The sequence below is a fragment of the Mastigoproctus giganteus genome, chromosome 1, assembly GCF_048544385.1.
Source record: "Mastigoproctus giganteus isolate SK-2022 chromosome 1, ASM4854438v1, whole genome shotgun sequence".
NCBI lineage: Eukaryota > Metazoa > Arthropoda > Arachnida > Uropygi > Thelyphonidae > Mastigoproctus > Mastigoproctus giganteus.
Genome location: NC_143575.1, coordinates 239,831,079 through 239,943,750, shown reverse-complemented (window position 1 = coordinate 239,943,750; position 112,672 = coordinate 239,831,079). Strand labels below are relative to the sequence as shown.

The following is a 112,672-nucleotide window of genomic DNA, read 5'->3' as shown; positions in this document are numbered from 1 at the left end:
ACCATGTGGCAGGAACCGGTCGATGTTGGTATCGAGAAATAACATTGCATTGGCAGACTGCTGCCTATTACTTATCATGGACCAGAGCATAATTTTCTTGAAATTATCTGGTTCATCTTGAGTGTCGAACTTTGTTATCCAGGAGATCTGGAGGCTAAGGCAATAGGAAACGTGAAATCTCGATAAACGAAAATATGAAATTCTTAAGTCCAAATCTTTTCTTCCTTGGTAATTTGAGTAGAACTGTTTTCTTACAGATAGATAGGAAATGTGAGACTAAAATACAGACCATTACAGAGATAAAGGTTGACAGAATGAAATAAAAGGAAAAGAAGATATAACAAGTATATAATTATAATAGAAAAATGTTTTCTAGATATACCGGGCACAAATGGCTTTTGGGAAAAGCACCTTCTACAAAACGGGTTTCTGTAAATGAAATTGAAACTTGTCGTAAGTGGTGAGGGCAGCAAATGACATCTTTCTTTCCATTGGATTCCCAGAATTTCAATGGGTTTCCTTCATAACAGCTCCACAATGTCAAATAATCGGAAAGCGTTATAAAATGGCCTTTCTATATTGAGAGATGTTTGCATAACAAAACAGGAAGTTCGTGTCGATGTTCTGATGATGATTCTCAATGCAGCTTACGAAGGATTTCAATAAAATTCTTAAAAATACAAATTGTCAAAATATTCTACGAATACTATCCCAGAAGTCCATGAATAACGAAACAGTTTTAATAATTATGGAATTATATTGTATAATAAAACACTATTTGCAGTAAACTTCTTAAACCATCACAGATATTCATAGTCCACAGAATAAAAGATTGGTAAGGTTAATGCAGTCTCCAAATAAAGCGTAACTATGTGTACGGCAGGAATATCGTGTTGTAGATGACCAGAATGAGAAGAATCGGCGATATCACAGACTGCATAAACACTGAAAGAGCATTGAAATAGAACCATGCACCTAATATGCATTAGAACCTCATTGGATGTGCAGAATGGATTACAGATTCCTTTATTGTTGATCACTCATCTAATAGCGGGGCATATCTGGATTTGCTGGATCGCTGCTATCCACGTCATCATCGAGATGTTACAATGGAAAGAAATACCTTTCAGAAGCTTTATAGAATCACTATGGCAAAAGCAGATAAATTAATTATTCGTACTATCAATGCTATTGCTAATTTTAAAAATTATGAAGGAAATTATGAAGCTAAAATTGAGAGCACGTTGAAGTGGAAAGATGTTGCTTAACATGACATAATCGTAAGAATTTGTCACCCCTTTTTAATTTTACCTGATGAGAGTTTTCTTTCTTGTCTCCATAAACTTGTAATATTCTCTGACAAGCTCTGCAGCATTCAAGTAGACCAAAACAGTAAAAAAAAAAGCATTCTTCCACTGTGCCACTCACAAAACATTTCACACTAACAGCACGTAACTTAAGGCCACATGTCACAACTTGAAACCGTGTCAAAATTTGTAAACAGATTTAAGCCTAAATAGGCTTAAATTTAAGCCTATTTTTTTTTTTTTTTTGATAGCACCAGCTTATATTTAACACATTTCTTGTACTTTCGGAGGCTCACCATTACCACACAAAGATCATTAAGAGAGAAAGAGAGGAACAAAGGGAAGACAAGGGTATCTATCGTAAACAAGATATGCAGCACGTGCACATAGCCGGAAATGATTCAAGAAATAAGGAATTTAACACAAATTTGATATAATCTATGTATTCGAGGAGGACGATAGAGAGGACGATAGAGATACACATCGATTAACTGCCCATAATCCAGAAATACTTCATCCTGCTCTCATAAGGCGTACTCCTTTTCCTCATAATGATATGGAAATAAAATTGTTTGTTATTTATATACTCCTCACAGCTTTCAGATTGCTTCCTGTTGTTTTCAGATTTGCCTAAATTATTAGTTCGTATGACAGCGTTATCTATTTTCTGGCATTTACCGAGAAGTATTGGCATCGTACTTCGAATAATTCTATATAATTAAATATTTATTATCTCAATTACTTGAATTAACGTCAGTTATTATCCTGTTAAGAAAAATATCTGCTTAACAGATTTCCTTGTTGTTAATTTCAGATTTCCTTGCAACATAATACTTAAATAATTTGAAAAACATTTTCCTTAAAGATAAACGATAACTGTCGTTATTCTCTTGATTCACAGATGTTTTCTTTTGAAGGGCGTTACAGAAAGTTTGCCTCGTGAATACTATAATCTTCATATTTCCTGAAAAGCGAGTGATAATAACATATACAGTATTTCAAAACCTGTATGAATAGCTTTTAGTAATAGCTTTTAATGCCCAGCTGTTTGGAAATAAATAGTTTTAATATTACGTTTATTTGAAGATTTCAATGATTCTTTAAATTCTACGTGTGCAATCGTGTGTGTAAAAGTTAAGGAAATCGCATTTCTTTTATAGATATCTGGACATCCACAATTAATACCTGAAAAAGCTCCAATGAACAACAACGAACTTGTGTTTCAATGATTCAAATTTCATACCATGAAGGAAAGGTTATTCAGAGGATTAATAGGTGCTATGATCACACCTGAGTACCCTACAAATCCCATACTGTACCTTCAAGCTACTAATAAAGTTATTCGGGACTTTAGGAAATAAATCGGATTCTTTTTTTGAGAACAGGTTGCAGGATTCTTGGTGAGGAAGGTAACTTTTGTATCCTCCCCTTTAACAGCTTCTTCCTCTACGTGTTATTATTCTGTTGGCCACACATATGAGAGGCTCTTTGTAGATGCAAGCAATAGTCTCAATGCCATCCTTCCACCTTTTATCTAAGAAGGTCATCTGAAATCTAGCTACGTGCGCAACGTGAAGTTTTAAAAAGAATTTGAATACTTCAAATATCTTTTGTTTCATGTGGTTAAGAAACATTCCGTAATGTATTAATTGTTGTCAACTGATGTAGAAATTTCGAGATTATATGCAATACCGCTCTCAAAGACAAAGTAGAGTTCTTGGAAATCGCTAAGAATCAATTTCTAGAATGCCCGCCAAGTTCTATTTACCTCTTTCATCTCCTTCATTCTGTACGTCCTTGAAGGTAACAGATGGGTCACTTAACATTTGCTAGGAGTTTTGTCACGCCCAGGGACTGGTTCGTTGCCGTGTTGCCATACAGAAGTCAACAACTGCTGTCCATCCATGCCTACGGCTGTTTGCGCAAAATTATCACCGGAAACAAAACAGTATCCTCATACAACGTCATAGGGAACCTTTCCGATATAAATTAATGATTCTTTTGGCATTAAAGATGATTTCTAGCATGGATTTACCCTTGCTTCGGCCCAGGAGAAACTTCCACACGAAAATCAACTCATTTGTACATGTTCATAAACTGCGTGTTTTCTGTTGGATTTGTCTGTTTTGTTGGACAAAAAAACTGAGTTTCCGGGGCAGAACTTTGCTATCCACTCCTTATTTCACGTTGCTGCATTCAAATATGGCAACCATATTGCTTTATCATCCATCAATTTTAAGGGAGAAGGGATTAAAGTCAAAAACTAAGTTCTAGTAAAAAAAGATTTCATATATTTTAAGAAAATGCTACATCCAGTACTAAATATTGCGCAATGGGTCTATTAACCTTATTCTATTTACAGAAATATTTGTCCGATAACAAAATACTTATTTTGTCGTTTTTTTTTCTTTTATAATCGTCCATTGGTGTCTCTCTCCCGTTCGAAATTTCAACAGTAGTCTACCAACATATTTGGACTTCATTTTCTCTTGTATCTTTTATCCATTTCAGAAATATCTTGGTGAAACTTTTCACTGTGTTCATTGGAGACAGCTCCCAAGTTTTCAGGAAAAAAGACTAAACGGGACTGTAGGAAATGAAGCTTTAACGGCATGTTACATCCTAAGTCTCTGCACGCTAAAATTAGCTCATCCACAATTTCACTGTAATTTTGTGATTTCTTATTGCCTAAAATGTTCTGGCAGTCGTTTTTGAATGCCTTCCAAGCTGTTATTTTTGTAGCATTTGATTTTTTTAGTGAATTTCTCATCTTGGGACAGCAGTTTGATTTGAGAACCCACAAAAATTCCCTCTTTTGTCTTGGCCTCACTTATTGGATGAACTTTTGCCTCAAACAGGAAAATCCTTCTCCGTTTCTGTCCATCGCTTTCACAAATATTTTTTTATCAAACCTAGCTTGATTTGCAATGCAATTAAATAGAGCTCTGACTTATTCTTTGAAGAATGTAGCACATCCACCAAAGGAGGATGTGTCACATTCGTCTTGCCTGGTGTAGTTTCTGAACAGTCTTGCAGGTTCTCGTGCGTTTCCTTCATATGAACTGCATGGGCCAAATGGTAGATATTGATGTATTTCCACTAAGAAGTAAAACTGCTCTCGAACTGCCCTTGGATGAATCAATCAAAAGCTTCCACTGCCCGGGGACGTGCACTAGATGTAACTCTTTCATTAATTCCTGGATATTGTTACAATAAACCAAACCATCATCCATGGAGTAATAGGTCGTTATGTTAGATTGCATCTTTCTGTAAAAAGACACATTGGCATCTTTTTCAAGAAGATTTCACTGCTGAAGCAGTGATCCTAGTAATTGAGCCTTGGTTTTGGAGAGGTCCAAATCTCCGACCAAATCGTTCAATTCTGCCTGAGATGCGTCTTTGCAGTATCAATAGTTGAAAAGTCTGGATCTGTACTCCTTCTGGATTCTGCATCAGGATCCTTTTCCGATTCTGATTCAGAGTCCAGTCCATAAGCCTTTGGTAGCTTTGGTACTGGCATTTTATCATCGTGAAGAACCGGCCTTAGAGCAGAGGGTATGTTGGGATTCTCTACTTTATGCTTGGATTTCCCAGAAAAACCAGAAATATTAGTCATGCAAAAGTAACAAGCATTTAAGTGGTCTCGAGGTTCCCACCAGAACAGCAAAAGGCATCGATTGATGACTACCTCTAAGCCAGCATGTTAATGTCCTTGAACATGAGCAACAGGAAATCTTTGGAGCCCATACTTTATCTTGATCTCCGACCTTACATCCAAAATAGAGTTCACAAGCTTTTCTCACAAGTTGTGACCGTGTCTTTCTTCGCAATTTTTATACCACTTCTCAAATGGAGCAAAAGCTATGAGGCTTATTTCGGAAAGAACGCGACATATTTCACGTAAGGTTGAGGTACGCCCATATAAGAACCCAATTAAGAAATTGTAGACTTTTATTTCTAATCAAAACACAGTTCAATCAAAGACTTTGTTCACCACTCGCTCTCTGGAACACATACACTTTTTGAAATACGAAAATGCTTGCTTGGTGAAGAACCCATTCGTATGTAAACCAGTAGAGAAGTTTCTAGAAGGCTCACAATGTTTCTGGAGAACTCAGTCGAAAGTTCTAGAACCTTTCAGAAACATCCTCACCTTTCGTCTGCACGTAACAATATTCCAGAACGTTCCGGAATGTTGTACAAAATTCCCAAATGCTCTAAAAAAATCTTCCAAATGTTCTAGTAAAAAATATAAAAAAATTAATAGATGGAAAAGATGATTAAACCAACTACAGGCTTATTTTTCTGTCGTTACCTACTATTTGAATACTAAGGGTGATGAGAACTATTTAAGCACATATCTGAGTTTTTGATCGGTTATAGGTAATTCGGTCTCTTGATGGGGGTTAAAGATGACGAAACTGTAGCTTTTGAAACAAACAGTTGATTTAGAGACTTAAAGAGAAAAGAGATTACAATGACTACTTCTGCAGACCAAAGAAAATGCATAAAAAGGAGGATTTTTTTTTCCAGAAGCAGAGGTGAGAAGCTAGCTGGTTGATTCTATGCTCATAGCGTATCTAAGAGTTGTACATCTTTTCCAGAAAGATGGCGACACCATTGCACTATTGTCATTATATCTTTTTATATACGGTATATATATTCTAGAAATTGAGCATTCCTCCGAAGTTCTCCAATGTATTTGCTCAGAGATGAATAAGAGAAGCTTGATATCAGCTGTGGATGAACATTAATGGGATCCATATTGGAAATCGATAATCAAATCGAAGGTTTCGTGCAACTGTAGGAGCTGCCAGTTAATTAGGGTTACTAGATGTCCTCGTTTCCGAGGACATGTGCGAGTTTTTAGGGCATCCTCGCGGATTTTACACTTGTAAACAAGAGAAAACCTTGTGTAATCTGTAACATATTTCTTTCAGTGCTGTTTCAACAGATGCCAGTAATCATGGGTCTACAGATCCAATTTTAATGCAATATTACGGTTATGAAAATGAAGGGATTCGATCAAAAATCTTCAGGTACAAGTTCTTAGGATTTGTATCTGAATTGTATCAAAGTCCAATTATTTTGTCATTGTCCCCAAAATGTATTGGATTTTCGGGACAATGACAAAATAATTGTAGTTGGGTGTCCTTCACATGTTGTTCAAAATATGGCTCATTGTGGACTAAATCAACCATCCATTAACATTGATGGTATGGTTGTGGCGATTCGCAATCATTTTTTCAATGTTTACTGTAAGAGTAGCTAAACTAAAAGAGCTTTACGAGTATGTACGTACTGAATACAAAATGCCTTAGTATCAAGTAAGGCTAGTTGGCTTTCAGTGTTCCCTGCTGTTGAACGCATAGTGGGAATTTTCGATGCTTTAAAGTCTTATTTCTCATATTTGGACAATCCACCAGTAGTTTTAAATGAATCCTTCCTTAACCTAATTGGGATCGGGTATTTTTATGTTTAACTAAACAATGCAGTTAATCATTTAAAAAAGGGAAAGTTTGAATACATTTAAGGCTTTGAATATTAAGCCATTTGATATCTCCTGCATCTGTAGCAAAGCATAACCTTCAAATTGCAATATATTAATTAGCAGTAACTAACAAGATTAACACAATACCGCCTCCAGCTAAGGTCATTTTCCTAAGCTGTTCCTAGTCTTGACCTTATTAAACTAATAACCAGAAAACTTTGTCTGTACACATTACCCTTAGCAGCACTCAAGGCTACAACTGCTGTAAAACCTGTTCCACCTTTACTACATTTATTCATAATTTTTGTACAACTGTTTTATTTCCTGAATGAATCCCACACGAACCCGAACACACATTTTAAACAAACACATACACCAAGTGACCACTGAATTATAACCGCCTACCTAATACGGTGTTGGGTCCCGTTCGCACGGATAGCAGCCGCTATTCGCTTAGCAGTGACTTCACTAGATGTCTGAAGACGTCCATAGGGAATTGCAGAGATGCTATCTGGAAGGCTTTCCACGGTGTCTAAATACATGACGGTTGAGTGTCCATACGCCTCACTTCCCGTTCCAAAACATCCTACAAGTGTTTAATTGAAGTGGAGGTTAGGGAAATTTGGGGGCTGGTCAAGATGAGTGATATCTTCACTGTGGTCCTCCAGTCACTTGTACACAGTGTGGGCCTCAAGGCACAGTGCGTTATCGTCTTGAAATATCCTGTTTGCTTCCGAGAAAAAGAGCAACATGGCACAGTGCGCATTGTCTCCTAAGAGCTGCTGGTACAAAGTACAAAGTACAAAGTATGTTGAGGGTCAAACGGCACCAGGAATTTCTCCCATCTCCGCGAGTGTTCGCTGTATCGAGGGACAGTACTCTGTCAAGACCAGAGATTTAAAAGTGTGTGGATCATATGTTGTGTAGTATGTTGTGCCCATTGTTCTTCTGGCCTATTGGCCGTCGAGCCCCTGATGAGACCCGACGTTGTCCGTACTATGCCAACGAGGAGGCTGGCCAGGTGTACCTTGAAATTTATTATACTCTGGCAGGTCCCGCCGCCTAATTTCCTGGGATTTCAGCGGCTGGGTCCTATAGAAAAAAAAAAAAAAAAAAAAAAAAAAGATAGATAATCGCGGTGGTATAATTGCAAAATCGCTATTAAGTTGGTATGTGGGGTTTGTTCCCCGAAATTACCATGGGATTGTACGCTAAAATGACAAGTTCTAGAGGCCTAATGGGGCGGGCAATAATTTTGGTGCTAATTTAAATTTGGATGCGTGGGGCTTTCGCGGTGAATAGTCAAAGAGAAGGGTAGGGAGACTGAAGGTTGGGGGGAAGAAAGAGAAGTAAGGGGCCGATAGGGTAGATGGCCCCTACAGTCAGTGGGGCATGCCCATGCCCCACCAGAGGGAAAGAGGGATGGCAGGAGGAGGAGAAGACAGCGAGCCATCTCCCCCCCCCCCTGCCAAGGAATAGGAGTGAAAGCAGGCTGGTCAAGGTTGCCAGCCCAGATCGCCATATGGCTAGGTGGCAGCAATGTGCTGCAATCATTTCTCTGAGCCCTTGCATGGTAGTATCTGGGAAGGTTTCCGTGGTTGTGTAGACATTCTGCTGGCCTGCACGGCATGGTTGTTTACTGCAGTGGTTGAGGCTGTGGGAGCGTCCTTCTCCTTGTGAAGAGGTCCTGGGCCAGCTGCGCGAATGCCTTGTATGTGTCAACTTCAGTTATGGCGAGGTCTTCTTGATTACGGAGGTTAAGCTGTGTTCTAGTAATGAACCTGCAATAGAGGTCCTCATATAGTGGGCAACTGTACATTAGGTGCTCCCACGTTTCACGTTCACCACAGAGGCAGAACGGTGTATCACTCAGTCCAAATCCTTGTAGTTTGTCTCTAATGGCCCCGTGTCCCGTCAGCAGGTAGGTGGTGTAGAGTCCTGGTGAGAGCCACGGTGGATAATTCGGGTATACCAGCCGTATGTTGGGTAGAAATTTTCTAGTTATTGCACCTTTGCTGGAGGTCTCCCAGCGGGCCTGCCAAGTTTGTTGGAGGTAAGCGGAGAGACGGCTCCTTTCTACTTTGGGATCATTTGACAGATCTATGGTGTAGTCGAGGCATGTTGCCGTTCTGCCTTTGGTCAGTTGATAGAGTAGCCCATGCTTAACAATCTCCAGGTCCAGAGGGAGGGATCCCGTTAGAGCCTGGAGTGCGTGGGTACTTACAGTGTTACATGCTCTCGAGATGGTTAAGAGTATGTGTCGCTGTGTAGTCTCCAATTTTTTCCGGTTCACTGCAGTGGTAGCCTTGCGATACCATATTCCAGAAGCATATGTAATCGCTGGCAGGAAAATAGCTTTATAGTAGAGGCTGAGGGTTTTCCGCCTCAAACCCCATTCCTTGCGTGTGATTCGCGCAAAAAGTGCGGAGTATCCTCTAATTTTCTTCCGTAAGTGCACTATATGTGGTGTAAAGCTCAGGTTTTTGTCTAGTACGACTCCAAGGTGCTTTAATTCGGTGGTAAGCTTGATTGTGTTACCTTGTATCTTGATTTGAGGGGGTCGTCTGGTGTCTAGGGCTCCTTTTAATAATATAGATCTTGTCTTCGAGGATGAGATGTTCAAGTTATTGTTGTTAGCCCAGTCCTCTAGAGTTTCTATTGCTCTGTTGGCGGTGTTCTCCAGTTGCGCCCTAGATCCCCCAGGCAGCATCAGAACCACATCATCCGCATAGGCTAGGGGAACGACGTCGCCGAGTTCCAGGTTCAAAAAGCCATCTAGAACCAAGTTCCATAGGAGTGGGCCCAGGATTGAGCCCTGTGGGCATCCTCTGAATACTTCTCTTGTTACTGAACAATATGGTGCTCTGACTGTCACGAACCTATTCGACAGGTAGGATTTGATGACTTGATACAGATTTGATGGTAGGTTGGCTTTCCGGAGTCGGGCCAGGACGCTTGGCCACCATAAAGTGTCAAACGCCCCAGCAAAGTCTATTGCTATGACCAGAAAGTATTTCTGATCTGAGGTAGTTGCAGCATTTGTAATATTTTCCAGGACATCCAAGGTTGAGCATCCCTTCCTAAATCCATATTGTCGGGGTGACTGCAAGCCGGCTGCAGTGTAGTGGATCCCTATTCTGTTTCTTAATAAGTGATCAAAGAGCTTGCTCAGGACTGATAACAGTGCTATGGGTCTGTATGACCCCGGAAGGTCCAGTTGTTTGTTGGGACTTTTGGGAATGAGGCACAAGTTTGCAGTTTTCCAGGCCTGGGGGAACAGGCCTTCTTTGAGGCAGTGGTTGTATAGATTAAGAAGCACCTCTGGAATGGTTTCGACGGCTTTCTTGACAATCTCTGGCTCCAAAAGATCAGAACCAGGAGACTTCTTGTTTCTAATCCTCATGGCAGCTGTTTCCAGTTCAAGTTTGGTGAAAGGTTCTTCTGTTGCAGTCGTGTAGTAGGTTTCATTGTCTGCACAGAGGGTTATCTGCTCTGGGGTTAGAGGGGGCAAGATGGTCTTGAAACATGGTATCCATGATGTTAATAATTGTTTCCTGCCAGGTCCGGGTATAAGTACCCTGCCGTGTCCTTGTCGCTGGTATGGTCTCACCCCTGGGGAGTTTGTTTGTGGTTACTCTGTATACCACACCCCAGGGGTTATCATTCCCACTGGTAGAAACAAGGTGTTCCCAACTGCGCATCTTACGCTGGCGAATGGTTGCAGTGTATAGGTTCCTTGCATCTCGGAAGTTCTGTCTCAGTGCCTCCACTTCCGCTGCCGGCTGGGAGCGCCTTGCCCGCTGGAAGAGTTTCCTTCTCCTGTGCACCTCCTGCCTAAGCCTCTGTAGCTCTGGAGACCACCAGGGTACAGCCCCCGGGGTTGGGTTTTTCTTTTTGATAGAGGTATTGGCAGCTTCAGTGATGAGACCAGCGACCGTCATCTGATGCTGATCCGGGCTGAGTCCAATGATGTTCAACGATTGGGCTGCTGTGGTCAGTGTGGCTTGGAAGAGTGGCCAATCCGCCTTCTCTATGGCATATCTTGGCTGTGCCTGCCTCACTGCTTGGTGTCGACTAAGGGAGCGCTGGAGCTCAAACGTGATGGCCCTGTGGTCCGACGTGGTCCAGCTTTCTTGGACGGTCCACGATGTTAGGTGGCCAGCGAGGGATCTGGTAGCCAGAGAGACATCGATTGTGGCCTCCCCCATCGAACTAGAGAACGTTGCCAGATTGTTTGGCCGGTTGAGGGCTGTGTATGGACTATTTGCTAAGTAGTCTTCAAGTTGTTGCCCGTTCTGTACTCCACGTCTATCCATGGTCTCGCTGAACCACGCTGGGGACCTGCAATTCACATCCGCTCCCACGACAATTTTACTGTTTGGGAAGTCTGTCTGGAGGCTCCTCAGATATCTGGTTACTGGTAGTATATCTTCACCTGGGTGACAGTATAGCGATACCGCATAAAATTCACCCAGGGGCGTGATAATATGGGCACATGCAGCCCAGGATGTGCAGTAGTTGGTTAGTTTTGTTGCCGTTATATTTGGATTCCGAATCAATATGCAGGCCCAGGGTGTTTCTCTGTTATCCTGCACTATCTTATAGGCCAGGGGGTAACCCCTGACCTCCTTGCGATATGCATATGGCTCCTGGAGGAGGAATATGTCGAGATTTGCCTCGTTCGCCTTCTTTGTGAGCTGCGCCGCTACTATTTTGGACCGTTGTGCGTTCAGTTGTATGAATTTAACCCTGTTGATGTTATAGGATTTAGGGCGTGTGGCCATAATCTAGTCTCATTTGGAAAGTGCTCTTTGCTTTACAGTACACTGGACATTCGTTATCCCTAACTGAGTGCTCTGCTGGTAGTTTATGGAATTTGCAATTTACACAGGTCGGCGGCTTGTCTTTATTCGGACACGTGTTGAAGTCGTGGCCACGTTCTGCACAGTGGCCACAAGTGGGTTGGGTTTGGGCACAGGTATGAGTGGTATGCCCAAACCGGCAACATCTGAAACACTTAGGGACAGCAACGTGTTCCCTAAAGCGGTGACTGCCCCAGTTTATAAACACTCTGTCGGTCTGGCTAAGCGTGACCCAGGCCGCTGGTGACAACTCGACGACCCAGTGGCAAGCATTTCCTGTTCTGGCTTTCGTCTTGAACTTGGGAATAATCAAGTTGGCGGGTTCTTCTTCCGGATGTGCGTGCTGGAGGTTTCTGTAACAGTTCCTCCTGGAGAGCAGTTGGTGTCAGATCATTGTCGAGGTTATATATTCTGATGCTAGGTCCTTTGCGTCTAGGGTGTAGGGCTTCAAGTCCGAGTGTTTGAATCTTCTCATTTTGTAGGATTTTTGTTGCGTCCTCTTTTGTTTGAGTCTCGATGATAATCCCTACGTTTCGGGTCTTCCTTACCGATTTTATTTTGGTATCTCTGAAGTCGTCTGCCAACTTTGTGACCACTATATTTTTGACCTGTTCGCTGCTACTGTTTTCGTCTGTGGAGGTCGGGCGCAGTATTACCAAATGTGGTGTTGGCAGGAGGGTCCTGCGTTTCATCGCTGTAGTCGCAGTTGCAGTTGGGTCAGCAGTCGGTCGGGTCCTCAGCGCTTGCGCATACGAGGGAGCGCGCTGTGGCATTTGGTCTGCTCCCACGGATTGGAAGGCCTCCAGTTTCGCTTTAGCTGTTTCGCACTCTAGGTTGGTTTGTAGTAGGACTGTCTCCAGCTTTGTCCAGATGGACACTATTTTTCCTCGAAGTCCAGTAGTTATTCTGTTGCTGGTATCTTTCAGAAGGTTCTCTAACGTTGTTCTGAGGGCGAGGGTCTTTTCCAGTACCGTCCCCTCTGGGAGAGTCGGATCTAGCGACTCGCTATTTTCGTCCTCCTTTACATTGTTGGTATTTTCTGCTTGAGAGCAGAGGATGTTCTGACTTCCTCTTGTTCCTTGCTGGCTTCTTGTCTCTCTGTCACTCTGTTCGACGACCTGTTTTTTATTATTTTTCCGCTTGGGTGCGGAGTTCGTTTCCTCTGTATACTCAAGCTGCACAGTTTCCAATAGAGTACTGCCTGCTGTTTCCTGCGGAGCAGTGTTTATTTGGGCGGTGTTGCTATCAGTTTCTTGTGGCATCTTGAACCAAACTTCGGATTACCGAGCTATTCCAGATAAACGAATGTAATGCGTATCGTTGTGGAAAGTGATTCACAAGATTGCAAATAGCGTTGACTACAAGTTCGTAGCACAAGTCCAAGCCGAGATATGGCGTGTCAAAGTTTCAGCTAACCCCCGCAGGTCACTGAGGAGGGGGGGGATAACACCAGGGAGCTGGGACTACCTTTAGTAGGTTTTGGGTCAACAAGTACAACGGTGGTGTTAATTCTGTCTATGGTGCATGGTTATCAATCGCGTCTTTAACATTTTAGGTTCCACGTGGGGTGGGTGGTGGGGGAAGCACATTAGAAATTTAGAAATCATTGTTCAGTAGTGGTAGTGAACTTCTTCCGTTCGATGACTACAGGAGAAAGTATGCAGCAGTGGGTGGGAGTGGGGGAGAAACAATCACTAACCCTGTCGCCACCTGACCTTGCCAGGAGCTTAAGTGACGTGTTGCCTAAAGCAGAATATCACTGGGTTCGGCTGCGTTGAATGAACATTAAGCTTGCTGTTGGTTTCGACTGTTAATTAACTGGAATATACGAATGCTTAAAATTTAGATTAAACATATTTTCCTTAGCAGACACTACAGGTTCTAGTTCTCAAAAGCTTTCTGTTAAATTGTGATTCAATATATAACACAGGGGGTCACCCTCCCCAGTCAAGAGTGCAGTTCAACCGCGGTGGCAGGGAAATAAGTGGAATGCCACTCTCTCCAACGCTAGAACAATGCCGCCATGGTGAGCTGACACATTGTTGCCAGCGTTGAATCAAAAACGAGTTGAAATGCACTATCTCACCCAATAAAACTGAAAACAAATCTCACCACTGTGATCCACTGATGTAGATAAATCCTTCAGTACACAATTTAATTACCATATTAAACTTAAAACGCATAATCCAGACACATTTTCACGGAGCGATGAACAGCACGTGTGAGTAAGAAGGCGGCCATTTTGGCGATCTGCTGGTAGACATCACAAGTGAAACCTTGGTCCATACGCACCAGAGATCCTATTTCTCGCCAGCAAAGGATACCTCATATTAAGCAACCATCGCCAACTGCCTGGACAGTGGGCACCATGCACGGTATGTCCATGGACACGTGTTACTTTCGCCACACTCTAAAGCGTCTGTCGGCGTTTTGCACCAGGTATTTGGACTCCTCCAACCACCACACTCGTTTCCAGTCTTCCAGAATCAAACCAGCCTGTTGTTAACACCACAGCATTTCTGTCACGATGATCAGCGGTGAGGAGTGGGTGTGTCTCTTGGATCCTATGCTGTGGAAACCCATATGGCTGAGCGCGCAGCGCATTGCATTTCCAATATCGTATTGCGATTTAAACTGTCGCAAAGTGACCTTTTCCCACCACGAACTTGCACCTTTCGTAATCCTTTACAGTTCTGTCGGCGGGCGGTGATTTGACCCGTTCGACACCATTCTTTGTACACCTACAGCGGGCCTTGAGCAACCGGCAAGAATTCCATTTCGATATGGAAGAAGACGCCGCACAAGTTCCTCTAGTCATGCTCTTTTGAAAATCAGTGATATCTTTACTACGGTCCACGACTGCTACTTGATCACTTTGACTTCCAGGACAAGACCCAAATTACCACTGCTCTAGCGTACGAAGCTGTTCGGCTTTCTATACTGCGAGCTTAGTGTCATAGGCTGTTAAGGATGTGGTGGTCTCAATTCAATGGTGTATAGTCTATTCATATAATCTCAATTCAATGGTGTATAGTCCATGTTTATCGTAGCATTTTCAAAGGAAAAAAATCAATTTCTGCTAATAAAAATCCTTCCTTCAACCCTCTGAAATGCTCATAACAGTCGAACTTAATACACCCCTCAAAAAATGTGGGATTTACCCACAGATTTTCACATAAATTATAGCACTTGAATGCAGATCAGCTGCATCGATCCACTGGGTTATACTGATTGAAAAAAAAAAACACTTGATAAGGACGTCTTGGAGATTACCAAGGGATTTTAGCTACTCAGCTAGATGGCTAACATCTTAATCTCTAGTATTTTAGTCAGATGAGTTTCTTCACATAAGTTGATGGAATTCATGTCCAAATCCAGTTTCATACTGTGAAGTCCAAGAAGCGCTTACCAATCAATCCAAAATGCAGAGTAGGATTTATTCTTTATTTCCCCAAAATTTTGCTGAAAGGAAAGATTTATGCCCTGTACCAATATAGAATCATAAAACCATATGATATGTGCTGCCATCTGTCTTTTACTATTGAAGTTACTGAAACAGGAAGTGACGTCAAAATTGACACGTATATCGTCTCGATTATGTATCAACAGTTTGGTATGACCAGATTCACAAAAAATCTTAATGACCTCTGATGTAAACAAGGATATATATAAAATTCCTTTTCTTTTTGGGTGTCCAAAAGAAAAATAAATAATAAGAAAATACAAATACTATGTTTTTATTGATCTTACGTTTCGCTATACTGTATGATACTTTAATGACAAACTTTAAAAAAAAAAACAAAATGCTAAATTAAACTAATTGTTTATAACAGCACTCTTATTATAGTTATTGTATCCAGAGTGGAGACGCTGGCTGAAAGAAAAATGTCCTTCGTATGTGTGTTTGAGTATTCAATCAATAGATGGCGCCACTGATCACGATCCTGTTAAGTGCTTCTCAAGCGCCCTCTGTCTGGAAGAGATGTGAACTGTTCTTAATCTGTAGCGTGAATATGTTAAAACTATTAATACTGGCAAAGATCGATTCCTCCTGTCATTAAACTTGGAACATCTGGAAGAATTCTAGATTGAAATGTATTTGATCTTATTTTCAGAATTAAGAATAATTTAAAAGTTTCTCATTTTAAACTATTTCTGTCATTTTATTCCCAAATCCTTCGTCCATGGCGCATCTACTGTCTTGATATTTGTAACTTGGAGAGTTAAATGATTTTGTTAACTTGAAAATGACTGATATTCTCGTCAAGTTGAAAATGGCTGATATTTGAGAGCAATATTGAGGTGAATGTCGATAATAGTAAATATTGATTTCTGTATTACGACCTGTGAATTATCATAGAGGCTCGATAACTCGCAACATCTGAAGAACTGTAATTGGACTATTTCAGACTGATTTTACAAATAGCGATCATAAGTCTTAATAAGAACGTTGTGCATTGTGACGTTGTAGAATGTCTTGAACCCCCTGGTGGGGCGTTCAAGGGGTATTCCTGCGAAGATGCTCTATTGGGCTTCTGACCAGAGGTTCTGGTGCTTCTGTGCCTTTGCTTCACTCCTTACTGATAACTATCCTGTGTTTCTCTTATACACTATCTTTTTATGGATAAATGGAGAATATGGATTATTTGGTTCAGTTATATAAACTTACATCTTAAGCTTTTCTTGTCACATGCGGACTTATGAATTTCAAGTATTTGGCAACTGGTGTTTTAGCGTTGCCCTTGCCCTTGCCCTTAGATCTTCATTGGAGCTTCTGTTCAGCTTCAAGACTTTTACAATATTGGACTTACTACCTGATTTAATCTACCTGCTCTCTGAACTTAAATTTTGATAGTGACCATCTGTTGATTGTCTTTTACGACCTATTCCTTGTTTAGATCACATGCATGTATAATGCACCCTTCATGAATGCCGATATTCATGAAGGGTACTATTTTTTTCGCAGATATTCTCCCGAGGAACATCTGTGCCTTGCACAGATGTTCCTCGGGAGAAGAAACGTGCTTCGACTCTCGTGTCTGCTTCTATTGGGACAGGTGACATGACTGTCTCAAAGTCCATCCTGGTGTTTGGATTTGTCAAAAAGTCAAGATCCACTTAATTAACTCCCAGTCTATAGTTGGGAGATGATCCTTGAGGCTGTCACAGGTAGTCTCTCAGGTATAGCAAGGTGGGCTGATACCTGGAAGTCTAAAACGGTGATGGAACCGATATTCAGGAGACACTTGAGTCTAGTGTATCGACTTTCAGAGAAGTCCAGTCATTCTGCGACAAGCAGATCCTCCTTTGCTTGCACCCTCACGATGGTGGGAGTGTTAGTAACTCTGGGTATAACTCATGTACAAATCCTGAAATTCAATATTTCATATACTGTAGGTAACCACCCTGTTGTGAACCAACGTAACCAGGGATTGAGATCCGCGTCATACAGAAGAATGCCGTCCCTGTACCTACTAGGCAATAATAAGTGGCAGATGATTCTCATCAACCGGTGAAATAACACCACTTTGCTTATTCGGTGCTTGAAGTGATGAAACCCATGTTTATTGTTCAGAGCAAAGCTCTGGCAACCTCTTTCATTCCTCTATCATGCAGTATGATTGATGTATTTTGAGGTTAAGATGGTCATCGTGGCAAGGTTCAATGTTCCTTACATTTAGAAGGTACAGCCCTAAAATGGTGTTCGCATTCCATCTGCTAGACAGCACATCGGACCGCACCTATTGGTCACTCTCTAGGAGGCATCCGGATCAGTTAGTGTATACTCTAGCTGCCTCTATTCTGCCAGATACTGGAGGGAGTTCGAGTAGTGGGCACGAGGGTGGCATTGTCCAGGCCAAGTTATATTACGGGGCTGAGTATATTCTTGCTGTGCGTGCACCATAAACAAAAATTCATAAAACATATGCTCCCCAATTTTTCCAGTCTCACTTTTTCGCTTCCAATCTCAATGATATCCGTTTCCACTTACAGTCTTCCAAGCTCCTCTTACATTTTTCTGAGAGAATCCCAATTATCAGTTGATTTTGAAATCTATCTCAGTTGCAATCTGAATGATGATATCCATTTCCACTTACAGTCTGCCAAACCCCATGTGCTTTTTCTGACTGAATCCCAATTATTGACATCCTTTCTTTAAAAATTGACTTTCCTAACAGTGAGGTAATTTTTTGTTGGTGATTTCAATGTTCACAACTGCAGCTGGCTTCCATTTTCTTCCACGGATCCAGCTGGTCGAGTTTCTGAGACTTTTGCAATTACTAATGACCACGCACAGATTGTTCAATTACATACCAGAATACCAGACAGTCCTAACCACACAGCCAATACTCCTGATCTTTTTCTCATAAACAACCCTTCCAAGTACAAGGTCGAGGTGAGTGGTCCTCTAGGCAACTTGGATCACAACTTGGTGATGGCCTTTTCTCCATGGAACCTTTTTCTCGTAATTATTCTCGACCTTGCATTGTTTATCATCACAATAATGCAAAATGAAATGATCTTCGAGATTTGTATTCTTGTTTTTTTTGCTATAGTAGATTACTGTTTTTTTTTTTTGTCTTTTTTTTTCAGATTGTGTCAACGAAATTATCCTTCTAAGGATGAAATTCTTCGTTCCACATTCCACCTTAAAATCTCGTCCTTTATCTAATCTTTGGTTTTCCAATTAATGAGCAATGGCTAATGAAACTAAGAATGTGGTCAATTGCAATCGGCTTGCATTCGGATCTCCAGGTTCATTTTCTGTCTACACCAATGCTTTCAACGAATTGTAAAGCAGTTATAATCAGTTCAAACAATATTTTGAACAAGGTAAGAGTACAAAACTTGCTTCTTGTCCAAATGGTAGTCGAGCATTCTGGTCTCTTGTCAAACTATTGTACGCAACTTTAGCCCATCTCAGTATACCTACCTCAGTTAAATCCTAATGGCTGTATTATCTCCACAGCTATAGATAAAGCCGACCTTCTGGAATCCCACTTTTCTTCTCTAACTCGTGTATTGATAATCTTAGTAAACCATTTTTCACAATTCCCAGCACACTACATTCAATTCCTCCTGTGATCTTACGTAAAAAGATGTCAGAAGTATTTGGAACAATCTGGATGCCAAGAAAGCTCCAAGTCCTGATATTATTTCTCCATTTGATCTCAACACTTGTACTTCTGACCGTTATACAGACAGTTAATAAAAAAATTGAAAAATCCCTCCCATCGAATTACTCTCTTTCTCTCTCTCTCTCTCTCTCTCTCTCTCTCTCTCTCTCTCTCTCTCTCTCTCTCTCTCTGGAAGTATTCAACAGGTGTACTTTGAAAACTGCGAAGTGGGCACCTGACTTTGCTGCTCCACCTACCATGTACCTATATATCCTAGGTCTTAGACGTCTGTAATTTAGCTCCTGCTTTATAATAATTTATAAGTGCTTTTTAAATGGAATTTTTGTAAAGTGGTGCACCGACATGTTCCTTAGATGAATATTGAGCAGCTTGAATGGTTTTTATGAAGACTTCGTAAAGATAAGTACTGTTTATTTCAGATTTAAATTTATAGTGTGCAACGTTATCGCTAGCCTTTGCTTAGCGTAGCTACATACAGAAACGCTGGTTGACCGTTGAAAGTAGTGCCTTCTTTGTCATAAAACCGTTTGTGACCTTGGCATTGTCCCTGCTTTGGGTCAAGTCCTGTAGCCCTCCAGCAATTTTTCCGTTAGCCACACCTACGTCAATCTCACCTGTAGTCCAGCTACTCAGACATTCTAACTCTTCGCTACAGTACCCTGCTGTGTCGATAACGGAACACCTGCTTGTTTGTATTTTCTATTTACTGGCACTCAGTCATTTTTTTAAATCTTCAGTATGGCACCTAAAGAAGCAGTCTCATGCAATGGATGTCAAAAAACAGTTCGTAATTGGGTTATCTGTAAAGGTTGCAGTATCATTAACTGTGATTTTTGTTCATTAATTAAAAATTTTTCGAAGTCATCAAGTGCTTTAAAAAATAATTGGAGATGTCCTTCCTGTAAAAAAGCCAACAATGAAAGCTCAAATTTACAGTCTCCTAGTCAACATAAGCTAAACTGTCAGAATACTCCAACAAATGCCGATCTCCCATGCAGCTCTAAAAATCTTTCATCTCCTTTTGTCAATGTATTACCATCTCCGAAGCCTTTTCACCATTCAAGGAAGTCAAGCTTAGATGCCACCACACAGACTGAGGACATTTCTTACCCGCTCCCCCTGCCTACAATATCCCCGAGCAAAGAAATCTCAGTTGTTACCCTGGAAGAAATGTTGAGAAAACAACTTAGAGAGAATGATGATATTAAGCAGCATCTTTTCCGAATAGAAGACCAACAATGCAAATTCTACCACATGCTTCTTGAGCTAAAGGCAATGGTTGAGAGCCCTCCAATACCTTGCCCTTCTTATGTTCATCAAGTTGCTGCAGATCCAGTCCTCAGACCAGATGCTAAAGTATTTGTTCCAGAAACAATAGCAGCGCCATCTATCAGATCTAGTTCTATCTCTCATTCTCTCAGAGGGCAGAATCGTGTATCTTCGCAACGTATTGTTGACACAAGCTTGCAACTGATACCCACCACAATTAGAAATCAACAGAAACCTGGCAGTATGTACGTGCACTGTCAAAATTATCCATCTATTCCTAATCCTGAAGTGCCTACCCATAATAGCTTGCCTTCAAACTCCTCAAGTTTCAAGGTTCCACGCAGAAGAAACAAATATAGTAGCATAATAGGAACAAAAAATACGCAGTCTTGTATTAAAATTAGAAATAGAAATCGTCCGATGTTTAAAAGTAATAATATTTTTGTCAGCAGACTAGATCCCAATACTACCTCCCAGCAGATGGATCAGCTACTATTGGAGCTGGAAATTCCGGGTAGTGCTTTCAAGCTAAAAACCAAACATCCAACTTACGCATCTTTCAGAATTGAACTAAAGGATTGTGACCTTCAAAAGTATCTAAATCCTGATATCTGGCCGAATGGTCTACTAGTCATGCCATTTTATGGAACTGTTCTAGGTTCTGTCAACAACTTCAATGAGGAGTTAACGTCTAACTCTCAATCTGTTGAGCTGTCTGCATAACTAGAGAATACCAGTCCGGGTTCGCATCATAGTCCATCATTTATCCTTCCTCCTAATGCTTGCGAACATCCTTCTAACACCTATGTTAATCTCAACATTTTTCTACAGAATGTAAGAAGCGTAAAAAATAAACTGTCTACGCTTATAGCACTTTTGGTTGGAGAAACTCATGACATAATTTGTTTAGTTGAAACATGGATGCAGGAACCTCTTCAGGATGTTTTTCTACTGCCGAAAAATCTAAACTACACTCCATACATGACATCTAGGATTAATCGAAGAGGTGGAGGATCAGCAATTATTTTAAAATCCAACATTAAAGTTATTAACACCTACAACACCTGTTCTTACAACTTTGAAGGAATTTCTCTTCTGATCCAAGTTAAAAATTCACTACTTCAAATATATAATATTTATATTCCGCCTGGACCTACTGATGATATTATTAACGAAGTAATAACCTGGATAATCACTGTTCATAAGTCTCAAGCTAACATAATTATAATGGGCGACTTTAATCTCCCCTTGCCCAAATATAATTTACAAATGAAGTTGCTGTCCGACTCCTTATTAGTTCTAGGAGCTAAAAATATCAACGTCCCTGCTACAAGAGGTAATCAAGCGCTCGATCTAGTTTACTCCAATCTTCAACTTCAAGAAAAGTGTAGTAGCAACATTACATTTAGATCTGACCACAAAAGTATAGAATTTCAAGCAACAATTTGCTGTGGGAATCCTCGCCCCCCTCTAGAAAGCACTAAAAGAATATCATCGATTAAATTCCTTCAGAAAGAAAAGTTTTTGCAGCTCTTAAAATACTATCCATGGGATTCTCTTAAAAATATACCTATTCAGGACGCCACGTTTCTATTAATAAAATGGTTAAATCAAGTAAAAACAGAGTCAGCATCCAAACTTGTAAGAGTTTCTTCTCAATCCAAACCGTGGTTCAGATCTCATCTAAAACCATACTTTAAAAGGAAACAAAAATGCCACAGGCAGTGGAAGAAGTACGGAACTTCATCAACATACATAAAGTATAAAAAGAGCAGAGCACTGTTTCAGCTCAAAAAAATTCAGGCGTACAAAAATTACTTAATGTCCAGGCTCAAGCATAATAAAAGAGCACTCTCTTCAAAAACAAGAGCTACCTTGCAGCATGACCAGACTTTGGAATGGATAAAATTCAATATGGAAACATGCAATTTTGACATCTGCAATGAAGATAATCAAAACAAATTTAAAGAATTCGATTCTTATAAACACGCAAATAGCGTTCAACATGAAATGCTTCCTAATCAAGCTCTGCTAATCAACCAACTTGTAAACAAGGATACAGTTCAGAAAATTATTAACAAACTACGAATTGATAGTAGTGAAGGCCCTGACGGCATCCCTAGTTTTATTATTAAATTGTCCAGTGCATTCATCATTGATTCTCTAGTTCATATTATTTCCAGTTGCATCTCCCAGCCATTCCTTCCAAGATTATGGAAGACTGTTAGAATTACCCTGATTCCAAAACAGGCTAGCAATAATAACCATATAAACTATCGTCCAATTGCTGTATCGTCAGTAATCGCTAAGATTATAGATAAGATCATGCTGCCATATCTTCGGGATGCGATCTTTGCTAATGCACCCGACAACATGCATTTTGGTCCTACAGGGCGCTCTACAATAACAAGCCTAGCTGACACCATTGTGCGCATCCAAACTGCGTTTCAGGATAAAGCACAATGCGATGTCTTTTACTTAGACATCAAAGGTGCTTTCGACAACATTGATCACAAGAAAGCCATTGAAATACTAAAAAATCATTTCCCCATTGATACAATGGTTATATCCTATCTTCAGTACAGCCTCAATCACAGAAATCTCATCTTCCCCACTAATACTGATAATATTCTCGTCACAACCGCAACAGGCATCCCTCAAGGAGGTGTTCTCTCCAGTGTCATATTTTCAGCATCTCTACAACCACTCCTACAAGAAAATCCAAATCTGCTGTCTTATGCCGATGATTTAAAGTTGTTTATTATTTCCAAATCTTGTGATGACATTTCCAAGGTTAGCCATGATGCGAATTTACAGATGTGCGGAATTATCAAATATCTGAAGAATCTCAATCTCACTATAAATACAAACAAATCTGCTCAAGTAACTTATTCCTTACAGAAACAACCAAACCACATAGAAATTAAAATTTCAAATGTTTCAATTCCCAACGTATTTGCTCACAAAGACCTAGGAGTTGTTTTTGACAAAAATCTTTCATTTAATTCTCATTATGTATATGTTGCTAAAAAAATTCAAAAATCAAGATGGCTGATCAAGCAAGAAACAGCGGCGATTCAAGATAGAAAAACAGTCATTAACCATGTTCAGAGATGCATTTTTCCCATTCTGTCTTATGCCTCCGAAATCTGGTCTGGCGCTCCTCAAGTTACCGTAAAAAAATTCCTTTCCCTAGAGTATTGGGTTCTTAGATGGCTGAACAATAAACTTCGTTTTCCCCGTACAATATCCAGGCAACAGCTTTACAAAAACTTAAAAACAAAGCCTCTGCAACAGATGATCAACGAGTCTGGAGTCATGCTTCTTGCTAAGTTAATTACTTCTGCATCCAGTTCACCAAACCTGGCCAACATAATAGCTCCCACCAACAGAGAAAACTCAAGAAACCAACAACAATTCAAATCCAAACTCTCCAGACTAAAACAAATGGACAGGATGTTCCCCAATGCATCCCTTCACCTCATAAATTATCACAACATTGATTGTAAGAGGTTGCTCAACTCTGAAGCCTACAGGAGTCTCATTTCCAAACAAATTATGAGAAATACAAACAGCTGCCTACCTACAACCCAGTAACTACATCCAGAGCCAAATGTGATGTTCTGCAATATATATTTTTGATCATTATAATTCATATTCGTTGTTAATGTATATATAGAATATGCTATGTAATTTTATATATATATATTTGTCTCCTTTGTACTGAATTAATGCCCCTAGCCTAGTGCTGTGATGGGCTTGCTGTAGTTGCAATAAATGAAAATTTATTTATTTATTTATCTCTAGTCCTACCACTATATATTGGCATTGAAAGTAGTTGATCATTGCCACAGCCCTCTTGTTGGCTTGGGCTCCACCCTATCCAGGTGGGAATTTTTCTTTGTGATAACAGGAGGTCGACTATTGGATGACTTTTCCTTTCAGCAATTTGGGTCTAAATTTGACTCCTGTTGATTGCCTGGCACACTGGGATTCTTCCGGTATGTGATTTGCATTCTTATCACCCTCATGCTGAGCCAGCAGCCTTTTGCTCCTGGATGGGAATACTCCATCCACAGCGCTCCACTGCCAGGAATTGAATTAATTCAAGGTCCCCTCTTTGAAGCCTGACCACCTCCTTGCTGTCAAGACTCTTCTCCATGCATGTCCACTCTTCTGGGACACTTTCTTCTATTCCTTTCAGATCCAGGTAGCAGTCACCACTACAGTTGCTGAATAATTCCTAAGAGGTCACTCATACAGCCCGAACACAAACCCAACTCGAATGTTTCATAAAAAAATTATAAACATTCATACGTGAATTATATTACGGTGTATCAAAAGATAACAAAACAATCACACAAAAAATAATACAAAAATATTTATTGATGTATTATATGAATGTTACTGATGAATGAACACATTCTTTATATAAAAATAGGTTAATAAATTCTAAACTTTACAGTTAATAGTAAAATGTTAGATGAGCTTACAATCTTCCCACTTTCAATAGTAACAAAAACTGATTACTCCTTCGGGGGGGCGTCAGAGGGTTACATGGAAAGGATGGTAATATTCCCCATAAATCGTAAATCTCTTGAGGTAATTCGGCAGTGAGTTATATACATTACATGCCATTAAAATAGGCTTCGGGACATCTTGAGTTATTCGATCTCACGAGTAAGGCTCCACAATTGCTTTTTTTTTTTTGCGCGTGTAATTAAAATCACGAGGCATTAGCAGACACTACGTCACCGTACACAAACACTTAAAAGGACAAACGTTTACTTGATCTTAAATATTTCTTGCACTGTCTCTGCGCAGTACCAGGCTGATGCAAGCAATCGGGTATACTTAATATGCCCAGCCTTTCTTTAAGAGTGAAGTTTTATTCTCACAATTTCAACGAGCTTAAATTCCCACAATTACGGGGTCTTAGTTACTAAGTAGCACCCGCTTGTGCAAAGCTGACTCATCCCGAAAGACGGCTGTGGTTTCAGTAAAGGATTTTTTCCGTATAAAACCGTTTGAAGCTGCTGCTGTGTCTTCCAAGTTTCCAAGACATGTCGAATAAATCTCTTTGAGCGATTTCGATGATTTTCCAGTACTCAGATAGGCCTTGACGTAAAAATTGATGAAGAGTATTAAAAACAGACCACTAGAAAACACGTGGATGAGGCATATAATTGCGGGGTAGTCACAGTCTTGGATCAACAAGATCTGCAAGTAAAAGAGGCAGATGCCACTTAGCTGGGCCTGTAAAAGAAGAAAAAAAAAAAAAAGGTATTAGGGACAGAACGAAGAGATTAATTTTGTTAAATCATAGTTTAAATAAACTTCCATTTATTAATTAATAATTAAAATTGCTTAAGTGGCTAATTTATTAGTTCTATGATAAATTTAATTTCATTTAGATTGTAATAGTGGTTGGTTTAAGTAATATTTTTACTGATAAAGAAACTGTCCATATTGTATTGTTATTATGTATGTTATAGGGTTTTAGGCGCACTACCAACTTGCCATATTCCGCAATCTGTAAATTGCTTGGATTCTGCTGTCGAATTTCTCCTTTCTGGACGAAAAAATCGAGTTTCCGGGAGAAAAAACCATGCTACCCTTGACTGAGACTGTCTAACTCAGCTACTTTTTGAAAAAGGCCCATAAAAATTCCTCATGACATCGACGGGACTCGAACTCAGGCCTTTTCCACCCATATTTACACGGATATTCGCAGCAGAACAGTATACAGAATACAATATAATACAGAGTAAAATGTTAATTTTTTACTGTTTTCAGCAGTCTGTTTCTTCTGTGGGAGTAGAGTGGAGTAGGTGAGGCATATCCAGGAGGGTGTTTCCATATGAGGACAGGATTCCTGTCAGCTACTGTATGGAGGTTCTTAGTGCTGTTTATTTTTTCTTACATCTGTATCTGCAGGTAGCAGTTTTCGAGAACTTCTTTTCTGTATGTTTTGCTTGTGCAGAGTTTTTCAGGGTTGATTTTTAGGGTATTAAACAGCTTTAGAGTGTTTGCTGGAAAGAATCTTTCCAGACCATCCAACTGTGTAAATGCGGGCTTGAGTTGCTGTTCCTTACCTGCAACTCGTCTTTGTTTTTCTCTGGGTGTAGTTGCTGTCCAGTCTTGGGCTTTCGGTGAATCCAGCCGTCCCGTTAATATCTGAGCAAGTGTCATTATATTCTTTGTAGTGATCGTTTGTCTCCAGGGAGTGACTTCTAGATTGGAGTATAGTACACCTCTTGAGATGGTAAAAGGCTTAGCTGAAATTCTGTTCAGCCATCTCAAGAGCCAGTATTCTATTCCTAGGAAAGCCTTGATAGTACTTTCGGGAGCTGAAGACCAGATTTGCGACCCGTATAGAGGAACAGGGATAACACATCTATTAATATAATGAATCATTAAATTGGTGTTTCTAATACCGGTTAGCTCCTGCCTGGTTGTCCAGAGCGCCGCGTATGTTTTCCTACGGATGTAAGCATAGTGCGGAAGGAAGTTCAGTCGTTCGTCCCACTTGAGTTCAAGATCAACATGTGACTGAACCTTTTGGACAAGGATTTCGTTCACATATATTGTTATTTTGTTTGGATTTATTTTATTTGTGAAGGTCAATTGCGCAGTCTTGTCTTCATTTAGGTGTAGCCCGATAGAGTCGAGGTATTTTTGTAGTTCTTTTATTTTGGTGTTGGCCACTTGGTTGCAGTAGTTGGCAGATTTCTGGTCTTCTGAGGTAATAAAAAATTTCATATCGTCTATATATGTGATGAATTGCTTTCTGTTTTGAGCTAAAAAGGGTTCAAGGGCTATGGCAAAGTGTGGCAGACAATACGCTGCCTTGTGGGACTCCTTTATCGACTTAATACGTAGCGCACATATTCCCGTTTGTTATTGTGATTTGTCTGCGAAGAAGAGTGTTCGTTAAAAAATGGAGGACATTTCCCGTAATGAGGAAGTAGTCCCTCAGAATAACTATATACTTGTTATTTAGCGCTTGCTGGATCCTTAGTAGTGTTCCCATGAGGTTGGTGATGGCCGATCTCTGAGGAAGTACTGAGTGCAGGTATTCAGGTCTGTGTTTGAAGCAATATTGGATGATGTCCACGATTGTTTTTTCGAATATTTTTTTGCAAAGAGCATCCAACAGCAATTGGTTTGAAGTCTTTTACAGATTTAGGGTTTTTTATTTTGGGGATAGGTTTTACGTAATAGCTTTTCCACAACTTCAAGAAATCCTCTTCCACGATTATTCTCTGAAATAGATGTAATAATATATCGATGATGAAACAGTTACAGATTTTAATCATAAAAAGTGGGAATTTGTCTGGACCGATTGTAGCTATATTTGGGAGACTGTTGTTTGATCTTTTTAAGTTGTCTCTGCTGATACCGATTTCCTTCAATTCTTCGTTGTTAGTCACAGTTTGGTTAGTGTTGATAATGTCTTTAATTTTCTTGATTACATCCTGCATTTTGTTAATGTTATCTTCACTGTTAACTTGATTTTCCTTGAGGGGTGTTCCGAACTTAGCTTCAGCCCAATCCTTAAAGGGTTTTCTCAGTTCATGGACCTCTGTTGTTTCTCAATTTCATAAATGACATCGACGAAGGAGGGTATTTTGATGTCAAAATTTGCAGAAGACGTAAAGCTTAGCCGAGTTGTTAATGATCGGTGCAATGCAGCTCTCTTTCAGGACGACTTGAACAAACTTCAAAGATGGTCAGAGTAGTGGGAGCTACAGTATGTTTTAATGCTGTTAAATGCAAGATCTTACACTCGGTGAACAGCAACCCACAAATAAATTATTCACTTGGTGGGGTTGAACTAAAAACAGTGGAGGAGGAAGGGGATCTTGAAGTTACAATACGGGCAGATATGAAGCTAGCTTTCTAAACAATGTAAACAGGCAGCCAGGAAAGCCCATGGTGTTCTTTCAATGATTTATCGAACGTTATCCTGTAGAGATAGGGAGGTCATAATCCCACTGTATAAGGCAACTGTGAGACCAAATTTGGAACAGTGTGTTCATGTATGGGGGCCTCATCTGAGAAAAAGACATCGCGCTTCTTGAAAGGGTCCAAACACGGGTAACTCTCATGGTGAGATCGGCAGAAGGACGATCGTGTGACGAAGGACTCATATTACGTGGGCTGCAGAGCTTGGCAACCAGTCACCACAGTGGTTATCTGATTTAGGTTTATAAGGCTCTGAGAGGGATTGGTAAAACGGATTAGGGTGAAATTCTCACTTTATAAAGAATTCCAGGACTAGGGGTCATAAATTCGAATTACCGGGGGCTGAGGTTTAGATTAGATTGTAGGAAGTTTTCTTTTAGCCAGTGAGTCGTTGATTGCTGGAACACACCTTCCTCTCAGGCAGTTGAGGCTGACAATTTGAACAAATTCAAAGGGCAACTGGATAGCTACCTGTATGAGGAAGGGAGCACATAATTTACATTTACATTTTTTACCATTACTATTACTGAAGCAAAAATGAGAATAGGAGTGTGTTATAGGCCTAACGAACAACTATATAGAGTAATAGAGTGGGCTATTAAATCAGAATGTCTTAAAATGGTGACTTTAACTTTCCAGATATTGAGTGAAACTTGTAGGTTGATTAGACAATTACTAGCAAGACTTTTGTGGATTTAATGGATGATTCTTTATTACATCAGCATTATCGAGAGGCAACAAGAGAGAGCAATTCTTGATTTGATTATCAGCAGTGTTCATTCATGCATTAAGAATCTGTGGGTAAAAGACCCACTGGGTGCGCCAATGATCACAGTGAACTGATGTGGGATTTATTAAAGCCGCAACTACTTTCAAAGGTAAAGGGAAAGGCATTTGCTTTCCAAAGGATGGCTACAGTGGTCTCAGACAGTTTCTAAATTCTGTACAGTGGGACCAACTGATGATGTTACCAATAACAAATTCTGAATGGAAAGCATTCTGGGAATTAATCTTGGCAGCTACTAGGCTCTTCATACCAACTAAGAAATACAATTCAAAGCTTAGACCTCAATGGATATCAGATAAACTATTGAGACACTTAACAGAGAAGAAAAATACATGGAATGCATATAAATTATCAGGTGATACAGAAGCATATGGTAGATATAAACTAGTCTGAAATCAAGTCACAAAGTGGGTTAGCAAGCCAAAGCAGTTTACAGGAAGTCGCTGGAAAAGCTTGCCAAGAAAAGCAGAAAAAAGTCTTTAATTTTAAAAGTAGAAGAAAGGAGTTGAATCACATTGGCCCATTTGACGTCGATGGTTCAACTGCAGATGATGATGATCTTACTCAGGTTCATGATAGGCTGAATAGGTGTTTTGCATCTACGTTCACGCGTGAACTCTTTAGGGAAAGGGATGCCATACGTTTATGAAACTCTAACAGAGAGCTAAATGATTTTGTGATAACTGAGAGGAACGTGGAAGAGAAACTGCTGAAGTTAATTTGGCTTTTTTATAAAGGAGCAAAGGAGGTAAGCACGCCCATAATTAAGAGAGCATCTCTGAGTTCAGATGAGGTCCCTATGGACTGTAGATGTGCGAATATATACTCAATTCGAATATATACTCAATTCGAATATATACTCAATTCACAAAGGTAGTTCAAAGGGTGACGCAAATAATTATAGACCTGTTTGCTTAACTTCTGTTCCGGGAAAAATAATGGAGTCACTGGTCAAAGAAGTAATGGAGGACCATCTAGACCGGAGTGTGGTTATTCTTCAGTCACAACATGGGTTTGTTAAGGGAAGATCTTGTCTAACCAATTTGATGGGATACTGTAATGCAGTGACAGTGGAACTGGATGCAAAAAAATACTTTTATATTATATACTTGGATTTCAGAAAAGTTTTTAATAATGTTGTACATAAAAAAAGACTGCTGTACAAATTTGAGCAGTGTGGCATTAAGGGACAGTTACTGCTATGGATAAAAGAATGGTTGAGTGGGAGATGATAGAGAGTAGTGAACAATGGACACTGCCATTTGTGGACTAATGATTTTGGTAGAGTCCAAAGGGTTTTTGTGCTGGTTCCATCGTTTACTATATTTATTAATGATATAGGTGAAGGTATATAAGGTTTAATGATGTCTAAATTTGTAGATGATATAAAGATTAGAAGGATGTTCAATGACTGTAATGAAGGTATATTGCTGCAACAAGGTCTAGAAATGTTAGGCAGATGGGCTGCGTAATTGCAATTTATGTTTAACATTGAGAAATGTAAGGTTTTGCGGATGAATATCGGTAACTCAGGAGTAACATACCAACTGTGTGGTACTACACTTATGGTAGTGATAAATGAAAAGGGACTGTGGTAATTGTGCAATCTGATATGCAGTTCTCTCAACAGTGTGCAAACAGGCTGCCAGGACAGGATTTTGTCAATGATATACAAAACGTTTTCTAGTAGTGATAAGGAGGTGATTGTCCCATTGCATAACAATAGTCGGGCCACAGCTTGAGTACTGCATACAGGTCTGGAGAAGGTTTTAGGAAGAAAGTAGAGCTGCTGAAGCGGTTACAGAGAAGCGCAACGAGATTGATGAATGGAATAAATGAGTGCTCTTGACAAGAAATGTTTCTATTCTGCATATTGCTGCGTGTAGAGAAAACGCACCTGAGGGATTAAATGATTGAGATGTTTAAAGCTTTGAATGGATTGAACGAGGTCAGTGCTGATGGGATTCTTCCTCTTGCGTAGTTAATTGACTGATTGCTGGAAGAAAGTTCCATCGGTCGTTGTGGAAGTGGATAGATTAAATAAGTTCAAGAAAGAAATAGTCAAACTATTAAGGGGATGTATAAGTGAAATGGATATTTTTTCCTTTTTGAATAATGCTGCAAAAGCTTGCTTTCTCATTAGTACTAATACCAAGTCAAAATTCTCACAACCCTGTATATATCTCAGTGAACGCATAAAGGAAGAACAAATGATAAACTATGTTGAAAAGCTGATTAATCTACACTTATTGAATTATTAACAAAATATCAAAATGAATGTTGTTTACCATTTGGATCTTGGTGAGATGTTTCTTCCACCAAAGGTATTTTTGCATGTGAGGTCCAAATGCGGCCAAAGCATAGTAAACATACATCAGGGTATGCACAAAATTGTTCAGAACAGGTGCCATGACACTACTTCCAGCTGTAAAGAAAAATATAAACAATTCGTTAAAAACCAATAAAAAAAATTGAAAATTGTATAAGAAGAGGTTCAAATCAAATTTGACCTGTACTTTTAATCATAGCGTGTTATTAAATCATCTAACCTGTTTCTTAAATGGAAATCTTCTTGATATACGCACTCTTTCCCACACACCGAACTTCTTCCAACCCAGAGTGTTGATTGTCGAGACATCTCATTGGCAGTGTAGGGTCCAGTATTGTCATATTTGTAACGTAACTTACTCTCACTTTTCAGAAGAGACAGAGCTCGTTGTGGGTATAGGGTTTTAGGTGTACCAGCGATTTAGATCGTATTGCTGTATTCTGTACTCGATTTTCTGGACGAAACACCCGAGTTTCCAAGAGAAAAAGCCATGCTGCCCTTGCCCCTGAGACCATTTAACTCAGCCACATTGTAAAAAAGGCAGATAAAAATTCCTCGCGTCATTGGCCGGATTCAGACTCAGGTCTTTTCCACCCGTGGTGAAAAAGGACGGTGAGTATACCAACTGTGCCACCCATGAGGGCTCTTTATAAGAATTTGGTCTAGTTTTCTTCAACCTCAGTTCTTCCTATGTCCCGAGGTTGAAAAAACCGTACAAAATTCTTTCAGAGGGCCATCGTGGGCGGGATTAAGAGCATTTACTCGTAAGCGCAAGAAACTCCTCCAAGCACAACAGTGAATCGTCGAAGATCTTTACAAAGCCATTGAAAGGTCGACAACGGTGGTTCCCAAGCTGTGCATCCAGGCGTGCCCCAGCCTTCTTCACGCGAGTTCTGCGCGAAAAACTTCATTGAGTCCAATGGCAATCACTCTTTACGTCTGTGGCGATTAAAGCACCTTTCGGTACTGGCTCTTCAGGACTGGCTTCATAATATATTGCTTCCAGATTTCTGGAAGCCGGTGTTAGGGATTTTTTTGAAAATATGAAGACGACAGCAAGTGCAATGGGGCTGCATACTTTTATCATAAAGGAGGTAAATTGGTCTGCCTCGACAAACAGCATGAAAATATTTTATTAATCAATGTCCACCATTACCATCTCTCTGAAGGGCATTGTAGACCATCATGACGGGAAATTTGAGGCCATCTTCTTTGCGAAGGACTTAAATTCTTGGTTTAACTAATGAATTCGTCCTCAACGAAAACCAAACATTTCTACAGTCCCTCAAATGCAATTTTTATAAGCTCATTGGATAGCTAGAAGTTGCTTGCTCAATATTTAGTGGAAACATACTATTCCAGTCAACTGAACCCCCTTTTTTATTTATTTATTTATTATTTATTTTTTTTTTTCACATAGGCCCTTGCTACTGAAATCTTTGGAAACTAGATGGGAGGGCCTGCCAGAGTACAAAAAATCTACTGGGTACCTGACCCGCCTCCCCGGGGCCAACAGGGGCCCAACGGCTAAATGGTCAGAAGAACAACAGTACACAACACTACACATCCGTCCAATCCCCACCCACTTTTTAAATCTCTGGCCTTCACAGCGTTCTGTGCTACACAAACAGAGTACACAATGCGGAGATGGGGGAAACCCATGGTGCCGTCAGACAACTAACACACTTTGCAACGCGTCAACTTAACTCCCATGGTTGTATTTTTAGCAATAATTGAAAAGAGGTGGTGGTAGAACTCACCAGTCAAACGTTGGTCTATATGCACCAGGGATCCTAGTTCTTGCCAACAACACGAATCCATAGACCCATCGTGCATGATGCCCTGTATCCAGGCAGGCGGCTGTGGTTGCTTAATATGGGGCATGTTTTGCTGACAAGAACTAGAACCCCTGATGCGTATGGACCAACGTTTCACTGGTGAGGTCTACCAGCACTTATTTTCAATTATTGCTAAAAATACAGCCATGGGAATTTATTATATTCGTTATAGGGCTCAAGGCATAAACATTGGACTGCTTTTGGACAAACATCTTACCTGTCAGTGTGAGCTCACTATTAGTCTCTGCTGTTTTGACAAAGTTGGTCTACACCCTCACAAAATTACTCATTTTTGTGACATTTTTTGCTACACTAGTTGGTGTTTAGTTGTGAAATCCCAGAAGCTCAAAAATTACAATTTCATTTTATTTATTTATTTATTTATTATTATTATTTTTTCATAAAACGTGTTTCATGTTTGTTATACGAAACATTAATACAGAAGTAATATGGTTTTCTTTCAGCTTCTTAGAGTGCACCAATTTAAGCATTAAGAACTCTTCAGTGGACCACAATTGGCAAGTTTGAAGAGACTTTAAAACCTAAAATTAATAAATACAGTTGTTTAAGGGCAAGTTATTTGAATTTAAATATTGTGCTGTGCGGATTGTTTTCTTTATTTTTGTTATCTACACCAACACTTTAAGATATGAACTCAAAGGAAAGTTTCAGTTCTTCTCCGGAGGAACAAACTGCTGACTCCGACGAATTCAACCCTTACTTTTCTTCACAGACCAAAAACAAACACGCAAAAAGTTAAAGATTTAGCTGACTAGGATTGATGAGAAAATTATGGACAGTGAGCTTAGTTGTTCTAATTCTTCCTCCCTATCCTCAGATGAAAAAGCTAACAGTGAAGAACGTGAGCATGCAATATTGTAAATAAACTAACTGGTAAATATTCATCTCCGAAGGAGCTAAATTTAGTTCTTTATAGTTCTTTTTATAATCTCTTGGGGATTATATGGATACTGAAACTAGAACAATAACCAAAGTACAATATCGATTGACGCATGCCGAAATTACGAATGAGGTATATTTTCGTTCTAACTCAGGATCTAAACCGAACTTTGCAAATTGGGTTATGGGTTTTCTCCCCCGAATTGTGAAATGCAGCTTATAGAAGACAGGCTCTACGTCGGATTTTCAGCACACCAAATTAGAAAAATTACCATCGTTTAAAACAAGTGTCTGGCTTTTGGACACTCGTCTCAGCACTGTGCGCATCAAACTCTTTTGCTGACATTATGACCACGGAGGCGCGGCTTGCAGATTGTCCTCTTAAAGAAGGACCGCAAAATGCATCAACTGCAAGAGAAGAAACAGAGATTGCAACCGCTCTGTTTGGGATCAGAGTTGGCCAGAATACCTCAAGGCGATTGAAGTGGCAATACAGAAGAAGATCCTAAATGAATAATTTTAATATATTAAGCAATAACAACAGAATTCCTTTACAAGTGGAAGATCAACTTTGAATTTTGCAAATCAATGCTCAATGCTGGCGTGAGGTGGAAGACGAGCTTTGAGTTTCAGTTGAGGAAAGTAAACACTTTGCAAACAGGTGACGAGACCCTCAAGGTTATGGGATATACTTCTTTCAGCAAGAGCTGTACATATAGTCGATACATAATTATATTCAATGACAAAATCACAACTACTATAATTTCCAAGATTCTGCACAAAAACATCTACTTGTGTTTTATTTCGTTTAATTCCTTCTCCTTTGTGTCGTTATACTGTCCTCCAACTGATAATTTAAGAAACACATTATAAATTTTGGAGAATATACAGGCATTACACATTATATATTGTACATTGGTCACGTCGAACCAATGATGTCTTGCTTATGGCGCAGTGCTTTCACCGATGATCGTGGTGGAGGACTTTCTCTTGGCTAATAAGGTTGTTGTTCATAACCTTGAGCTAAATTATTTCCAATTTACATGGGCAGTCAACCATTGATACTACGATTTCATCTCCTAGGTTTTCTCATGCTATTTCCGATTAGGTAATTCTTCCAGATATTTGGAACAGTGATCACAAGGCTATTTCCTTCTTCGTCTCATCAAATCAAATACTCCCAGATCTCAGATTGGTGAGATCGGAGATCCCAGATTGGCTGATCTCAGATGACAAACTAATGAAGCAAGAAGAAGGGTTCAGCGTCACAGCCATTGATCTTCTGAAGATGTCTAGAACCATATTTATGTAAGTAAAAGAAGATTATATTTTCAAGCCACTGCAGAGGCAAAAGCCCGATCCTGGCATCACTTTGTCTCCCCAGTTGATAACTCTGACCCGTGGGGAACCCTCCCCTGTATTAGAAAGGGGGGAGTAACTAAGATAGAAAAAAGTGACTTGCAGTAAGTAGCACTGAAGTAAGTAATTGACTTGATAGGTGAATTGATAGACATTGGTGATTTGGTGTAAACCTGAAAATGAAGAGAAGCACCTTTTCCAAAGCAATATTTGGAATTTCTTAAATGTGTGTGAGAAATTACCAATAAGGAAAAAGGAAAGGTTGTGTTACCAACGTAGTTATGCGTATATATGAGGAATATTTGGGAATAGTTGATGAGATGTAAGAGATGGTGAATTGTCTTGTATCTATAATCTAAATTTGGAATTCCTGTATCTATAATCTAAATTTGGAATTTGTATGTACTGTATACACAGTATGTAAAGTTTGTTTTATATGAAATATGTCACTTTTGGTACCAACAAAACAATTAATAGATGGTTTTGGTGTTATTTGGATAGACGCATTCTACTTTGTGAACAGACTACAAAGATTAACAACTAAAACGACTGAATACCGGATCTGTGATGTAAATAACTATGGTTTGGAATGATCGATTAGAGATGAGACGATTCCACTAGAGTTTCTAGAGTCATCCATTTTTAAGAGCTCCTCACCTGACGGAGAAACGAGAAACTATAATTTTTTGCAATAATATGGTATTTTAAAGATAATAAAGGGTAAATTTCGCAAGGTTAGGTCAGGGACGTTTAAGACGGAAGCCTGGAAGCGATCCAAGATCGCGCCCTACTTATTAAAGGTGGCAATTAACAGCATCGACAGGATCTTTACCCCTATATTACAAATTTAATACACGGGGACCTTTGCATCCGGGAGCTTAAATCTTCACAACTGTCTGAGGCTGCCGGAACTTACAACGATTTGTCAAAAATGACAAATCGTCCCGATAAGATCGGAAAAAAGCAGAGGTGGTCTCGAAAGCAAATACAAGGTCATCGGAGAATTGCGACATACTGCTACGATGGCTATCTAATCCCGACTATTATAAGGATATGACAACGGTCAGCTTCTGTTATGAGACTGGATATAATTGAGACTTATAATAATACTCTTCCCCAAAAGACTCAATAGAGTTCCAGTCAAGTAAACCCTATTTTTATTCATTTATTTGATGTCTCGGACTTTAAATAAGTCGTAATTAACTTTTTTTTGAACAGTGTACAATGGTTTCTGTAAACCATACATTTTTACATTTAAATTGGGCTAAAATAAATAAAATATTTGAAATTCAGGAGGATGAAAAACAATTTAGAGGGGAAACCAGGAACAGGAAACGGCCTATGGCTTCTGCACGCACTTTTTCAACTTATCTTCATTGTTTTAACTCCGTGCTATGTATATTTCGTATCAGAAACAGAGACCTTACTTCTTAATTCTTGTTTTTGGCTGCTGACCCTTGATGAAGGAGTTAAATTCATCGGATCTATAGCATCAAGTACTTGTAATATATTACCTTTATTTTTCAAGTACTTAATGATTTTTTCCATTGTTACTACTTCCGGTTTTGTCAGCTTTTCTCCACTTTCCACAATTTTTTTTTTTTTTTTTTTCGCAAACTTTTTTTTGATTTTTGAAGGGATCCGTAGATCTGAGTAGTTTGGAAAATATAGCATTATGGTATTGTTGCTATAGTGGAGCCGTCTACTGTTTATATAACAAATACAAATCGAAAGTACTAAGAAACATAACATAACTTACCTGGAACATATTTAACAGTGGCCCACGTGATTAGAAATGTAAGAATATGGTGTATCACGTGCAGATTCGTGACATGACTGAATTTTTTCCTTAGAATAAAAAATACCTACAGAATAAACAAAAGAATCAAAATTATGAAACGTTAATAAACAATAAATGAAATTACTACTTTTACTTCTCTTAGAAATATTCAAATTCAAATTCGCAATAAAATATATCCTCTCTCTCTCTCTCTCTCTCTCTCTCTCTCTCTCTCTCTCTCTCTCTCTCTCTCTCCTTGAAATACAGATCCCCAAAGTTTCTTAACTCAGAGCATGATCTGAAACTGCAAAATATCCCTATAAATTTGGCAGTTGAACTGATAACCAGCTGGCTCTGTCCGACTGGCAAAAACTCTACCTCTGCAACTTCTGAGATCTCTAAATTTTGGTGCTGCACAAACTGCACGAGACCTTCAGAATTAAACAGACTTTAGAATTACAGCTAATATGCCATCCTCTGATAATGTGCTATGCTAATCATGAGCGAGAGCGTCATTCGTCTCTCTTAAAAAGAAGAAAATCTTTATTTTATCAGACAAAAACCCCTAGGGTCCAGATTTTTAATCCCCCCTAACCTGTTAGATTTGCTGGACCATGTTTGTAGTTTTGAACAGGCCTGACCCAGCCGAGTGGTGTGAAGCGAGAGTGTAGTAGCAGGCTCTGTGAGTGGACCGTGGTTAAAGCCTGATTAAATAGGATTAACGATTGAATTCATGATGTATTGCAAAGTTCACTGACTTGGTGGTCATTCCAGAGTATAAACAAGTACATGAACAAGGAACCACCCACAACCGAGGCAACCTTGTCCGTAATTTTATGGAAAAGGGTCACTGATAGATAGAAAGCAACCAAAAACCATTATTGAATAACGTACAGATAAATAATAGCAGCTGAGAAAAGAAAAGGGGAGGAAAAAGGAAAAATGAGAATACGTAGTATAGCTACAAAAAAGGTGAAGAAAAATTAGCACATTTTAAACACTATCTAATTAAATGAAGACTTACATATAATTATATTGTCGCGTATTGCAAAATACTGGCGTCTCAACAAGTGTCAACCACCAGAATTTCATGATAAAACGAAAATATAGTGCCCTCTGTTTCTAACATAAAGTATGTGCCGTGGCAAAGTAAAATTAATAAATAGAAGTAAGGGAAAGAAAGAAGAGGTAAAAATTTTAGAGAAATCCAAAGTAAAAATATATGTAAAAATAAGGGTATGAGGGAGGATTATAGAAAACCGGCGTGTAATTTAAAGTTGGCACGACAGGGGAACAAGACCAAAATGTATCAAAAACTAACCATAGGATGGGAACAAGAATCAAAAGGACCAGGCGAGAAAAAGTAAACGATTTAAGGCTGTAGTTGTTATTTGGTTTTTAGGAGCATTAGCAACTAAGGCCATATTGCTTTGGGGATATGCGGTGGTCATTCCCTGACATTTCCGCATCCTCCGTATTTGGTGGTGACGGGCTCAAACCCCGGTCTAATCAAGAAGCGTGTGCTATGTACTGCTGCTCCTTCCAACCTGGCTACGGAGGCGCCTAAGGCTGTAGGTACTAGCGACCTCAGGAGGTCAAAAATGCGTAGAAAAGAAACACATAATCGGTCTCGTTTCTGGCATAATACTAGTTTCTTTCATATTAGGTCACTACGCTTCTATAACCATTCAATCTACACTGTGCTGCCACTTTATTAGGTACACCTACCTAGTAGCGTGTTGAGCTTCCTTTAGCTTTCAAAACGGCGCCGCAGTAGCCAGGTGGGCAGGAGCAGCAGTGCGTAGCACACGCTTTCTTGATTAGACCGGGTTTCGAGCCCATCACCATCAAATACGGAGGATGCGGAAAGGTCAGAGAATGACCACCGCATATTCCCGGAGCAATATGACCTTAGTTGCTAATGCTTCTATAAACCAAATAATAACAACAACAACAGCCTTCAAAACAGCCTAAATTCGTCTAGGCATGGATTGAACAAGATGCTGAAAACGTTGTGCACGAATGTAGTACACTGCAGACATGAGTGTATCACACAGTTCCTTGAGATTCGACGGAGGTGTAGGCCTGCAGCGAACAGCCCTTTCCAACTCATCCCAAAGGTGTTCAATAGGATTGAGATCCAGGGAATAAGCGGGCCATTGCAGCAAAGAAAAGTCATTATCATGTTCCTGGAACCATTCCACATTGATTCGGGCTTTGTGCACCGGCGCATTATCCTGCTGGAAGTAACCATCTGACTTTGGATTTCCAATAACTGTGCCAAGGCTGTTCAAGAGAAGAATGTTGCATATCGTAATTGGCTTGTTTCCAATTCTTCAGTTTCATTTTCTGCCTACACCAAAGCTCGCAGCAATTGTAAAGCAGTTATTAATCAGTCCAAACTAGATTTTGAACAGGCTTGGAGTAGAAAACTTGCTTCTTTCCCTAATGGTAGCCGAGAATTCTGGTCTCATGCCAAAGCTATCGGCCGCAACTTTTACCCATCTCTGCTCCCACCTCTGTCAAAACCAGATTGTTCTGTTGTCATTTCAGCCAAGGATACAGCTGACCTGCTAGCATACCATTTTTCTTCCAACTCATGTATTAATGATTTTGGTAAAACGTCTCCCAGCATTCCTAACACGCTCCAATCAATGCCTAATGTGGTCTTCCGTCAAAAGGATATCAGAAGGATTTTAACGAATCTTTATGCTAAGAAAGCTCCATGTCCCGATGGTATTTCTCCCCTTGTTCTCAAACCCTGTGGTTCTAAATTTACTCCTATTCTTTGCCGCCTTTTTTCACTTTCTTATTCCTAAATTGTTGTTCCTTCTTCTTGGACATTTGCTTATATCCAGCCAGTTCCTAAAAAGGGTGACAAATCCCTCCCATTCAATTATCGTCCCATTGCAATTACTTCTACTCTTTCTAAAGTAATGGAGAAATCAATTAACCGCCAACTCTTAAACCACCTAGAAACCTTCCGTCTGATCAACGATCCCCAGTATGGATTCCGTCAGTGTCGATCAAGTGGTGATATTCTGGCTTATGTTACACATTTATGGACTAATTCAATGGAAAAGTTCGGTGAAACACAAGCAGTCGCTCTTGACACCTCAAAGGCTTTCGATCGTGTTTGGCATAAAGGTTTTCTAAACAAGCATCCATTTTATGGTTTGCCAACTGTTGTTTTGTAATTGGTTATCCAGTTTTCTCTCTGATCGCGAAGATAGATGGCAGATGTCTTCTAACTTCTCCACTAATGCTGGTGTCCCCCAAGGTTCAGTTCTTTCCCCTACTCTTTTCCTCTTGTATATTAATGACCTTCTTCCATTGACTGGAAATTCTATCCATAGTTTTGCCGATGATAGCACATTGCATTTCACTTTCCATTTTGAGAAACCTTGTCCTGTTCAATCAGCTTCAACTTCTCGAAAATCTGCTACCAATTCTTTAAATGCCGATCTTCAGGTAATTCTCCAGTGGGGCAAAGACAACTTAGTTGATTTCAACCCTTCTAAAACTCAGTCTTGTCTTATATCTTGCAAAAAGGATTCTTCTGCTCCTATGCTTATCTTTGGTTACACTCCGATGTCTAGGAAGATGATATATCTCTTTTGGGAATTACCCTGACTTCTAATCTCTCTTGGCACAAGCACATTACAAATATTGCTTCCTCTGCATCTAAAAAACTTGGTTTTCTCTTTTGCTCTCGGTGTTACTTTTCTTCCAAACAGCTGCTCACTTTGTATAAATTGCAAATCCGCCCTGCCGTGGAATATTGTTCTCACATCTGTGGCGGTGCCCCCAAAATCTCTCTCACGTTTTTAGATTCCATTGATAAGAGGGCAGTTAGGTTAATTAATGATTCATATGTAATAGAGTCTCTCCAATCGCTATCTCATAGATGTATATATCTACTGCCTTTCAAAGCAGTTCGAATATCTGCCACCACCAGTCAACATCCATTTTACTGTCCAACTTCAAACTCACAGAACCAACTTTTCATCTTCCTCATTTATTCATTCAACTGCCGTTTTCTGGAACAACCTTCCTTCAATCGTATTTCCCGAAAATTACAGTCTATAGAAGTTCAAGTCCAATGTCAACAAATATCTTCTTTCGTCTTCTCAACCTCCAACCCAAGCACGGTATCAAATACTATAGGTTCTAACACAGCTCGTGTTTGAGGTTTTATTAAAATATATATATATATAAAATATATATGTATATATATATAGTGTTCAAAATGTATTAATTGTTTTCACCTTTTTTGTAGCTATGCTACCTACTCTCATCTTCCTTTTGTTTTCATTCCCTTTATTCTTTACTTTTTTAAAGATTTTGATTAATGATTTTTACTATTATTTAAGGTAAATGGACTGAACATACGGAAAGCACCTAAATGTGTTTAACCTAGAATTTAAGGGCTTCATACTGAAACAATTACACCAAGAAATCTACTGATTCCTAAAATGTAATAATTCCCTTTGGAACCAATTTGTTATAAATAATTATTAGTTTATAAAGTTTGAAATTTTAAAAACTTACAGTGTCAGAGAATTCGATCAGTTTTGATATCATGCAAGTCCACGCAATTATTTCACCCTATAAAATAATATTGGAAGGAGCCATTAGCAATATTGTTACAAGAAATATTAAATGCATAAAAGTGACTGACTGACTACATTTATTATTTATAAACGTAAAGTACATGAAATACAAAATACCAAAAAAAAATGCACTTACATTTTAATTAATTAAAAATTAAATGACATTAGTTAAAAATTAAAATACGACCCGTAAAAATGCATATATATTTTTTTTTCAGTTAATATTCTGATATGAAAACCAGATATGTACAGATTGAACATAAACAGAGGAGTTTTGTGAATTGTTAACCATTAATCATCTAAATTTGTTTACAATTCGAAAATCTATAATTTCTGATATAATCCTCCTAATATCTCATAAAGTGTTGAGTTTATGGTTTACACCACCAGGGTCATCAGAGTATTGCAGACAGCAAACCGATTCGTTTATTCTTTTAAACAGTTTAAAATAAAATTTTCCCGGAAGTCTCCACGAAGCGTAACGAATGCCTGAGAGCCTCATTATCTGTTGAGTATCCCTTTGGGTCAGATCTAAATGCAATTACAGCGCCATCTATAAGTAAATAATGTTGAATTGCAGGCGTAAAATAAATACTTACGATAAAATCTGGAAAATATATTTTATTACACTTTATTTATATTTATTATTTGAATATGTCCTATAAAAATACAAACTTATTTTGCAATTTAAAGAAAAAAAGACTCGATCTCTTCTTATAATTACTTTCCATGCGCAGGTACTATAATGACGTCACATATTTTAAAATACGCGAGTTACTACGACTACGTGTACTAATTTCAATTTTTACTTTTGATATACGAAAATTTATATATAAAATACCCGTGGAACTTTTAAAATATTTGAATTATAATCAAGAATTTTTATATATTTGATATTAAAAAAATTTTAAATAACAAATATCACAAATAGAAAAAAAAATATATATATATAAGATAAAAGATATATGTCTGTGGTGTAAAGTTATTTATCTTACCTAGTACTATGAAATAAAATATTTATTTATGTAATAACTAAATGTTTAGTTGTGATCAACGCCAGTAAATGAAATTAATGTCATATGGAAAACATTTACCAAAAGGGAGACGTAACCAAACATATATTCTTTGTCAGAAAATTAACATTTCAAATACCTTCTTTTCTATTTCTTCATCCAGCAAATCGACCATAGAACCCTCACAATTTACAGACATGTGGCCTAAGTAGCTGATGTGCATAAAACTATACAACAACAACACATTAGACTTAATTATCGCTGAACATTAACTTTTCTGATCATGACTGTGTTGGCTGCAGCCCATCCACGAAACCATCACTGTGGAATGCCTCGACTGCAAAATATTCACATGGGCGGTCTCTCTTGTGTGTTATGGACCACTTCTGACTGACTTTTCTACAACGGTACTGATGATTTTGTTAGGAATGTCTTTCTCCCTTCTGATGCTTATTCAATTAAAATGTGTGGTTAATCACTTTACAAATCTGAATGAGATATATAGGTGATACATGACTCTCATCAACCGGTGCAATACCACTACGTTGCTTATTGGACGCTTGAAGTGGTGGAACCCGTGTTTAGTCTCCAGAGCTAAGTTCCGGTCAACCCTTCCCAATCTCTTCCATCATGCAGTATCACTGATGACTTTTGAGGTTATGATGAACATCATGACGAGATCCAATGTTCCTTACATTTTGAGGATATACCTATAAAACTGTGTTCGCAGGCCGGCCGCTAGTTAGTACACCGGACAGAACCTATAACTCTTTAGGAGGATTCCAGATCAGCTAGCGTATAATCTTGCTACTTCTACTCTGCCAGATAGTGACTGGAGGGAGTCCGAGTAGTGTGTATGCGGGGGAAATTTTGGAGGCCACGTTATGTCAAGGATCTGGGTATATTCTTACCATGTGTATGACATATCCAAATATTTCATTACTTCATACATCATGTCCTTCCCACTTTTTCTTAGTATTGAATATACCAGGAATTGTCAAACTAATAGAGTAAGCTTATCTGCAAAAAGATCTAAACCTCACAAACACTTCCTAGTTCATTTCGCAAATATACGTGGTCTCAGTTCTAATCTCAACGATGTCCATTTCCACTTGCAGTCTGCCAGACCCCATGTACTTTTTCTGACAGAAATTCAGTTATCGGTTGATTCAACTACTGCTGATCTCAGATGCCCAAATTATTCGCTGTATGATTCCTTTCGCCTCGAAGGTGGTACTTGTGCATATGTCCGTTCTGATATTCCCTGGCAATTTGGAATCTCCTCTAGCTTAAAATCTCTCTACCTCATTGTGCCAAATTCATCTGTTGTCTCTACCGTTCTCCCAACTCGACTAATCACTTGGAGCTCTTTGACTTCCTCTCTTTGCAACTTGACTTTCTCCAGTCCGACTTTCCTAACAGTGAGGTAATTTTCCTTGGTTATTTTAATGTTCACAACTCCAGCTGGCTTCCGTTTTCTAGTCACACCGACCCAGCAGGTCGAGATGCTGAGGCTTTTGCAATTACTAATGACCTAGCACAGATTGTTCATTTACCTAGGAGAATACCGGACAATCCGAATCATACAGCCAATACGCTTGATCTTTTTCTCACAAACAACCCTTCTAAGTACACGGTCGAAGTGAGAGGTCCTTTAGGCACTTCAGATCACAACTTGGTGATTGTCTCTTCTCCAATGGAACCTTTATCTCATGGCTATTCCCAACGTCGTGTTGTTTGGCATTACAAGAATGCAAAATGGGATGACCTGCGAGATTTCTTTTCTTCTTTTCCTTGGTCGGATTACTGTTTCAAAACTTCTGATGTCAAAGTTTGTTCAGATCGTGTCAGTGAAATTATTATTGTAGGAATCGTTTGGGCGAGAAGAACAGTGGTATCGTCAGGTCCTCCCCACACAGGGTGGAAAAGGCCCAGGTTCGAATCCAGTCGATGACGCGAGGAACTTTAATGGGCTTTTTTCACTCCGTGACTGAGTTAGTCGGTCTCAGGTGTACATAGGAAGGTTTTTTTTCCGCAGAAACTGGGGTTTTTTCGTCCAACGAAACAGGCAAATCGACAAGAGAACACATGCAATTTATAGACAGGAATACGGGTTGAGGTAATCATTTACGGGTAACCCTAATATAATAATTTGTTTTTTTTTTTTGTTTTGTTTTTTTTTTATTCTTGTAGGAATGGAATCCTTTAACCCACACTCCACTTTAAAATCTCGTCCTTTATTTAAACCTTGGCTTTCCAATAAATGTGCTAAGGCTGTTCAAGAGAAGAACGTTGCATATCGTAATTGGCCTGTTTCCAATTCTTCAGTTTCATTTTCTGCCTACACCAAAGCTCCAACAATTGTAAAGCAATAATCATTATTAATGCTTTACAATTTATTAATCATTTATACATATTAATCAGTCCAAACTTGACTTTTGAACAGACTAAGAGTAGAAAACTTGCTTCTTACCCTAATAGTAGCCGAGCATTCTGGTCTCTTGTTAAAACTATTGGCCGCAGCTTTTGCCAATCTCTGCTCCCACCTCTGTCCAAACCAGATGGTTCCGTTGTCACTTCAGCCAAGGATAAAGTTGACCTGATAATATCCCATTTTTCTTCCAACTCATGTATTAATGATCTTCATAAAACACCTCCCACCATTCCCAACACGCTCCATTCAATGCCTCCTGTGGTCTTCCGTCAAAAGGATGTCAGAAGGATTTTAACGAATCTTTATGCTAAGAAAGCTCCATGTCCCGATGGTATTTCTCCCCTTGTTCTCAAACCCTGTGGTTCTAAATTTACTCCTATTCTTTGCCGCTTTTTTCACTTTCTTATTCCAAAGGTGTTGTTCCTTCTTCTTGGAAATTTGCTCATATCCGGCCAGTTCATAAAAAGGGTGACAAATCCCTCCCAACCAATTATCGTCCCATTGCAATTACTTCTACTCTTTCTAAAGTAATGGAGAAATTAATTAACCGCCAACTCTTAAACTACCTAGAAACCTTCTGTTTGATCAACGATCGCCAGTATGGATTCCGTCAGTGTCAATCCACTGGTGATATTCTGGTTTTTTGTTACCCATTTATGGAAAAATTCGGTGAAACACAAGCAGTTGTTCTTGACATCTCAAAGCCTTTCGATCACGTTTGGCATAAAGGTCTTCTAAATAAGTTTCCACCTTACAGTTGACCAACTGATTTTTTGTGATTGCTTATCCAGTTTTCTCTCCGATCGCTCACTGGTGGTGATGGTAGATGGATGTCTGTCTTCTGACTTCTCCACTAATGCTGTTGTTCCCAAAGGTTCAGTTCTTTCCCCCACTCTTTTCCTCTTGTATATTAATAACCTTCTTCTATTGACTGGAAATCCTATCCATAGTTTTGCCGATGATAGCACATTGCATTCCACTTTCGATTTTGAGAAACCTTTGCTCTGCTCAATCAGCTTAAACGTTTCGAACGTCCGTTACCAATTCCTTAAATGCCGATCTTCAGATATTTCTCCAGTGGGGCAAAGACAACTTAGTTGATTTCAACCCTTCTAAAACTCAGTCTTGTCTTATATCTCACAAAAAGGATTCTTCTGCTCCTTTGCTTATCTTTAGTGACACTCCGGTTTCTAGACAAAATGATATATCTCTTTTGGGGATTACCCTGATTTCTAATCTCTCTTCGAACAAGCACATTACCAATATTGCTTCCTCTGCATCTAAAAAACTCGGTTTTCTCTTTTGTTCTCGGCGTTACTTTTCTTCCAAACAGCTGCTCACTCTGTATAAATCGGAAATCCGCCCTCCATGTAATATTGTTCCCACATCTGGGGTAGTGCCTCCAAAACCTCTTTCAGGATTCTGAATTCCATTCAGAAGAGGGCAGTTAGGTTAATTAATGATTCATCTCTAACAGAGTCTCTCCACTCGCTGTCTCATAGACGTATTGTTTTTGCTGCATGCCTCTTCTACAGATACTTCCATGGGCACTGTTCTTCTGAATTGGCTTCTATAATTCCCGCTTCCTCTTTCAAAACAGTCCGAACACGTGCCGCCATCAACCAACACCCATTTACTGTCCAACTTCAAACTCACAAAACCAACTTTTCATCTTCCTCGTTTATTCATTCAACTGCCGTTTTCTGGAACGACCTTCAAGTGTAATGTCAACAAATATCTTCTTTCGTCTTCTCAATCTCCAACCCAAGCGCGGTACTAAGTACTAATACCTCTCGTGTTTGGCATTTTCATTAAAAAAAAAAAAAATTCAAATTGTCTTTCTGCAATATACTATTATAATATCATGTTCATCTTGACTATATTTGATATTTTGCATCTCGTATCATCATCCAACAGTGCCACAAAACTCTTGATAACTTAGTATACATCACTCCAAAATAATGATGTTCCTGACAACCTCTTCAGATATACTCCCTCCATTAATGGGTAGATTGTTTGTTCCTTTAAAGACACTTATGGATTTGGCTAATGTTACATTCGGTGCTCTGATGTATCCCAAACTTGTTCAACAGAAAATATACTAATAAGCCTGAGTTCGAAAAATTCTTGGTCTCACTGTATTTTGATTCCAGTATTCCACACACAAGAAAAAATCGAAACCTGTACGTTCCATATCCCAATATTGAAAAGTGAAAAGTGCTAATAACGTGGCCAGTCTGTATTTTAACATCAAAGAAAAATTCAAAATGCATGAAAGAATAATGTAAACATTCCATCATTTCAAAATATGAATTTTTTTATATTTTTCTAAGAATACTAATAAAACGAAGCGAATATCAAAAAATATAATAATGAAGTCCTCACCATATTGTCTTTTAGAGGACAGCGTATGCTGATAGCAGCACAGAAAAAATGGTCTCTCTCATACCACAGACTGAGACCAAACTAAAAAGAAACAAACAAAATCCATAGTATCAAATTCAATTAGCAAAAACTATAATAATAATAATAATTTATAAAATTCTAATTCATATAAAAATGTATTCATTAAGAATAAAATAAATAATATACAGTACGCTCTCAAAAGAATTAGGACACCATAATACAAAAAATATAAACTTGGAAAATGATGTAGAGGGCGTTATAATAGCTCTCATAATCTGTTTAGATTATATTTATAGTCTCAACTGCTGAAACAAGAATTAAAATGAATAAAAAATGCACTGGTACCTTTCCAAATTATTTATTGATTTCTAAACATTTAATTATAATATTATTAATAATAATTGATTTAATATATAATATTTAATTTTATTATTTAATTAGCTATTAATGTTACCTTAATTATTATAAGTAAACATATTATTATAGCTTGTATACCAGCACAGTTCTTACCTCTATAAACAACCAGAAGCTCAGTATGGCCATTATGGTATTATAAGGAATCATAATCATCTTGAGGTTAAAGGGCTCGCGATTTTTCATCATCTGTGGACCCAGAACTTTGGCAAAAATAACATAGGATACAGCAATGAAGAGAACAAGGCTTGTGTTTTTCATCAACGGCCATGTTATTATCTTTTCATCTGCAAATATTTAATATTATTGAATGCATAAATAATAAAATAAGAGGAAAGGGAAACATATTAAGTACTTAGCTGTATCACAATAAAATAAAATGTTAAAAGGATTAGTAAATTAATTTATAAGACATGAGGTTTGAATTTTAATGCCATGGGGAATAAAATGTGTTTTATAACCATGGCATTATAATATTTTGTTATTTTTATTCCCAGTGACCATCACGTAAATTGTGACCAATATTTGAAAGTAACATGCAGTAAGATGGAAAAAATTTGGTTGCATTCCAAAACCATCTGGCCGAATGGTTTACAGTTAAAACTTTACCGTTGTTTGAATACAATCAGACTAATAAGCTCGTTAGATCTGCTCAAAATGTAGCATTTTAGCTTGTTGTTTAGCCCAGGTTACTAATTTTTACTCATGGATTTTGTCAATAAGGGCTTCTAATGCTGTTGATATTCCTTCAGACCTCTCGCAAGCCTTCGTTGGGCAGTTCTATCTCTTGCATTGACCCCTGCATGGAATTCAGGTCTGTGGATTTGCAAGACGATCAGGAATGCATAGAAACTTCAAAACTCTGTCCTGTGCTGGAGTAGTTTCCGTTCAGTACAGTTCCAGTTTTAATTTTGACATCTCGGGTCTCACGTTCCTTTTTAAGTAACCTTGACACAGTAGACTAGTTGCAGCCAAGTTTTGCAGTTATATATCGAATAGAATAATCTTCTTGTCAAGAGCAATCGGTCTGCTTTTCTTCTTTGGAGTTAACTGAGTGTGTGCCATACTGCTGCTGAATAGGAAGTGAAGATAGACAGCAGGCAGTAGGTGGATCTTTTATGAAAAAAATGATGAAATACCACTCTAATACTACAGAATTAAGATGTACACGTAATATCACGCTCGTGTTACAGGAAGATGTAATAGTGTCTTCAGATTACATAATTTTATCTATAGTAGAAGGTGCTAAGGAAATAATAAATTTTGAGAGAATGATGCCACATATTACAAAATAGTAATAATATTTGCTGTACACTGCAAGGAAGCCATAGGTTTTTACTGCACTGGGGGGGAAAAAAGAAAAGAAAAGAAACCAACCAAGTAGATAAAAAAAAAAAAACACAAATTGTATGCTTCGCTCCTCACACAGGTATTATCTAGTTGACCTCTGGATTTATTCAAACAGTCAGTCTCAACTACCTTTGAGGGAAACTTGTTGCAGCAACCAAAGATTCTCTGGTTAAAAGAAAACTTCCGACAACCCAATCTAAACCTCAACCCCTGCAAGTTGAATTCATGACTTCTTGTTCTGGAATTCTTAAAAATATGGAGAATTCCACCTTCATTCATTTTACTAACCCTTTTGGGAGCCTTATAAACGTCAATCAGGACACCTCTGAGGTGACTGGTTGCCAAGTTTTGTAGCCCACTTAATCGGGGTCCTTCCTCATACGGTCGTCCTACTGCTGATATCACCATTCGAGTTGCTCCTTCTTTGGACCCTTTCAAGAAGCTCAATGTCTTTTTTCAGATGAAGTCTCCATACTTGAACACAGTATTCCAAATGTGGTCTTACAATTGCCTTATACAATGAGATTATGACAGAGGGGTAGCAATGGGGGTGCACAGGGGACCGAGCTTCAGGGGGGAAAACTGAAGGAATTATCTCTCACATTCACATTACATTATCGCACTCAGGGGCGCCAGGAAGACATGTTGGCCCGGGGCGTCAACTACCCTAGAGGAAACCTCCTTTTCCTCCTGCTAGATAACGCTCGATAAATCATCGAAGATCATAGGCTTCCTGGGTACTTGTTTACACTGTTCAGAAAACTTCATATCTGCCCGTATCGTAACTCCCAGATCCTTTTTTCCTCCACTGTTTTTAATTCAACCCCACAAAGTGCATAATTTATTTGGGACTTGCTATTCCTCAAGTGCATTTAGCACTTGAGAAATAGCAACCTTGCATTTAGCAGCATTAAAACAGCTGGTACTTCTCTGACCATCTCTGAACTATGTTCAAGTCGTCCTGAAGGAGCACTGCTTGACACTGAGCGTTAACGACTGCGCCAATCTTTACGTCATCAACAAACTTTGACATAACGAATTCTTTCCCTTCGCCGATGTCATTTATCAAAATGAGAAAGAACAATAGTGCAAGAACCGATCCTTGAGAGACCCCACTCCTGACGTTACACCAATCCGAAGAATATCCATTAATCACAACCCTTTGCCTTTTGCCCTGCATCGTTGATGCTCCTAAAACCCTATTACAACAACAATAACAACTTTCCAATAATCCCAACCTGTTCAAGCTTATACAATAATCTTTCATTAGGGACCGAGTCAAATTCTTTGCTAAAATCAAATATCAAATAAACTATGTCAAAATTATTCCCTAAATCAAGCTAATGAGTAAATGTGTCAGATAAGCCTACTAAGTCACACCATCATGATTTACCCTTAACAAAGCTATGTCGTGTATCCTTCAGAATGTCATATCTATCTAAATGTCCCTTGATTGCACTCTTAATCATTGCCTCTATGATTTTTCCTACCACTGAAGTCAGACCAACCGGTCTCTAGTTATCAACTTCACTCTTAGAACCTCTTTTATGTATTGGCAATACACTGGCACTTCTCCAGTCCAAAAGAATCTCCCCTGACTCCAAAGACGCGCTCATAATTAACCTCAATGGTTCTATGCATTCCCTCGCGCTCTTCCTCAAAACTGCAGGATATATACCATCAACTCCGAGAGCCCTATTTGCCTTTATGCTCAAAAGTTTTTCTAATAACGAACCATCTGTAAATCTTTACTTTCAAATATATATATATAAATTTGTCCTGTCTTTGAACATTATTCAAGCACATTAAAATAAATATATCAAAACATTTTGTCATATTCCAATAAAATGCTTCTGAGGCGACTTTTTTTTTTCAACAATTGCCAGGATTATTGAGGAAAGCTTAGGAGTGAGCTGCCATTATAAGTAACGTTAAAAACAGGGGAATATTTAAAAAAAAAAACTTATAAAATCAAAAGAAAGCATTTATCCTCACAGCATTAAGACCAAAGAAAAGAAAAGAAAAGATATACACTCCCGCCTATAGAACACTCCTAAATGTGGTAGAACATTGAAGAATACTCCTAAATGTGGTAGAACATTGAAGAACACTCCTAAATGTGGTAGAACATTGTAGAAGACTCCTAAATGTGGTAGAACATTGAAGAACACTTCTACATATGATAGAACATTGTAGAAGATTCCTTTCAGGAATCTTCTACAATGATTCCAGAATATTCTAGAAAGTGAGAGTATTGTTTCAATATTATAGAAGATCGTAGATGATTCTAAAGTCTTTTTCAATAATATCAATTGAGAAGTAAGAACTGTTACATATAAAATAGAAAATTGTAATAAAGAAAGACCACAGCACAGAAAATATGGGCAAAAAGTTGAATAAATTTTATTTCTTTTAATTATTTTTAGAAATTAGACAAAACCCATTTTATAAAACGTGATAAATATTTACCCAATTAATATTGACAAAACAATACCTTGTGGGGGGGTAAGAAAATTTATTATTTGATTTAATTTGAATTTGAACCCTGCTGACATCTCAAACCCACCTGACATTACACTAATCTGACTGCAATTCACTGAAAATTCTAGATTCTGGGGTGGGTAAAGCAGATGTTAGCAGACAAACATTTATTTACAAAAATTTACAAACCTTTAATGAACATTATGTACAGCATTTACATTAAAAAAAAAAAAACATACTGGTGTGCAAAACTTAAGGACCAGTCAGGTTTTCACTTGTAGCTTCTCAGAGAGGTGGCCTGGATATGGGAAAAGCATACCAAAGGAACCTCGTGAGGTACAGAAATGATGAAGGAAACAACAGCGACATAACAACGGAAACAAAACGGTACAGAGGGACTTTATTCAAAAATGGCAACATAGCACTGGCTGTCATGATTCAGATGCATCACTGCCAAAGATAGAACAAAGGGAAGAGGTGGTCCTCAGTAGGAGATATGACCACTCCTAATGTTGATGCAGGCTTTGCACCGCCTGTCCATACTTAGAACAATATTGTTGATAAGTTCTTGCAGTAACATCGTCCATTCCTCTGTCAGCGCCATCTTCAGCTGGTGAACATTTTCTAGTGGGTGTGGACGTGCCGCTAGGCGTCTCCCAAGAGCGTCCTATATGTGATCGATGGGATTTAGATCGAAGGAAACGGGCAGGCCAATCCATACGAACAATGTCCTCACTTTCAAAGGCATAACACAGCTGCAGTGCAGCTGTGATGCCTTTGGAAAGTGAGGACATTGTTCCTATCACAGTGTGTCGTATCACAGCTCCATAAACACGAACTTGGGGCCAATGGCACCTCGGAACAGACGCACATGGAGAAGGATTACCTCAGTACAGTAGCGTGCACCGGTTACAGAACCGCCATAACGATCCCGTTCAGTGATGCTTGCGGGGTGATACAGTGTGCCAACCTCTCGCCAGATTAGCTGACGTCCAGAATCGCTGCTGAGACTGAATCTACTCTCATCAGTAAAGGTAGCTTACCCCATTGCACTGCTGTCCAGTCCTTGTGTTCGATGCACCACTGTAAACGGTGTCTCCGATGAGCAGGTGTTAAAGGGACACAGCGTATTGGCCGTCGGGCAAACAGTCCACCTTTGTGGAGTCGCCTAGCCACAGTAAAACGCGATATTCCTGCTTCCTATGCAGCTGGTTTGCAATGGATCCCGCTGTCTGGTGTCGGTCCCTCTTAGCCTGTAGGAGTATATATCGGTCATCATTGGGCGTTATTTTTCGTTGATGACCACCACTGGTCTTTCGAACGTTGTACATGTCGTTCTAAAGGCCCGACCACGCACGTGAGGCGATGCTATGAGCGATACCGAACTCTACAGCCACACTCCTCACACTGCGACCTTCCTCGAGCTTCCCAATTATTTTTTGCATGTGCACCAGCTTTCTACTGAACGGCCTCGGTTATGCAAATCGCCACAGGCTCTTTCGTTTGATTTTGTGGTTGTAACCTTTTGAAACAGTGTTTGACCTTAAGCTTTGAACACCAGTGTATATACAAGCATACCAATTTCCATATATTTGAACCATACTACAGTACAACACACCACCTCTCTCTCTCTCTCATCAACTATTCTCAGTTTATAATCATAAACATCAGTTTGCATCAGTTGCATCTTATTTAATATTAATCCTCGATGATTACTCCATCATTCTCTGCCATTACCAGTTTTCACCACTATCATCAGTAAAACTTATTTCAACTCTTATTACTTTGTTATATCTCTTAGCTTTTAACCCATGAAGTGTATTACAACTGTTATCCTCTTACCTCAGTAATAAAAACTGGCCTAAAACTGTCCATTCCTAAACCCAGTGTTTTTCCAACTTTAACTTTTATTACATTCAACCTAAATATTCAATCTTAGTACTGTATTTACTACCTTTAACTTAATACTCGGGCATTAATACTAATTCTCACTCTCCATCGCCCTTCCTGGATTTATTTTAGCAAAACAGATATTTCTATTTTAATTCGTAAGATCTATTCTTACAACCTTTAACTAAATATGGGCGTACGTGGGCGCTCGACTAAAACACCTTCATTAAATGCTCCATCCAACGAGTTTATCAAAAATGCCTGAGGATAAGATGAGACCCTACGATTAGATGCGCAGTTGCCTGGCCAGTAAACATTTTCTGAGACGCATGTATTGCTCTTGAACCATTGAATGAAGAAAAAAAAAAAAAAGGAAGCCAGATAGATGTAAACGAAAATAGCCTTGACACGGAAAACTCCAAGGATGAGCAGGGTAAGTTCGAAGAGGTATTAAAGGAGGATGTTCAATTATAACCATACACTGCCCTACAAAAACATTGTACAGTTGCTATCTTTAATGATTTAGTATTTAGAAAGAAGGTAGCAGAAAGAGTTTATGGGATGCGTGATTGTTGGTGCCGGTACAGAGGGAGAAGAGGAGAGATAAGGACAAGAATGTCTTAAATCTTATAGAAGAGCTTTCCATCCACTATTAAGTTGACCTCATGAAAAGTATCAAAGGGGGAAGTTGTTGTTGTTATTTGGTTTTTAGGAGCATTAGCAACTAAGGCCATATTGCTCCAGGATATGCGGTGGTCATTCACTGACCTTTCCGCATCTTCCGTATTTGGTGGTGATGGGCTCGAACCGCGGTCTAATCAAGAAGCATGTGCTACGTACTGCTGCAGCTCCTTCCCACCTGGCTACAGAGGCGCCATCAAAGGGGGCGGGAAGAGCATAAGGTTTCTTGAAGTAGTAGCCTTCATAACTGCTGAGGATATATCCAGACTGTTTTAAGTAGGATTAAAGCAGCGATTCAATCTCACGGATCGGAGATTAGTCCTCTTTAAAATAGTCTCCTTTGGCAATTTTTTTACCTTGTAAAAAAGTTGCCAAAGGTAGTGACGGAGAACACTACAGAAAGACTCCTGTTTTTATCCAATCTATACCCGGTCCTCGGCTGACTCGGGTCGAAACACAAAGACGAGTCCAAGAACCACTGGAGAATCAACCAAACACAAACTAACACAAAGCTACAATATACAGATTAACTTTTCAAAAAAGCGTGCGATTGAAGTGATGAAAAATACAGTTCAGTGATGTGAGGATTATGGTGTTCAAGTTCCAAGTGATCTTTATGCGCAAATCTTACTGTAAACAAAGAGACCATTAAAATCCCATACGTGTATTCTGCAGTGCTTTTAGTTGAGAGTATTTCGGAGGTGGGAAAAACTACAAAAATCCGTAAAAAATTATTTAAAAATAAACACATGAATTGAAAACATTTAAAGGCGAATCAATGAAGGGTTAAATAAATTCTCAGCTCACTACATTCGACTTATTATCAAACTAAGCATACTTCGGGTACATTTTGTTCCATATTGTTGTTAAAAACAAAATGGAACCAACGTTTTTCCTACTTGAAGAGGTTCAACGTCCCTGCACAGCGAGCCTGGATGCACTAAAATTTCTTTCACTGCTTACACTGGTGGTACCTGTTTGGCAATTCTCGATAGAATCTTGAATTCCCCTCCGTGGTTTCTCCACCGATCAAGTAAGTCACGAAGTTCAACACGATGAACGTCAATATTCATATACAGTGGTAGACAAAAAACTGCATCACTCGTGAATTTTGCAAATAATATTTTTTGCGCTGCATTGTGGGTAGCAGAAATGTTCGAAATGCATTTGTTAGATGGGATATATCTCTGTGCTGCCACTTTATTAGATACACCCGTGCTGTGCACACAAATGGTTTGTCCCACAACGCCGCAAATCACATGACCACAGTTGTGGATATAATGGCAGCAGAACAACCTTCCTAGTATCAGTTAAGTGTACAAACCGTAGCAAGAATTGGGTAAAGGAGTGATCTAATGGACTTCGAACGTGGCATGGTAGTAGGTGCAACACGTGCTGGATAAAACATCTCTGAAACAGCAGTTATCCTGAACTTTTCATGCACCAGTTTCAAATGTGTATCGAGAATGGTACAACGAACAGAAAACATCCTCTCAACGGCACACCCATGGATGAAAATCGCTTCTCATTGATGAGAGAGGTCAGAGGAGGATGGCTAGAACTGTGCAAACAAACAGACGGGTCACAATGTCGCACATCACGTCAGAATACAACCTTGGTGCGCAGAACAAAATAACGCAACGAACCACTAGTCGCACTTTGTTGCGAATGTGGTACAACAGCCGACGGTCACATCGCGTACCTTTGTCATCAATGAAGAACAAAAAAGCACGCCTCCTGTAGGCACAGCAACACCAACACTGGACTATCCAGGATTGGAAAATAATTGATTGGTCTGACGAGTCGAAGTTCCTGGTGCATCATGTTAATGAAAGGCTCAGAATTTGGGGAAAACAACATGAATCCATGGACTGGTCATGCTGACGATTACTGTGCAAGATGGTGGGGGCAGTGTTATGGTGTGGGGATTATTTTCTTGGCATACGTTGGGTCAATTGATAAACATAGATTCACTTCGAAATTTCATATCGTATCTAAACATGGTTGCTGAACAAGTGCATCCGTTCATGTTGACAGTTTATCCTCAGTTAGATGGTTACCTCCAGCATGATAATGCGCCAGTGCAGAAAGCTCGAATCACTATGGAATGGTTCCAGGAACATGACAATGACTTTTCTTTGCTGCAGTGGCCCGCTCGGTCCACGGATCTCAATCCTATTGAACATCTTTGGGATGAGCTGGAAAGTGCTGTTTGCTGCAAGCCTACACCTCCGTCGAATCTCAAGGAACTGCGTGACACACTCATTTTTGCATTGTAGTCCATTCCTGCACAACGTTTTCAGCACCTTGTTCAATCCATGCCTAGACGAATTCAGGCTGTTTTGAAGGCTAAAGGAGACTCAGCACGCTACTAGGTAGGTGTACCTAATTAAGTGGCAGCACAGTTCAGGGCAGCACAGTGTATCTCTGTAAATGAAATCCAATTAAAAAGACTTCTCCTGATATACCTAATTGCCATAAATATCTTCCCAAAGGTTAAAATGCTTAATTAATGGAAATATGAGAAATCATGCAATGGCAATCATGACAACCAAACATTCATTTTATTGCATTTACGTGAACAAACTGAAATGACAAGTTAACGTAATAGTATTATGTACTGTAAATCAGCAAAATAAGTCCTCAATATTTGTTTTTCCTCCTCGAGCTGCAATTACAGCCTTGCAACGACCTGGCATATAGTAAATCATCTTCTGGATATACGGTTGCCCAATTTCGTGGTGGCACACCCTTACAATGCTCTCCTGCAGCTGAATCTTACTTGTTGACTTCTTCTGAGAAATTTCAGACGACATTATGTACCAGCAATCTTCAATAGGGTTCAAATCTGGACTGTATAATAGTGTCAGTCCAACACTGTAATGCCAGCACTTCTGAGGTATGACTGCACCTTAAGAGAGAAAAACGAGGGAAAACATTGGTGTAAGTATGTTTTAAGCTTTGTGAGAAAGGAAGACAAACTCATCATTAAATCTAAATAGCGTAAAACTTAACAATTTTGCTGTGTGGTAAGATAATTTCTTCAAGTGCACAACACAGACTAGTTGAACTACCGAGGTCAGACCTGTTGGATTAACCCTCACCCAATTTTCCAGTTCGCTTCACAGGCGTTTAATAACGTTCAAATCGGGACCACGAGCTTGACAGAATCCTGATTGAACTATAAGAAACTTGTGCCGTTCGAGGAAGGAACAGGTGGTGTGTTATGGACCATTATCCTCTTGGAACAATATAAATTCGTACCAAATAGTGTGCTCCTTATCCTGAGACTGCTCATACTTTCCAGGCATCCTCTACTCCCATGCCTGCCCATCGGATTGGACGTTGCAATATTCGTTATTGTGGACCAATTGCAGCCTTCGTTGCACCCTTCAAGGAAAGATTGCTGATTGCGATTAGTGATGTTTGCCTTATGAGTCGCTGTTTTCCCATTAAAGTTGAGGATGTTGAGCTCTGTACGTAGTATATTCTACATTCCTCGACTCCTGTTGAAGCCTTAAACTTCCAGTCGATGTTCTGCAAGCGTGGCTGACGAGATTGTCATACTACCCTCTCCGAGTACCCTCTGTTTACTTGGTGGACTTCTGTGGTTCCAGTCCGTTGCTTGAAGTTAGTGCTACCATGACGCTCGCTTGCATTTCACGATAACATCTCCTACGGTCAACTTTGGTTGGTGTAGGCTATCAGCAAGAATACGAATAGCGTGTCAGTAACAACCCTCTCGAAATTAGTCAGCTCTGCTCAACGTGCCATGACGAGAACAACTAACTTGTGTGGTTCATTCGCCTTCCAAATTAAGGAGTGTCTATATGGAGGGCAGTGCATAATATTAAAGAAATTGTCAATATCGTTAATATCGTATGCATATAATATCGTTAATATCGTATGCATATAATATCGTTAATATCCAAGAAGAAAATGGAGAGAACTGAATGAAATACTTATATGTCAGATATTTTTAATACCAAAATTATTTCGAAATTTGACCACCGAGAACAAAGCAACTTATTCATTCCGATAAATCAAATTAGCTTTGACATGGTCTTCTCCTTATAATTTCCTTATCGTGGTCTTCTTCTTCGTCGTCAAGATAAAAAGCTTGAAGCTGTATCTCTAACTTAAGCAACCAGTGAAGTTCGTTTTAAGGCGTTGCCTAAAAGACAAAGGACTTTTAATCAAACTTTACTACAGAGAATGGTATTGTTGTTACAGCTCCCAAAGCTTACGAAAGACATCTCAAGGTCTCTTTGTTCAGGAAGCATGAATGTATTAAATATTGTAATGTGTTTCCAAGAATCACTTCTACCCTAAGAGTAGAAGTGATTGTACATCAGCATTACAAGAAGTGTTTCAAAGAATTTATGACAACCTTTCAGTTTTGAAGGGCGCAATCTTTATAAGGTATTACTCAAATTCAAATCGTATCATGTGACGTTTTCAAGTCATGGAACCCCACACCCAATTAAGTCTTGTAATCCAGTGTTTTTTTTGAATTCCAAGTAATGTTTCAAGGTGGTTGGTATTGGTCGACCTTTATTTGGTTGTTGTTGTTTTTGGGTTTTTTAGATATATGTTTTTGGATATATTATGTCTCTAAATTGCATGTGTTCTGTGTTTCATTTTCTGTTTGTTAGACGCAAAATCCGAGTTTCCCGGGAGGAAGAACCATGATATCCTCTCCTTAGAGTGCAACTAACTCAGCCACGTTGTGAAAAAGGCCCATAAAAATTCCTCTCATCGTCGACGGGACTCGAACCCCGGTCTTTTACACCCTGTGTGGGGAGGACGGCGATTCTACCAACTGCTACTCACGATAACCTTTATTTGGTGACTGTGTATAAGTGGAAAGGGGGTATGCCCCATTATGTATCATAATGTTCAGCCTTAAGTTTTAACAGATACACAATTATGGTGTATAATAGTGTCCAAAAATCTTCTAATTCAGCCACTTACCTGAGTTAATCCACCAATTTATCGTCTATCATCTTATTTTCACCAAAATAACTAATACCCGCGATATGAAGACTTATAAGTTAGCCAAAATATTAATTAAATGCGAAACGTCAAGTAATGACCTTGAAGCAAAGTCATCCAAATATAATAAAACATTAAAATTACAGATTCGTGTATCATCACACCAGGGTTAGAAATCAGGTTTATATAATTTAAATCTATATGAATATAAAAATAAATTTACCCACACACAGAATTCTATCGGTATTATATCTACTTTTCACCACTAACCTGGAACACCAAATATTCGCTCTTCGATTACTTCTATCAGGTGAGGAATCTGAGAACCCATCTTCGCTTTTGTTTCTGCAAATACGTTAATAAAATGCTTTAAATATTTCTTGCGAACATAGGGCAACAGGCGCATAGAATTCAAAATCTTTAAATAAATAAAAACTCAGTTTAAAAATAATAATGCAAGTGTAAAAGAGGAAAAACAAATGAATTGGGAGAAATATTCCGTGATATCAGGGACATAAATGTTTGGTAATATAATGCAGCTACCATTAGCAACTATAAAAATATTTGTCATAAATTATGCAAACTAAAAAGGTGTTTTTCGATGTTTACTCGATTTAGAACTGAGTATGTGACTGCGAGGGTGTTGTTGTTGGAAATAAAGGTATTACTATTGTAGAAATGCACGTTTTTGGGAAAACAAGTCCCTGTTTTTCGATTCCCTAAATTTTTATTAAATGGAAGAACACAGAAAATAGCACGTACATTGTGATTGTAGAAATAGTAAAAAGCTATTATTCGCAGGTCTTTTATGTTATTCAGAGTATTTTCTTTTAATTAATATTTATAGCTTACATTCCAAAGGCTTCGAATCGACATTTAGACTTCTAACAGAACGCCCTGAACGTTTTTGATGGTATCTTGAAGGATTGTTGCATTCAATTCAGCATGGTTGGCTCCAATACTCGCGTAGTTTCCTCTCGCTCTTTGAAAATCACGCAGTTAATAAGATGCACGAATCTCTACGTGATATGGGTGCCAATATCTATAGTTATTGCTAAATCTCTTAAGAAACAATTAACTGGAATGGGAACTGTGACATGTTTACAACAACTCTCACACGCCTGTCGACATGCTTGTTTTGCCTTCTGCCAAAGAGAATACCTTAACACTCCTTCCTAGTTTGGATTATTGCCAAAGTGGATAGAGAGAGATATTATGATGAGTTATTAATGAAAGAAAACTGAAAAGCCTTTTCACATCATCACTCATGACAAATTCCCGATAGCCTCTTCAGGTTTATTTTTTATTTATTGTTATTTTTTTTTGCAAATTCGCCGTGAGCTTCTCCTAAATGAGTGCATGTAGACAGAAATAATTATCCACATGTATGTGTCTTTTACTCTAGAAACGAAAAAGAAAATTTACACCCTGAGAAGCAAAGTCTTTTATGATGTCATTTATGAAAATCAAAAACAACAATGGTCGTAATACTGATCCTTGGGGAACCCCACTTCTGTGCGATATCTACTCAATTAATAGGGGCCATGTAGCACCTTAAGCCGTCGTAATTTCCTTCCCTGAAATTTTAAACCCTTCTTTTGCCTTTTAACTACTGTAACCAGTCTGTCTTCATCGTCCACCGTAGAACTCCGTGATCACTTCCTGCTACTGGTTCCTCTGCTGTTAGCCCTGTTATGTCATCTGATTCATGTCATCTAATTCTACAAAATAGATTCCTTCTACCTACAAATGCGGACCAAGCTGATAGAAATTTCCCCCAAAAGCTTTGCAGAGTCCTTCAAGTCTTGAGTTAATCCACAAGGCATTCAGCAAATAATCCCTCCTATTGTGTCTGGGCAGAATTACAGACACGTGTACATTGTGACCTAACTCGCGACATTTCTTCAGCATGGTCCTGTATTTGTCAAATCGCCAGATCGTGTATGCTTAATGTCATTAGTCCCCACATGAATAATAATATTCTCTTTAACCCCCTTAAAAACATAAAATGAACTTCTTATAGAAAAATCATGGTATTGCGAAATAAACTGCATTTAGAACTAATTATACTCTTGTGGGTAGCGTTTGATGAGACTTGTTTAGGGGAAATTCCCAATAGAAAGTATTGTCTCTCTGCTGTTTCATAATTTGAATGTTTTCAAAGAATGAAACTACTCTTGTGTTGATTGGAGTCAACAACTTACGTCAGAAAAACGTTCTGAAAATCGAATTACAAGTAAACTGCGTTTAAAGTATAATGGCTACCAAGATATCCTACAATAACAACTTACATCGTTATTTAAATCTGATAATAATTACACTCATACTGGAAGCTGTGTACAAATCGTGCGTCCTGTATTTATGGAAATGAGGAAAGAATAAAAAACGGCATTTTCCCCCAAAAGAATTATAAAAATATTGCTGAAAACAGTTTTTCAGATTCCAACCATTCCAGTTAAAATTACAACCCATCATAGGTTGTTGATTTCCTAAAAATATTTAAGGCAAAGTCCCTTGAAGGCATGCCTTGAATTTTTTCGCACATTAAGGATTCCTCCAACAAGAATTGTCTTTGATTAACATCTTAATTTACGGATTAATGAACAGTCCCCCTTTTATCTTTGCGTGTTGTGTTCTTTCTTACAAGTTTCCTTTAAATGTACGCCAGCATTTACAGTATGTATTGAAAACTAGGATTTTTAATGGCAGCACGTTTATAACAACAACAACATTAGAGAATGCGAGGTCAAAAACATTATCTCTTTCTTTCTTACTACTTAGGGAAAAATTGTGCATAATTACAGGTTGAATGTAAACAGGAAAGGACACTTAGAAATTGTTGGTGATATTAAGCATTTATTGGCGAACAAATAAATACTTAATTTTGAAGAAAATGTCTGTTTGGCCATTTTAAAATCACCGAAGTATTTCATAATACCAATTTCGTTTTATCCAGTTAAAAGCTCGACTAGCTGCTCCATCTGAACAATTCAGAGAGTTGGGTCAACTACTTTAAAATATTTATTATCTGCCCACGTAACTTCAATCTACACTGTTGAATCAGTCGTAGGGCAATTGAGATATTAGACAGAAATCATTGATTATCTTAAACTCGCAGCATACTTTTAGTGGCTAGATCTTCCCTTGGATTAAGCAAGATAAGAAGTTTCATTCAAATCTCATTGGGATTGTGGAGAAACTGACTTTAATGCCATTAGATAACATTAAGGCAGCCATATTGGAATATGTTGAATTACATGAAGATAACGGTGGAGTTGCTGCAGGAATATATGGTTACAGTGGTGAAGTCTACCCTTAGTTTTGGTGTGTTAGAAAATTAATAAACTTGAGAGCTTAGTTTTATTATAAACTGTACAGGATACTCTTAACTTATACTGTTTCAGTCGTCTATACACACACGAATTCGTAAGTTAAATTTAAAATTATGATGGATGAGGTGAAAGTCGCTAGACGATTCTGATCATTTTGGAGGTACCCAGACTTAAATTTAAGGAAATGATAGACATTATCATCTGGTGGTCTGCAATAGCTTGTTCCGCAGAAATTTAGGGTTACTGCGAAGTATTAACACGTGTCTGTAGGAATATTCTGCCGACTTCAAAAAGGAACAGACGGTCTGGGAAAGGAATATTGATATTAAAATGGGAGGTTGAATCTAGCAGGGATGGACATTGCATGGGAAACCCACACTAGCGAACAGTCGAGATGTAAATTTAAATATTGAAGTACGAGTGATTAAATTTCTGAGCGAAGGTGGGCCAACAAAAAAGGGCGGTACACAAATTCGGAGAACAAAAAGACAGCGCGCGTAGCCAAACAGGAGGTCAGCAAGTTGAGAGAGTTCTGACAGAGTTATGATGGAGTAGTAAGTGTGTACGATTAGATAAGTACTGAGGTCAGCAAGTTGAGAAAGTTCTGACAAAGTTAAGATGGAGTAATAAGTTGTTTAGGGTTAGATAAGTCCTGTCCTGTCAGCCAGTTGAGAAAGATCTGACAAAGTTAAGATGGAGTAGTGAAGGGTTAGATAAGTTTAAGTACAGTCAGTAATTTAAGAAAAGTTAGATGAGTTTCATGATAGAAGAGAACAGTCGAGTAGTTGGTCATATGGCTGGTGATGGACGAAATATAGTAAGGAGAAAATAAGCCTAGTCCGTAATCGGAAGATAGAGAAAGTGGCCCGTATATAAGTGAAGTGTACTTTAAAAAAAATGTGTAATTAAGATAAGGTCCCAAGATAAAGGTAAAGAGAAGGAGATTCATAGATGTAGAAAATTTTCTTGAGTAACATAAAGTAACAGTTTTGGAAGTGGGATATTTCAGAGAGATTATAGATAGAGTGTTATATATATATATATGTGTGTGATATGAACTGTCATAAGCTGATAAGTCAGAAGTAAGGTTGTTAGAATAACCTAGGGATTGAGATAAATATTGATTTAAGAGATGATTGCTAATGTATTAGAAAAGATAAATAAAGTAATTAGAAAGAGATTACCCTTAATGTTGCTAATTGTGATATAATGGAAGAAGTTGTACAAGAATATAACTAAACTTAACCAATCATTTTATGCTTGTAAAGTAACAGAACAATACCAATTATAATATGTACTGGATCATTGAACAATTTCATTTATGTAATAAAATCTTGTGTATATTTTAAACGAAGTCTTTGTTTAGTCATTTTGAACATACAGCCAAAACCAATGGAGGAACATAATAATATAGAAACCCCTTAGAACCTGAATGCTCCTGATGGACATACGAGTCAGATTGCAAAGTACCTTTATTAGGTAAGAATAAATATAAGGGAGGATATAAATAACAAAAGGGGTTAAAATAAATATAATAAAATAATTAATCATTATAAAGTAAAGATGAGCACATGATGACCAACAACCGCCAACACCACCCGAAGTCGGCAATCAACTGACTGCCCATAGCCCGTATAGAAGAAAGCAGGGTTTAACTGACCTCATTGAACAAGAGAAGAAGGCGATTAAGAACCTGCGATGTCACTTCCAGGAAAACACAGCACCAATCTACCAAAACTACTATATTTGAGTCACCCAGTAATTTCTTACACAAATCCATATATGTATTATGTCTGCGTTTCCTAGTTTATTTTTCTGGTTGTTTTTCTCCAGTTTATGGGGACCTTGCTACGTCTGAGACCGATTACCTCAGCCACCGAGCGAAAAAAACCCATTAAAGTTGCTCGCGTCATTGATATGATTCGAACCTGGACTTTTTCCATCCGGTGTATGGAGGACGGTGGTGATACCGCTGTGCTACCGCACAGACCGCACCAATCTACCAAGCCATTATAAAGATAGACAAACGGCAATCAACCTCAAGAAGGATAGCACACTCGCACACAAAGAGGCTACAAGGATACTCTAAAGACACTCCGTGGCAGACAATACAATGACTTCCATCAAGGCTATATAGATAAGATGGCGACTACCAACGCTTGGCTCACGCAAGGAAAGCTGTTCCCTGAGACCGAAGGATTCACGCCCACCATCCAAGACAAGGTAATCAACACCAGGAACTTACATTGTTAAAGACCTGGAGTGACAGATAACGTCGGCATCGCTTGACGATGCCACCTGGCCTCAGAAACAACCCGCACACCGCAAAATGCAGGGTTATCACCTATACTCAGTACACTTACAGATATGACCAGGTTCAGGATAATTCAAATTAGTATTACTATTAGTAATGGCCACGTGGTGCAAGTAAGCATACGGTTTATGCTGCACCAGCCAATAAATAAATACTTCAGAAGCTAGGGTAAATATATCAGTTTATCAAATAAAGCATACCGTATTACAAGTATGAATGCCAGGCTTTACTAGGGACTCCAACCCACAAGCTGTACTGGGACGGCGCCATAATATCGGATAAAACGATCCAGCACAACAGACTAAACGTTACCCTCATCGACACTGACCTAGTTCCTTCCAAGCGTTCGCTCACACCCGTTAAACCTTTTCGCAAGGTCAAACACGCCCAAATAAGTCCATCAAACTTGCTTGAGGAGTATGACTAACTTCTGTTCTGCGATACGTTGAATTCTAATGTTTTTAAAACTGAAAATGTTTAATGGTGTGGTCAGTGACCTTAAATCGCTCGTTGGTTTTCTCTCTGCTAGAATTATAAGTACTTTCTCTTTACCACGAAAAACTGCACTATATCTGTGCTTCATAAATCTTTTTTGACGTCGCAATGCCATGCACGTGCCAAAAATAATTCCACACCCCAGCAAGGACTCTGTAATTAATTGACTAACGTCACTTATAATCTTTCAAAAAAGAAAAAGGGCACGTGAAGAAATAAGTACCGTAACTTTTTAACAAATAATGCATTACAATCCGTCATTCCTTCGTTACATCCAGCGAAAGACGCAGTAGAGACGATGGACATGATGGCAAAATTTGGCGACACCCACTGCAAAAAATTCTGCACTACATGCTTGACCCACTTTAAACTGAAGAAATGGTCTTCTCTCTCTTGCTTTTCACGCGCAGTTAGTATGCCTTCCAATAGCAGATTTAAGATAAATTTCCTCGATGATTTTGAACACTAGAATCATTGATTTGTCCACCTTAAGTTTACAGGAAGTACAGAGGAAAAGAGAAACAGAGAATTTTCTCTTCAAAACACTGCGTGCATTCAGACATCATGTTCCGCACTAGTGACCTCTTTCGTGCTTAGCATACATTAGCTAACTAATTTACATTTTTACAGCCTTAAAGGCAAACAAAGTACGTATACCAAACAGCCTCCCCTTTTCCTGATACGTTTATGGTGGCCCAATAGTCATTTCAAGTTGCCACTTCTTCGGCTTTATAAAGAATCAAGGAAACTGTTAAAAAAAACATGGTTGATTGAATTTTCTTATTAAAATTTGTAATTTCATAAACTACGCCTTTATATCCAACCCTCCCCACTTTAGACATGCCTACAAACTGGATTTTCCACTATTTCACGTAAAAACAAGTTGCTTCCATCACTACCAATGCCACATCAGCCTGTCTACGTAAAACGTGTGGAATAACCAGATTTACAAAGTTGCGTTCATAGCATCATTAAATTCCATTTGACTGAATTGTGAAATTATCTTGAATATAGTCATTGAGAATTCGGGAAGGCAACTTCAAATTTATGTGTTTTTTAACATTAGACTTGAACGTACCCTCTGAAATAAATTAGTTGTTCAATGCAGCTCAATGAATTCAACTTTCTTTTTGTTTCTGCGCTCATATAAGGGGCTCATAAGGAAACCCAGGTTTCTGTGGCATGCCACTTAAGTTTTTTCTTTGTGGTTGAGTAAAATGAACGTGTGGGGATATACCCGCTCTGATAATAAAATTGTAAGATTTTTTCATCAGCAAAGAAGGGTGAAAAGAGAAATGGACCTTAATTTCATAAATTGCATCGTTATTGAAATTATGATAAAATTGAAGTCTTAAAACTCTTTGAACAGGTCTGGTGAATTCAGATTGCACTTACTGGATCTAGAAAAGTTGGGCAAATGGGCTCAAAAGTGGCAACTGATTCATCATTGTGAGCTGAACAAGAGGATACATCACTCAAATACTGGATTTACCAAAGCAATATGTTATTTTAAGACGAAAATAGGGAGCTCTTTGAGCTGGGCACATTAATTACCAACAACCAGAACTTTCAGGATATACAGTATCGCTGTCGGGATAAACCCCTTGGGATTAACCACGTATTGGGACAATGCCGCAAGCAATTATGGTCAAACAATGTACCACCCCACATGTGGCAAAATAATCTCTTAATCACTGAGAACACTGAACTTGAAAGTCTAACAGTGCTTGGGCTGATGTGTAATCCTTGTACCAAAATAAACCTTACTAAATTGCCCAAAGCTAAAAGACGCTATTTATTTGCGATCAGTGTAAAGAAAATATGAAACAAATAACATCCTGTAAGGCGCCAGATGAAGCTCGCATTCAAGAACCACAAAATAAACACCCTGAAACTCTAACGGATATCGATGTTGATACTCCTGAGAGTGACCACGCGTTAGAAATAGCTTATAAAATGAATGAAGAAACAAATGAATCGCTGGATGATAATAATAATAATTTTACACAACTTCCTCTGAGCACTCAAGATTACTTAGAGTAGAGTCCTATCCGACCTCCGACAATTAGGAAATCACTACACGTTCTCTGAATAAAAGCACGCAAAGTGAAAGTTTAGGCAATGTTGAGAGTAGTCATGCACTGCTAATAGCAAGTACGCTTTCCAGAACACAAGAAGAGCTCCTAAACAACTCTCAGCAGCAATAGAAAGTATAGCTTTGAATCTGAATCACCTGCATCGCAACGCATAATATAATCAAGAAAATCTAGCGGTTTTGATTGATGAAAACCAAATACTTCGAGTGCAAAATACAGAAATCTCTCAAGAGCTATTCGCCCTCAAGCAATTCATCATGAATCTCCATTTATCAGAACATAAACTGAAACCTGAAAGTACAGCATACGACAAGTACAAACAACGGAATAATGAATATCATGATTCAGACGCGATCTCAACAGAAACCCGACAACTGGTCACTGATAGCAGTGTCACACTAGAGCCAGAGAGAATCCCCATATTTACGTGTAGCAAACAGTTCCCACTGATGATCTCATCAACAAGTGACCACATACCGCAAACGGAAGAATGTTTCCTCACCTTCGAACAGGAAAAAATCGCTAAGCATCCGCATAACAGTACAACCGTTTCTTCTCAGAGCTGCATCTCAACGCATAATAACCCCTCATCTGAAATTCATACAATAAAAAAGATAACAGAGGATACATAGAAAAAGGATATTCAGAAGATAAGGGGTGTAACACTTGTTGGTACTAATTCAGTGGATACAGTCAATGAGGTCGTCGGCTGCAGCCTAAACCCGCCCCAACAAAAACAATCGTTTTGGCGGTCTTATGCCGAAGTTACCGCTATCAGACCAACTAGTGTCCAACCCAAGAGTAGAGACAACCAAAACGCCACCCATGAAGAGAACCAAACTCTTAATCTCGGCGCTGTGTCTTATTTCCCTCCATCTCTAATACAGGCACAATATGGCCTTAGCAGCCCTTGTGCCATTAAACAACAAACCACCACCACCAACAACATAACTACAATATAACGGCTGTACTGACTCGGGACACAAATATTTGTGTCAAGATTAAATCCAAAAACCACTATGCAGGCAATCACAGAAATGTATTGGAAGGAATACTCCATCAAAGTAGAGGCTAGACAACTACGTACGAGGCACGCATCTTAAGCCTCTTTCATTGTCTCAAAGCCAGCCGATCCTTGCCAACCGCTAATCAGCTTGGACCCATGGCCACAAAATACCTTAATCAAATCTTTTGAAGACAGAAAAGCTTGTGTGCTCCAGAGAAGACATAATAATACTCAAACATAGCAACTACAGAGTGTCCCATCCACACCCACATCTGCAGCTATCAGATGCTACATTCACAACAAATAAGTTGCAAACTCCATACACTTCTGTCTACTCTCCGTACTGCAGAGTACGATATTATTTGTTTAATGAAGACCTGGCTGAACCATAATGAATCTATTGACACCCTTTGCCTCCCTTTGAACTATGTTGCTCAAGCTAACGGACGGGCCATTCGCCATGGTGGTAGAGTAACAATCATTCATCTATAAAAATTACTTTTCTCAACATAGGACCAATCTCAAGTCGCTCTGAAAACTTTGAAGCCATCTCTGTAATTCTTCACCTCGATGAAATTAGAATACAGATCTGCACTGTCTATCTCCCTCCAGAACACACCCTAGAGGTTAGAACGGAACTAGGAGCCTGGATTACTACCAACCTCCAACCGAACGTCCCTACTATTCTCGTAGGGGAATTCAACATGCCCCTGCCAAGGTACTCAATGGCCAGGTCTTCTGTGGAAAACATGTTACATATGGTCGACTTTCATCTTTCGATCTTCAAACATCCCTAACTCGGGGAAATCAGCAGTTCGACCTCATTTTTCCCAACATCCCTCATACATAACTTATCAAACCAACCTTCTTTTTCAAATCAGATCATCAACCGTTGGATTGTGAACTTTATGTCCACTCTAACCTCTCTAGTACCTCGGTTGAAGGATGTGGCCCGCCCCATACGGGAAGATTCTTTTCAGACAAGTTCATAAAGCAAGAAATAATCCTCCATCGCCTCACTACGTATAAATAACATGCCCTGTTAGAAAAGTTAGGGCCCGAAGCCGCTTCCATCCTGGCTGAAGAATTATTTAAAATAGCTTGTGTTGGTGTGTCTAAGGAGATTCGGATCTCACATCAACTCTCTCGCACCAGACAATACCGGTCGGCTGGTAATTTACATGAACAGCAAGATTCCATCCGGATCCAATCTTGATATCAGACCTCTAATAACAGAAATCACCATAACCAAAGAAAATGTAATTCAGGGATTAAATAGTCTCTCAACTAAATCCACTTTGGGCCCTGATATGTTCCCCCTCTTCATCATGTAATTAAGCAGTCCACTTATTATTGAGGTCTTGCTACACATATTTAGAGAAACCCTACACACTAGAGTTATCCCTGAAATATGGAAACATTACATTGCAAAACCCTTGCCTAAAGTCAAACATCCGAAAGACAAAAAGGATTTTCGTCCCATCTCCATTAGCTGGAATTTATTAAAATTGTTCGAGAAGACTCTGCTGCCAATTCTTGTCATGCATTTTTTTCCAGAAAAGACCTCCATATTTACACACTCTGACGAATTTAATGTACACCCTATTTCGGATCCAAACGACTCTGAACGCCAAAGAACAGATTGATATAATCTATTTAGATTAAAACACTGCTTTCGATAATATCTCAATCAATGGCTTGATGACAATACTTGAAAGGCATTTCAGAAAACAGGGAGAATTATTAAAAGTCATCGCTTCCATTCTCAAACAAAGGCATTTAAGAGTTGAACTTCCAGTCGAACCACGTCATCTACAGAGGAGTTCCCCAAGGTGGCGACATTTCTGCACTATTTTATGCTGCCGCTTTCGACTTCTTCCTCTCTACGCATCCTGATTGCAGCTCTTACGCAGATTACATAAAACTCTTCATCTCGTCAAAACACGGTGACAAATCTGAGGGAATCAACGCCCATGCCACTGCCCTAATAGAAGTATTTGACCATTATCTTGAGAATATTAGCCTATCCATAAACCCGACCAAGTCAGCACAAATGTCTTTCACCAACCTGAAGAAGAAGATGAACATAGACATTTACATCAATGGTATTAAGGTCCAAAAAGTCTCGCATCACACTGAGCTAGGTCTTACATGGGACGAAGGCCTGACCTTCCAACAGCACTTCGCCAACACTAAGGGAAAAACTCTGTCAGCAATGTGGGCGATAAAATAGGAAATTACTGGAGTAAACAACCACAAACTTGCCACTCACTACACACAAACATGTCTTGTTCCGATTCCCATGTATGCCTCGACGATCTGGTCCTCTGCTTCCCTCACTAACATCAAAAAAATTCATGGGTATCGAGTATTGGATTTTAAGGTGGTTGAACCGTATTAATGGCCACCCTTTCACCATCTCGAAATCAATCATGTATTCTAACCTTGGTTGCACCCCTTGGAATCAGTTGCTCATTGCAGGAAATCTGCACAACCTCTGCCAACTCCTCACTGATCGTCTTTACGCCCCAAATGTCCACAATCTTGTTGTAGGCCCTAGGCTTTCCTGCGTCCTTTGCAATGATGCATGGATGCCCCTAAAAAGCTTATTACAGAATTTAACAACGCTTGGAAGATTTTTTCCGTCTAACGTCCTCCAATCTTAAAACACCCTGAAGATTGATCCCTACAAGTTCTGTGATGAGAAAACGTACAGATCTGAGAAGATACAGGACATGTACCACCACATACAACTGTAGAAGTTTCCTGATTGTCTCCTTCAGGATGGAATCTTCGTTGAACTCTACTTTGCTGAAGAATTAATTTGTTTTAAATTATTATTATTTTTCGATGTATATGTGTTAGTTGTATATATTACGACACGTATGCATTTATGTCTCTACCTTTTGCTTGGGTCACTGTATGTATGTGCTTTGTTGGTTCGTATTGGATGTTATTTGTAATATTATTGTATAGAAACTAATGTTTATTGCGTAATTTACGTACGACTTCTACGTATGCTGTCTAAGTTATAATGTACAAATGTATAGAGGCACCCTCCCAGCTGAAGGCTGTTCAGGGGTGAAGCATATGCAATAAATTGAATAAGAATAATAATAACTGTGTGGTACCACCCTCAAGGAGGTGGAGAATGAAAAAGACCTGGGGGTATTTTGTGCAGTCAGATAGTAAGTTCGCTGAGCACTGCAGACGGGCCGCCAGAGCAGGTCATGGAGCCTTGTCAATGATATACAGGAATGTTTCTAGCAGGGACAAGGAGGTGATTATCCCTTTGGTCAGGCCTTGAGTAACGCGCACAGTTCTGGAGGCGTCGTTTTAGGAATGATGCAGAGTTGCTTGATCGTGTACGGAGAAGGGCAAAAAGATTGGTGATGAGGGGTACAAAGGGGTGCTCTTACCAAGACAGACTTAAGTTCTGCCAGTTGCAGCGCCTAGAGAGACATATCCGAGGTAATCTGATTGAGGTTGGGGTGTATAAGGCCTTCAACGGGTTGAACAAGCTCAATACTGATGGGATTCTTCCTCTTGCTCAGATTAAGAACCTTGGGGTGGGGGCATAGATTCAAACTGTGGAAAGGCAGTTGTAGAATAGATGTGCAGAAATTTGCGTTTAGCCAGCGGGTAGTTGATTGGTGGAACAGACTTCCATCTGAAAGCATAAATGAATGTAAGGCTGAGCTGGACATGCATTTGGAGTGAATAGATGAGTGAAATGGGAGGGGTTTTGTTTGTTTTTTTTGTTTTTGCTGCATCGTATGCCTCTGCTAATTGTGATGCTAAATTAAAAGATTTTTAATTAAATGAAGGAAGGATATTTGCAGGGTAGATATAAGAACAATTTATATGCCAATAAATAAAGTGGCAAGTGGCTTTTCAAAACGAGCTGGTGCTTGGTCTTCTGAAAGAAAAGATAGTCACAGTTATGCCTAAATAAGCTTGTAATTTTTATAAGTAGGATCTTCTTATTTAAATTCAATCGGTGTTCACGGTTGACCATAATTTTACCCTTAACGAATACCGTCTGAAGTTTATACGGAACCATTTCTCCCTTTTGGCCCAAGGCATCTGTCCTCCAAATAATCATAGTTTGCCAGATGCTGGGAAGTACATCAACAGTTCTTACATTAAGCTACTGGGTTAGTGGAGCTTCACCTTGACCTGGAATAAGGTTGAGCTTTTCTTTCTTTCACTTAAGGAAAGTTTCCAGACAAAGCGACATAACAGGTTCGTTGAATTCCAGCTAAGTAAACAGCAAAAGCAAACATGTTAAATAGACGCAACTTTGACGCCATGGGGAACTGTTTCAGAGCTGAATTAACGCCCTCGGACACATTTGTTTTAAATAAATATTAACTGCAGGGGTGTAGTTAATATTTATTTCGAACGAGAAAAGTCTGAAAGAACATTTTACCCGCTCAAGCCAATAAAAACCCGAAACTTTTCTTTCAACCTTGAAAAGAGGGGGCCCAAGTGAAATATAGATTTATCTTAATCATTCAAGTTTTTTTTTTTTTTTCTTTGTAGGCGTGATAAATTATTGTCCAAATCCAAACGCTAGAAGCAGTCTCGTACCATAAATCCGCCTTACTTTTGGTAGGGCAATTGTTGTTGTAGTAGGGTTTTAGGACCATCAGCGAATAAGGCCATATTTCTCTGTATATGCTGTCTCTAAATTGAGGATAAAAACGGGAATTTCCCAGAGACCGACTAACTCGGTCACGTTATGAAAAAGGCCCATAAAAATTCCTCAGGTCATCAACGGGACTCGATCTAAGGTCTTCTCCACCCAGTGTGGGAAGGACAGCAATTTTAACAACTATGTTACACCCGAGGGCTCCAGTAAAAGTAAAATTTAAGTTAAAATAAAGAATGTCATTAGAGTTCAGAGGAAATTTTGAATAAAATTCAAATACAGAACAGTTGCAAGAAGCTATCCAGAAAACAAAATCGTTAATAGGTTTGGAACTATTGGGTCTGTTTTCAGCAATAAAAATCTGTTTAATTGCATTTTAATGATTGTTGTTTTCTTGTACCATTTTTGAATAAATGTTGAGATTTTCCTTTTAGGAAAAGCTGCCCTAAAATAATTACACTGTCTTTTGATTTTCCTCGTTTGAACAAGGTGGTATATTAAAATGTTTAAGTCGATTACATCAGTAAGAAAAAATATCTGGTATTGGCGCATTTTTTACAAACTGAAGGTCTAATTGAAGCACGTAGAAGGAAAAATAAAGGTTATAAAGGTGTGGAATAATTGATGTAGGAAGTCTTAGAAGAAGATTAAAATATTACACAAACAAGGAAATGTGGAGTAGTAATTATAAAGGCCACCTAAATCACATTAATTTTCGATTCCTTCCTTCCTCAATCGATAAGCAAGGTTCAATGTCAGAGGCAGTGAAAAATATCAAAGTACTGTTTGGGATTAACTCCATTATTCTAAATATATTCATGACTAAAGTTAAACAAAATCACTTGATTTTTACAAATACGAGGTCATGGACTGCTGCGGTATAATTTACAATAAGCACATCTAAGGGAGTGAGAGACTTAATCCCCTTCGAAATAGCTTCTTTCTTAGAAGAAGTTTAGTCCAACGAATTTCCTACCTTTGGAAGCACTTCTGAAAATCTGATTTCGAACTCCAATTCGAAATCAGTATATTGTGTAGAAATCAGTGTATTATGTTTGTAAACTGCATGTATTCTATGGTAGATTTGCCTTTTGCTGCATGAAAAGCCGGGAGTTTCCGGGAGGGAAAAAACATGCTGCCTTCACCTGAGACCGATTAACTCACCAACATTGTAAAAAATGCACTTACAAATTCCTCCCGGCATCGATGGACTCGAACTGAGATCTCTTCCACACGGTGTTGAGAGGACGGTGGTCCAACCAACTGTGCAATCCACGAGGGCCAATGCCTATCGGAATGAAAGAGTTTAATAGAATATTAAGCCAGAGACAAATAATTAATGAACAAACGTTAAGCAGTAAGTAAAGAAAACTTTCAACACACCATTAACCTCAATAGGACATTGGTGCACACCATAGGAGATAAACAACGTCATAATTAGCCTCCTATGAGAGGCACTGATTGCAGGGCAGGCACTGAAAACAAAGATGAACAGAAAATGAATAGGCTTTAAGGATGAAAATCTCCAGATATTGACTGAAAGTCTGTAACGCCTACAATCTAACTTTCTGCTGCACATTTTCCGAGAGATCCATACAAGTAGAACCATCTGCATGGTGATTACGAAGTTCCAAAGAGGTTTAAAACGAGGGTTATCTCAAAAGGAACGCAGAAAAGCGGTTAATTTAAAATGAAATTAAAACCTTCAATGTAGTCTCTTTCGCTCCTCATAACTGCTTCCCAAAGATTGGGGAAATTTTGCAGACTTGGGTCACAGCCGCACTCAATGCTTCAAAAGACAGAAATCTTTGTCAACGCAATGGTTCCTTGAACTTGGGGAAGAGATCACAATCGCAAGAACTCATATCAGGACTATAAGGGAGTGCGGTGCTCTTAACTTGTACTCGGTGAAAGCAGTTTGTACAGACTGCGTGATATAAGATCTTGTATTGTCATGGAGTACGAGCACATCGTCTTGTAATATCTGTGGCCGCTTCTGATGAAGAAATGTATATTCTCCACTTAACCTTTCCAAGTGGCACATGATCAAATAATGCCCTCAGGCCACGTGACCATTTCTTTTCACCTTTGATTGTTGGTGGCGACATTCAGAGGGCCGTAGGAAAGATGATTTGTTCCACTGATCTGCTTCAGTTCAGGTTCAAAAGTCACGTGTCCATGGCTTCCTCCAAAATGGTGTTAATTATTATTCACGATGTGTTGTCTCTAAATGTCCTCTGTTTATCTGACTATAGTCCTTCGCGGGTGTAATATACATTAGACACGTACCCGCAGATACTGGAACCGCACCTGAACTCGTCCCGCATTGATTCCACCCATAACTAGCAAAACAAAACAAAAAAGATATATTAAAGATATATTTTCACAATCATCAGCAGTACCTTTATTGTGTAAATTACATAAAATTTTATATAATTTAATTGAGAAAATAAAATGAAAATATATCCATAACATAATTAATTTTACATATTTCTACTTTGCAGAAGGAGGACATCACCAACAGTTCGTGGGTTCAACTGCATTCTTCTTTTCTTGGATTAGAAACCTAGCTGCACAAAAATCTCTTTCACTGGATGCACTGCCAGCAGGAATGACAAGAATGAAATGAGCCACAACTGAAGAGTTGGGTAAAAATCTTTATTCGCACCACTTCAACAATTGAAAATCTTCTCCATCGTCAGCAATTGGTATTGGGAAGTTCATTGTACTATAATTTTGGATTTTGTCAGGTGAAGATTCAACATTTTTATCTCTTGAACCTTCCTCATCAAATAAATCGTCAGCTTTTCACCTTTTTCTTTCTGCTGAAGCGTTTAATTCCGGTCTTTGGGTGTCCTATGGCAATGAATTATTTATAAAAACTGGAACTGCACCACATCCGCATTGCGGCCACCCGATCCGATGATGCAAGACTCTAACCTGAACGTTGCTTTTCCTCAACGTTGGTCTGACCTTGACGAAACCTTTGATATCAATTTGAAATCGTGCTACGAACTACTGTTGCCCACCATACACTTTCACAAACAAATTATAAATTCAAATCGGCGTTCGCCTACGCAAAGCTCCAATTTTTCATAAACGATCTTTGATGAAAAATATAATCTGAACTGAAGCAATATTACTGTCAATTTTTAAAAGCCTCTACACAAACAACTACTCTGCTTCAAGCCCACCAACGTTAAAGTTGAAGTTAAACTTGTTATTATGATGAAACCCAGTCGCGCAGGCGTATGGAATGAGGAACAGGGGCACAGTATGCATTAGTTTCGAGGTACCCCTCGGAGTTGGGGGCCATATCACAAAGTTTGTACAACGGTTCGTACTCGGACCTTTGCCTATAGGTACCAAAAATCATCGTTGCCGAGTAGTACACTTGAATCTTGGATATTTCCATGGTGCTCATACTCTGATAATGCTGCGGAAATGAACCCTCAATATTCCAGCAAGATAAGGTTTGGCCCATGCAATGACCAGTGTGAAGACCTGGTCGCAGTATCGGCTGAACCTTTGAGAAAGACAGAATCCAATAAATCTCCTGGTCCCCAGAGTTCAGAGATGAATCTGATTAAAAGCCTTTGGATGAAGAGGGACGCTAGTTCAGAGAGTGGCCAAATTGTTCTTCGTCTGCAGCTGAAATGGCGACTGCACTCTAGGAGTAAAAATTTGCTGCTACCTCCTACAAAGAATTGATCAAAAATGTTTCACTATGGATCGTTGCTGTCATGGGAAATAAAAGAACTGGATTCAGTTTACGATGAGCAGAGGAACTTCTAAAGTCCTGTTTCAATCGAAGTTGTAGTTAGCCGATCTCAGACGGAGAGAGTAGGGTTTTCTGCAAGGTCAAGGTTTCCAAAGCAGCTGCTGAAAGGATAACAGAATTCAGGAAGGCCAAAAAAAAAAACAAAAAATCCGATAAGCAATTGCATCGCCATAATGCAATTTTCTTACACGGCTTGCGCTCTAGGAGCCCTCATTTGCGTCAAAAACATCAAGGTATCATTTTTCTAAACAAAAGATTCTCTGAAATAACTTCTTATCTCTTTAAAGTCACGCCACCGACATATAAAGGATTCCCTTAAGTGGGGTTAAAGGTTAAAGGTTTAACATAGGTTGATAGCAAATTTATTTCCGTTAAAGTTGAAGGCAAGACTTAACTGCCGTCCTTATTATCGTGTAGATTCAACTACTTCTACCATCTGCTTACTTCTATTATATCCTTGATAAATTGTTTGGAGAAGCGGTCCATTAAGTTTTTGGCAAAAGATCTTCCCATTGTTCACCGCACCAACTTATAAAACTGGAATACACAATAGAAAGATTTCCTAGTCATTGAAGCGATATTCCACGTGTCACCTTTTTTAAATAGTAGCCTTAAACCATAATAACTCCCACTTCCCTCCTTGGGGTGTCACGTAGTCACAACCAGTCTAAGCACGTCAGACAGGAAACACTAATGGAAGAAAATAAGACCTTCTGATTTTCGAAAACCAGTTGAAGAAAGTGTTATTGACGCAGTGCTGACCCAGTTTTGGGTCAATATTATTAATATACCACAAATACTGTATGTGGTTGAATATTTAGGAGGGAGAACCTCACGTTTTGTAGGATATACGTCCTTAAATAAAAATTTGAAAGGACATATTTCCAATATGCCTGAAAGATGCTGTCACAGAGAAGAATCTAACCTTTCTAAATCATAACAGTCAGTGAATCGATATTAAGATATGATCGATACAGATCTTAAATATCTAAATGGACAGTTTAATTGGTTGGCGCGTGTGACGCTGACATTCCAACTTATGAATCGGTAAATATACTTGCGATCTTCTTACAGATTATTAGCCCTCGTGGGCAGCGCAGTTGGTAGAATCGCAAGCCTCCCAACACATGGTGGAAAAGACCTGAGTTAGAATCAGGGAAGGAATTTTTATGGACCTTTTTCACAATGTGGCTGAGTTACTCGATCTCAGGCAAGGGTAGCATGGTTTTTTCTACAGGAAATTGGGGTTTTTCGTCAGAAAACAGGAAATCGACTTCAGAACACACGCAATTTACAGACAACATACATAGAGCAATATGGCCTTGGTCGCGGATGCTCCTAAAACCCTATTACAACAACAGATTGTCCATTGTGGGTTCACGGGGGCAAACTAACTACAATTATAAATTTTCCAGATGGTTTTTCAGCAATGCAGCAAATCCACTCTTTACAACTATGGTAAGTTGATAACAGGATTGTTTTTAAACATAGAACTCCACATACACGTGATCCTCTATCAAATTTTGTGCGATTACTCTTAGAAAGGATATCCGGTTATAAAACTTCATATTTCTTTGGAAATTAGCTGAGGTACATTTTAAACAGCTTAAGACAACAAATCCAATTAATTCTGGAGGATCATTAAGCCGTTTAAATGGAATAAAAGTAATTATAAAAGTAATTCTCTCTCTCTTTTAATGAAATGAAATATCGATACAGGGCTTAATCACTTCTTAAGGTAAGTAAGACATACATTAGTTAATTTTGTGGCTCATTCAATGTCAAACAGTGTCATTAAGGCAGATAATGGTCTTTATAAACAGCCCGGTATGATTAGCATAAATAATGTCATCCAGTCTTTCGAAATCAGATTAAAGCCATTAAAAATATGCGTTGTAGTACAACGCGTTGTTTATTCATCATAAAACTATATCCTACTTTGAACAATGCGAAATGCAGTTGGCTAAGCAATCTCCGAATTGAATTCCAGTTCAGTTTTCCAAGTTTTACAAATAATTTTTAAAAATAGTGTTTTTAAATAGACTCATCAATTGATAAGATGCTACAAACTTCAGTTCTTCCTCTGGGATTTTCAGCAATGCTCAACGGTTATGTATGTACGCTAACTGCTCAAAACAAACTGTGGGTACACAGCCGTTGGTTTAATAAAGAGGGTGTTTGTAAAAGGGTATAAAATTTCCCTCGAAATTTCAGTTGATGTATAACAACTGTTTACTGCGAGGTGGCATCCAAATATTTATGGTCTTGCGATCTTCTTACAGATTACTAGCCCTCTTGGGCAGCACAGTTGGTAGAATCGCAATTCTCCCAACAGATGGTGGAAAAGACCTGAGTTAGAATCCCGGAAGGAATTTTTATGGACCTTTTTCACAATGTCGCTGAGTTAGTCTGGACTTCTGTTTCTAAAAGATATTAACCGATATATCAATCGGAATCATTTTGATGAAATAGCCTAACATCATTATTATTACTTAATGGTATGACACTAATAAAATATTTTAGCGCAAAACAGAATAAAAACAAAAGAAAACATTTCATGCTATGACTTACTGTTAAGGGAATACCAACACACTTAGATTATAACACACACTCCACTGGTCTTCTTAGCAAGGGCTGATCACCAAAAGTGAAACTAAGGAAGAGTATCTCTGCTATTAATACCTCCGTCCGTCTACGCTCTCAGTCCGTGTGTGGTGAGCCCCTGTGGCAAGTTGATCAAGTGTGGCTACGACGAGTAGCCTCATCAAGACGTCAATGAGGACTTAGCTGGAAAACAGAGAGAGAGAGAGAACAAAAATAACAAAAAAATAATGTGACTTCCAGGCATAGGTTCATAAGAAATAGCCTTGTCAATTTGAAGGACGTCAACACGCACGCCTTCTACTGGGAAATTGACGTAACTCCCCTGGACTGCAGAACTGACACGCGCACGCTGCGAGCTGCATCGTAGGGAAGTTAGCCGACGGCTTTGGGTAAACAGACTGCACGTGCGCGCGCTTGTCCCTCTGTCTCCCCGTCTTTTTCTCCTCCGCTACTAAGGGATAGTAGTGTCCCAACTGTTGAACCTCCTGAAAGAATTCCTTCTAAAAATAGCCTCCTACCTTTTAATACTTTTCTCGGATACTGTCGTGTTGTGAGTCCGGTTCAAAACCTTCAAATTGACCCAATGTGAGTACATGGTTGAAGGATTAGAATCCGTTTCCGTATCGTATACTGTAGATTATGAAAGAGTAGTCGTTTAGACTACTCGCGTGTCGCTGGACGCTCTGCAAGGGAGGGGATGCCCGTATTATGAAGTATAAATAGCCGTTCGTCACTGAAAAGAGATAAACGTAGTCTCTACTATGGTGTGATGGTGTTAGAGTTTCGAAATTTCCAAATACTGCATATATTGAGTTTACAGGTTTCTACTGGATTCGCCTAAAATTCAGCAAGGCTAAATGAGACGAACGCTTTCTGATTCAACCAAAATAATAATAGTAATTATTATTATTATTATTTTAAAAATATATATTCCCACTATTAGCAGTTCCACAAGGTAATAATCCAATTCTGCTTTAAATTCAGCCGCACTGTCTGCCTCCACCACGTTGGGTGACAACTTATTCGAATATTCGACAACTCACTGCTCATAGGCAAACTTCGTGAGATCCAGTCTTCTGTTATTCACTGAGATTACCTATTTGTGTTCATTGGTTCGTGTTTCACTAACGAGGTGGAAAAGAACATTTGCACTCATTCTTCTCAATTAGATTTTCTCTTGGGTATCTAGTTGCCTGAAAATTGAGTTGCCACTTTTTGGACCAGATATCAACAGACTAAGTCTTCTTCAAGTAGTAGCCTGTCTCCAATGATTAACTGCTTTTTCGTCTTCAAATCACCAGCAAACTTTGAAAGCTTCCCTTGCATAACCTCGTCAGTATCATTTATGAAAAAATTGAAACAGGAGGGAAGTCAATCTCCACTTTTAAGACTGGGCATTTATGACAACCCTCTGCCTCCTATCTTTTAACCAGAGTGCCATCCAGCGTGGGATCTTAAGAGAAAGTGCAACTTCTTCGAGTTTACATAGTAGCCTTCCACGAGGCCTCGTATCAAAAGCTTTGTTGAAATCTAGATATTCAATGTCAAAATTGTTTCCTGCATCCCACAGTTTCCTGACTATATCACAGAAATTTACCAGAATGGTGACGTATGGTCTCTTCTTAATGAACCCGTGCTAGATTATCTTCAATATTCCATTCATGTCAAGCTGATTGTGAATCGTATCCTTAAACACAGATTTACTGATCTTTCCTATCGCAAAAAAGACTCCCTTAGAGATACCATCATTATACCAAGTCACTCTATAACTTATACTGAGATGGTTTTCCATTAGCAGCACCCCAACTCACACAATCTTAACCCAACTGAGCATGTTTGGGACCCACTGGAAAAGAACATTCAATGCTACGACCATCCACACGAAAACGTGTGGGCATTACTATACACATTTGCAACGCATGAGTATCACTACCACACCTTCCAACACCGGTGTGGACTCTGTGCCAAGACGTGTATAGGCTGTATTAGGGGCAAAAGGTAGCCTCCACGAGGTATCTGGTAGGTTTTGCTAACGCAATGGCATTTCAGTGTATTTTACGGCAGTTAATACAAATCACGATTGCCTGTAAACGCCCACCCTTATTTCTTCTGCTCAATCAATCTCTTAACCTCACCAATCATCCACTTTGACACCTTAAGTTTACGGAACTTGGGCACTGGAATACTTTTTCGTGAATAAACTCTTGAACATTTCCCATGGCGATTTGGCAGACTTCCATTAGAGTTATTTGATTTCTGCTTAAGTCTCTGCACTTTCTTATATAAGACCAGAGAACTGGATGTTAGCTGTGTTTGACAACTGTCCAGCTTAGAGCTTCATCTACAAACTTATGTACATCTGATGCATCGATTTGGGGTGAGTAACTGAACAAGACAGGCGATCTTTCTCTGTATTAAGAGTTGTCCCATGGGGTGACGTGAAGTTTTGCGAAATGAACTTGAAAATAGATCAAACAACTGATTTTCAGGTAATAAAGAAGTTCTTGTTTGCTCCCTTAATCGTTCTAACCCAATATTTCATTTCATGAACAGCTAGGATTTTTCGGATGTACCATTCGAGGTCCAATGACCATATGGTAGTACTAATTTCGTGTTTGTTACAGCAAGCGGCTTTTATTGAACACTCCATAGTGGGGAAAAGAGTTTTTGTGGCATCGAGATGACATCAGAAGTAATGATTTTCATCCCAAACTAGATCCAAATCGGTTGGTGTGTAACTTTCTTCTGGCCTTCATATACGAGGAGTGTAAATGTGCTTTGTCATTCTAATTTACTATAGCAATAAGTAATACTCAATAAGACGTTAACTCTTTGAAGAAAGACTTCCTTCATCATCGAGACCACTCCTAAATCTCTACTAAACCAGAGCACGCGTTAGTCAAGGTCTTGCGCAGGAGGGTTCCTTCTAACCATTTTCCGAGACCATAATTAAAAGAAAGGGGAAAAACTCGAGAACAGCAACGTATATCATGTGTACTGCTGTAATACTGAGTAACCTTGTTTCATAATTAAATTACTGGGGCCTGTTGAAATGGCATATCTGTATATTAGTACAGCAAATGTCCACTTAGGAAACATTTATTACTTCTGTTCGCTTCGCCCTTCAACCTGTAGAAACGAGCTTTAAATCTTAATCTATTTCTCATTCTCACCTTTCAGTTTCCGAGTGTGTTTGCCCTCACCCACTAAGCAGCTCTCTTTATTTTCAGATCTTATGCACTAAGATATTCATTATGTTAGATATTATAGTGCATAAAAGTACAGTATATATAATTAAATGCAAATATCCTTAGCCTGATTAAAATAGACACAAGCTCTCTCTATAAATTGGGGATTTAGGAAGCATGGAAAAAAATTTCTAATGATCATCTTCGAAATACTAAATTGAGGTTATTTTAACTGAAAAATGCATGGTCAGTTTCTTAGGCCATGGGTCTCTTTAGATCTATGGTCCCGAATTACCAACTTTTTGGGCCTTAGGCAACGTTCGTTTAATTTGGGGATAGGGTCCTTGAGACGGGTCCTGGGCAGTTTCTTAATAAGGCTTTCGAAAGATCTCCCAAAGAATTTGTGCTAAAGACAGCGGCACAGCACTTACTTCGGCACCAAGTTCTTCGACTGGATAGAACAATTTGTTCGATACCTCAGAATCCACATTGCTCGTGGAATCGTGAGATCATTGGTTAAATATTACTTTTTGTTGGTCAACTTATAACGCATTTTAAGCTATCCAAAATATAGACTGGAACATTTCGTATAAAAAGTAATACCTTTTAAACACAAGGCGAAATTTTCTAAAAAATAAAATTCTAATGATTTCAATACCAAGTTGATATCTTATTAAGACTATGGAAACAGGTAATCCCTATCTTGTTAATCACACCCAAATTGTAGCCACAGTTCCTCTAATTTCTGGAGTCACAAGCAGACTAACAGCGACGCCATTGTACTTACAAGGTTTGAGCAAAACGTTCTGTGATAATTTGATCACTGTGGTAGAGTTGGTTCTCAGGATTATTCAATCTTTTCCATTCTTCTTTTATGTTCTCTATTCAAAAGTTTACTGTCAAATATAAATTATGTTTGTTTGTTTGTTTGTTATTTGGTTTTTAGGAGCATCAGCAACTAAGGCCATATTGCTCTGGGGATATGCGGTGGTTATTCCCTGACCTTTTTGCATCCTCCGTATTTGGTAGTCACGGGCTTAAACCCCGGTCTAATCAAGAAGCGTGTGCTACGCACTGCTGCTCCTTCCCACCTGGATACGGAGGAGCCAAATATAAATGAAATTGCATGGCATGACCGTTATCTAACTTGTTGTCGTTGTTCGTTGTACGATTATGAGATTTAAGGAGCTGATAAGCGAAGCTATTTTCTTTACCTGCAATCTCCAATAACAGCAAAATTCTCATACGAAAAACTTCCTTCTGCATGACTTTCACAATAACCTTTGGTCACCAGAAAAAAAACGGAATAAAACAATGATAAAAAAATAAATAAAAATAAATAAATAAATAATAATAATTAACAAAAGAAAGGGAAATGAAACCTATCATCCTGCGCACTTCCTCACCCGAAGATACTATCCAGATGACCTTCGAATTTCCCCAAACTGTCGGCTTTTCTACCACCCACGAAGGCAACTTATTCCACTAATTTATAACTCGCTGGCTAAAATGAAACTTCCTGCAGTCCAATCTGAACATTTCCCCCTGTAACTTGAATTTATGTCCCCTAGTTCTAGCATCATTTATAATCTTGGAAATTCCGGCCTCATTCATTTTACTGATGCCTCTCAGAGCCTTAAACACCTCAATAGTTTCCAAACACCTGCAACCCACATATTCGAAGTCTTTCTTCATAAGGACGCCCTTTTGCCGATCTCACCAGGCGAGTTACCCGTCTTTGCACCCTTTCAAGAAGCTCGATGTCTTTCTTTAGGTGCGTTCTCCATACTTGAACACAGTATTCCAAGTGTGGTCTAACAAAAGCCTTATATAATGGGATTATCACGTCCCTATCTCTACTTGCAAAAGTTCGATAGATCATCGATAGGACACCATGGACCTTCCTTGCAACCTGTTTACAATGCTCAGAGAATTTCATGTCTGACCGTATCTTAACACCCAAGTTCCTTTTGTGGGGTTACCTTTTTCTTCTACTTTTTTTTATTTATTTAATATTAAATATCTTATATTTAATATATTTAATATATAGACCCCTTGTCTTATACCCCCCCCACTTACACATCTGACTTTGGATTCACAGGAGAATTCAGATTCAAGGGAACTTCCCAATTATGTATAATTCCCTTCGGAAAGGCTGAGTGTTCAAGAATAACAAACTCACCAATTAATAAACAACATAGTTTATTTACATATATATAGATACAACATGATAAATGATCGAAACTTAAGCACATACTAATATTATTCACATTTGCCTGTGTAGCATCAGATATACATGCAATTTAGTACATTGGATATACACTAGAAGAGTTATTTCTTTCTACACAACAAACTTAATATCCTTACAGAAAACTGCTATAGTTTCTTCTTTCTTCACACATGAACAATAAATACTTAAGAGGTTTAATTAACACCCTTTCTCCTATGTAAGTCAAATTCTATTCACCTATTCAAAACTCATTTACAGTAACACAGGCAACAAGAAAAAAAACTCAACTCTGTCTCTGACTAACTCATTTTCACTAACTCTGACAAATATCTCACCTTTGCCTCACTCTCTCTCTCCCCTGGTTCTCTTTTTGTTTCTCTAAATTCCGTACAACCCCCATATTCCAGGCTCACCCCTGTTCCGGGTCTTAACCAATCTTTTCCCATGCTGTCTCTTCAGTGCTCGATCCAACCTCTCATTTTAATAAATTTGTAAATTTCCCGGGCTGTCTGTTCCTTTGAAGTCGACCGACCATTTCCGCAACCCCTTGGTTATTCTTAGCACCTTTACTTCACGAGACCCACAAAACTTGCCATCACCAACAGCCAGACTCCAGTCTTAATTCTAATCCGAGCATTTGTTAAGAATTTACTTCTCGGCTCATCTCCCGATGTTACCGATCAAAGGAATGTTCCGACAATAGGGTCCTCTGCACTATTGTTTCTCCAGAGCCACCCTTTTTTTCACACCTATTCCCTAACAGCCGCTGCTACCTGTTCCCATTGTTTTGTTTATTCTCGTGTACTCGGAGCTAAAGTGCACCACATTTACTACTAGTCTTTCTCATGCTTACCACCCCTACTTGTAACCTTGTCTAATTTAATCCCTAGTGAGTGACCCATAATCTTAAATAATATTTGTGACTGGTAAGGTTTCGCCCCCCCCCCATATTGTTATATCAGAAGCTTTACCGTTGATTAATCTCTCGTATGTATACATTTTTTTCTTGTAAGATTTTATATATCACACTTTCCTCCAGTATTGGGATTAGTTGAACTCCACCAAGTTGTGAGGGGTGGAATTTATAAAAATTATTTTTATTTTATATTTATTATTTTGTTTTTATTTTTTATTTTTATTTATTTTATTTGTTCCCTTATATGAGTTGTTGTCCACCTTATTTTAATTTCCCCACTTACACATCTGACTTTACTTTACAGGAGAATTCCAGATTCAAGGGAACTTCTTAATTATTTATAATTCCCTTCGGACAGGCTGAGTAACTTTGCCTATGTATTATCAGTTATATATGGCAATTAAATACATTGGTTTTACACTAGAAAGGTTATTTCTTTATACACAACAAACTTAATATCTTTACAAAAAACTGCTATAGCTTCTTCTTCACACATGAACAATAATTACTTAAGAGGATTAGGTACACCCTTTCTCCACTTTAAATCAAATTCTTACCTTATGTATTAATTTAGGAATTTCACTCTTAATTTCTAATTTAATTAGTGCCCCATTTTGTCTTGGGGAATATAACTTCACAACTTTCTTTAATCAAGACAGATAGTACATTTGACACCAATTTCTGGACTAATGCTGGTCCCAAGGGTTAGCTACATTCATAAGGCTATTTCTTTCTCTGTATTCTCTACCCTTCCCTTCCAAAATATATTATACCTATATGTTAGACAATAACTAATAACAAATATCAAATTTCTCTCCTTTGCCTTTCTACATATGTCTAATTATACATTAATCAAAACCCCTATCTGATTTATCTCTATATTTATGCATATACAGTATTTATATCTTTGTATATCCTTCCCTTAACATCTTTCTAAACATTATACTAATCTGATATTAGAGTTCCAACAGTCCTTGATTTGTGAGAGAGAATACTATATATCTAGTCACTTACTTAATTTTACGAATCGGATTTCTCCGTTTTGGGTCCTTCAGCTCCTTGTCTGGGAATGGCATCATCGTTTACCAACTGCTTTCATCTCAGGACTTCAAGTATCTCCATGGTCTTTAGTCTACGTCTGGATAAGGCATCATTGTGTCTTTTAGGAATTTATGGGCTCGTCTTCGATACTGCTACTTAACCTTCGGTTCAGCTTTTCTGGCGGACTAGGAATTACAACTTTATCTTCTCAGCTCACTTATCTGCGTCTTGCCTTTATAACTGCCTTCAGATGATGGATTAGGGTTATTTCTTTCCTTACACTACTTATTTTCACGCTGGCCACTTTCACTACCTTCCTATAACGGACAGGTTATTTCTCCATACACTTCAGTCATTTGCATACGGGCTACTACCCTTGCCTTTAGACGACGGACAGGCTTATTCTCCTTACACTTCATTCATCTGCATACGGGCCACTACCCTTGCCTTCCGATAACGGACTACTCGACTGTTCTCTTCTATTATGAAACTCCAGTGACTTTTCTTAACTTACTGACTGCACTTAACTTATCTAACCCTTCACTACTCCATCTTACCTTGTCAGATCTTTCCCAACTGGCTGACAGGACAGGACTTATCTAACCCCACACAACTTATTATCAATTTTCCCACTAACACTGTCAAAAACTCACGTCTGTCTTTCCTAACTCATCTCCACAAACCGCCACAAAAGCCCAACTCTGTGTTCTTTTTAACCCATTTTCACAAAACACTAACAAAAACTCAACTCAGTAACTTTTAACTCATTCTTTCCCTAACATCGTCAAAAACGAACTCTATGTTTTTACTAACCCATTTCCACAAACACCACGAAATCTCAACTGTTTGTCTCTCCTTGTTTAACTCACATTTTCATAACCACCCACATAACGCTCAACTGAGGGAACTGTGTTTTTTTTTTCCCCCTGCTCACTCACTTTTGTCATCTCAATCACGTACCGCCTCCTTATGTCGGGCCTGCCTATTTACTCAGATTTTACTCAATCTTCTCATTTTGTCTTATTTTCATCATTTCCTATTCGTCCTTTAAAATTTCTCAAGCTGTATATTCAGAGCTCATTTTAATAAATTTCCAAATTTTTCCCAGGCAATCCGCTGCTTTGAAGTTCGCCGTCACCTTCGCCACCACTCGTTAAACTTAGCAGATTATTTTTACATGCTCTAACAACCTTGCCATCGCCGACAGTCAGACGCAAATAGATTGCTATCCGGAGTAATTTGACCCGTATTTACTACCTGGCCGACAAGGGATGTCCCACTATGTTCAGACTACAGCCCTTTCCATAGTTATTCGGACCTGCTCGCCAATAGTCGCTGTCACCATTCCCGTTGTTATTGTTTGTTCTTTGCCACGGTGGGAACTGAAATGTATCCCTAATTGCTAATAGCTTACCGCTCCCTTCTCTAATTCAACCTTGTCTAATTTTTAATTCCTTGTGAGTGAACTAGAATAATATTAGTGACTGATAATGTTTACTGTCTTATTTTGCTATTTCCTAAGCTTTATTTTAAATAAATCTCACTCATTTCTAAAATATTAACATGTAAGATTTTACATCTTACAAAGTGAATAAGTTATTTTGGGATTACTGTTTCCCAGATGTAATACCTTACACTTTGTTGGATTAAAGCATAGCTGCCATTTTTCTGATCATTCTTGAAGTCTATCTAGGTCTCTCTGAAGAAGCTCAGCTTAACAGTGATCATTAACTACTCTACCAATTTTAACATCATCTGCAAATTTAGACATCACGCCCTCTATCCCTTCATCAATGTCGTTTATAAAAATTAAAAACAACAGTGGTCCTAATACTGATCCTTGGGGAACCCCACTTCTTACATCAACCCAATCTGAGGAATAGCCATTTATCACAACCCTCTGCCTCCTGCCCTGAAGCCATCCTTCTATCCATCTAAGGATTTTCCCAGTGATTCCAACCTGTTCCAGCTTATAAAGCAACCGCTCATGTGGGACTGAGTCAAAAGCTTTGCTGAAATCTAAATAAACAATGTCGAAATTATTCCCTAAATCCAGCTCGTGAGTGACCCTTTCGAAATAGCGAACCAGATTTGTTAAACATGATTTTCCCTTTACAAAACCATGCTGAGTATCCTTGAGAATTTCAATTCGATTCAAATGATCCTGAATTCCACCCTTGATCATTGCCTCCATGATTTTCCCTACCACTGAAGTCAGACTGACAGGTCGATAATTTCCCACTTCACTCTTAGAGCCAACCTTATGTATGGGAGATATATTGGCACTTTTCCAATCCAAAGGAATCTCCCCAGAGTTTAGTGATGCTCGCATAATTAGCCTCAATGGTTCAATGAACTCGCTTGCCGCCTCTCTTAAGATTATAGGGTATATTCCATTAACTCATTACTGGAATGTAGGCTCGAAAGTTTTTCATTAAATAATCTTGCGAAATTTCAATATCATTAATTACATATTTTTTAACTTCACTCCCACAGTTTCCCATTGCCACAAAAGGCTTTTCATTTGTAAATATCGATGCAAAATAACTATTGAGTTCATCTGCAACGGCAGCTGGTGTATTTAATACTATCCTCTTTCCCTTACGTAAAGGTCCGATCTGGTTTGTCCTGCTCTTCTTGGCATTTATATATGTGAAGAATTCTTTATCCCCCCTCTTTGCTCTGTTTGCTAGTGATTTCTCATAAACTGCCTTTGCCTGTCGAACCTTTTCTGTGGCTCTATTACACATCACCTTGTAGCTGTTATAGGCTTCAGTACTTTTTATTGCTCTGTAACCTTTCAATGCTACCTTTTTCTGCTCAAGTAATGTACAACTTCATTATTCATCCAACTTGGAACCCTTCTCGTAGAGTATTTTTTTAATGGTATATACGTATTCAAGGCATCTGTGATTAATGTTTTAAAATCATACCACAGTTCAATTGTATTCATTCTCTGCGCGAGATGTACCCAGTTAATAAAGGCCATGTAGTACCTTAAGGCATCGTGATTTCCTTTTCTGAAATTAAAACCCATTCCTTTGCCTTTTACTGCTGATATCTGAAACTCATCATCTGAAACTGTACTGAAACTCATCATCCCCAATTTCCGGGTGGCACCACGTCTCTGTAAGCCCTATTATGTCCGCCTTACTTGTTTTAACCAGCAGTTCGAATTCGCTCATTTTATTGACGACACTTCTAACATTATTATATAAACAATTAAGACTTACTGTTCTTGTATATTTAACTACCCTGAAGTTTTTTAGGCTCTCTTCCCTGGCCTTAGCTACCCGCTCTCTTGAAACGTTTCTGCCCTCAGACCATCTAGATGGTCTGAGGGCAGAAACGTTTTAATATGTCCAGTTGGGGTAACAGATAAGAATTCTTGAGGTTTGTGGTGTACCATAGAATACTAATAAATTGAGCAGCCAACGAGAAACTTCGCAGCGGTATAAGGGATGTTTATACGGGTTGTATAACAATTACCAAAGAGGTCTCGATAAAAGATACTCGAAAATATGGTCACATGATATGAGTACGACGAATGATCCCCTATAACGACTTATCAGGCCTGACTGGCAGCGTGAAACCATACTCGATATAAGGGTGTCTATTAGATTCTGTGACAACATATCACATTCTTCCACCAGCGCAGACCTTAGCTCACAGCAAACCCAAGAGCGTCCCGTACATGTTCGATCGGATTTAAGTCTAGTAATCGTGCTCACCACGGCACACATTGTATATCTTCAGTTTCAAGATATTCCTCAACCATTTCAGCTCTACGTGCAGTGGTGTTGTCGTTCATGAAAAGAAAATCTAGGTCAGCCAAACCCCTAAAAACGTTGCACATAAGATTCCAGAATCTGATCTCGGTACCTCTTCGTAGTTACAGTACCCCTATCAAAAAATATGAAGAGTGGCCTTTGATCATTATTCCGCCCCAAAGAGGACATCCTCTCCACTGTAAGTGTCCCTTTCTCCGATGTTAGAGGGATGGTACCCCATTCCTCGCTGGCTCCAGATAAATAACGTCCACAATCTCTTTCTTGGCTAAATTAGCATTAGTAGAGGCATGCGATGCAAAAAAGCAAGCTTATGCAGCATCAGCCAAAAAAGAAACAAAAAACGGGACTCATCAGAGAACAGAACTGTATCCCATTCGTCTGGGCTCCAAGTAACATGTTCATTGCACCAATTTCGACGAGCTTCCCAGTGGTTTGGGACGAATGGGATTCAAACCACTGGCTTCCTTGCGTGGAGTCCACTTGATATGCGCCTTCTTAATAGAGTCCGGTTAGAAACGTTTTCACCTATGGCTGTAGCAACCTCCAGAGACAGTTGATGACAGGACATCGTAGGGTTCTGTCTTGCTGTTATAACCAGTTAGCATCCCTTCTGGTTGATTTCTTTCAAGCAACCTTGGCCAGCTCTTGTAATGGCTACTGCATCATGAAATTGCTTCCATAGGTCCGAGAGACACTATGTGACACACTAAGGCAATGTGCCACCCCCGTTTACCGACTGGAGGTGGCTCTTCTGGGTTCAAATCGTCCAACGGCTCGCCATCTCAAAGAATCATCTAAGAACTTGCCATCTTGAGTACTGGAGATGTTTTCAGCCAGCAGGACTTAAACTGCCTAGTTAATTTCCCTCTGTATTGCCCTCTATTAATGCCCACAGCAGAACACTTTGCCTTCCTTCAGCCCGAGTTGTCCTGGTATTGCATCAATTCCAAACAAATAACCTCTCCAACAGGCTCATTGGCAAAATCTTTAAAAGATAAGGTACTGCTATTTTAAAGCTCTGACTTCATATAACAGCTCGCATCGAAAATTTTATAACTATTTTGTCTGAATATTACCACTAAGGGACCGTTTTCTCTCTGATGAGAGACCAGTAGTTGCAAAATAAGCTGTCATAGCAGTGCCTCCTCCTTGTAAACCGACAGATGTCAGTTTACACTGAGCGGGTAAGTACAAGAGACATCTTCAACTGGACATTTCTTGGGCTATAATTCTGTACGTTATGTCCTTAACGCTTATATCCTTTAAAATTAAAGTTCTAAAACACTGGTCAAAAATTTTGACTATTTTAACGCTGGTTTGCTTACACTTTTTTATCTGGAATAAAAAAGTTATTTCAAAGTTACATGCAACAGCATGTTCTACAGCTGAATATTAAGATAAGAAGTTCCTATAAACATTTATGTCATAAAAATATGACTGTGTAAAACGGACTTTCTGTGGTGAGATCAAACTGTTAAATAGTTCCTCGTGAGATAGATTAAGTCCAGCAGACTCCTGATCAGTTTTAGTGAGGAATAGCTGTCCCATTAAAATATGAACTAATGAACTGACATACCCCCCCCCCTCACCAAAATTGGGGGTGTTATAGTGATGCTGTGTATGATGTTATGAGTACTCTGGCAAACGATCCCTGGCCGTCTCCAAGTGCCAGGAACGACAACCAACTAGTGGTAGCATATTTAGAGCTGGAAATTGCAGGTACAGTACTTCAATTGAAATACTGTACAGGTAATTTCAATAGATGGTGGCGTTTCCAGGGAACCGGCTGGGACCGCCTACTTTTACAAATAAAACAAAAATGCACATCTACTACAGCCTCGATAAAGAAATTCGTAAGTGAAAGAAATGTCCTGCTTTTATGCGAGCATTCAAAAGCACGTTTTTCGTTAATATTTCATTGTAAATGAAGGCAAATTAATGTATCCAATTCGATGAAAATTTCAGCCACCGCAATGTGGTAATCGCAATTATTGACAAGAAAACATGCGTGAACACATCGAGTGAGGAAATCTGACTAACTTTCCTTATGACACCGAAAAGTATTGTTTTCTGCTGGTTTAACCAGAAGCTCAAGGTGGATTCCATTAGATGTATCCATTAGATAAACACCATTCAATATATATTACTAGTATTAAATCTCCTGTGATGCCATTATGTGGTAGGTAAAGTCAAAAACTAGTTATTGTTTATATTGAATTAAATGACCTTCAGACCATTCCAGTCAGACTGCAGCGACTCCCTAGCAATACAACTCTTTCCTCTCCCCTTCATGTACTGTATAAGATTATTCCTTTGCCCCACAAATGCCCTTTCGAACGCTGCATTGGTGGGAAACTTTGTAGGTCCACCCAAATGGTTTCGATCTGACATTTTTTTTTTCTTTGCAGCGCTGAATGAAGTGAAGTGTGACAGTGGATAAAGTGCAATAGAGATCAGTGATCCGGTTCCTCTTTCTGCAAGCCAAAACACCCAAAACAATCCACGAAGAAATGGTCGCTATTTATGGAGAACATTGCCCACATTAGCGTTGTTGCGTACGGATATAAACAATTCGCAAGTGGAAGAACCTCAATGCATGATGAAGAAATCCCAGGATGCCAAACTGGAGCTTTTTTATTCAATGTACTCTACAGGAAACTTTTAAAATATGCATCGTGGTTTTAAACAAGAAACATGGCCTTGAACAATTTATGTCAAAGCGCAGACCCTTGTTTAATACTGCTGCTGAATGTGGCATCAATAAATGTTTTTGAAATGTTTCCTATGGAATTGTGTATTTTTTTATGAGACGCACATAATCTTTGAAACATACTGTGAGGTTATTTTTATTATAATTTTTTTTTCCCCACGTGGAGAGGGGTGGTGTCTCCTTAGTTGCATCCAAGTATTTAAGTCTTGACACGGCCCTGCACCCTCCAGGGCGTGAGTGAGATTTACGTTTGAGGAACCCCATTTCGAAAATGTTCTTTTGATATATGGTTAATGTTCATGGAACATCGTTCAAGGCTACTCTGCAGGTGTGAAATTCGTGTCATAATAACTTATGAACATTGCCGCTTTGATCGTTATCTTATATATATATTGTATAATTCCTTTGCTTCTCTTTTAATCTGGTTATTAATTCGTGCACAATCTCTTAACAAGTTTATTAAAGCCTGATTGTTCTACAAATGGTACAAGGAAATTTCCAAGACTACCAGTTCAGTTTTTAGTTTAGAGATAACCACATAGAAAAACTATTTAGAGCAGAAGCAAAACACGCAGAAAAATAGATGTCATCAAGACGCAGAGAGAGATGTTTTAGATTAACCGATTAAATTAACAATAGCCCTTCCTCTAGTTTACAAACTCTACAATTCCTTAATCTTAGAGCTCTCAAAATCTTGTTGAAAAGAGTTTTAATTTTTGGAATATGCTGATATTACTTATTCGTTTTCAGTATAATAATAGAAGTTTTTATTTCTGAAGAAAACATCTCATATTGAGAAATCCTTCACAACGAGTTGCCTATTCACAGCATTCCAAAAAATAACGCTTCCTCAATGAGAAGTCCATTGTTACGTATTCTCGGTGAGAGCTATCATCCAGATGGCTGTTTTAGGACTAAATTAACTCTCAACGGTGAGCGAGTGAGAACCCGAAGGTGGAAAAAGAATTGCGTACTCTTCTTCAAAGTCTTTGTGAAGGGTTTCACAATATGAAATTAAAATGTCAGCGAAAATTGACTTTTGATATGGCCATCGTTCGTGGGGGATGTTCGATATTTATCCATCAGAAATATTGCATTCTCTGGCAATCATAGCAACTTTAAATGCGAGTTTTATATAACCAAGTCTTCAATGTCCTCTGATATTTTCCTCCATTTGGCCCTCAAAGTGGCAACCAGCTCATTTCTGTTTTTTGAGCAGTTTCTCTTCACACGCGGCGTTCGTTGCACCAAAGTGAGACTGCTGATTGCAGTTGGTGGTGTATGGCTTATGCTCCGCCGCTCTCTCATGAAACCGAAGTTAAGGAGTTCTGTACACGGCGTGTTCGTACCGACCTCGTCCTCTTTTAACTCCTTAAACTATTCATAGATGTTTTTCAGGGATGTCTACTAAACTGTTGAACTTCCATTCCGGATAAACGGTGATCACGTTCTAACAAATTCAACTGTGGTGTTTTGATTGGAGAATATCCTCAAAAGCAATAATAAATTGGGTTTGATTCTTTTAATTGCTCATTTCAACCTAAACTATTTGATCTACCACTCACTAGTTGAGATAAATGTTCGATAATACCACGTAATATTTCAGACGCATCTTCAGATGCGTCTGAAATATTACGTGGTATTTAGAGTCTCGAGCAGGCTCCACATGTGGAGCGCAGTAATATAATTTAATAAATAGAGTTGCTTATTATTTGTTCCTAGATATTAAGGCCATGAAGTGTAAATAGTTTCTATAAGTTGTATTCAAGGTTGGTTTCCTGTTTCGTTTATGAGGAAATCCGAATCTGCGGGAGCAAAAACCTTCACCGGAAACCGACTGAGCACACCACTGTGCAAGAAAACCCATGGAAATTTCTCTTTCTCTCTTCCTCTCCAACAGGAAGTACACTTCAGCTTGACAACTCCAAATATTCTGAAATCTGTTTTAATCTCCATAATATGTAGACCTGAGGAGCAATAAAAGTGCACACTACAACAGCACTGAATTCCACTCAGACGCAGTTAGATTTGTAGCGTTGGATGAACCCAAAATCGAAAATAAACTCTAAACTAACCAACAGATAAAAGATTCTGATTATATAACAATAATTTTCATCTTAGGTCAGAAATATTTGGTAAAATTTCTTCCATAATACGATGTTTATCAGTTTAAGAAATTTGAACCTCTTAAAACAGGTTTATTTTAGTTAATTAAGAGACTATTTGAAAGTCTTGAAAGCCTTGTTCTAGTTGCTATCCCTCATTATATTAACCCTAAACCCAAATTTAACAGAATATAGGTTAAAAACTATTGCACAGTTTCAAATATTCCTGTTTAATCTTTAATATTCAATTTAAATTTATGCAAATGTATTGCTAGTTAATTTGTAGGTGGCACATTTAATTATTAATTAAATTAAAGAAAGCGGACCGAGATCGCTTTAACTGTTCCCGATTATTGGTATTCAAGAAAATGCAACTCACACTTGAGTACATCAAAAGAGATCAAAGTGCAGATAACCATCATTTTCCAAAGGCAAAGTTCATTAAATTTTCAGCAATTTTCAAGAACAGAAAACAAAATTGTAGAATGTACCTGTTTTTCTGTGGTGGCTTGCAATCTTTTCATCTGTCATTCCTCCATTATATTCCCTACAGCTGGTCTTTGTCTTTAGGAATAAGGCAGAACTCTTTCTTGGAAAATAAATCCCGATGAACAGTCATTAAAAAAGCTTCGGGGGTCGAAAAAGGGGTTCATAGCAATTTCTCTTGAAACCGATCAACAGATCACAGAAAATATATTGGTGGAAACTAAAGGAGTTTTAATTCAGGTGTAAACACTTCGTCAAACCGGATTCCTTATGACACGGAGTAGGGGTGTTGTGCAGTACACTGCAGAAAACCCTGACATCGCATTTTACGTAGTAAAATCTCGAATTGGGGTTAATAGGTGAGACACATTTCAGTTTTTTAGTACATACCAATTAAAATTTACACAACACGACTTCTTTTTCTTCTTTAATGTTTTTAAAATCGAGCGTCCTTTTCTAAGTGGTGATTTCCTTGGCCCATTCAAATGCGGTAGTCCTTAGACCTGCGTTTTGAAAATGAGGGAATTACTAAAATCAGAATAACTCGCCTCCAATAGGATAAAAAGCAGTCTTGGCAATTCTGTAGCTTGCTTGCGTTATACCATCCAACCTGCACTGATCTACAGATATAAATGGTGTCCATTGGTAGTCATGCAAATGCAACAACGATCAAGTTCAAAACACCAATAACACAATAAACCATTGCAAATTGCTCATCAGATTTCCTTTACTTAGTTATTGATCCTCTCTCTCTCTTTCGATGTTTACTTCCGCTATTCAAGGTCTTGTTGTCTTCATATGTAGGGGAGGGAAATAACAAGGTTAAATAATAAAAAACTACAAGTTTTTTTTACGTCACTGATACACGATTCAAACAGGAAACCCCAGTCCATGTTGAAACAATCGAAAAATTCGAACAATGAAAGGAACTACGGATCCATAGAATTCCCATCTGAATTTCCTAAAATTTACCATTTGAATAAGTATTACGGACTCGAATATTGGATCCGGAGGTGGCTCAATAAGGTCATTGGGGAAAACAAAATTTTATTTTGTTTTCACATAAAAAAAACATATTTCGTGTGTGCAGGGTACACACGTGTTTTTTTTTTTTTTATTCTTTTAACAACAATATGATCGTTTAATGGACGCTTGATCATAAACCCATTACTTTCCCTACCACCGAAGTCAAATTGACCGGTCTATAGTTACCAATCTCATCCATAGCACACTTTTGTAGATTTTATAATATTTAATTATATCAGATATAGTGTAAAGTGTGTTTAGGGTCTAACGGCACCAGGGATTTCCCCCATCTCGGCGTAATATACCTTGTGGTGTGATACAGAACACTGTAGAGGCCAGAGGTTCAAAAGTGTATGGATATTGTGGTGTGTAATGTTTTGTCCGTTGTTCATCTGGTCTTTTAGCCGTTGGGTCTCAAATGAGACCCACCGTTGCCCACATTATACCTCGTGGAGGCAGACCAGGTACACCAGTATTTTAGAAATTTACTATTTACTCTGGCAGGTGCTGCCTCCTAATTTCCTGAGATCTCAGTGGCTAGGACCTTAAAAAAAAAAAAAAAGTGGAGGAGGGAGAGAAACGCTAGAAATTGGGTCAGGCCGAAAGAGATATAAGTTATACGGGTTACGGTTCATTTTTTTTATTTTTTTATTTTAGTGTGGGGCTTGTGTAGTTTTGGCAAGGGTGAAACGCTAGTCGCAAGATAGCTAGAGAGGGGAAGGGAGACTGAAGGCTGGGGGGTGAAAGACAGAAATATGGGGTCAATAGTGAAGATAACCCCAAAAGTCGGCGGGGCAGGCCCATGCCTCACCAGGTGAAGATAGGGGATGGCGGGGGGGGGGGTTACAGAGTAACCACCCCCCTGCAAAAGGAAGGGAAAGAAAGTGAACCGAGTGAGGGTACCCGGTTCAGATCGCCTAATGATGTTTCGGCAGCAAACTGCACAATGTCTTTGTCGGGTCTTCGTATGCCATTCCTGGGACATGTTGTCCCGTCTGTGTGAGTGGTCAAGTCCAGATAATGACTCCAGTTTAAGCCAGTGGTCAGATCCAGGTTAAATTAAGGATTAGTTTTTCAGATTGTAGCTGTTAGGTTTTTGTTTGGTTGACACAGCTAAGGATCTTTATTATGGATGGTGAGCAGTTAGTTTGTGGGAAAATTCCAGCTAAGGTTGTGGGTATGTTCTTCTTCTAGTAAAAAGATCCTGCGCAAACTGCGATAAGGCTTTATAGTTATCCTCGCTGTCCAGGAGATATTGTTCTTGGTTTATTGGCGAGAGACGTATTCTAGTTATTAAGAGGCAGCGGAGGTCTTCGTATAGTTGGCAGTGGTGCATGAGGTGCTCCCACGTCTCTGGCTGTCCACAGTGGCAGGCTTGGGGTTCGAGGCTTTATAGTGTTGAAGTCATGTGAATATGTGCTCCTAAGTTTTGGACTTATAAGTGCGGATATAGCAATACCTGATGTAAGAAAATATGTGCCAGTGATAGTATAAGTGGTGGTGAGTTTAGGTGTTAAATTTTGCTGGTCGGGATTGAGAATTTCACAAGATATACGTGATTTAAACTTTTTCAGTTTCACAGATTGTGATTACATAGAGATACATTATCCCATAGAGTTAACATTACACAAAACCAGTTGTGAATTTTCCCATAGGAATAGCATTACCCCATAGACTTTGAATGGGACAAAATGGCTACCAGGGTTTAATTCCATTTTGTGTGTCCTGGGATACCATGTAACATTGAGAGTGACATCTATACGTAACTGTAGCCATTTATCAACCACCATATTGTGGAAAACATTCAAATTTCATAGGTTTTCCTTTGGATGGAAAATCCCCATAGGTTAACATAGGATTGACTGTGGGCTTGTTTTGGGCTAAGATTGACAAAACTTAAACAATTAATATCTCCTTATCTATTAGGATTGAGGAGTTCATCTTTGGAGGTTGTATTCCTCAGAAAATTACTTATTTTTCTAGATATTTTCCAGCTCCCTCTGGTGATTAGGAGCCGAGATATAGAATTCAGGATTTGTGAAAATCAAAACTTTCATGCTGATTTTTCATCCAGCTGTATACATAGAAAATAGTCTCACACACATATTTTATTGAATTAACAGTTTATTACAGAGGCTGGTAGGTAGGTGTTTTTTCAGGACAGTCAAGAAGGAGAGGATTTTATAAATAAAGATTTTTTATTACAGGAAGAAGAGGACATTACTAGAACTTAAGGAAAATTTGGTTCTGTTTTCTTTAAATTTAAACACATCATGGACACAGAATTTATTAGTGAGACTGTACGGGACTCAGATGCAGAGGGAGTTTTTTCTGGTGAGGCTGGGGATAAACTGGAAGCCCCCAAGAGACATAAGGGTAAAAGCGCAGTCAAATCAATAAAGGGAAATTCTAAGGGTGACAAGAGTAAGAACAAACGCAAAAAATCTGTTCCTACTGAAAAGGATCAATGTAAAAATGATTCTGAGGGAGGTACTTCTTCTGACTCGGAGTCATCTTTGATTAAATCTCCTGAGGTGTTTAAAACATTAAAAGGTCGTAAGGTTCCCTTGACTCCTCGGGTTGTGGTTCATGGAGACAGGGATAAAAATAGTGATACAGACAAAGACAATGTTGATCGCCCCTCGAAGCTTATTGTGGAATCATCCGCTTCTGTGGAGCTTGAGGGAGATGCAGAGGTTGCTTCTTTGAAGTCGCCTACTTCTGAAAAGAATCAGGGTGTGAGAGAGACTCAGAGATGGGAATCTATATTGAGTCCACCTTCTGATGATGATCCTACTTCAGGACAGGTTTCGGAGGTCTTGGGATTTTGTTCTGCGGTATCTAAAGTTAAGAAGGCTCTCACGGATTTTTTGTTTTCTGAATCCTGTGGGGTTACGAGTGCTGCTTCTAGTCGTATTTTGGGTTTTTGGGCGGACTTGGAGGCAGTGACCACAACTTTACTTGTAGATAATGAACGGCTGAAGGTTCACTCTGCTGAGCTTGAGACTCGAGTTGAACTTCTTAACAATTTGGTGAAGACGCAAACTGTGGCTGGGAGATTATATCCTAGATCTAAAACGTTTGCAAAGGCTGTTGAAGGTGGCTTGTCTGTGGTAGATGAACAGGTTTTGTTGAAATCAGCAGGGGATCGTGAGAGTACTCGCGGATTTGCTCGTGGAGTTTCTGAGTCTCGGTCTGATCCTAATAATATAGTTATTTTTCGTCCGGCCGAGGGTTCTGAGATTGATTCGAGTCAGACCGTAAAATCGACAGTAACTGAGGAGATTAAAAAAGAATATAAAAACATGAAAATTAAAAGTATTCGTCTTTTGCGTAATAAAGCAGTACTTTTGGAGACAACTTGCCAAGAAGATGCATGTAAGATAACTGAGAATTTAACTTTTAAACAAGCAGGATTGTCGGTTGAGAAACCAAAATTTACTAATCCAACTGTTTTAATTTACGGAGTTCCTAAGGATTTTACCAAACAGGACATTTTGGAGGATTTGTACTACAAAAACTTTCAGGACTACAATGTCACTCAGGGGGAGGTTAATCAAGAAGTTTCATTTCGGTTTAGTTCGGGCTCTGGAACTAATGTCGTTAACTGGATCATTGGATTCAGCCCACGTCTTTATAAATGGTTGTTTAAGAACAACAGAATCTTTTTGGGCTTTGGATCGCACCGATTTAGGAAGTTCACTGTGGTTAGCAAGTGTTTTCGTTGTCTTGGCTATGGCCACTCTTCGCAGAATTGTTCACACAAAACGGTATCATGTGGCCACTGTGCAAATAGTGGACATATTTTCAATGAATGTCCCAACAAGGACAGTTCCCCTAAGTGTATCAACTGTAAGAGAAGAGGTCGAGACCATGATCATTCAGTTCGAGATAATAAATGTCCAGAATATATCAGAGTTGTTGAGATGACAGACAGGAGAACATACAATGAATAATACAAACCTTATGATTGCCAATACAGGTTATTCTAATAATTACAAGTGTCTAAAAATTTTACAAATCAATGGACAGAGGTCTCGTGCTGTTGCTGATGAAATTAGGGTTGCCGCCTTTGAGGGCAATTATGATCTTGTGTGTATCCAGGAACCTTATTATACGGCACGGGTGGGAGGACATGATCACATAATAGCAGGTTATCCAACATCATGCAGAATAATTGCAGTTTCTGAAGTCCCTCCTAAGTCGGCTATTGTTGTAATAAACCAGGATATTGTATTAACTGCTATTTCTGGTTTGTCTTCTGCCTGTGTTACGTGTGTCTCTGTGTCACTGATGAACTTCTCCTTTTGTTTGGTTTCGGCATACTGTTCTCCTGCGGAAAATTTCCAGATCTTATTGCATCACATAGATAGAATCTGCTCGAGGTATGCTGGGCGAGGATTGGTTTTGGCGGCTGACCTTAACGCTAAATCTCATTTTTGGTATAGTGGGGTTCTTGATGTTCGTGGGTCTCTTTTGGAGGATTTGATTTTGTTGTATAATCTGAGTGTCCAGAATTTACCAGGTAAGCCGTTTACCTTTTCTACCTGTAACGGCGAGTCGAACATTGATGTGACCATTGTTTCATCGGCTTATGAGGGACGGATTCTTCACTGGGATGTGAGCCCAGGTTTGGTGAACAGTGATCATAATGCTATTTCCTTCTATATTGCGCCAGAACCTGTGCAGGAGAAGTCTAGTATTGGGAATTTGAGAAGATTCTCAATGGAAAAAATGAAGTGGGATAAGTTTGCCAATTATCTCAAATCAATATACAGTGACCGTAACACATCTACTTTGAATAATTTTAATGCACAGGAATTTGTGGCCCATGTAGAGTATCACTTATATCAAGCAATGATACAGAGTACTACACGGAAGCAACTTAAAGTGACTCCAGTTCCTTGGTGGTCTCGGGAGTTGTCGACAAGACGATCTCAGGTGTTTAAAGCTAGGAAAGAGTTGCAGCGTAATAGGCATTTGTCGGACCGGGATGTACAGCAATTTCAGGATAACTATAAATCACTGCGTCGTGAGTACCACAAGGAAATTGCTCGAGCAAAAATTGATTGCTGGCAGAGTATGGTTCGGGAGGTAGGCAATTCGGATCCTTGGGGACTGATCTACAAGATCTCCCGAAACAAGCTTATGCACGGAGACATTTATAATACTGTTGTGTCTGAGGGAGAGGAGACTGATAATTGGTATGATACTGTGGAACAAATAATTAAGAATCTTTTCCCCGAGGATCAGACTGAATTGGATACGCAGGAACAATCCAGAATACGTATGGATAATGTCATGTACGAGGGCCCAGCGGAGGCAAGTCTTTTTTCCTTGTCAGAGCTTGAAGCTGCTATTGCTAAGTTAAGTGTTAAAAAATGCCCGGGTTTGGATTTGATTGAAAATAAAATGATAATTAAGTTCTTTGATAATTGTCCACAAATATTATTACAAATGTACAATAAATGCTTTCTCGAGATGACCTTCCCGAGATCCTGGAAGATAGCACTGCTCAAGATCCTTCACAAGCCTGGGAAACCTAAGGCTGATCCTCGGGCATATAGACCCATCTCTTTGTTGGCAAATCTTGGGAAATTATTTGAAAGACTGTTGGTCCCTCGAATCGTTGGAGGCTTAACGGAGGGTCACATGGTGTCGGATTCTCAGTTTGGCTTCAAAAAGGGTCATTCAACAGAGGAAGCAATTCTAGTATTAATTAACTACATAAATTCTTCTCCTGAGAAGTATGTACTGGCTGTTTTTGTTGATTTTGAAGGTGCTTTTGACTCTGTTTGGTGGGAGAGTGTGCTGGTGTCTCTGAGGGATTCTGGTTGTGATAGATATATTTATGGAGTTATCCGTTCTTACTTCAGTGATCGGCTTGTGAGAGTTTGTGCAAAACACCTTATGTTTGATAAGTATGTTAACAGGGGATGTCCACAGGGTTCTGTCCTTGGGCCGATATTCTGGAACTCGGTTCTTGATCAATGGCTAAACAGATTGCAGGTTCCTCAGTGTTTGCAGGTGGCTTATGCGGATGACTTGGTTCTGGGAGTTGCTGGGGATTCTAGAGCCATATTGGAGCTGAAAATTCAGGAAATTTTGAACAATCTCTCAGAGTGGGCTGTGTTGAACAAATTAAAGATCTCATCTAAGAAAACCAGGATGATGGTATTTAAAAAGCACTTTGATTACAAGCGCCCGCCCAGAGTACTGTTGAATGGAAGGCAGGTTCCTTTTGTGTCTAGTATTAAGCATTTGGGTTTGATTTTGGATGACCGGCTGGGTTTTCATCTGCACGTGTCACATTTGAGGGATAAACTAAAGAAATTTACTTCTTTCGTGATGCGTATTTCCAGGAAAGAGTGGGGTCTTAATAAACGCACGATGCTATTATACTACAAGACCATTTTCTTGCCGATTGTCGCATATGCTGCGGAAATTTGGATGAATGCTGTGATCAAGGTCAAAATTAAAAATCAACTTATGTCGCTGCAGAGATCTATGTTGCTAGCATTGCTGTATGTTCCTCGGACTGTCTCGACGGTTGCACTGCAGGTGATCGCAGGTGCTCTTCCAGTTGATTTATATGTATTGTACCGTGGTATGTTATATGCACTAAGAAAAGGAATTTCGGCTCAGTGCCTGGGCATCTCTATTGACCTGACTGCCAACATTAAAGAGGAAAAAGTCAGAATTTGGAACTCCCTCATTGCCATGTGGAGGATTCGATGGAGCTCTTCTGCATTTGGCGATCCAACAAGAAGAATTATTCCAGCGGCGGATTTTGCTATGTCAAAGACAGTCTCTTCTTGGTTTTGTCCTACGATTTTTACAAGTTATATATTGACCGGACACGGATCTTTTCGTGACAAACTATTTTCAAAAGGATTGGAGCCTGATCCGTGGTGTTCTTGTGGTGATGCAGAAACTTGGACGCACGTGTTGTTTGTTTGTCCTTTTTATGGATCAGAGCGTCGTCGACTTTTCGACGAGGTTTCTCCCTTTACTGAGGATAACGTGGAGATCCTTTTACAAGATGCATCTAGCTTCCGGGCTCTGCAGAGATTTGCTGCCGCTGTGTTTGCCAGAAGAACAATCATAAGGAACTTTTCAGATCTAGAGTTGGCAGCATATGTGAATCATGCATGATTGCATCTGGGTTCGGGTGCTTCAGTCTGGGAAGCTATTTGTCCGGTCTGTGGCTCCTGAACATGTACCACTACGGTGGTTTTTTTTTTTTTTTTTTCCTTGGTTCTCGGGTTTGGGCGGCCTGAGACCAGGGATGTTGGCACCCAACAGTATTGCACTTCCTCTGTTGGGTGCAGGTTAGTGCCTTGCACTTCAGTATACAATAGTAGAGACAGGTCCGGCTCCACGTGCCCAGGGTCGGGCATCAGCCTACAGCTGAAGATATCAGCTGTTTCCTGATGGCAGAGTGACCTGACATAAACAACATACTAAGTCCATAAACATTTCTTTAATACAAGTTTAACCTTTCCTATACAAAATTTGACTATTTTTCTTTAGATATAATTAGTGTAATTTATATCTAAAAATGCTCTTGTTTTGAATATTCAATTTCTTAGCTATGTTTCAGGCCCACTTTACAGTTATCTGTTTTATTTAAAGAATTAGGTGGAGATGGGCATATGCCTGGGAACCACCCCGACACAGTATACACACACACACACACACATGTCCACAGTGGCAGAGAGGGGGATGTCATTCAATCCGAAACTGGAGAGTTTTGCTCTTATTGCGCCGTGTCCCGTGAGTAAGTAAGATGTCAGCAGTCCTGGTGAAAACCAGTTTGGGCTTTTGGGAAACACTAATTGATTATCTGGTATGAATCTTCGGGTGACTTCCCCTTTTGTCGAAGTCGTCCAGTGGGTTTGCCAGGCCTGCTGTAGGTGGGTGAGAAGGCGTTTTTTCTCGAGTTTACAATCGTTCGCCGGATCAGTTGTGTAGTCTAGGCAGGTGATTGCTTTGCCTTTGGACAGTTGATAAAGCAGCCCACAGCGGACGATCTCCAGGTCCAGGGGAGAGCGCCCAAGAGGACCTGGAGGGCGTGGATGCTTACAGTACAGCAGATGGTAAGTAAGACCATCTGCTGTACTGATAGCTCTCGAGATGGTCAGTAGGACTGAACGTTGAATGGTTTCTAGCTTCCTTTTGTTTACTGCTGTTACCGCCTTGTGAAACCAGACTCCTGATGCGTATTTTATTGCTGGTAAGAAGACTGCCTTATAGAAGAGGGCTATGGTCCTCTTCTTAAGCCCCCCAGTCGCGACGAGTGACTCTAGCTATTAGTGCGGAGTATTTTTTGATTTTGCTTCGGAGGTAAGTAAGATGGGGTGTGAATGACAGATTTTTATCCACCAGAATACCGAGATATTTAAGTTCGGTGGAAAGCTTAATTGTTGTTTCCTGAATCTTTATCTGGGGAGGCCTTCTGATATTGAGAGTACCTTTAAGTAGGATGGAGCAGGTTTTTGTTGGGGATATCTTTAAGTGGTTTTGGGTGGCCCAGTCTTGTAGGATATTTATACCACGGTTTGCAGAGATCTCTATTTTAGCTCTTGAGTCTGCCGCCAGCATCAGAATCAGGTCATCGGCATAGGCCTGTGACCTCACATTACCAAGGTCGAGGTTTAGAAAGCTGTCGAGCACCACGTTCCAGAGAAGTGGGCCAAGTACTGAGCCTTGTAGGCATCCTCTATAGACTGATCGTGTGACTGAACAGTACAGGGCACTGACGGTTACTGTTCTGTTTGCGAGATAGGTTTTTATACAATTGTACAAATTAGCTGGTAGTTTTGCTTTCCGGAGTCTTCCGAGGACGCTTGGCCACCATAGGGAGTCAAATGCCCGGGCAAAATCCACTGAAATGACAAGGAAGTATTTATGGCTGGTAGAGTTAGCTGCTTTGACGATATTCTCTAGGGCGTCCATCGTCGAGCATCCCCTTCTAAAGCCGTATTGGTTTTCAGAGTAAAGGCCAGCCTCGGAGTAATGAATTTCTATTCTAGGAGTTTGCTTAGTATGGATAGAAGAGCGATGGGCCGGTATGACTCCATAAGGTCTTGTGGTTTTGTCAGATTCTTGAGAATAAGCCTTAATTTTGCAGATCTCCATACTGCTGGGAAATGGCCTGCTTCAAGACAATGGTTGAAGAGGTTTAGGATCTCATTTGGGATGGTTTCAACAGCCTTCTTTACGATCTCGGGCTCCAGCATATCATCTCCTGGAGATTTCATATTTTTTATTTTTGCTGCAGCGGTGTCCAGTTCATCCTTGGTGAAGCTGTCTTCCACTTGGGTCGTGGTGTATGTGCTGTTTTCCTCACATAGTAGTATTTGCTCTGGGGTGCTTGGTGGCATGTGTTGAGGGAACATGGCGTCAAGGATGTTATTTATAGATTCGGACCATGTCTTTGTATACGTGCCTTGTAGCGTCTTGGTGGCTGGGATGACTTCTCCCCTGGGGAGTTTGTTTGTGATTACTCTGTAGACCACTCCCCATGGAGCAGAATTTCCAACTGTGGAGACTAGGTGCTCCCAGGAGCGCTTCTTCCTTTGTTTAATCAGGGCTGTGTATTCATTTCTTGCCGTTCGGTACTGCTGCTTGAGATACTCTACTTCCGATTCCGGCCATGTCCGTCTTGCGCGTTGAAAATTTTTCCGTCGGGTGTAAACTTCCCGTCGCAGTTGTTGGAGCTCTGGGCACCACCAAGGTACGGCTCCAAGAGAAGGTTTCTTCCTTTTAATAGAGTTAATTGAGCTTTCAGTGACTAGGCTTATAATTGCCTTTTGGTGCTGGTCTGCGTTCAGTCCAACTGTGTTGAGAGAGTGAGCGGCCATGATCAGTGAATCCTTAAATTCCTGCCAGTTTGCTTTGTCAATTGCAAATCTATGTAGAGTTTGCCTTATAATTGGTTGTCGGCTTACTGATCGGTGCAGTTGGAAAGTTATTACACGGTGGTCCGAAGTGGTCCAGCTTTCTCTAACTGTCCAGGATGAAAGGTGTCGTGCAACGGATCTTGTGGCCAGGATGATATCAATTGTGGCTTCCCACATTGTACTAGAGAAGGTCGGTAGGTTATTTGGTTGGTTGAGAATTGAGAAAGAACTGTTTGAGAGATATTCTTCCAGTCTTTGTCCGTTGTTTGTGCCTCGTCTATCTTGAGTTTCACTGAGCGACGCTGGCGACCTGCAGTTTACGTCGGCGGCAACGATGATTTTTGCATTTGGGAATTCCAGAGAGATGCTTTGTAAGTATCTAATAAACAGGAGAATATCCTCCCCCGGCCGAGAGTAGAGAGAAACTGCGTAAAATTCCCCCAAAGGGGTGATGATAAGGGCACAGGCTGCCCAGGGAAGGCAGTAATGTGGTATTTTGGTGACAGTGAGATCAGGGTTGCTGACCAGAATAGCTGCCCATGGGGTCTCTCCGTCCACTTGAACGATCTTATAAGCCAACGGATACCCTCTGACTGCTTTACTATGCGAGTATGACTCTTGAAGAAAGAGGATATCGAGGTTCTCCTCATCTGCCTTTTTCCTCAACTGCGCTGCAACTGCTTTAGCTCGTTGGGCATTAATTTCTGCAAATTTTACAGTGGTAGTATTAAATGGTTTAAGGTAAGTCCCCATAATCGAACCTTAGTTGGCATGTGCCCTTAGCTTTTGTGTAGACCGGCCATTTATTGTCCCGAATGGAATGATCTGCCTGCATTTTCATTGGTTTGCAGTTTGCGCGAGTGGGTGGGTTTTCTTTTTTAGTGCACGAGTTAAAGTCGTGGCCTCTCTCAGCACAGTGTCCACGTGTGGGTTGAGCTTGGGTACACGTGTGTCTTGTGTCCAAAACGACAACACTTGTAGCATTTGGGGACAGCCACATGCGCCTTGAAGCGGTGACTGCCCCAATTTATGAACACTCTATTTTGTTGACTTATTGTTCTCCAGGCTGCGGAGGAAAGCTCCACTACCCAGTTGGTAGAATTTCCCACTCTGGCATTTTTTTGGAATTTCGGGAAAACGAGGTCATTTGGTTCAACATCGGGGTGGTCCTGCTGGAGGTTTCTTCTGTATAATTCATCCTGGAGTGTTGCTGGGGTTAGGTCCTTTTCGGTATCATAAATTATTATGCTGGGCCCCTTTCTTTTCGGGGGTGCAGCCTGTAGGACAAGTGTTTGTATTTTGGGGTTACTAATGATTTTGTTAGCTTCTTCTTTCGTTTCAGTTTCAATCATGATAACAATATAACGTGTCTTACGCACAGATTTAATTTTTGCCATTTTCAGGTCTTCTGCTAAATTTGCGACCATTATATTTTTTACTTCCTCACTTGTGTGATGATCTTCTGTGGAAGTAGGTCTAACAATTACCAGATGTGGATTTTGTAGAAGAGTTTTCCTTTTGGTTGAGTTTCCTGATTCAGTTGTTTGTTCAGCATATCTGGGAATCCTCAGCGCGTCTGCATAGGTAGGGGCGCGCTGTTGCATTTGATTATCCCTACCTCAAGATATGCCTCGAGTTTAGCCACTGCTTTCTCGCGTTCGAGGTGCGTTGTAAGTAAAATGGTTTCCAACTTCGTCCATAGGGAAAGTATGTCTGCACGTAGAGCTGTACTGACTCTGCTGTTGGTTGTCTTCATTAAAGTTTCTAGTGCAGTTCTCAGGTAGAGAACCTGCTCTAAAACGGGACCCTCAGGCAGAGTGGGATCCAGTGGTGTCTCTTCATCATCATTTTCTCCTTGCTGGGAAGATCGGTCTTGTAGTTCCTTTCGTTCACTTTGGGATCTGGTTTCCATTTCTGATTTCGGAAATGATTTTTTATTGCGCTTCTTGGAGGCTGGAGTAGGCCTGGAACCCTCAGTATCACCCCTTAGGCCTAGAGTTTGAATAGTTTCAGGAGTAATTTCCTAGCATTCATCAATGATATTATAGTCTGCAGTGGACATGATTTTCGGAAAACGGAAAACAGGGGTTTCCAGATAATCGGGTCGCCGCTAGTATTTTCCTAAAAGTAGCGAAATGATGGTTGAAACAAGTCTCTATGATAAACAGGAACCGAGCATTGGGCTGTAGCCTTCTGGTCACGTGGGAAAAATAGGAAAAGCTCAAGCGGAAAAACCTCTAAATGAACAGAACAAGGTTTTTATTATTATTATTAGAAGTTTTTGGGGACGATAAATACGACGAGAGTCTTCATTTTCTTGCAGGATAAGCCAGGGGGAAGTTTCACATTTCCCACAAAAAGTTTGTAGAAGTATGGGGAGCACGCAGAAAACATGGTAAAGTTAGTTTAAATCAGGGGAAAGGTTTCAGAGACGTTGTGCCTGTGGGCATAAGAGGAGGAAAGTGCAATTAGGGTGGAAGAGGTATAACCCCTAATCTTGTGGCGGCGTGACGTTATTCATGACCTTGTTAAGCGAAAATTACTAAGCAACTTAAGCAGACTTTTGCTGACACACAGCGGGTGGTCTTCTCCCCAGTCACAATTTGATAGATATTAGCGTGGCAGCTCCAAAAAGACCGAAACTGCTCTCTTCAATTTCCTGCCAATGGGGGCATGGCGACCTAACCATTGACAAAGACGTTGAATAATTAACGTTAAGATCTAGCAGAAAGATCCCAGAAAACACCAAAAAAGTTTCACCAACGGAATCCTCTTCTAAACTTGTCTATGGAGAACATAATTCCAGAAGTATGGGGCACTTTAAGCACTTAAATTAAACAAAGTATCAGGAGCTCGAATTATTGCGTCTGCATGCCGAGACCTCCAAGCTGGGCTCCCTATATCAGATATTATTATTATTATTATTTTAGGGTTGCCCGTAATTAAATACATTAACCCGTATTTGTGTCTGTTCTATAGTTAAATTTTGCCTGTTTTGCTGGACGAAAAAACCAGTTACTGGGGAGAAAAACCTTGCTATCTACGCCTGAGACCAACTAACTCAGCCACGGAGTGAAAAAGGCCCATTAAAGTTCCTCGCGTTATCGACGGGATTCGAACCCACGCCTTTTCCACCCGGAGGACGGTGACGATACCACTGTGCTACCCGCGCATATCCTATATCAGATATGTATGAATCCTATTATGCAATCTTTTCTAGGTGTTGTCTTCTTGTCCGCGTGTACTACAGTGGTATTAATCACCATCCTCCCCACGCCGGGTGGAAAAGGCCCTGGTTTAAATCCAATCAATGTCGCGAGGAAAGAGCAGTCCTAGGTGTGGATAGCAAGATTTTTTTCCCCTGAAAACGCAGGGTTTTCGTCCAGAAAAGAAGAAAATTAACCAGAGAGCACACGCAATTTATGGACATATTACACATGCTTTATTCTGTCATCAGAGTTGGTTCTTGGATGACAGAATATAGCATCGCAAGTGTGTGTTGTCTTCCAGTTACCAAACTAGCTAGGAATGCCTTTTTGATGTTTTAAAAAATCATATCCATCTCGAAGGATTAAGAATCTTATCCTTCTACCAATTTTACAGCACTACATTCGTTTATCTAGAATTACAAATTTACTATCGGTGGAGAGGATAATTGCCAACTTACCAAGGTCAGTGTACGTAAACAGCTTATGGTGACCTCGACCATCACATTCCGTGTATTCTGATTGGTTTTTCTTTGGCCGAATGAAAAACAAAATGAATTCGTTTCACTGATCAGCAAACAATCAAGAGGTTTCTTTTGATGGTCCTATCATTAGCGTATACACCGTGCCTGGTCTCTGTTGGGGGAAGAAGGATCGCACCCCTCCTCCCCAAGGATTTCCCCAGTTTTCCCTCTGGAAAATGACTTTAAGCAAAAACGTTCTCACTGAGATTGTGGATGTAAACACCGTAGTTGTAAAATAACAAACAATATGCGGTTCTTCTCACCCTGCGAACAGAGAAAAACAAAGAAAAAGAAACAACACCACAGCAGGAATTCTTAACCTGTGATCTTTATATACTGATCGCATGTCTTTATATTAAGATCACATTTCTTTATATTATGGCCTTTGGTAATAATATAAAGATGTCAAAGTTGACCTTAGTGTTTTTGTATTTTTTGTGGCCCTGGTTTATGTTAGAAAACGTTGAAGAAAAGAAGTACAGATCCTTGTCAATTAATTACTCTGCAGGAAGAAATCTGCAGACATCTGAAAAACTTCGGAACTGTTTTGAAAATTATTTAAAACACTCAAAATTGCCGTGTATTCGTAATCTTCCTTTACTGATATGGAGCATGACGCAGACTTTGCCAGAGATAATTTTATTGACTTGAGGACAATGTAAATTATGCGAGATGAACTCAACTCAAATGGTGTTGGAAAATTATGGTATTCCTCGAAAAAAAGGTTATCCTTCTCTAAAAAAGAAAGAGGTTGAAGTCTTTGTAAATAGAGGATATCTCAGAGCTCAAAGTGTGTGAAAAATAGAGGACCTTGGAGCTCGAAGTCTTTGATCTTTAAAAAATAGAGGATCTCAGCAATTGAACCACTTTTGTAAATGAAAACATTTTAATTCGTGATTTCGAGTCACGCCAATGACATTTTTACGGGCCTTTTCACAACGTGGCTGAGTTAGTTGGTCTCAGCCGAGGATAGAATGGTTTTAACTCAGGCAGGGATACTCGGGTTTTTCGCCCAGCAAACAGTCAAATCAAGCACAGAACACCCGAATATGATGTAAGTCATTGATGCGCGCGTGAACTGCATTACAACAAATTGGTAAATCCATCTATAGTAATCACTTACTTTCATTGCGGTTGGAACCATATTGCAAAAGAGATTATTGACCTAGTGTGTGTGCCACGAGTTGCCCTTTCGCATTTATATTTTAATTACCTTGGGATATAATTAGCCCACATTTCATAGCCTATCCTAGACCTACATTTTAAGAAATGTGTTTTATTACTCAATAAATATAAAAAATAAAAAAAAAGGGCCGGGTAGTATTTATACCCATTGCACTCCCTAACAAAACTAATTCTAGAACAGAGATTTGGAACGTTTTCCTACAGGCGAGAATGGTAATAGGTCAGGCTTGTTTCAGCCACCAGTTAGTTGAAATGGAGACAGACTTTGAAAAGTAGGCAATGAACGCGGTACACAGTTTTAAGACTTGTTAGAGAAATATAAGTACTCCTTAAGAGCAATACTGTGCGCACTAGAAGTGGTTGAATTCTACAAGTATGTTCTGAGAGCTAGAAGTCTTTTAAAACTGGAAGATTTGAGCAGCTGAACCAATTTTTGTTAATTCAGACATTCTAATTTGTGATTTCGAGTGTTGGGCTGTGTTCATTTTAGTGCTTGTAGTTATCGATTGGCGAGTGGCTCGCAGGAGGGCTTACAGGAACAGCTTTATCGCGCAATAGTGACTAAGAAATTCCTTAGACCGGTGAACTGCGTGAGAAGAGCCAGAAGCAAGACTCTGTACCTCTTTTTCACCCCTCCGAGCAAGAGATAAGGAGTTATAGGACTGCAAAAAAACTTCCATTGACGTCAACAAAATGAGTGGGCATTGGATAAAAGAAATGTCCCACTAACCATTAGCTTCAGTCAATCTCTGTGTGTCCCCCCTCTGAAAT

At 39.2% G+C, this 112,672-nt stretch overlaps 1 protein-coding gene across 2 annotated transcripts; it reads right to left on the bottom strand.

Moving 5' to 3' along the window:
• Positions 1–24,436: 24,436 nt before the first annotated feature.
• On the bottom strand, positions 24,437–79,785 carry LOC150091685 (very long chain fatty acid elongase 1-like). 2 transcript variants are annotated; one of them, XM_090376404.1, is made up of 8 exons: positions 79,556–79,785; positions 59,577–59,651; positions 48,006–48,196; positions 47,475–47,555; positions 41,581–41,637; positions 37,009–37,114; positions 31,112–31,248; positions 24,437–25,324 (listed from the first exon to the last, which is right to left on the bottom strand). In XM_090376404.1, the coding sequence occupies exons 2-8, from the start codon at positions 59,635–59,637 to the stop codon at positions 25,004–25,006; spliced, it is 954 nt and encodes a 317-aa protein (XP_090232530.1). In that variant the 5' UTR covers positions 59,638–59,651; positions 79,556–79,785; the 3' UTR covers positions 24,437–25,003. The 2 variants fall into 2 exon arrangements, with proteins under 2 accessions (XP_090232530.1, XP_090232536.1); XM_090376410.1 differs by lacking the exon at positions 79,556–79,785 and adding an exon at positions 65,153–65,267.
• Between the last annotated feature and the right edge of the window lie 32,887 nt (positions 79,786–112,672).

Bases quoted from the DNA above. Each gene is read 5' to 3' on its own strand.
- LOC150091685 (XM_090376404.1), bottom strand. From the start codon at position 59,637: ATGGGTTCTCAGATTCCTCACCTGATAGAAGTAATCGAAGAGCGAATA. The intron at 31,249-37,008 runs GTAAGTTATGTT...TTTTCTTTACAG, and splicing joins CACTGTTAAATATGTTCCAG to CTGGAAGTAGTGTCATGGCA. The intron at 25,325-31,111 runs GTAAACAACATT...CTTCTTTTACAG, and splicing joins ATCTCACCAAGATCCAAATG to GCCCAGCTAAGTGGCATCTG.